The sequence below is a fragment of the Electrophorus electricus genome, chromosome 11, assembly GCF_013358815.1.
Source record: "Electrophorus electricus isolate fEleEle1 chromosome 11, fEleEle1.pri, whole genome shotgun sequence".
Classification (NCBI taxonomy): Eukaryota; Metazoa; Chordata; class Actinopteri; order Gymnotiformes; family Gymnotidae; genus Electrophorus; species Electrophorus electricus.
Genome location: NC_049545.1, coordinates 14,492,652 through 14,636,539, shown reverse-complemented (window position 1 = coordinate 14,636,539; position 143,888 = coordinate 14,492,652). Strand labels below are relative to the sequence as shown.

General features: G+C 39.2%; 10 protein-coding genes across 13 annotated transcripts; 4 read left to right on the top strand and 6 right to left on the bottom strand.

Annotated features, from left to right (window-relative positions):
- Positions 1-6,947: 6,947 nt before the first annotated feature.
- On the top strand, positions 6,948-12,578 carry LOC113585550 (filensin). The gene is given in 12 exon segments (XM_035531620.1): positions 6,948-7,257; positions 7,510-7,563; positions 7,971-8,068; positions 8,743-8,835; positions 9,471-9,586; positions 10,090-10,272; positions 10,851-10,945; positions 11,582-11,814; positions 11,816-11,882; positions 11,885-11,976; positions 11,978-12,089; positions 12,215-12,578. Coding segments are annotated over 12 exon segments (1,758 nt in total). The 3' UTR covers positions 12,520-12,578.
- Positions 12,579-13,713: 1,135 nt separating this feature from the next.
- On the bottom strand, positions 13,714-50,977 carry pcsk2 (proprotein convertase subtilisin/kexin type 2). The gene is made up of 12 exons (XM_027023742.2): positions 50,524-50,977; positions 48,448-48,552; positions 42,410-42,523; positions 42,036-42,144; positions 41,832-41,869; positions 31,281-31,357; positions 28,953-29,041; positions 25,887-26,062; positions 24,180-24,395; positions 21,714-21,814; positions 19,965-20,192; positions 13,714-14,787 (listed from the first exon to the last, which is right to left on the bottom strand). Exons 1-12 carry the CDS (start codon positions 50,704-50,706, stop codon positions 14,298-14,300), a joined length of 1,926 nt encoding a protein of 641 aa, XP_026879543.2. The 5' UTR covers positions 50,707-50,977; the 3' UTR covers positions 13,714-14,297.
- Positions 50,978-66,647: 15,670 nt separating this feature from the next.
- Positions 66,648-67,691, bottom strand: LOC113585554 (otoraplin). The gene is made up of 4 exons (XM_027023114.2): positions 67,568-67,691; positions 67,287-67,426; positions 66,785-66,895; positions 66,648-66,671 (listed from the first exon to the last, which is right to left on the bottom strand). The coding sequence occupies exons 1-4, from the start codon at positions 67,689-67,691 to the stop codon at positions 66,648-66,650; spliced, it is 399 nt and encodes a 132-aa protein (XP_026878915.2).
- Positions 67,692-70,314: 2,623 nt separating this feature from the next.
- gtpbp2a (GTP binding protein 2a) lies at positions 70,315-79,209 on the top strand. Of its 3 annotated transcripts, none has more exons than XM_035531783.1 (12): positions 70,315-70,705; positions 71,819-71,845; positions 72,483-72,667; positions 72,788-72,896; positions 73,037-73,234; positions 73,824-73,998; positions 76,719-76,938; positions 77,210-77,345; positions 77,708-77,766; positions 77,856-78,027; positions 78,117-78,281; positions 78,382-79,209. In XM_035531783.1, the coding sequence occupies exons 1-12, from the start codon at positions 70,511-70,513 to the stop codon at positions 78,544-78,546; spliced, it is 1,806 nt and encodes a 601-aa protein (XP_035387676.1). In that variant the 5' UTR covers positions 70,315-70,510; the 3' UTR covers positions 78,547-79,209. The 3 variants fall into 3 exon arrangements, with proteins under 3 accessions (XP_035387676.1, XP_035387677.1, XP_035387678.1); XM_035531784.1 differs by having other exon boundaries at positions 78,386-78,501; XM_035531785.1 differs by lacking the exon at positions 70,315-70,705 and adding an exon at positions 70,750-71,026.
- Positions 79,210-82,608: 3,399 nt separating this feature from the next.
- Positions 82,609-86,970, bottom strand: polh (polymerase (DNA directed), eta). Its single transcript, XM_027022728.2, has 10 exons — positions 86,437-86,970; positions 86,202-86,336; positions 85,870-86,102; positions 85,565-85,743; positions 85,343-85,446; positions 85,142-85,261; positions 84,687-84,810; positions 84,514-84,579; positions 84,248-84,420; positions 82,609-83,969 (listed from the first exon to the last, which is right to left on the bottom strand). The coding sequence occupies exons 1-10, from the start codon at positions 86,571-86,573 to the stop codon at positions 83,105-83,107; spliced, it is 2,136 nt and encodes a 711-aa protein (XP_026878529.2). The 5' UTR covers positions 86,574-86,970; the 3' UTR covers positions 82,609-83,104.
- A 1,548-nt stretch (positions 86,971-88,518) lies between these two features.
- gsta.1 (glutathione S-transferase, alpha tandem duplicate 1) lies at positions 88,519-91,662 on the top strand. The gene is made up of 6 exons (XM_027023589.2): positions 88,519-88,711; positions 88,800-88,851; positions 89,004-89,136; positions 89,321-89,462; positions 89,604-89,729; positions 90,907-91,662. The coding sequence occupies exons 1-6, from the start codon at positions 88,625-88,627 to the stop codon at positions 91,036-91,038; spliced, it is 672 nt and encodes a 223-aa protein (XP_026879390.1). The 5' UTR covers positions 88,519-88,624; the 3' UTR covers positions 91,039-91,662.
- Positions 91,317-93,138, bottom strand: zgc:163080 (uncharacterized protein LOC799515 homolog). Its single transcript, XM_027023600.2, has 5 exons — positions 92,956-93,138; positions 92,716-92,797; positions 92,494-92,595; positions 92,275-92,362; positions 91,317-91,943 (listed from the first exon to the last, which is right to left on the bottom strand). Exons 2-5 carry the CDS (start codon positions 92,789-92,791, stop codon positions 91,910-91,912), a joined length of 300 nt encoding a protein of 99 aa, XP_026879401.1. The 5' UTR covers positions 92,792-92,797; positions 92,956-93,138; the 3' UTR covers positions 91,317-91,909.
- Positions 93,139-97,970: 4,832 nt separating this feature from the next.
- Positions 97,971-106,917, bottom strand: agpat5 (1-acylglycerol-3-phosphate O-acyltransferase 5 (lysophosphatidic acid acyltransferase, epsilon)). The gene is made up of 8 exons (XM_027023499.2): positions 105,987-106,917; positions 104,368-104,437; positions 104,124-104,239; positions 103,938-104,027; positions 103,322-103,412; positions 101,613-101,774; positions 99,971-100,094; positions 97,971-99,737 (listed from the first exon to the last, which is right to left on the bottom strand). The coding sequence occupies exons 1-8, from the start codon at positions 106,203-106,205 to the stop codon at positions 99,512-99,514; spliced, it is 1,098 nt and encodes a 365-aa protein (XP_026879300.2). The 5' UTR covers positions 106,206-106,917; the 3' UTR covers positions 97,971-99,511.
- Positions 106,918-107,428: 511 nt separating this feature from the next.
- Positions 107,429-139,907, bottom strand: mcph1 (microcephalin 1). 2 transcript variants are annotated; one of them, XM_027023881.2, is made up of 14 exons: positions 139,891-139,907; positions 138,981-139,057; positions 138,639-138,730; positions 138,436-138,554; positions 137,468-137,555; positions 136,370-136,691; positions 136,124-136,210; positions 135,033-136,019; positions 134,477-134,571; positions 130,727-130,764; positions 130,361-130,523; positions 129,639-129,716; positions 111,729-111,966; positions 107,429-107,641 (listed from the first exon to the last, which is right to left on the bottom strand). In XM_027023881.2, the coding sequence occupies exons 2-14, from the start codon at positions 139,015-139,017 to the stop codon at positions 107,589-107,591; spliced, it is 2,397 nt and encodes a 798-aa protein (XP_026879682.2). In that variant the 5' UTR covers positions 139,018-139,057; positions 139,891-139,907; the 3' UTR covers positions 107,429-107,588. The 2 variants fall into 2 exon arrangements, with proteins under 2 accessions (XP_026879682.2, XP_026879675.2); XM_027023874.2 differs by lacking the exon at positions 139,891-139,907 and adding an exon at positions 139,763-139,886.
- On the top strand, positions 116,860-127,702 carry angpt2a (angiopoietin 2a). Its single transcript, XM_027023892.2, has 9 exons — positions 116,860-117,325; positions 120,831-120,986; positions 121,974-122,095; positions 122,398-122,630; positions 122,965-123,092; positions 123,489-123,590; positions 123,791-123,957; positions 124,930-125,060; positions 125,710-127,702. Exons 1-9 carry the CDS (start codon positions 117,071-117,073, stop codon positions 125,868-125,870), a joined length of 1,455 nt encoding a protein of 484 aa, XP_026879693.2. The 5' UTR covers positions 116,860-117,070; the 3' UTR covers positions 125,871-127,702.
- Positions 139,908-143,888: the final 3,981 nt, after the last annotated feature.

Here is a 143,888-nt window from a genome sequence, read left to right as displayed (position 1 = left end):
GGCCTGCTCAGGTTTCCTCCATCCCCTGCCAGAGTTTACCCATCCATTCCTTGGGGACTCCTCTGGCTTTTCTTTTAGCCCTCAACCTTCTTGCTTAGAAAATACAATTTTTTGAGCAGATTTAGTTTACTTTTGCTCTCCATTTTTGAGCATGTCAGACTACTTTCCCCTTGCAGCCCTGCTTCTTTCTGGTGAGGATTCTTTTGTCACCTCTGTGGTGTGCTGCTAATTTGCTGCCTTGGGGACTTGACAGTGGTGGTTGAAATGCTGTCTTGGGTCTCTTGATTTTCTCACTGGGGAAGCCTGTTTTTGGTTTTCTCATTGGGGAAGCCTGTTTTTGGTGTTTGTGCTGCATATTCTCTTCTGTCATTTTCACAGCCAGCTTTGCAAAACAATTCACCTCATATTAATTACATGAGTAATTAAGTAAATAAGTAATTCAATATAAGTAATTCAAGCAGGGCAATACTGATTTCCACAGTTGATACTTTTTTTTAAATCTTGGCTGCTGTATAGTGATGTCCTTGCCTGATTTTAACATTGTTTGCCTTCATGTAGAGGGTGAAGAACAAGTATATTAGGGAATGAATTATTATTGAATGAGGATAACCAATATATAATAATGTTATTGATTAATATGCACACATAAACAATGGTTAAAGTTAACTTTTTCCATTTTACAATTTATTCTTATATGCAGTTGCATATGTTTATTTCAGTATGTACTTATGCTTCAATCATATACCTTATACAGCATACCAAGTTAAAGGCTTGAGCCTGCTGTAATGTGCACTGAGGTTAACTTGAGAACCTGTGTCAAAAGGCAGGAGAATGTCAGTTGGCATTAATGTACAGGGTCTAAACACAGTTTGGATGCATTTAGATGGGCAATGCCAGTGAACACAGAGTAAGTAAAAGTGGAGAGAAGAACAGAAGATTGCCATGTCTGCTTAAACAAGCCAGCAATTGCTTCCTCATAATGAGTGGGACAGCTTATAATAATCCTTGTGCAGCAACTCTAAACAGCAAGAGGAGCTGCACACATAACCAAACACATCAGTATTGAATTAATCCCTTGAAGTCCAAGTACCTTCTAATTTCCCACTATTTTACCTACAAGTAGTGAGAGAAAAATGGGTTTTAATATTAATACCTAAATTCTAATCTTGGTGGTTTAAAGATTATGAATAACAAGGTTTGCTGTGGAGTGAGCATGTGGTTTAGTGTGTGTGTGTGTGTGTGTGTGTGTGTGTGTGTGTGTGTGTGTGTGTGTGTGCTCCATTCCAGATCCAGTTCCACATTCCAGTGCAAAGTTTGCAGCAAATCATGAGAAAAGACTCTGCCAACCCCAAGGAGGAATAAAAGGAAGAAGAAGAAGCTAGAGAGCAGAAGGCAGTGATATTTGTTTGAGATGTTTGTTTAATAGTGTGTGATAATTTGGGAATACTCTGTCATTGGCTGACATGTTTATGAGTGATCCCTCCGTCCTTAAGCCTGCTATCTCAGCATCCAACAATGACAATGTGTGTGCTGCTATTGATAAGCCTGTTCTGTCTAGTCCTATTTCGACAGAGTTTATAGATTGAGCTGTGCTGATGTCTGCACAAAGGGCAAACCAATACCTTATGTACTGTTTTGAGTTGTCTGAAGGGAAAAGAGGCACCCCCACTCAGCAACAGTGCTACTCCATTCAAGATGGTGTATTAATGAGGATCTGGTGTCCATCTACTGTAACTGAGCGGTAGGAGGCTGTCCACCAAATAGTTGTTCCGCTGCCATTTAGGTCTCATGTTTTGTATTTGCCTCATGAACATCCACTTTTTTGACATCTAGGAGTTAGGAAAACTGTACAGCGCATTTTGTCACATTTCTTTTGGCCCTCTGTGAATAGTGACGTAGTTCATTACTGTCGTTCTTGTCACACTTGTCAAATGGTTGGAAAACCTAACCAAGTGATCCCTTCTGCTCCACTTTGCCCTATACCAGTTGTCGTTGAGCCTATCGAGAGATTGTTAGTAGATTGTGTTGGTCCCTTGCCCAAGACCTGCACCGGAAATAGCTATTTCCTTACACTTATGTGTGCTGCTACCAGGTTCCCTGAGGCCATTCCCCTGCGTTCCTTTGAATCTAAGGCTATAATAAAAGCGTTAATTAAGTTCTGCACCACATTATGTTTACCTAAATGCATACAGACAGACCAAGGTTCTAATTTCATGTCAACCCTGTTTGCACAAGTAGTTAGCTAATTGAAGATTCAGCATCAGGTGTCTAGCGCCTACCATCCAGAGTCCCAAGGAGCCCTACAAAGGTTCCACCAGACCTTCACAAATATGTTAAAAACATACTGTCATGATTTTGATAAAAATTTGGATGAGAGAGTGCCCTTGTTGTTGTTTGCCATTCGGGATGCAGTGCAGGAAACTACTGGCTTTAGTCCAAACACCCTGCTTTTTGGTTGATCAGTGCAAGGTCCCCTGAAGATACTGTACAAACAGTGGCTGTCTGTTCCTCCCTCGGTTTTGAGTTCACATGCAAGTGACTTTGTCAATAAAGTTTGAAAGAGGTTGTGCGCCATTCGTGATTTGGCTAGCAAAAACCTATGTTCAGCCCAAGCAGCTATGAAATCTCGGTTTGATCAGAAAACAATCTCATGTTCTTTTGGAATAGGAGATCGTGTGCTGGCCCTTTTCCCCATTTCAGGTTCTCTTAATACACAATTTTCTGGCCCCTATGTTGTGAAATCAAAGATATCTCCCACTAATTATGTATTAGCTACCCCAGACCATCGACGTAAATCACATCTATGTCATATAAACCTGTTAAAGCCTTATGTAGACCACCAGCACTCACCTAAATCAGATCACTTTGCTACTGTACAAACCCCTTCTCCTGTGTCTGTTCCAGTAGTTACCACCACAGTGACCAGTGAATATTTACCTGAGCAAGATGACCTGAATCTTGGCCGGAATTGCTTACCTTGTGCCCGTCTCCCCAATTCCCTTGCATTGCAAGCCCTTCTGCAAAAGTTGTCTGGCAGCTCAGGCTGACTTAACTGCACTTATAGATAAATTCCCCTCTTTGTTTTCTGATATCCCCACTCATACTTCTGTGCTGCAACATGATATAGAGGTAGGATCCCGTCCACACATCAGACAACACCCATACCACCTAAACCCCCATAAACGCTCTATAATGTAAAAAGAAACATAATATTTTTTAGAAAATGGTCTTACTGTCCCTAATTGTAGTCCGTGGTGTTCTCCATGTCTGCTCATACCAAAACCTGATGGTACTTTTCATCTCTGTACAGATTATCATATTAACATAATTATCATTATCATAATTTTCTTACCATCCCAGACTAATTTCCAATGCATAGAATGGAAGATTGCCTCAATTGTATTGGGTCAGTTGTTTTTGTCAGTAAACATGACCTATTGAAAGGTTACTGGCAGGTGCCACTCACCCCTTGTGCATCAGAAATATCTGCTTTTGCCACACTCGATGTATTTCTCCAATTTACGGTCATGCATTTTGGTCTCTGAAATGCTCCATCCACCTTTCAGTGGCTAAGGACTTTGGTACTGGGTGATGTGACTAACTGTGAAGCTTACTTGGATGATGTGGTAGTTTATACTCACACCTGGGATCATAATATGCAGGTACTAGAGACTTTTTAAGAAATTGCAAGAAGTTTCTCTTGTTCTAAATCTGGAAACGTGTTAGTTTGGTAAAGGTGAGATCACCTATCTTGGAAAAGTTGTTGAACATAGTACGGTGCACCCTCTAAATGTCAAAGTGCAAGCCATATGTTCCTTTACTCCTCCCCTAATGAAAAGGCAACATAGACATTTTATGTGTGACAGGCTACTACCACTGCATCTGTAAGAACTTTTCTGATGATGTCACCCCTTACAAATTTGCTCTGTAAAAATGCTCCCTTTCTGTGGTCACAAGCCTGTCAAGCAGCCTTTGGATCTGTAAAGTCTCTATTAATTAGTACATCCATTCTTGCCGCCCCTGATTTCAGTCAACCATTTAAGTTGGAGGTTGATGCTAGTGGGATTGGTGCTGGTGCGGTCCTCCTACAAGAGGATTGCAGTGGGATTGATCACCCCCTTTGTTATTTTTCACATAAGTTTAACAAGCACCAGATAGCATACAGTGCAGTAGAGAAAGAGGCCCTTGCAGTTTTGTTTGCTTTACAACAGTCTAAGTGTACCTCAGTGGCAGTATGTATCCTGTTACTGTTTACACTGATCACAACCCTCTAGTGTTCCTCCAGCACATGGCTAACGCAGTGTTGGATCAGTGTTGGATGTGCTGGGCTGTAATTGTTCAGGCTTTTAATTTAAACATGGTGCATGAGAAGGGCATAGACAATGTGGTGGCTATTGCTCTGTCTAGGTGCTAATTGGATGTTTTTGTTTTGTGAATTCTAGATCTTAGAGGTTCACTCTTACGAGGGGATTGCATCCTGTATTTATTTGGTGCGTGTCCCACTCCTGATCCAGTTCCAAAATTCAGTACAGTTTCATGTTTGCAGCAAATCATGAGACAAGATGCTCGCCCTGAGGCAGCAGAGAGAGGAAGGCAGTGATATTTGTTTGAGACATTTGTTTAATAATGTGTGATAACTGACCTACTGTATGACCTTGCTTTCAGTTTTGACTTTGCTCTTGTCCTTGCCTTAATGGTTAGTTTTGCCATTGTATATTTGTATATATTCAATTTTGTTCCTTTTGTTGTGTGTTCACTGGTAAGTAGGGAGTGACTGCCATTTTGTGTGGCATATGGGTTTGATCTGTGTTTTCCACTTAGTTAGTAAGTGTAGTTGTGTGTATATTTTATGTTGTCTGTGTAGGCTGAGTGAGTGTCTATTTGTTTCTAGTGTGGATTTGTTTGTTAATTTGGCGTGGGTCACTCCTGACGTTATAGTCCAGTGTCACACTGTCTCTTGTATATATCACACTGTCTGTTGAACAATACACTGGCTGTCATTGAACTACTTTAGTATGTTGCAATCTGATTTCATTTCCACTACACACTTGCTTAGCCATTTTCCTCACATTTCCTGTTACGGCCTGGAGCCTAGACGAGGTCGTAACAATTGTTGATAAAGAGTGGTGGCCAAAATTTAATGTTTTACAATTGGCAGCTATATATTTCAGACAGTTGAATTGCTTATGCTGACACACATTGTAAGAACTGTAAAATATTTTAAAATATTTAATATTTACACCTATGTTAACCATGGTTTTTCACCCTCTCCTGATGCCTTTCTATGATCTCTGCATCCAACAAAACCATGCTGCTGGATTACTTCAGAGACTCAATAGCTATGGTTTTACCCCAGAGTAACAGTGCATTAAAAGTAGTTAAGTGATTCTGTTACAGGGGAGAGGGCAAACACACAGCAGGTGGGCTGTGAGCATTAGCATGATAGAAAGTAAGAAATTAGGCAGATAACATTAAACGATATAAAACACTAAATGTACTATTATCTATTTTAGACATTCAGAATTCATGGAGAATAATACTTGATATGGGGAAATGATGAGTAGAAGAGAGGGGGAGAAAGAGAATGTACAAATAACATGAACCAGTTTTTAATGCATTGTTGTGTCCTGTAGCTTGATGTGAATGGTGAATACAAGATAACAATGTGAACAGCACATACAGAGACTGAGAGAGCTCATAATTCTCATGCTTTTTGTATCTGAGAATGCTGACCTACAACAAACTAGTATGTTTGACATTTACCTTTTGGCAAATATCAATTCTATGTTAACCTTAAAAAAAAAAAAAAGCACCAAAAATAACCTCCTCCCATACTGCACACAAGCCAAAGATTCTCAACACACGCCCTTGCCTGTCTCCTCTATGGTCCACTGCACTGAAAGAGATCAAAGATGTTCCTTCCCAAGCACAAGGTCTGCTCTACAAGGGAGAAGCACCATCAGCTACAAGGTTTTGGGGCGAGGCACTGAAGGATGCCCCAGCCTGATGATGATGCACAGTGACATAGAGTAGCCTGCTACTCCCTGCCTAGGGCACATCTGCAGCCTCCAAGCCCCAGTCATGATAATTCACTCACACAATGCCTTTCAGCTGAGTTCAAGCTACGGGCTCCCAAGCCATCCAGAAAAATAAGATCACATTGGAAAAATGGCTAGAAAGGTCTAGAAAGAGTCTTGTACCATCTTTATCCAAGATTTCTTTCGTTCAATGTGCTTAGTCTGAGTGACCTTTAGTGAGCAGGCATCGCGCTGCATAGTTCAGGACTTAATGTTTTCTGCTTGAATTAGATCAAAACCAGGAAGGCACCATTTCCTAACTGAAGGGAGGGCATAAACCCCTTGTGTTGATCTCGCTCTGATTTCTAAGAGGAGACATCTTTAGTGACCAATAACTGACAAGAGACTCACATGGGTATAGTGTTATAAATCTCCCCTCTGTTGTAAATCAGTCATTTGCATTATGGAGCTTGTTTTGCTTATCTGATACAACGCACCTTTTTAAAAAATTCATTCATATTTTATGAATAAGTTATATCTTTTTTTCTTCTTAGGAGTTCAGTTTTGTAGCTATCTTGACCATCGCTGTAACTTTCTCTGTGCGTTTTAATGTGTCCAAACATCACTGAAAGCGAAAAAGTAAACTGGGAATCTTGTAAATATTTCTCTCAGAAACGATGCAAAGGGGGAAAAGTAAAGTATTTTCCCTTCTTGAACTGATCTACCACGTGAACTTAGCAAACTACGCTACTGGAATGATCCAAACGCAATGCAGCGAAAAACGAAAGCTTTAAAACCATTAGGTTTATCACAGCGGTCCATATCAGGCAGCGTTCACTATAGTATTAGGTATCACAGGATATAAGCACCAGTTTTCCAACCCTAAATGTGTTGTAGGGACGAGCAACTGAAAAGACTAGGATGCTCAGCATGTTCAAGACAAGGTATCTGCGAGAGGTGCGCAAAAAGCGCTCTGATGTCTTCGAGGATCCTAGCAACAAGGATCAAGAGACGTCTTCCGCCGGATCTAAGACCGACTGTGTAAACCTACAGTAACTGAATAGTCGCGTTGCATGTTACATTAACAGGACCTGCGTGCTGGGGCAGCGGAACGCCGTGTTCCGCGAGCAGCTTGAGACGCTGCAGCGCATGGAGCAAGCAGCCGGGCTCGAGGAGGCCTTCAACGAACATATCAGCGTCAAAAGACAGCGCATGCAGACATTCTCAATAATACTTGAGGGTGCCTCAATAATGCTTGTTAACATTATCCTGCAAGAAAGGACAGGACCAACTATTATCTTTAATTTTGAAGTCTGTATCTTCATTTTATATTTGAATGTTTAACTTTACAACTAGTTGACTGGGGATTTACGAACGGCATGATGAAAACCATACTGGACATTATTGAAAAGCCAAAACAGCCACAAGATGCAAAAATTATCTGTCGTTATTAAAGATAAAACCTTTAAATCTCTGTTTCCCACAAGTACAGAAATGAATGGCAGGACTAAGAGCAAACTTCATGGACTTCTGGAGCAACTCAATAATGTATTAAAGTGTCAAAATGTTCTTTGAGCTGAGAGTTTTTCATTTGCCATTCCATATGTAGCCCTTTAATTTCCCACTGGAAATTGAACTCAGTCTGCATCCAGAAACATGAAGTAATAATGGAACCGTAATATAGCACAGCTAATAAGAAGCTGAATTAGCTAGGACCCTCATAAGGATGTCTGGGTGATTACAGTCAACTTCAAGATATGCGTTACTCATTACTTGGAGAAAAGCAACAATTTTTTTTTTCCAGGGTTGCGCCTCTTACTGTCAGCCGACACACACATAGACGCCCACACGCATGCACGCATACACACATGCCCCTCCACTCTTAAAAGCAAAGTATTCTTCCTTCAAAAGTGTGCATTTGATCTCTTCACATGTATTTTCTGCATAAACTGCAAGAGGCAGATTCAATGCTTCTGAGGAACCTGGAGCATCAGATCGAGTCCCAGTTCCTGCAGGATGACATCAACTCCACAATAGACATACATAAAAAGGTATGGGGCTATAAGACTGGCTAATGATATGTCAAGGATGGAGACAAACTATTACGCATCCTTTTGGGCTCAGCTTCTGATCAGTCTGAACTAAGTGTATATAGAATAAGAAACTACACTAAATGTCAGAAACTCTGATGTGTCTTGCATTCACTTGCATTCAATTGTATGCATTCACTATATCAGTATATGCTGAATTAATACTATCATGCTCACCATACATTTATGCTATAATCAAAACCCACTGTAACATGATAGGTTGTTTAAAGAGCTGGCTGTAATATCTGCTGTGACCCTACTGAACTGAAAGGTCACCATGAAGTGAACTGTCCTTTTATAATCTTAAACAGCCATGCTGCTTAGTAACTATTTAGTTAAAAAAACAACAAAACAAAAAAAACCCCACATCAGAGCAACCCTAATCCAGAAATGCCCATTGCAGTCTATCATGTGAATATGTACTGTGTATGTGTATACTGTGTTTGTGAATATATGAATATATGTCTAAATTATCTTGACAACAAAGGTAGCATTCTAGCCAGCATTGCATGCATGTTTACATTTTCAAATTGTTTTATTAATGTGCAAATTCAAATTGTACCATGTTTAAAACAATAATAACCCAACTGCATAACCGCCCTTCTGTCCTTCATAGACTGTTGCTGTGATAAAAGACCTACTTTAACATCCTTCACCAGATCAACTATAAGTCTGTTCTGATGCCAATTTTGTCAATGGGGGTTTCAGAAATAGGGTGCTGAGGTGGTGTAAAAATGCTGGGTTAGAGCAGGGGTTCAGCTGTGTATGTGTGGGTGGTAGTGGTTGGTGCTGAAGGATGTTACTGTCTGGCAACATAGGGAGAGAACAGACGTGGTCAGCATGATCAGTGCATTCAATGTAGTGGCTATGATTAGTGTCACCCTGCAGTGACACTCGTCACCAGTTTTGATCTAGTGCCAAAAATGTAACCGTACTGCTTATGTTCAGTGTCCAATGTATTTGACCTTTGGAGCTTCGTTCTGCAGTTATGAAGAAAGACAGAGAACGAGAAAGAGAGATAGAAATAGGCATTTGTTATTTAGTGTTCTGTGAAGACTTCTGAAATAAACATAAAATGCACTTTATCATAGGAAATACTAATTCGGTTAGATTTATCAGATTTTCATAACTGTTCTAGTCACTGCGTTATATGTTAAATCTCATGCTACCAAAGGAAACAAAACTGCGCAACTTAACCACATAATCATGGTTATTGTTATGATAAAATGTACTATAATAATTAGTTCAGCATTCCTGTAATCTATACAGGCTCTAAGCTTCTTTTATGTGCTAAAAATCTTTTTAATAGGGTGGTTATGTTATTTTTATTTTCAGGTTACTCTCTGTATCTCTTTTCAAGTAGGAACAGGAGAGGCTCATAGCTCAGAGGCAAGTTCCTGCTCTGCAGGGCCAGCTAGACGAGTACAAGAACGCTCTCTGCCAGTTGCAGGCGCAAAAGCAGAGGCTGTGAACGGAGGTAAATCACCATGGAAACGACTAAACTTGAGGGTGCCCCTCTCAGAAACTCATCCATTGGGAGGGATCAATTGAAATAATTTAGAAGAGCAACCTGCCTTATTAATATTCATATGGTGGCATCCAGGTGAACCTAAAGTGTAAGCAATGTATATATTAAAGTATTTATGTATTTATTCAAGCAAAAATTGTCTTAATTTAGGAAGACTGTTATAATCTCCCAACAGCAAAAGTGAGCTAAGTATAGGACTACAGGACAGTGAATGTGCAGTTTGTTAGTCTTTTATATACATATACAGTTTATTAATTATGCAATGCACTAATGCATTAATTTTTTTTTTCCACCAAAAACTGCACAAAAGTGCAAGCCACATAAATAAATTGATGGTAAACTGATAGTGTACATTTGAACATGCTCACACAAAGAAATAAATTACACGTGTTTGTGCGAATATATAACCTCATACCTCATTTGGAAAACTACGCCACTTTCACCATCGTCATAGATCAGTGCTGGAGCAAACTATCAACACGCAGGAGAATTACGAAGATGAAATCCAGCTCAACAATGTGTAGGTCCAGGCCCTCAGGTTGGAGATCGAGGAGGCCGAGCAGCTGGCTATGTACCAGACCTCCTTGGAGAATGTGCTGGAGCAATACAAGAGGACTTTCGAAAATGAAGACAGCAGGTGAGTTAGGAACCCTTAACTAGCATAGTCCATTCTCAGTCATGCCTTGCCCTGTTATTGGAGTTTGCTGATGGTACATGTATGTCTACATGCATGACTCTTTTATGCTATTGGATATAGTCAGTAGCAACTGTTAAGCTGAATGTGCATTTAAACCAGTGGAAAATAGCATTGCTTGATTACATGTACCAGCCACAGGATGGCAGTAGAATCTCAGTACCCAAATTAGATGTTGTTTTTATGGCTGTCCCAGGAACCCAACTAAAGTATTGTTTCTATATTTTTTTCAGTGGGTGAAACCAATGTGTTTTATATACAGAAAGTTCATGCCATGTTTGTAGCTCTGGAATTCAGCATGAAATTTAAAATAATGAATGTATTTATTCATAAGTAGTATAGGATTATTTGCATGTTACTACAACATTCTTGGATTCTACACAACATGAACTCTACAGTAATTCTAGTACTCATGAGCATAACCACTTGTACCCTACTGAAACCCACTCTGGAACACCTATCACTGATGTTCAGTGTGCACTCCCTTGTTGTGATTTCATGCCTCTCACTCTCTTTCACAGATTGAATTCGGCTATAATTGGAACTCCCATTAGTCTGTTCGCTACCAATTACAGATACACTCACAGTCCCACCGTGACCACCAGGCAAGGAAAAGGTGAGGAAAGGGGGGTTGGGGGGGCAGTAGATGGCTCTCTCTTTTGTGTTCTGGGAGAGAGCTGCAACTCTGTAACTGTGTAGCTATCCAAGATCAGAGCGCAGCTGCTGATAGTGATGATGCATGATACTGACCTTTTCCAATGAGCGAGTGTGAATTGTGTGACTAATTACTGTGATTGTAAAGCAACAGTGGTTTTAAGTGGGTAAAAAGAAGGATTCAGTGTGCTTTTGCCATCGTGCATGTTTTATGATCACATGCTAAACTGATCATGATTTTAGCCTTTAAACATCAAATTTGATAAATCTTAGTTATAACAGCATTTCTGGATAAATAAGGTCTGTAATGAATCAGATAATTTTGTTGAGTGTGATGTGAACAAATGGGTGAATAGATGTCTTGAGAGACTTGACAAATCATGGACATTTCTGTTGAGCCTTTAGCATTACTTGGAGATTTTATATTTTTATAAGAGTTCTGGGATTGTTCCCTTAGTATAAACCTCTGATATTTTTGATTACTGATTGTGACTATCACAATCATTTTTTATTTGTTTTTTTTGTTTGTTTGTTTTTTTGCTTTGTTTGCTTTAGTCTGTTCTGTTATGGTTATTGTTGTCAACTGTTTCATTCTCAGATATCACCCAAACCATCCAGGACATTGCAAACATCAAGCCTCTCCAGAAGAATCTGACCAAGAAATTGAGCAAAAAGAAGGAGCTCAACTCCAAAGAAATGACAGACAGTGGACAGGAGGAGCATAGAGCAGGCGAGTGCATCCAGGAGGTTAGAAGAGGAGTAGAAGAGGCAGAAGGGGAGGTGAAGCGGGAGGAGTGTGCTCCTCTTTGGAAGGGTATGGATGGCGAGGATTGTGCCTGACGGTGCTCAGATTAGCAAGGCCTTGGACACACTGTGCAACATCATCTGTGACTGCATCCGATGGTGCCCATAGAGCCCATTGCAGATTTCTATACCCAGGGCCGCTTCATCCTGGTGACGGGTGAATCTAATTACCAGGACCCTTGCTTCTTGCATGTCCACACCCTCCGCTGGCCGTGTCATGGTCACCATATGCCATGACATGTTTCCCCCATATAAGCCTCATGACCATCAACCTCCCTCCACTGCTCCCAGCCCCTCACAGGGTGGGGGGGGGGGGGGGGGGGGTTAACAGACCACCACAGAGCTGAAGACCCAGGAACCACACCAATGCCAAAGCCTGACCCCAAACTATGTCCTAGCTCATAGGGAGGCTCCTACCCCACCCTAGACCCCTGTCCAGCTCCAGAGCCCAGCCAGCCTTCTGACGACAAACACAGTGAAAAGAGCACAGAGGATGGTGAGCTGCAATGGGAGCTTCTACCCATACCCTTGCCAGACTCCATCCACCCAAACTCCATGAGCTAAAAGAAGATGGAGGTCATAGAGGTGATGGAGAAGCTTTCACTGGACAATAAAGTGAAAGGCTATGTGGAAACAGCTGTGGTGATCAAGACCATGATTGTGAAGACTAGAAAAAAAGCATGGAAACCAGGACACATAGGATTCTCCTGGTCAATGCCCAAAAAACAATAAACCAAGAAAAACAAACAAATAACCCCTACACATTCAACATCCCATGCCTACCTTTTCATCTCCAGCTCTGCCATGTTATACTCCGTGCTGCTTTACCTGCCTGTGCCAACATTTCTGATATTTACTGTTTGGAAACTGGGGAGTATCCAAAAAAAAGAAGAGATTTTTCACCTGACAAATTAAGTTAAAATAAGTGAGTGCTGCTTTCTAATTCAAATGTTGCCACTGCCCTCAAAAGTATATTCTTAACATGCCCCAACCTTTAGTAAGCGAGTTCAATTAGTAGTGAGTTCAAGAGTTCATTAGTAGTGAGTTCAAGAGACTCAGTCATTATATTAGTTCAATTGGCAACTTGGTAATTGCTAAGTACACTGTCCTGCTGTGTATTAACTGATTTATGAATAAAAATCAAGCATCCCAAAATACTTTTCTGTGGTTTGATTTTCACAATTTGCACAAGCTCTTGGAGCACATGCCTATGGATCTTTAGGTAATACACTCAAAAACCTTTTTTTTCTATATATAACAGTGCTAAGGGACTTGTGTGTAAAGTGTAGTGTAGTTTACCAAACCCAAGCACAAAACCAGAGGATTTATATTTTTGTTTATCAAATTGCATTTCTGCAGTCTCTCTCTCTCTCTCTCTCTCTCTCTCTCTCTCTCTTTCCCCCTCCCCACCACCTAGTGAAGGTGCTCCTCTATGTGCACCAGCTGGAGATGACCTCCATTTTTCATGAAGGTGACCTGGTGAAGTACACATGTCCCCCCTGCATAATCTACTCTCCCATGCACAGAATGAGAGAGAATGAGAATCTGTGTTTTTTGTTTTTAGTCTCCCTCACTTAGAAAGTAGTCTTCCTTACTTCCAAATATAGAACATAATTACTAGGGAAGCATCTGCAAACATTGTTACAGCCCAGAGTGTTTTTAGATATAAAGACAAGATGAAAGGAAATTCCAGCTCTAAAAATGTACAAACAAGTTTGAAATATTAACTCCCGTACATTGATGCTGAAATAATGTTAATATGAGTTACATAACCTCTTTAGTCATGATGAAAAGAACTGAGCTATTAATAATAGACTCACTTAGCACAATTAATTCTCATACGTTACTGAAAAATAGTCTGTCACAAGGATCCTATAGAGCCTGTGACCCTTCTGAGGCAAAACATCTTCATCATCACTCAAGTGCTTTAACAAACAGCAGAACAGATTTATTTAGATATACTGAAGGTTATGAAATATGTTGCTGTCAGCCACAAGCTGCGATCACGCGTTCCATCTCCTCATTAGATATAAACGTCTCTTCCTCACAAAAATATAACAGAAAGGAATGTCACTGCTTAAACGTTAGGTATAATGACATGGAAAATAATTTACAGTCACAAACTGTACAACTGTTGTCTTTGTAAAGGAGTGAACAGTAAGGTAAGCAAGAACGTAATGTAATATTGATCTATTCTGTGTATTTACAGTTTTTGTTAATTGTAAAAAAAAAAAAAAAAAAAGGAAAAATGAAAAATGCAAAAAGCATAACCTAATACTTTGCATGTAGAACGAATCATTTTTGGGAATATACCTTTTTATTATCATGGAGCTACATGAAGCATTCATTCAGTCTGGGACCACAGGAGAAAAAAAAACAACCTAAAAAGAGCAGTGAAAGAAGGAGCACAAAGGAGACACACTGAGATTGTGAGACAGAGTGAAGGACAGAAAGAAAGCGAGAGAGCAGTCAAGTGTCATGCAGGTTATCGGGGGTGGGGGTGGGCGGGGCTAGTTGCCTTTCCTCATCAGGCTCTTCAGGCTCCTCTCCACGGCCTCGTCCAGTTCTTCCTCCAGCTCCTCCTTTTTGGACATGGCCAGTTTGGACTGGTAGTCCCTCACCACCTGGTCTATGTAAGGGGCACTTTGGGTGCCGTGCAGCATGACGGTCCACTCCTTGAGCACGCCGCTCTGTGGGGCCTCGCCGCGAAAGCCCATCTCCAGCAGCCATGTGCCACGGGGGTCCTCGCCCCAGGTGTGTGTGGTCATGAAGGGCCACTTGTCAAAGCCCACCTTGGCATCACTGTCGCGTGGCCGGAGGCTAAGAAGGATGGATTTTGTGCCCATGGGCGACGTCATGTTGATGGAGAGGTCGCCACGGCGGCTGGCATTCACCGTCACCACAGCCTGGACATGCTCTAGGTAGCGCACAAAGTTGTCCTTGCCCTGGCAGGCGTCAGTGGAGATGACAAGTGACAGCTTTTCGCTCGATTGGATCTTACTGTCAGAGGCAGGTGGGAGAGAGACAGAATGAGACAGTGATAGCACACTGTTATATACAACCAACATTTCACTACCCTCTTTTATCATAAACAATTGACAGTTATATGTTGTAGACATAAATGATCAAGTATACACAAAAAACATTGTGCAATATAGATAAGCAATGAGGCATTTGGTTAACAGGTTTTAGCAGAAAATAACTTGACATCCTCAAACTCGGTATAGGACTAAAATCCCTTGGTTATCCATTCCATTAAAAGTGTTCATTCCCATTTAAAAATTTCAATTTTAAATGCAATAATGAATGTTTTAAAAGGAATGTTTGAATGCAGTTTATTTATAATTGCCTTTGTATTTAAAACAATGTTATAAATATATATTTAATTATTTAAAAAATAACAAGGTAACAAACTGCGTTTAAATAGTGGCAGTTACACATACTTTACCTCATATGCTAAAACTTTTTTTTTTTCCCAGTTCCAGCTCAATTTTAAACATTGATATAATGTATGATACAGTGATGCGGGTAATCATGCTGTTTCAGCATAAATCAGACTGAATTTGGCCCAAAGGGATTGCAGACTGTTATGAGTTGATGATTTTTCCAAGTAGAGTTCAGGCTGAAATACATTTTAGCAGCTACTGAAAAGCACAGAGAAATTCCCCAGGAAGCCCGTGGGCAGGCTCCCAGTACTTTGGCAGACCTTCTGAAAAATGTTTGACAACAGGATGCTTTTCCTAATTACCTCATGCTTATGAGAACAATAAATTATCCTGCTGAGATATAAAAAAAAACTATGAGGAAGATTTGGTGGTAATAAAAACAGCCTGGTTTAGTTAGCTAACATGAAATCAAATTTAAAAGTACCAACTGGCAACTCTGAATAATGCAATAACATTAGGACAAGTAGCATTAACATACCTATATCTAATGAATTAATATATATTACTATATAGTATAGACTACCAAGACCTAGCGAAGTACCTGAAAGGCTGCTGGAAGATGTGAATGGAGCCCTAAAGACCATCACTGAAACCAACAAGCTGATATTTGCCACAACAACAGTGATACTTGAGATGCTTGGCCACGAGATGAAAACCATTATCAAGGAGCAGCATACTCCATTGAGAAGGAGATTGGAGGCCAAGAAAAAGGCCAAACTGAGAGCCAGATATTGGAAATGCAGAAAGGCACCACAAGGCACCTGAAGGTACCTGAGAAGTACAACAAGCTGTCCATACCTAAGGCCTTGGAGACTGCCTGCTTGAAAAGATATACACAAGAAGTAGAAGCCAAGACAATATGCAGGATGTTCTCCCATGAGCCATCCAAAGTGTACTTCCAGTGGTAGGGTAGTGGCATGAGAACAAAGCCAGAGACTGAACATATGGCATATGGGAGAAGGAGGCATCACACAAGAACAATGCCCAGTGGTTAGAAAAAATGAGAACTGAAAACAGCATTCTCCCTGAACAGGATCCATTAACCAACACATTAGAAGACACACTTGAGACAAAGGGTCTCAAGCATGAAGAACTGGAGAGCTCCAGGCCCTGACATGGTCCATGCCTACTGGCTGAAGAAGCTGACTGCTCTTCATTAGCTACCTGAATTGACAAATCCATACAGCTACTGGACAAATCCATCTAGTAACCTGCAGAAATGCTAAGATAAGTGGCTCAATACTTGAGCGGTGCACAGAAGGCCATTGACAAGAAGCACCAAGCTGATGGATAAAACACTTGAGACCAGAAAGACCAGAATCAGACAGACCAGCCTGTGCACTGCCTGGAATGAATACAAGAAAGCCTACGATTTAATGCCCCATATCTGGATCCTGGAATGTTTGAGGCTTTATAACATCAACAGGACTTGAAGAGCCTTCATAAAGAACTCTTTGGGTCTGTGGAAGACAACCCTATAGGCCAGCTTCAAGCCAACAGCACAAGTCACCATCAAGCGTGGGATTTACCAAGCCCTGTCCCCACTGCTGTTCTGCACAGTCCTATGAGTGGCTATAGATAACAGCTACAGAATGGCGCAACAGTCAGCAACCTCCTGTAAATGGATGACATCAATGCCAGAAGTGAATGAGACATTGACTCACTAATCCATGTTGTATGGTCAAATGTATTTTTTTACAATTACTAAAATGTCAAACACAGTGATTTTATGTCCTAAAATGAACAGTTGTGTATGCCTAACCAGATAAACAAACTAACCCATGAGCTGCTACTGTAACATTGGCCCGAGTGCCGCAGGGCAGAGAGCAGGACGAACAGACTCCCTTGACGCTGTGGAACATTTACTGACATGAAACACAAATGACAATGGGGGTACTCACACAAAAGAATAACAGTGAACGTGAACACACATAAACGTTTTTTAAATAACGTGAACATTAACACAGACTACATAAACATCGACAATGGCTAATGCTAACATACACCGACACTAACAATGACCAACAATGATGCATGCACTGACGGGGGGTTTAAATAGACAGACAAACACTCAAGGTTAAACCCCGTGCAGGTGCATGCCATCACGAAGGGTGTGGCTACATACAAGGGTGAACCCCCCCTGCATACAGCAGGCCATACCACGTGATTTGTGGGGGGGGGGAACGTCCCATGACAGCCACTCTGTGAAGGCCCTACCTTGCTTTTTTTTTTTCCTGGACCAGCAAGTTTAATAAGAACAGACTATAAAAAACCCACCAAAACAAAACTCTATTATATATACCACCTCCCCCCCTTCAATAATACAGCACCCTGGTGCCAAGCAAATTGCTATGCCCAGATGAAGGGATCTTGTCGCCATAGAAAGAGGCAGGCTTTGTTGTTGAGCTCACACAAAGGGTGCAGTTCAGCTGACAGGCTGTTTTGTGCCAGCAGGATGATAAGGGAGGAGGGCTGGAGTGAGTGGCTATAAAGTGGCCATAATGGCATTATCAGACGCAGGTCTCCCAGCCTGCTCCATTACTCGCTCCCAGATTAGCCACGCACATGCGCATGGACATGCGGATGTGCAGGTACGTGATTTAGGAGTGTTTCCTGGGAGACTAATTCCTAGAAACAGAGAAAAATAAGAATGACATAGATGGGCCAGTTCATGTAGGCATCGGGCCATGTGGCGGTGGGATACAGTGGGGTTTGCTTAGCATTTCTGAAGGTGTGAGGGAGCACTTTATGAAACAGCATGATTCAAAAGTGTAGCTTATTAAACATGGAATGTAGGTATACCTTTTCTAAAAATACTATTTGTCAGAAGCATGTAAAATAAACATGTTTGTAGAAACCATAGCAGTAGACAGTCACAAAAAAAGTAAGTGTATGTGTGTGTGTGTGTGTGTGTGTGTGTGTGTGTGTGTCCACTTTGATTGACATAACAAAAATGTTAAACACATCATTGGTTCTGCAGTCCATAATATAAAAAAGCCAAACTACAGTTCCCCTTGTCTCTGTCCTGTCATCCTTAGCTCTCTTATGTTTATCTGCCCCATTGCAGAACCAGACTCTGTCTCTGCTCCCAAAATAAAGCATCACTCATAAGACATGCACACATTGGGGTGAGGGCATTTGTGCAGTTAGAGGAGGCTGAGCAGGACCATGGTGTACCAAATTCAGCTGTCTGCTAAGAAAGGCCTCCAGTGCAGCAGGTGCACTTATATGATTGGACACCTGGATTTAATTAGGGGCCTCCCTCCATGGAACACAGGTGGGATCAAACAGCAGTGGGAAGCCTTGGATCAGAGTAGCCTGAAAGGAAAACCGCGCCCAGGGCCCAGCCTGAGCCTCTCCAAATGGCCTGGCAGGTCGTAACGTCTCAAACTCCCTCGCCACTGCAGAGGCTGTGATAGCACACAGTGGGGTTGTTTTCCTGATGTAGTAGTTAAAGCACAAGCTGGATTATTAATAGACTGGCGACTGGAGGAGTTTTCGTGCTGCTGGTCTGATTGTAATTATTGCTCTGGAACAAAAGGTGCTGCAGTGTGGGGCTGGATAAACCATGTGGAAGAACACATTGTGACTGCAGTGTGGTGGGTCTGAGCAAGGAGCTGATATAAAAAGAACAGGGATACATTAGGATACGTTACCATACAGAAACATGTTTTCTTCTACCATATGACTGCACTCTGCATACACCCCCTTAAACAAGCCTACATATTCCAACCACACAAAACACCTTGACATGTTGTTGCTTTTCTTGCATACACACACACACACACACATTTTTTCCCTCTATCATTTTCTCACACATAAACCCAATGTAAATAAGGAAGACTTGTTTTCACATAATGACATGCAGCATCCTCATCCCCACCACATCAATTAGCTAAAGCTTCATTTCTCCAGCCATGGCCCATTGCAAAGACACACATCATAGTGTTGGCGGACTAGGAGGGATTCATTATCAGGGACTGACAGGAGCCTTATCGCACAGTGAGTGCCCCATGTGCTCGCGTTCATTAGAATTCACCAGCATCTTTCTTTTCTCTTCTGCTTAAATGCTTTTCTCACTGGTTGCCGGATAGGACTCCTATGGAATCTCTGTTAGGTAAGATATGAGAGCTGGCACTTTGTCGATGGGGGTTTGACAATGATGCACACAGATTCACAAACATAAATACAGCTTGAGCACATACATATGTGCGCGCGCACACACACACATACACACACACACACACACACACACACACACAATCCCTCCTTGGCACTCCAGCTCAGAATAATTGAGGTTGTTGCCATAGCATGCTATGCCCAGCAGTGAGCGGGAGAGGTCTAATTATAGCAGACGTGAGAATAAGGTGCACAGGTGCTTGGAGGGGGACGTGGATGAGAGGGACTCCCAGGGTCTGTGAAGGGATAAAGGGTGGGGGAGGAACTGACACATGAAATATTCTGTCATTTGGAGTTCAGCGGGGGATCAGAGCTGAGTGCTGTCAGACTGGAGCAGTCCCTCCACACAACATCCACTCTGCGCTGACACATGTGGCATGCAAAATGAATCCCTGCTGTACCCCAGCCAGCGTGCGATCTTGGCTACTGCCCCTTGCGCAAGGTATAAATATTATGGATTACAGTAAAGCTAAATTATGGTGCCTATAAATGCAGACTGTTCCAAATGTCAGACTCCCTAGTCCCTGGCTCCCATGCGCAGGTGGCACTTACTGTGCCTCCTGCACGGAGCCAGCCACGCAGTGAAATCGCTCCGGCACTGTCCTCCAGTCACGGGCCAGCTTGACCATGCCGCCAGCATCCAGGACGCCGTAGCCGAACAGGTGGTTGAACTCCAGGCCCACACCATTCCTCCTCCACTGGTGTACCTCGTCGTGCAACTTGTTCCTCTTGGAAGTTAGAACGGTCAGGTGCTGCATGTCCCGCCACGTCAGGTTTGGACTACGCGAACACAGATAAAAAAATATACCCATAGAAATAAAAAGAAATATACCCTCAGCTCGCAATAGAAAATCCTCCCAGTTCTTTCTGACTTGGAACCACTCTGAATTATCAAATGATCAAATTATGGGAATATAAGAAGTGTATCTTGCTTGTAAAACATTACTGTATTTAGTCATGGCTTAGATGAAGATCACATAACATTTTATGAGCCATTTATGTAGAAATGCACATAATTCTAAAGATTTGAAAAGTAGTTTCTCAGAACTGTAGTTACTAACCATCTCCGTTTTATGAAACAAGTTCACAGCAAGAAAAAAAGTAATATCTTCACAGGTAAGTTAAAGAGCACATTAGTATAGAAGAAAGGCAAACATTTTCCTTTTCCTTTAGAGTACTAGTGCAAAAACTGGCTATTTAGCCTGATGTGTTGTTCTTCAGAACCTACAGCTGTGCTTCTTTTGGCAGAATTTGGATTGCATACTCCAAAGAGGCTCCACTGTGTTTCTTTCAGTGTCACTCAGGCTTGTATCACTATGATGGCTTGAGTGTGTTTGGGTAGGGGACAAAACACCTGAATCCCACAATCACTATTTACCTTTGGCCGGAGAGAGTGAACTGCTTCACTGTCTGCTACATCATTATTCAATGGGGAGCAAACAGCAACGTTTTGCAGAGTCAAGGTTGTGTCAACATTCATTAACACCAGTCCCAACATGTTAATGCCCTCCTTAAATGGTCAGAGCAAAGTGAAAAGGTATGTGAAGGAAATAGATGTTCCTTCTTTTTAAATACCACAAAATGCAAAAATTGATAATGAAATGTGTAATATATTTTTGATTATGGGATTCTCATTAACGGCTCTTTTATGAAGTCTTTGAACTAGTTAAATGTACCAATAAGAAATGGATAAATTAATAATGTCATGGTTTTTACAAACTAATTCATTTTACCAAAAGGAGCTAATTAATAATGTAAACTTTTATTTGTAAATAATATCTGAATGCTTCATGAAGAGCTGTCTCTCCCAGGCAATGCATCTGTAGCAGGTTTTCAATTAGCAAAATGAAGGATAGCCAATCTGGCAATACAAAGCCCAAGGTCCACATGTGTAATAAGACTTAAGCACTAGATGCAGGCCAAACTTGATCTTTGTTCGCTGGCATGCAGACCCCAATTTGCTGAGTGCTGGCTTTAACTATAAACACTCTATATCATTCGCTTTCATACAGCAAGCCAACAGTTGGGTGAGTCACTGACTTGAGAGCATATCAGTAATAAATTTACCACCCATGGGTGTTTGGAAAATATTCATCTCAAATAAGAAGCATGAACAGGACACAAGACACAGCCAACGTTTGAGCGATAGGCGTTTTTATGGCGCCCATTCATCAGGTAATCTACAACAGGTCAGGCCACGTGTATGTAACCTATGAGTGATTGAGAGTGAAATGATTGGTCCATGGCTTTTGTGTGGGTCATGCGGCTAAGCTGAGATGCATGATGGGAATTTGAACGTACTTAGCTTCCAATGCCAAGGCGAACACCCCGGCTGCCTCAGGGGCAGCGGCTGATGTGCCAGAGTGACGCAGCGTGCAGTTTCCATACAGGTCTGTAGTGGCCTGGCGAGAGAGAGAAAGAGAGAGAGGGAGAGAGAGAGAGAGAGAGAGAGAGAGAGAGAGAGAGAGAGAGAGAGAGAGAGAGAGAGAGAGAAATCTGTTCCCATGTTTATACCATTAAATCGCCACGTTACAGCAAGTGCAGCTTTGAAAATATTGGGTATCTTGCACTAGTGCCAATAAACCTTTGAACTGAACAGACACAAACGAATAGGGAGAAATAGGGAGAGGGATAGCTGAAAAAACACCAACCTTTGCATATACACACACACTCATACACAAACTCTCAAAGGAAAATGGTGACTTGGCACATTTAACTGTATCTAGGGGGAATGGCATTTAGGAACAAATTGAAAATGAACAAAAACCTGGATTTCCAAGATCTATTACAAACCATTCTTGAAACCAAAAAAAGGTAAAAGGCAAAGTGTCTTAAAATCTCTCTGTTTAACAGAGTCTAAGGTTTACTTATTGCTCAAAAATGTAACAACAATTTGAGACGATCTAGAGTTTCCCTATGTTCTAAAATCTACATGTCCTGTTACTCAGCCCTTGCCTTTGAATCTAAACTGATTCTGAAATCACTGATCAATTAAAAAGTGTAATTACACTTGAATCCTCGGTAAAGAAGTTACATTGATCTAAGATACGAGAAGAAAAGAGATAAAACAGGTGCAGCTATTTTTAAATAATGCAGCCTTACATGTTTCTTAGACTTTTCAAACTTAGGAGGCTTTTTCAATCAATCAATCAATCAAAGTTTATTTATATAGCTATTTTTACAACAGCTGTTGTCACAAAGCAGCTTTACATATGTCTGGGTCCAAACCCCCAGAGAGCAAGCCTGAAGCAACAGTGGTAAGGACATTCTCCTTGAGGCTGACATGAAGAAACCTTAAGAGGAACCAAGACTCAAAAAGGGGAACCTGTCCTCTAGTTGACACTGGACAACATTGGAAACCAAACAGAACCAAAGCTCTGACACCTTCAAGGCAAAAAACAATCAAAAGAATCTAATTCCTGTTGCACTGTGAGCCTGGTTTAATACTAGTTAACATGTAAGATCAATACCAAATCTCTGAATGATGCATCCCTTCAAAATGCATACATCAGCAGTCTGCATGAAATGTTTCTCCCACTCCATCCCTAGCACAACATAATCTCTGACACAAATACAATAAAGTGATATAATTATTCATAGCTGATTCATTGACAGTATTTACACAAAGATTCAATGGATAGATGATTATTTATTAGGTCATTAGATTATTAGATATTATATAAATATTAGATTATTTGCTCATATAGGAGAGTGTGTGACAGTCCGCAGGGAACAAGTGTGGATTATTCAGTCTGTTGAGAGAGCTGAATGCACACCTCAGGCACCAGCAACATCCATTCAACAGCTCCAGACTGATGCTAATACCTACCACCCACCCCTCATCTTTGTCTATCTTTTTCCTTTCATCTCCATTTGACAAGATCCTCAGTCCCATGGTAGAAGTGCCCCTTGTCTCAGTTTTAAGTCCCACGCTAAAAATTTCCATTTATGCCTTTGACTTACATTTTGTAGGTATTGTTCACATGCAACAATAAGAAGACAATTAGCTTTCTTTATCATTGCATCATCATCAGGCTGCTTGATGTCCAAAGTATATGACTAGATAAAGCACATGTTATTGTGCAAGAGAGTTTGTTGTACTTCTTTTCAAAATCCCAGAAGAAAGGATAAACATGTAAAATCTCAGGTTATTATTATTAAAAACCTGATTTTTTTTGTGTGTCACCACTTCCTTTCCACAAACTGTATCTGTATCTTGAAGGGAATGCAAGCACATTTCTTCCAAGACGTGCTGAGATTACCACCATACAGCTAGCTACCATACAATCAAAAACATGCTTACAGGAAAGTCCAGAGACTTCAGTTCTGTCTACATGTCCTGGCAAATGCCCAGTGTGAGCCACCAAGATAGCTCCAGGAAAGAGGAACTGAACCATACTTCCCAGTCAGAGAGAGCAGATTCATGTGTGGTCTTGGACTCCCAGGCATCAGTAATTAATCCCGGCCAACTCTTTGCTACAGGACACAACTGTCTTAGGCAGTTTTGCAACCTGGGAGCACCTGTGAAGTCCCAATTTCAAGCCTCTGTCCCCAAGACTCCCTCAAGAAGCAAGCTTAAACAAAAGTACTGCTACGTTTGACATTCATAAATAATAATGGTGTAACTTAATTATTTGCTTATGCTATGTTTGCTTTACAAGCCAAAACCTTTACCATCACACATGGAAACCAAATGTTTCTAAACAACACAACTGCAAAAAGGTACATTTCAGGTCCATGAAATCTGCATACAGACACACTACTCACCACGCCCGCCTCAGGGTTCCTCTTACGGCCGTTGCTGAAAGTGGAAGCCAGTGTGGAGGAGCAGCTCTCATCATAAAGGGCTGTGCGCCCATCATTGATCGCCGAGTTGATGGAGATGGTCCACATGCTAGAGGCATAGCCATCACAGTTGCAGTCATCATAGCTACCACCATCCCCTGAGGCCCACACATAGATGCTTCCTTTCCCTGCTCGGCCCTGTAGGCAGCCAGCCCAACCCAATCAAACACAGGCAAGCACAAGCCTTTGATTAATACTTGCACGACATGGGGCATTTTTACAGTAGGAAGAGCTATAAGCACACTGTGTAAAACCTTCACTGATATGGGCAGGTAAGGAGGCAATCCATATTAAGGGTCATTTTCTTTTTTTTCCTTTTTTTTTTTTACTTCTTCATAAACACACAATGCACATTTCATGTCACAAAATGTATTTGATTATGTTGTAATGGTATTGTACTTGTTCCTTGATTATCTTTTTTAAAAATACATTTACTTTACTGTCACTTTTGTACTGTGTTCTGTTTACAAAGAGTGCTGCTAAGAGAAAACCCCAGAGGTGTGGGAGGACCACAGTCTTGGATGTTTAAGGGACACTTTGGGGTTTAAGACAGGCATTGCATTAATTTCCATGCTTCTGCTACCAGAATGCCATATTTATGACTCCCACACATGCACAATTATTTATTCTTCCTCCACTAAAACCTTACAATTCAAACGTTAGTCATTTAGTCATTTAGAACTAATCAGTTAGATGGTTTGCCTGAGAAACTAATTTAAGAAGCAATTAAATATTATTTAATAGTTTTTAATGGCAAAAAAATTTACATTAAATTAATAAATACTAGTGCTCAATGTGCCATGATAGAAGGAATCAAATGAAGATATTGTGTGAAATCTAAGCCATTTAAGCCTTGAACAGATTTTTGAACAGCACAACCATGACTAGGACAGAGAGACTTAGCTACCCCTAGGAGAGACACATGGAGAAGGTGGATCTGATTCACCTGCTGTCATGCCTGTCTCAGCTGCAAATTATGGGGTGAAATATCCTGAGATTACCTTATGATGTCTTACCAAGCCAAGTGCTGCTCAGGATAAATGCTGAGAAGTAGCACTCTCACTACCATTTCCTTCAATTACCTGTTGCAATTTGCACAGACCCAAACCACGGAATGACTAGAGATGTGAAACTAAGTGATGTTTAAAGGCAAACTGAGTAGACTTCACCCACCCATGTAACAAGTGTTACAGGACTCCTCAGAAGGCTTGGCTAATCAATAAGAAACATCTAAGTGAATTTCGCTCCACATCAATAGGAAGCGCTTCTGAGCACATGGGAAAAAGCTTACATAAGCCACCATTACCACTGAGTGAGTGGAATATGGCTTGATTAGGATTGTTTGTTTTGCTCTCTTGTAGGAAGAAGAGTAAGAGCAATAGCACCTACTCAGCAACACTTCTTGAGTACATTAAAACTTGAGGGCATCCCTCAAAAGTGATTTATTTATCAAGTTAATTTGAGGCCATCATTGTGAGCCTTGTTAGTCATGTCTGTGGACTACTAAGGGACAGCTTGTTATTTACATAAGTGCTTTTTTCTTTCTCATGAATTTGTATTTCATGTAGTTCAAAATCACTGGGCCCCTTAGAGCTGCACCTGGAGAATAACTACATTTCCCATGAGTACCTTGTTGACACCGTCTGCCATAGCCTGCAGGGTGAGTTCGCGGGGCCCATCCACTGTCTTGCCGTCATCGGTGGGACCCCAGCTGGCACTGTAGATGTCAATGATCTGTGGCATGTGGCTGATGGAGGAGGCTTCAATGATGTCTGTCATGAAAGGCTGGTCCAGCATACGAATGCCTGCACCAAGGCAGAGCCAGATTACTATTCCCATCTCTATTTGCTTTTTTTCTCCAAGACCTGAGAGTTCCCACTCAGCTGAACTTGCTGTAGTCCCTCTCAATATGGCTTTTTTCAGTCATGCTGTATTTCTGAAGTATTTGTAAGTGCTGTGGTCCTACAACAGATCTAGGTTATCCTAAAGTCTGAATTATATGGACAGGACCAATACTGAAAAATTAGCTAGAGACATCTTTCATGGTTGGGTGTGCATCAACCAGATTTTCCTCAAATTCTATCTTTTCCCTTGTTCTACTAAGCATCTGGCATTCCTTCTTTATCAACACAAAAAATGGGCACCTAATTATTGGATAAACATCACCTTTACTGATAACACACAGTTCTTCTCAGTAACTGTCTCTCTTTTTCTAAAATGTGCCCATCTACAGCCCATCTCAGCAACCACTAAATTTCCCCCTTGTAGCAGATGCTACAATACCAGTCATCTCCTCTACCATTAACTGTTAAACCCTTAACTGGCACTATCTCATCAAATCATGGTAGGGGGACTCTGGAACTGTAAACCTACTCTACAGCCCCTCCCAGCTTCATGTTCCATGGTTTCCCTGTCTTGTGTATTTTAGTTCCATTCCGTAGTTTCATTTTCTCCACCCCTCATTTGATTTTCCACACTTGCCCCTTGTTTCTAGCCTTATTAAGTTCATGTATTTTAAACCCTGTAGTGTGCCCTGTGTTTTGGCTGTTCATTGTTTATTTGGTTGGTTCATTTAATGAATATTTGAATGGTTATATGTAAGCCCGTCTGTGTTTTGAAGTCTCTGTTTATGTTAGCCTGTTTGATTCTAGCCGTTTTGTTTTTCCGTATGTTACTTCCTAGTTTCTGTGATAACCTGCTTCCCCTGTTTGCCTTCGTGTGTTTTTGGTTTGTTATTCCTAGCCTTCAGTTTTTTCCTAGCTCCTGTGTATACTATCCTCACCCTTTTTTTGTGTACCATGTATCCTAGTACACTACATATTGGCTCTATGACCCTGGACTACTCCAACGACTATGACTCTGGATTTGCCCTTAATAAATCTCGCTCTTCTCCACACATGCGTCCACCTCCTTACCGCTCACCATTACAGTTACCCCACTAATGTTTACACTATTGTCATGTCATCTTTCTGGTCCTCAAGAAAACTTCATAGAAAAAACTTTGCATTCTATGTCTTTTGCCATCAGAAGAGACCCAGGTTTTTCTTCTTACTGTTTTCTTACTGTTGGACTTCAAACCACCACTCTCTCTCAGGGCTGTTACTGAGAAGTTTCATGCCCATAGACATAGCTCAGCCTACTAAAGACTTTGAAACTATCGACTACATTATTCTCCTGTCCATCCTTAATAACCTTTTGATCACTAGTTCAGCATGGCACTGGCTTACATTCTTTCTGAACTCATTGCACTGCCTTTCTGGAGGGATGTTCATGTCAGATGGCACAGAGAGGATCTGCCCCATGCATACCTTCCACTCATACAGGGCATTTTCCTATGATAGTTATGCTGATGACACACACTTCTCATTCCCTCCCACTTACATTTTGATTCATTTTTCCTCATGCCTGGCAGACATGTCATCATAGATGGAAGCTTATCACCTAAGGTTGAATCTTGGAAAAACCAATGTATTACATATCAATGACAGGTGGGCTTCTCTTGTACAACCATCCTGAGGATTCAGCCATTTATCTTAAGGAAGGTCATTCTATTTTGTTCAGTATCTGATCATATTGAGTCAGGTCTTGACATTAGATCCTTGCAACTGGTTCAGAATATACAGTAGTTACATGGCTTGTATTCTATCCCATGTAGAATATCTTACAGCACTACACTTCTGTGTTCCCTGCACTGGCTTCCTATAGTGATTTAAATTCCCAATGCTTGCATACAAAGTCAAAAGTGGACCAGACTCTACTTTTTCAAAGCCATTTGTCAGATACCACAGTGTACCTTACTCCTTTCAAACCACACAGATGGTTATTGTACTAAAGGCCCCCTTCTTCCAAGAGCACTTAAATGAACACTAATCCTGCACACAATTACAAAAACCTCCTGTAGTTGTATTCTCTATATATTTATTCATTTATAATGATTCTTGTCTCTGAAAGTGCTTTGGTGTGAGGGTATCCTTAGACTAAGTTTTTGCAGAAGCATTATGATGAAGTTTACTAATGAGAGAGCAAAGTACTTCTGTATATCACTCAAGAAAAAAGCATCTGCTAAATTCTGTAAATGTGCATGCAAAAATAAAGAATACAGTTCAAAAGCTTGTCTGCAGATTTGCTGCTTTAACCATCAATCACAGTGTAACACATCCTGTTCTATTGTAAGAAAGGTTAACTGTATTGACTAGGTAACAGTTAATCTCATTTCCATTTGCACCATTTGGAATAGAAAATGTCAAGTTGCTGCACTTATGAAATCATTCAGTGTCTGGTCACCTGCTTTCCTGCTATATTAAATGGTGCTGCTGAAATGATACACACAAAAATAGGTTATTTTAAGGATTTATAATGACGTGCGCACAAACACACACACACACACACACACACACACACACACACACACACACACACACACACATATATATATAAAAACCTAATGTTAACTCTTAGCAGGCTAGTGGCCATGAACCAAGCAAATGTTTTCAAGTGCTTTATATTGGACAACAAAATTCTATTCCTTTGGGAGTCACTTAGTTCTGTTTTGCAAATAGCTGATGTGCAAGTAAAATGCTGCCTAGTGCACCAAACAGGTGTAGGAAGTCAGTCTTTGTACCTGTTCTATATATAAATAAATGCATTATAAACATGATCAAAATGAAGAGCTTTATGTTAAATAAACACTATTACCTGCCACCTTGGAGTTGTAGGCCACACCTACTCCACAGATGTTGTTGTGGGCGACTGCTGACACCTCCCCAGCACACCTGGTACCATGACTAAAAATGCATTCAGAAAAAAAGGCAGAGGTATTACACAGGTAATACAAAGGCAGAGGCAATACACAGGTTTATAGGTTTATAATTTCCCTATGAAGAAGTTACATTTCGTAGTGGGCAACACCTCAAAAGATTAAAATGCTAGATAGCTAGCACCATCAGGTCCCCCAGACACAGCAGTTTGATGTCCACTTTGAACACCACTGGTATACCAAGAAGAATTTGTAGAGGACTTGGGAAACATAATTCAAAAATAAGTCTCTCTGGAAAAAAAAAATTGCAGTGGTATGTCATCATAATTTTCCAAGTAAATATGAGCTAATAAGAATGCAACATTCAAAGACGATACTTTATACTAGCATTACCATACTTTTGTATTCTAATTCATAATGGGTTCACAGAACATCTAATAAAAGTTCTTACACTGAAGAAATTACATGAAATGGTGTTATGCTGCTGCAAGCCAATTAGCTGTCCAGCTATATTTACCTTGCACCTTCAACTTTCTAGATGTCTGATAATTTCATTTGCCTCATAATTTCACAATGCTGAGCAGGTAGATGTAGATAGAAACATAGCTTAGCCACCAGGTTATAAAGACTAACTTGTATTTTCTCTACCCTAACCCAAAATTATATTTTAATGTCAATTATAATGTAACAGTTATCTTTATGAGAACTGGGACTAAGAAACATTGTTTATTCAACTCTATTGAGAAGGCACTATGCAAGTAATGTTCAGCCAGCTCTTTGCTTAAAATCTCCATGATGGTGTTATGGAATTTTTTCACTTTGGAAAGCCAATTTCCACCCCAATTGTCAAGATGTGTCAAGATATTTATATATCTTTAACCTGGCTTTTGCTAAATTGTCATCACTATATGGAATACACAAATTAAATGGAATTTGTGTGCTACTATTTAATGTCAACTAATGGACATTAGTTGGAAGCAGTATATGCACACTTCATATGTAGACCATCTTTTTTCAGGGTGTGAAGAAGGCCACTTTTCTGTCCTGCAGACTGCAATGATTTAAGGCAAATAAAAAGCCTCGCCCAAACACAATCACTGTTTGATGTCAGACATTAATAACTCCTATTACTGTGTAGGCAATGTATCATGAATAATCTAAAGTTAGTGAGGGCCCATTGTCTGCTGTCATTTTGCTAATGGAGCTTTATGGTGTTAGGTATGACACAAGCAAAGAACAAAGAAGAGACAGGTTTGGGATAGAAGATTCCATTTAATGCTGATTTTGGTTCAGCTTCTTCTTCTTGAATACTGAACGCAGCCATCAGAAAACTGCATAATGTTTCCAAAATCAGCACAAGGTGAACCTTTAATCCTGGAAGAATTTCAGCATGACAGACAGTGAGTGACTCCCATCATTTTCTTACAGCCAGAGCTGCTCTATTTATAAATGACCATCTGATTAGCTTGCAAGTCTGTGGCACTAATGATATTACTATTGCCATCACACACAGCTCTTCTCTCACACTCACATATATACATATGAAGAATGGAAAAATAAGCTGTTTCTTATTTGACTGGTTGCCTGTCTTAGGTAGTGCAAAGGTAGTGGTGATAGTAGGTGTAATAAGTTACCAGTGTTCGTTAGATCGTGTCTCTGAGCTAAAGAACGAGGCTTACCACTATGCAGTGCTTCCGTCTCTGCCGGGCACCTCTCACCTGCCATCTACCACTACCCACATGCCCCCACACCCATGCAAAAGCATCAGAAAATAATTTCTGCTCTAAATACCAGATGATTAAAAAAAAATGTAATTAAAAAAAGAATTATACTACAGAATCTAAACCAAGTAGGGAAAACACATACTATTTCCCTTTGGAAATTTGTTGATTTGTATATTCTGTAGTGAATATTCTGTACAATGCCCCTCAGTAACTAAATGTTCTATATTTTCTCTGGACCTGCCTCCACTGAGTTTGGTGAAAGACACAGAATAAGCTTAGGGTTCTTTGAGGAGTCAGCATGGGACAGATCCTCTGTATTAATGCAGCCAGATTGAGATCCCAGGGAACAAGATGACTTAATGGGGTTATATGTAAGGAAAATCAATGTAGAGAAGCAAATAGTCCTTTAGTCCACCACCACCTCCAGGAAACATGGTCATGGTTCAACACCCTTATCCTCCCTCCACTCCCACAATCCCCTTCATCCTTTACACTGCCTTGAGTCACATACACAGCCAAACACACTGACAGACCACCGATTACCTGTTAAACCAGTCATCTGTGTAGCGGGGGTACGGGTATGGGTCATTGCTGCTGAAGTCATAGCTGGCCTCTGCATTCTGCAAAAAAAAGTTTTTTAACTTTTTTTATTGGTAGTCAGACATTATGGAAATAGAAGTGAGAGCACTCACTTCTTTGTCAGCAATAATAGTAGATATAGAGAGAGAATTTTGAGGTGAAATTTTTATTAGCAATCGGGTATGGATAAGAAACCTCTTTTGGTCATTTGGGGCTTTCGATGCTATTTTCAGACATACCTTTAAATCAACCCTTTAGGCAGAAGCAGTTGCTAGTTTCTCTGAACTCATTTTAGACTTGATGAGAAAATGCACTGTGGCACTTACTTCTCCATCTTACTTCTCTCAGAACCTATTTACACCTGCACTAAAATGCATGCCTGACTGAATTCTGCCTATAATTAGACATGAATGGGCACTCATGATTGGATATGCCAAGCCGTCCTCCTTGCTAGCTAGAAAAGCTGTAACAAATGTGTCTAATTTTAACACTCCAGAATTGGATCATTATATCAGCTCATATTTGCAAGCTCTGCTTTATCCTATCTCCTGTAGTTTGTTGTAGCTTGTTTGTTTGGAGGTTTGACTTGTTTGTTTGTTTATTTGTTTATTTGTTTGTTTGTTTGACTTTGTTGGACTTTTGAATTTGTGTATGTTTCGTTATGGTTGTTTCTTCGTACTCCATGCCTTTGTGTTTATCCTAGCCTTCGTGTTTCCATTGCCTTAGTTATAGCCTGCTTTCCCGTGTGCCTTCATGTGTTTGTTTTGTTTAATCATGTTTCTCCGTACTCTCCGTATGGGCTCTATGACCCTGGACCATATAAACGACTCTGATTTTGGATTTGCTCATAATAAATCTCGCTCCTCTCAGCATATGCATCCGCCTCCTTACCGCTCAACATTACAGAATGAACAGTGCAACAAGGACGCAGCGAAAGAGTGAGACTCTGAGAGGTGGTTTTGCTGGGGCGAAACTTTGGCTGTTTCTACGCAGTCCGAGTTTGTTACGTCTCAGCGCCACCAAACCAGAGACAGCAAATCCCCTGGCACTGCAGGTACACAGGCATCTCATCGTTTCTGAAGCAGGATCCTGTTTATTTTGATGATGACAAGATCCCAGGGAAGCGCCAAGAGTCTACCCACCTTGACCAACGTTGCAGGGGGGAGCGGCCTGCAGTGCAAGACGTGAGTAGGCAGAGTGAATACACAGACTGTCCATGGCTAGGTATTCCCTGTGCATGAAAGCACAACTTTGGGAGCCTTGGGAGCCACCGAGAGGGTTCTGTGTCTGTGTGTTCCTCCAGGGTCACCCCACCAGTGTCTGTGGCTATGCCGCAAGCCACCCGGTATGAGCTTGTTCCCGGCGTGAGAGACACTGCCCATCCTGGTCCTGTTCCCGGTGTGAGAGACGCTGCCCGTCTTGGTCCTGTTCCTGGCGTGAGAGACGCCGCCCGTCCTGGTCCTGTTCCCGGCGTGAGAGACGCTGCCCGTCCTGGTCCTGTTCCCGGCGTGAGAGACGCCGCCCGTCCTGGTCCTGTTCCCGGCGTGAGGGACGCCGCCCGTCCTGGTCCTGTTCCCGGCGTAAGAGACACCCTGCCCGTCCTGATCCGGTTCCTGTTCCTGATGTGAGAGTCGCCGCCTGCCCTGTTCCTGTGGCTAAGCCCCTGGACCCGTCATTGACCGCCTCAGCTGTGCCCTCAGAATTCTGGGACCAGCTGTGGGCCGAGGTGGCTGCATTGCTGGACTTCCAGCCAGTCCCGGCCTCCGGCATGGAAGACGTCACCCAGCCAGTCCCTCCTTCTGGCATGGAAGACGTCACCCGTCCTGATCCTGGTCCTGTTCCCAGCATGGGAGATGCCGCCTTTCTTGATCCTGAGCCTGTTCCCGGCTTGAGAGACGCCGTTTGTGCTGAGCCTGTTCTGGTACCCGGCATAGTGGATGCCGCCAGTTCCGTTCCTGTTCTCGGCATAGTGGATGCTGCCCGTCCTGTTACCAGGTCTGTTCCCATAGCCACACCCCCGGACCCACTGCAGCTGCCGCACCCCTGGACCCACCACCGCCGCTGATGGCCGCTGCCCAGCCCCTGGACCTGCCGTCGCTGATCGTCAAAGCCGCGCCCCTGGACCCAGCAGTCCCTGTCCCTGGAGTGGGAGAAACCACTCCACAAGTCCCCGTGCCTCATGCCAGGCCTGTCCCCCTGGTCGCTCCTCGAAGCTCTCCTGTGGCTCCTACTGCCCCATTGTTTTTGCCTTCTCTGTTGCCTGGTTTTGTTTTGGTTCCTGTTGTGTTGTCTGTCCCTGTGCCTGTTTCTGTGCCCATTCCGGTTCCTGTGTCTCCCTTTGTTTTTGTCCCTGTGCCCGTCCATGTGTCCATTCTGGTGCCTGTGTCCATTTTTGTTCCTGTCCCTTTGTCCCTGGCCTGGTCTGTTTTGCGTGCTTGTAATCCTCGTCCTCCCTCCCGGCACTTTTTTCATCCTCAGTCTGGTTCTGTTGGTTCTGCTTCCACATCTGTTCCTGCTTCTTTGCCTGTCACTCCTGTTGCCCCAGTTTCTGTGTCTGTTTCTGTGTCTGCTCCTGTCTCTACTCCTGTGTCTACTCCTGGTTCTTCTCCTGTTCAGTCTTCTCCTGTTGCCACCGGTTTCTGTGTCTGCTGTCGTTCCGGTGCCTGCTCCTCGTCTTGTCCTGTGTTCGGTTCCTGTTTCTGGCCTGTCTGCTCCTGAGTCTCGTCTGGGTCCTGTCCCTGCTCCACGTCTTGCCTGTTTCCTGTTGGTGTCTCATCCTAGTCTTGTTTTGGTTTTGATGATTCTTGTTTTTGCGCACCCCGGTGTTGCACGCTTTGGGGGCGGTACTGTCACAATTAGTCCCTCCATGTTCCATGTTTTCCATGTCTTGTGTTTTGTTCCATTCCATAGTTTAGTTTTGTCCTCACATTGATTGTTGACACCTGTCCCTCGTTTCTAGTTTTGTGAATTTCATGTATTTAAACCCTGTTGATTGCCTTGGTCGTTGCTGTTCATTGTTTGTTTGGAGGTTTGACTTGTTTGTTTGACTGGTTGACTTTGTTGGACTTATTGAATTTGTGTATGATTCGTTATGGTTGTTTCTTCATACTCCATGCCTTTGTGTTTATCCTAGCCTTCATGTTTCCCTTCCCTTAGTTATAGCCTGCTTTCCCGTGTGCCTTCATGTGTTTGTTTTGTTTAATCATGTTTCTCCGTACTCTCCGTGTCGGCTCTATGACCCTGGGCCGTATAAACGACTCTGATTTTGGATTTGCCCATAATAAATCTCGCTCCTCTCAGCACATGCATCTGCCTTCTTACCACTCAGCGTTACACCTTATATATCAACATAAAATGCATCTCCTGTCTGTAGTTGATAAGTAGTCAGTGGGCTAGAAGATGGGCTACTTTATCAAAAAAATGTCTCAGTATGCTATGTAGCCATCTGAGGAACTGCTTTCATTATGTTTTCATAGTCAGTAGTCAGTAATTATATATCTGGGGCATCCACCAAACAAAAATTTAAGTGACCTTCCAGCTTCAGAGGTATCACCTAAAAGCTCCCAACTCTGTCACTGATGGCATGGCAAAGAAGAAAGCAGATGGTCTGTGGTCTTTTTATTGTGTACACTTCCAACTAGCCAGGTTTCCTCAGTAACTGCTGTCAAGGAGCTGACTGCTTGCATACTGAGTTGCCTCCAGCTCCAAGCCTGCTGTTCAGAAGTAGAACACTGGAAAGTCTCCGCCTTTGCCACAAGTTTCATCAAGGTCTCTTATTTTCAGAGTGTGCAAAGGTTGGCACATAGTTTTGTAACAGGCCCTGTTCAACTAGAGCAGTTTGACTCCATACAGAAACTCTACAGGGAGTTTGCTAAGGAGCTAACTGTGAATCAATGCCCATGACTTTGCCGCTAGCTATGTTGGACTGTGAGTTAGCATGTATGTCAAGGTAGTGCCCCTCATACCTAAAAAGTAATCCATGGTGCTAAATGAACCCAACTTGTGATTTCCCAAGTTCTTCTTCAGTGATATCACCATTTTTACAGCTTAATAGTTTTTACTTTTTCACCCAGATTTAGTGGTTAATTCCCACCCATCAGCTAACTAACTTTCCCGTGTCAACAACTGAACCCTAAAAGGTTCAGGCAAGTGCATGCACACGGGCATCCATGACTACCAGCACATAGATGGCCATGATTGCTGTGATTGACAGGAGCAGCCTGTGCTTGGAGTAATACTGTTCTTCCCACACAGACAGAAGGACCAATTTTGCTCCCTTGAACTCCCAGCCACAGATGGCTGTGGCATCATCAAGATTCCAACTGGCAAACTCTCAATTATAAGGCAAACACTTTTTTCTGGTGCAGCACTTGGGAACAACAGCTTCCATTCTGGGTAAGTACTAAACATTCAATGAAATCTTACAAGCGGCCTTGGGTCCCTTTCATGACAAAATGCATCAGAATGACCAATTACACAGATGACTGAATATTCTGCACAAACATATAGTAAGCAGGTTATGGAATCAATCCCAGCTCCATCTCCTCACTCTGAATCACTAAAAAATCCATATCAGGAAGTGTGATGCTTTGTAAACCTCCATGAGCAGGAATATGTCAAGCAAAGTGGCTCTTACTGATGTGTGTGCAGTGCTGCGCAGCAGCTTACTGGATGGTGAATATGCCAGGCATACATCACAAGCCTCTGTGGTTGAAATGGACTAACTGTTACAGTCAGGTGGAGAAGTGACTTGGGCTCTATCTGGGAAAGTTCCTATGTATTCAAATTCCAACAAACCCTCCAGTGTTGGCTCTTTTTCTTAATGCCATAATAGGAAGCATACATGAAGCTTTGTTTGCTTGCTCACTGATGCCAAATCTCTTTTATGTTCTAGTATGTTTTTCCAGTCAGCCATAATTTGGCATACCCTAATCAAGGTCAGTTCTTATTTCCTACCCTAACCTTGCCATTTCTTATTGTTCCCTGTAGATGGTAAAATCATAGTTTGTAAGAGTGTTGAATTCTTAAGGTTCCTCTGAACCTCTCTCAGGGAACTGTCTTCACATAAGTGGTCTCTTAAGTGAGATTAAATGGGCTCTGTAAATATTTTTGGAATTTAATAGCCTTGCTTTACCTTTCATAATCAAACAGGGTTTAAATATACCTGAAAAATGTTAGCTAATTTATTAACTGCAGCACTCTATTGGGATGTCAGACATATTGCTATTTGTCCTGGACTGGATATTTTGGCACCTTTTTCTGTACTCACACATTGTATGAAGGAAATCAAGTATGGAATCAATGTGAAAAATGTAACAGTAAAGGTACAGTACCACTTTTTGTTTTCATCAGAAACTGTAAAAGAGCAGACAGATATAACCAAAATGGGATTGCCCATATTATTTCACGTGGTTCAGTTCAACAGACCACAGAATCTGTTTGACTGAACTGTTGCATTATGACTTGAACTAAATGGAACAGTTGTGGACACCTGTGGTTTAGACTGCTGCAAAGGCATTTTCAAGCCTGATGGCATTTATAGATGTGCAGTGTATACCAACAAATGAACTGCAGTGATAATAATTTACTGAAATAACATTGTCCTTGAAAAATTAATCTAGGTATCTAAAACCTTGGCCCTCTGAAAGAATTAGTTAGACACAGCATAGGTGTAGTGGCTTATGTTGGCATGTTATGAAGATGTATATGATGAAATAAGGATGAATAAGTCAAATAAACATTTTGGGAAAGATTCTTTGCTATCTGTTGCAAAACAATCAGTGTTTCAAAATATTTGATAGAGAATCTAATACTCATAAGTCTGCTGAGCCAGAGACACAGCTTTCATAGGATATATTTCTCAAGAGCATGGAATACTGTGGAATGCTCATGGTTTGTTACCATTGCTAATGATTTTCTAGCAATTTGTCAATTCAAAGGCATTCTCTTCTCAGTACTATTGCACTGACATATCTGAAAACCAAACATGGCCACTAACACCCGAATTATGTGCAGTATTTAATTTCATTTCAGAATTGAAATGCCACGTGATAAAGAAATGATATGGTAAAACACACTGGTTATCAGTATGACAATATGGCAAATGCAATCACCAAATGGTCTTCTCTGGAGAAGAGCCAATCAAGGCATGTTTAACCTCAAAAGACAGGCAGAACCTTTCCTCTGTCTCTTTCTTTTGCTCTTTAAACACACATCAACTCCAGCAACCTGTACAGCATGACGGTCACTTCTGCACTGGAGTGGAGTGGGGTGGGGTGAGTTTGGGTTGGGAGGGTGGGGGTAGGGGATTGGTACTTCTCTCACTTGTCGATCCTAAATCCCCAGTCAACTAGTTGTAAAGTTAAACATTCAAATATAAAATGAAGATACAGACTTCAGAATTAGTTAAAGAGAATAGCTGGTCCATCTTTTATTGCAAGTTAACGTGAACAAGCATTATTGAGGCACCCTCCAGAGAATGTCTAACAATCAAACAAAGAACCCACATTTTTATACATTGGTCAGAAGTGATTATGTATTCACCCCACCATTGTACATACTAGTGTTTGCATTCCCCACCATTACATCCAAACCATGCATTAGTCAACATATGCAAACTGATATTCAACATCCACACCAGTTGGAACCTGTTACCACCACATTCCAAGAGAAGACTTCTCTTAACCTTGTCCTAAAGAAGATTGTTTTTCTGTACCATCCTGGTGGAGAGGTCATATATCTTACCCTGAGGTCCAGCAAAGCCTACCCAGGATCCTTTGCTGGGTAGGGCCTCTACAGAGGCCCTGCATGCAAATCATTCTGAAAGGACAAAGACTCTCTATACTCTTTTATGTTTTACATAATTAATATGTCTAATGCAATGTTAGGGCTCTTTTGCCTGTTAACACTCTTTTATTACCTCACACCCCACAGGTGTTTGCCTAGCACATTGTCCAAAGACTCTATTACCCAGACAGTGGGAAGAGACCAACATTTATTAGGTTGCAAGATCATTCACAGAAGTCATCGACAGCTCCAGAATGATGAGGATGCTGGCTGGCATTTACCATGTTGAGTCAGTGAGGAACAAAGGGCAGCCTCTCACCCCATGCTTTTGCACAAGGTAATGACATGTTTGGAGCTAGTAACTCAGTGTATGGAATGGCTTTGAGAGGTATTGATACAAACAGCCAGTCTGATCACTATAGCAGTGCAAGGTAGGCAAAGATTAGTGTGAGAGATTCCAGAGATATAAACTGAGCAGAGTCTGTGCTCTCTACACTTTTTACATATCACTGCTGTGTGAAATTTTCAAGCGATTTCTATAGCACTAGATAGTTCGTTTATTTATTTGTAGATAGATTACTAGATAGATGAAATGCATGTTGTGACACATAACTTTCCAGTTTGAATTAAGCAACCTTCAACTATATGTAGCTTACTGAACGAGTGTACAGACCAACTTTCATTTTTGTATTTTGGAAAGGTGCCTTAAACACTTGTAATGAAGGCTGAAGGCAGCCACCCTACCTGGGACTCCAACCCAGGTTTGACAGGAGGTAAACATGAGCTCTGACCACTGGACCAAGAGAGCCAGCTCTCTGGCAGCCAGAACACCCATATAACCTTCCTAAGAGAAGATCTCCGTCACACCAAGCTCCCTTTTAGAGAGTGATGGTCTCTGTCACAATGCCTTCACCTCTGAGGTGTGTCCCCTGTGTGTGACATTGTCCCTCCACATACAACTGCCATTTCCATCAGGGCCACACCCATGCCTCTCATCAGGGGTCCTCACACTGGGCTACACCATCCCATCACAGCAGGGGTGGGTTTATCTACCTAGGGCACACTCCCAATGATGTCACTGCCATCCCACTTCTGATGCCATGTGTAACGAAGGCAAAAGGCAGCCATCATACCCAGGACTCAAACCACAGGAGGTAAACGTGAGTTCTGACCACTAGACCAAAGAGCCAGTTCCCTGGCTTAGCAACCAGAGCACCCATTTAACCTTCCTAAGTTGATAGTCTTCGTCACTACATTGCAATAGCTACAAGCAATATCCCCTTTCCATCTGTGTGCATGAAAGAACTGCATTTGCATTTGTTTAGTATATATTGCATTTGTTTAGTATATACTGCAAACAAACTGCACTAGGGTTTAAATAGGGTGTATGTTTTATGATGGATAACATGAGGCAAAATATTATCCTTATACTCATAGTACATCAAATAAACAAAAACCATCTGACCAATATTTATAAAATAAAGCATTATCAGTAAATTCAACCCAAAATGGCCAAAGTTATTATCCTCAGTTATCCTCAGACTTTAAAATTACATTTCTGAAAATCTTGTGCAAATACTGTATTAACTCCATATAAATAGACAACAAGCAGGGACAATAACAGACAAAAATGTTTAAATGGCACAAGTTGATTACAGGAGCTGTGAAGTAATGGGTGCCTGACTGCAGCATTACCCTTATGTCAGGGGACAGACTAGTGATTACCAAAGGAAAAAAGAGAATAGCACATTCTTTCAACAATACCCATGATACCAGACCATACGCACATCTACCTAAAGAGGAAGTATTTAGCATGATGTGATGGGAATTTCCTGCCCTGTGCTCTGGAGGAGGAACATGATTATAGAAAATGTCACCAGAGTGAGACGTTCCTGAGCTCCAGTCTGCTCCAGAAAAATAAATCATTTCAGTAATAAAAGAAATGAAAGATGCTTTAGCAGGGTAGGGCCACGTGCTGGGCGCCTCCTGACACAACCCCTCATCACAACTGTCGGGATGTGTCTATTTTTCTGTTTTCATCTTCTCTCTTTGGCTTTCTGGGCAGTTAGATTACCCAATTACCTCACCACAAAGCCATAGAGCAAATCGACTATATTTCTGTCAGTTCCGTAAGTCTAATGTAAATAACTACTTGGCTAAATCTGACAGCAAAACTCTAGGAAATATCTATAGCTTGAACTTGTTATTCAAATGCATTTACAAGATCTGATCTGAAAAAGATGCAAAAGATCTGAAAATATCTGCACACTGAAAAACATACATAAGCCTCAAAAGACATGTATAGCAGCAGCCTGTGCTTGCTTCTGTTCTCTGTTTTCTATCTAACAGAGAGAAAGAGAGAGCAAGGACTCTGGCAAACCTCCATTTGGCTGCTGCCTATGAGTGCAGTTATCAAGCAATGAATTAAATGCAGTCCCCTGTCACAAAACATCCTTCAAACGATTACAGCAAATTCCCTCTTCAACAAACATTAGCCTGTACGAGTGAATTTATCACAGATCTTTTTTTGGCAATCACAAATCATCTTCCACCAATACAAATATGGGGGAGGGGAAGCATAAAGTACTTTTTGGCTCACAAGCACTGTACAACCAGGATAATGCGTATGCTGCTCAGACGCCTGCATGTATTCTGATAATTCAGTGATGATGGAGAACTGGGGCTCTGGGTAGAATTGGTGCTAAATAAAACAGTAGCAGTGAGGAATGGAGAGGAGGGAACAGGGATGGGGGAGGGGGTGAGGAGGATGCAGTAAAATGACTGCTTCAGCCTGGCTCTGCAGGAGTCATCATCCCAATGGAGCATGCGCTGGCATCACCCACCACCGCAGATAAGCAAAGGTTATTATTGGGTTAAGACTCGTCTGTTTTCAAAAGCACAGCATGACCTGCAGCACCCAGATCGAGGCTTTCCTGCTCTCTGGATACCACTAACTCTGTGGTGCTGTTTTTGTCGTGTGTGGCTGCTGAAGTGTCCACTTCCTTTAAGAAAGCATCTTCAATGGAGAAACAGAATGCGAGGCTGAAGGAGGCCAAGATGTTTAGTCTGGCTCTGATTTGCTCTGTGCAGGGCGCTGAGTTCTGAAATCTCTAAGGAGTGAGATTTGTGATGGCAGAATGGTGGCATTCTTAATTGCCAAGGTGCAGTCTGCTCCCATCTCACCAGGCAGACAAAGTCCTCCATTAGATTAAGATCTGATTACATGCATGACCCAGATGTGTCATCAGTGGTTAGAAAAGGAAGGCTTTCAACTATCTATTACAGTCAGATTATCCAGAGTATGTATCTTAAATGTGCAATAAGGAATAAGGAGTGCAATAAACTGGGAGTATGATTAACACAAATGTCTGGCTGAAGCTCCCTAAATGTCAGTAAATAAATTTAGATGTAACCCTGTAGTGTTTATGCTGTCAGAAATTCCCGTTCTAAAAGAAAAAGAATTACAACAAAATTGCAGCCCATTGACAAAAATAAAGAAAGGTAATACAGCCTCTATTGTAAGAATTCACACTGTGCTTCTAACTCTTCTCCCTAGAATGAAATGCTTGATTTGATAGATAGTAGATGAAAAGCAAAATAATTAATTGTTTTATCTTCACGAAACAAGTGGCAACTATCTTAAACCTATACAAGTCCACTAATCCATCCACATTAGAAAATAAAATTTGAATTAAAAAAAATATATAATACTTTAAAAAGCATACTTACATAATTTGAAGCAAGGTCTGGGTGTAGATAGTCAATGCCTGCCAAAAATACCAAAATGTTTTGGTATTATTTTATCTGCAACTACAACAAATATATCTAAATAACAACAGCTGTAAAACAGATAAAATTAGTAACTATATTTTGCTTAGTTAAGTGTTAATTGCTGTTGATGGGAGTGGTAATGAACTTTTACAGTTTACACACCATCATCCATTATGGCGATGGTCACTCCTTTCCCAGTGTAGCCCATCTTCCAAGCCTCAGCCACATTTAGGTCCAGCCCGGGAGTGCCATCTGCCTGCCCTGTATTTATCTAATCAGTGACACAGTATGAGCATCGTGTGCTTAAACATTCTGAGCATGTGGATATTAGGAAATTAAACAAAACCATGACAGCGAAACAGGTCAAGATAAAAGTCATCAATGTAACACTCTGTCGAAACCCTGCTGGGAAAAACTTAAAAATGACAAGTTCAGTAAAAGGGGATGCACCCTTTATGTTTGGAGTCATCCTGTATAGAGTGCCACAGTGTTGAAGGTCAGGCAAAATTAAGACAATGTAAACAGCAGTTACTTACAAGATACCACTGCTTAGTGAAGAGTGGGTCATTCATACTGATGTCAATGCCATTGATGTCACGGTAGCCTCTCTTCTGACGAGCAAAGCCCTCCTGAACAATCACATTTTTCACCTAAAACATAACATTCAAATTCTTTAAGAAGAGGTGAAATTTTTTTATCATGATAATGTTTTTAACACTTCCTTGAATTGTTATTTTATCATGGGTTATAACATAAGTATGAAACCTTTTCAAAAGAAAAATATGTTTAATACATGAAGAAATACAATAGTTTATGTGTTTGATCATTCATAAAAGCTCTTTTTAGGTGTGAATGATATATTTATCATCCCACTAATTCTATCTCCTAGTCTGGGCCCCATACCTCAACAGAAGCTAAAACCCACAGAAGGCAGATGCCTGTTCATCAGGCAGTATGTGCTGTGATAAGGCCTTGGAAACAAAGAATGCCTGAATTATCCTCCCAGATTTGCATGTTCTCTCGCTTTCAACAGACAGATCAAAGGCAGGTCTGGTGTAATTTAAGAAGTGCTTTGAAAGCTCTTTCATGGTGACTAGGGATATCATTTCAAACAGCACAAAGGCTTTAATGAATTTTAACAAGTGTTCTGTTTAATACAAATTTAACTTATTAAATTCTTTAGCTTGTGATCTTAAGCAGTGTAAGAGAACACATATTATGGAGTATATTTACAGCCTTCACCCTGCCTAATTAGTTACACATTAGTTGAAAACTGGGGGCAGTAGTACTTGACTTGTAATTGGAAGGTTGCTGGTTCACCACTGTTGGGCCCCTGAGCAAGGCTCTTAATCCTCAATTGCTCAAATTGTACTCATAATTGTAAGTCGCTTTGGATAAAGTTGTCCGCTAAATGCCATAAATGTAAGTTATCATAAGATATACGTTGAGAAAGGACTGGAAGCTGAATATGGACAGATGTTTGTGAAATGTGAAAGAAGGTATGAGGGGCAAATGTACCATTGTTTGTTTGAACAATACAGTTTGTTTGAACAAGCAACCATGAGCAGAAGCTGTCACAACGAACCATTAAAACTGTGATGTTAAGTGAATTTGTTCACTTGCAATAAAATTAATACTGCTTTGTTAATTTTAAAATGCAAATTTTTATTATCCCCACCCGTGAAATCTGCAGATAAGTGTCCACAGCCAGCAGTGTGTGTGACATGGTTGAGTTTGAACTTAGAATGAAAATTAGTAGAAGTAGATACTTGTTGAATACTGGTGGCTAAATTACATTTTAAAAACTGCCTCCCTTTTTCAGTCTAGTATAGAAAAGGTTTAAAGAAGCTGGAATGAAACAAGACAGGACAAATGGGCCTAGAGTGTTTCCTTAATTGGTTTAGAAATGAGGACATCCAGCTGCACCCCCTGTTCTGAAATATGAAATAAAAAAGAAAATTGTGTAATGGATTTCACAGTCCCTGAAACTCACAATCACTCTCAATAATCTGAAATGACAAATACAACTACATAATTTAACATTTGTCATTAACTGGAAACAAAGTAGGTAACTAAAAATAATTACTTGAACTATTTCAAGCACACAAAACTAGACAATCATGTTTTAAAACATCTTAGCATATAAAAAGTGTTGACTTACAAGCATCTATCTATAGAATTTGTTTCCAAACTAACATCATTCTACCTGTTTCCATATTTTGTTTCTTTTTCACAGTGCAGAATCAACTGCTACTGTTTTTTTCAAGGTTTTCTTAGGTTTTTCTTAAATATGCACATAAATTTTTCTTACACTGCCTGCATGTAAACCTTATGTCCAGCCCAGAGTTCTCTTACCAAACTCAACAAAGAAAAATACCTTCCCGTACTCATTACCTGTTGCAAAGTCAATATAGCACAGCTGTGACATTTTGAGGTCAATACTATTCTTGTTTAATAATGGCGAGAACCAGGAACAAGACAGGTACAAGTTTTGCTTTTTGGTTTTAATTGGCTCAATAAGATCAAGGTTTTGTGATCTTTAATTCCCCAATTGTATGTACTGTAATGTTTTGATCATACAGTGCCAATTCACTGAAATCCAAGGAGGAGGCTATTTGGCAGGTCCAGCAAACTGCATCTCAATTTTTTGTTCTAAAAGTGTTACAGTAGTATTACAAAGAATGGATATTTTACTTTTCTTTTTCCTATACTTTTTTCTACTTTCAAAAGGACGTCCCATCAAGCAATGCCATAAACTATTTTTCAAACACGTTAAAATGTAATTATGAGTTGGGTGAGTTTAGGTATTGATAAAAATATAACACGTCCCTTTAGGACATACATAAACATGAAATCCAATCAATATGTTTCTAAAGAAATAATTCAAAATTATTCAAAACATTTCAAAGAATGAAATGTTACAATGTAATTGTAACTGAACAACTCTATAAAATATCTAAATTGAAATTAAACCAGGCATGCTACCCCTAAAAACATGTTTCTTGGTTTCCTCTGTGCAGAATTCACAACTCTCATTTCTCAGCCTCAGATAAGCTTTAATAGTATGCCAGTAAGTAATTTATATTCTAATACTGGATGAGAATGGATTCCCATCTTTGGAAATTACGATGGATAGATTTATAGGTTAAGTAGTAGATTGTTCTGTATCATGCTCATGCAGAGACTGCGTTACACTGAACAGTGATCCAAATATTCTAATATTCTAATTCACCAGTTTGTCTAGATATATGTGCTTCTCTGATAACTTTATGACTGATCTGTGTCTCCATGGAAGCAGTCAGTACCAGTATCTACCATCTTCACTACACTGTGTACAGCTCTGTGTTGACATGTCTTTCTCCACAAGCAACAAAGGCATACATACATTGATGATCTTGTTCACCAGTGTGTAGGCCTGTGGTTGAAGCACAAACACAGTCCAGATCTGTGATCCACATACCTTATGTCATAACCAGATACACCAGCTAATTCAGCTGATAAAATGAACTTATGTGCCTTTTTAAGAACAAAAAAGAAATAAAGACAGTGCATGATCCTGGTCTTGTGTGAGTTCAGTATCTGTACAAATCCATGAAACATAATCTAACTCACTAATAAGATGAGATAACTGGTTAGGGTAAATTGGTTAAAAGAACACACATTGCTAATAAGTTCCACAAGTTAACATTCATTAATATTGTTAATACGTTGCTCCCATCATGATGGAATCTGTAGCCATTTATAGGCACTAGTACTGAAGCAGAGTATTTCTAGGTAAATTAACCAGAAAGATCCAGATTGCTCTCATTGGAAGACTCACTAGAAATCAATCTGAATTGGAAATCTGCTCTCTCTTTAAAATTAAGCAGGGAATGAATCCAGCTTGGTGTTACAGCATGTTGTAGCAATATTAGGAAACCATCTATTTTGCAAAATGTGAAAAAGAAATCATAGCACAGGAAGGAAACCCACAATTCAGGGATGGACTTTTTTTTATTTTTGAGAAAGATCCAAGGCATTTAAAAATGATAGAAAGTTAAAAGATCAAATAGCAAAAATCTAGTCACTTTGATCATGAAGCTTCCTTGAACACATCTTAAAACATTTCGAAAACACACAAATGCTCAATGATTTCAGTTAAACATGTGATTTTTTGTTATCTGGCTGTGCACCTCTGCCACTGTTGTATTAGCTATAGGGCTTCACCCACATCAGCCACATCTCATATCACCTATCAATTCAATCACTGCCGCTCCTCAAAACGGCATCCCAGGACCTTTTGCACGTAGACATTGTACTTCTTGACCTCATATTCAAATCTTCATTACAATTTAGCCAGCTCACACTGTCTCACCAAAGACCCACCAATCTCTTAGATGTCACCATCCATTCTGTGTTTTAGGATTTCTAATAGTTGAATGAAAAAGGTCATGCTTAACCACCTCCAGTGATAATGCTGTTACTCAGCAGCCTGGAAGGACAGGGAAGTAGAGGAAGACGAGTATGAAGAGCAGAGTGAACACTGACTCTGACTCAGAGAGAACAGCTAACAGCCCAGACATGGAGCCTGAGCTAAAGTACAAAAGTGGGATCAATAGGATACACTCTATGACAACAAAGATCCTCTGCATCTTTTGCATTGATTTTGAAAGGCTAACCAGCACAAGACTAAATAGTACTTGTTTAACATGCACTGATGCTTGCAACTGCAGGAATACTAATAAATGTAATAGTAATTTTACATTACAATTCAGCTGTAAAAAAGCATTATTACATTCATTTATATTACTAATGGCCCATGAGACATAATTTGTCTAACATAATTTGGAATGGTTTTACGGTGGTGCAAAGTAATTATACATATTAGCAATGCATTTGTGTTAGCATTTCTGTGTTCGTGAAGAAAGCCCAGACAGAGTGGTTAAGCTCCTGAGTAGTTCTGTATGCCCTCTCCCTTCCCTGCCTCCTCAGCTATTCAGACTAGATCAGACAGAATCTAGCTTCTTCTATTTCATGTCTCCATTTAAATTTTTTGTGCAGAAAAATATGTGCCCCAAGGCCATCACTTCAGATGCTTATGATCAGCCTGAAGCAGTAATATATGAATAATTGATTCTAACTAAAACCCCAAGTGTAAATGATTTAAAAACTGGGTTGTGTTTTTTAAGTGTTCAGCAACTCACACAGTTACTCAGAGTTTGTTATAATACAACAATGTAGAGCTTACAGCTTAACTCTGAAGCTCTTTCTCTTCTCAGCAGATCTACCAGATGTTACAAACATGCATTCTCTATACTCATGTCTTAGGAACTGCATTCCTGGAAATGCGCCCTCTCAAACTTAACCCATCATATACAAATGATCGGTGTCGTTCATCAATCCTTTCCAAATGTGTAAAAATTTGTTTATAAATGCAGCATTTTGAGAAATTCATCTGGAATTCTCATCTGCATAAACAGCTGCATAAACACCATATTCTTACTTATTTACATGTGTATGATAATGAATTCCAATCTAATCTAAAGGCTATATGAGCACCTGAAGCAGCAATTTGCATAAATATATGCCAATAAATTACTATATGAGGTAACAATGGAAGTAGTAGAATTCCTGATTCCCATGGTGTCAGAGGAAACAGGAAAAGTAAATAAATAGTTTCAGAAAATCAGACTTTGTTTGCAGATGCAAAAAGGCTATTCTGTGTGTCAAATCTATACTTCCTGACATAGCGTTACAAAAACCTTACATGATGGCAAAACCATTATCTTTTCATTTCTGCTCACATACATATTTTTTTCAGGTTACTTCTACGTTATCAAATATCCTTAAATGAAAGTCCATTAACCTTTGCCAACTAGTATGAGAAATCGCTAAAGATGTGTTGTCTCTAAATAGACAGACAGTTTAAGATGTGTATTTGCTTTTCATATTTGCTATCTGTACTGTGTGTTTATACTACATATAAATTTCATACATAGCATCTCATCAGTATCACTGTAAACACAGAAACACTAGATTTAGCAGCTGTATATGTCTCTATTGATTTGCACAATGAAAACATAGTTTTAAATTTTCTGTTAGCAAGTTGCTAAAACGTCTGCGTATTCTGAAATTTTAATAAAGGAGCTCTACTGTTTTTCTCCCAGACTTCATAAATGAGGCCCAGTGTGTATCAATATGTTGGCAATAACCAAAACATTAATGTGTATTACCATAATAATATGTTTGGTCTTTCACAACATTTCTCATAGTGAATATTAAAGCAACATAAATTTTGAAATGGTATTTAGACTCTGCTGTGGCATTACCAAGGGCTTATTCATGTCCTTGTAATTATTATTGTTGATAACTCTCAATAAGACATTACTAAATATATTCATGTCCATATTCTGTATATTAAAACCTCATTGTGTTTGTGCAGCATGCAGTATGATGGGCAATATTATTATTGAGACATTAAATAATTTGTTATCTAATTTTACGTCGCATCACCCATCCCTATTAACGATTGTTGCCCAAGGACTGGAATCGGGCCGGTTTCTATGGGAACCACACACAGAGCTGGTAGGCTTACCCGTTGGTCCTTCTCCAGACGTTGGTGGCGACGAAGGCTGCGTTTCCTCCTGGTCTTAGGAGCGTCCCGTGGGTAGAAATGATAAAGCCTTTCGCCAAAAGGGAGCTCGAGGAAAAGACAAAGAGCATATAAGGTTATGAAATAAAAACCCACAGCAGGTCCAGAGGCATGGTTGCCCCACTATGAGCAGAAGCACAGTGAACGTGGTGTTCTGGTCATATTTGATGAAAGGTTTAGCCAGGTTCACTGGATTGACCATGATATCAGATCTCTGTCTCATCCATGTGAATTAGCATTCTTATGGAGTTTAATTGCTGTACATCTATGTAATTAAAGGTAGTGCACTGTTAAAAATCAGTGCCACTATCCATGCATATTATGATTAAGATAAGAAAGACAGACAAGGAGTAAGACTATGAGAGTAAACTATAACAACTGAGTCTAAATACATGAGCCCTAAACAAAATGTTAGTTCAAGACATCTGAACTTCAGGCTTACACTGTGCATTAGTGAGATTCCATGTGGTAAGGGAAAATCACAAAGTGCATGAAATGCATTACTGAACAAATGGACAAAAAAAGAGCATTATTATATAGATTCTGTGAGATATGGTATCTCCTAACCTTATGAGACATCATGTAATTTTGAATCTGGCTTCATCATACCATAAGTCTTTGGGGGATGAAGAACTAGACAGTATGCACTTGCATGTGCAGACAAATTTGAGAAATGTTCCAAACTGAAGCTGTAGGCTACAAGAGGGCGAAATTTCAAATGCACGACCACAAATCAAGTCCTGCGTTCCATATCATTGAGTGGCGTAACACCCCAATGCGTACCCACAGCTCATACTTTGACATTTGACATCTGTCAGGATTATCAATTACTTTGTTCACTAATAAATGGCTCTTTATGGCAACCAAATAAGTGCTGTGATGTCAAACGAGGGAAATGTGGTCCATGAGTGGATTAGATACTTTAACATTAATGCTGTGTGAAAGGTTGGAAGTTTTTTATAATCCAAGCTTGAATATTACATTCAAAACATGTACAACAGACACAGGGAATACCACATATCAAAAATATTTCGTGTCCATGTGTTTGTGAATTTTACTGGTTATTACTAAAGGTACTGCTTCCATCTAAAATAGCTCTAATCTAACTTTGTTATAAACAAATGAACTAGATCACACATACTACTAGATAGTAAACAAAGATTGCAATGTCACTGATTTTACAGCACTCCTGCTACAAATCTATAAACCTTGAACTTGTATTTGACATTGTTTATAGAGTAGTATGGCAAAGCTGAAAGAAATTTATGAGTTGAATAAAGTAAAATAATTATACACAAATGTCTTTCCACTACTGTGATCTTATACAACACATTCCTGATCCTTTAAAACACTTCAGTCATCCAAGCAAATCCAGCAATTCTCACAGATTTATTTTATTGTCAAAAATAGGTATTGTGTTTTTTTTCATGACAAACAGATAATACATAAAAATAAACAAGCAAATGAGCAAGATTTCAATTATTAAGTTAATCTCTGACAGAATGTAAGAAGTCCGCTAGAGTCTGGTCTTTAGACTATAATTATTATTAACTGCAGTCCAGAAGTATTTGCTTCATTAAAGTACACTATATTTAATACATATTTAGATATGTTGAATTTATATGATTTTAGATAGTAATTAACGGACAATTAATTATCTCTTAGTTCTTAAACTTTTACTGCCCATATGATAAGGCCCTATTTCATCAGAGAATAAGATGAGTAAAACGTTCCCAGTTAGCCTACTCTGGATCCGTTACTAAACTTGCGCCCTTCTCATTTACAGAAATTTACACCAAAATTGACGAATATTTTGTGTGCTCTAAATGTAGTATGTACTCATTCTCAACGACAAAACTACATGCTTTTGTAATGGGAACGAGATATTTTCCATAAGATACGGGGTTTTAGTGGTCTTTAAGTTTAATTCCAGAGCTCATCTTCTGATTTCAGCAGTTTAAACTGTTTAAAACATTAAACGCAGAAATAGTCGATTTTCATGAGGGTATCGAATCTTACCTTCCTGGCACTTCCGAAGGCATACTCTACCGTAAGTTGATGGACTTCTTCATCCCCACCCTCATGTAATTGGACCAAAAGATGGTTTGTAAAAATTCCCTCCTCAGCGTCTCCAGTGATAAGGAGCAACGCACTAAATAGTATCAGAACGGCCGCTGTCCCATATTTAAAGGTTCCAAGCATCGTGCGTCTGTTGTGTCGCTGTGCTACCCAGAGTGAATTCAGAAAAACAAGGTGTTCCCAGTAAGAGATGACTTTATTAAGGCTCGGCAGGATTCATCTCCTCGTCGGGGTATGAGGCGGAGTGAGTTGTAACGTCCGTCGGACAACCGTCGTTTGCTGTACAAATCGAATGTTTGTGCATGGGACCGAATCTGCATTTTCAGCTAACCTTTCATCTATAATTCATCAGCATAAACGTGTGGGTCTTCTTCATGTGACGTTCCACGGAATGATGCCCAATAAGCTACAGAGGGTGTGGCTGTGGACTGCCTCCCCCTCTATCTTCTTGGGAGTATAAGAAGCCTTCTCGCGCCTGGATGCAGGCAAGGCGACATACTTTCAGCACCCTGGAGAATTCCTTCATCCGGCGCGACTGATAGTTAACAAAAAAAGAGGCCCCATACTGTACGTAACAACGAAAAAAAATTGCATTAAGGGACTAATTAGTCTACTTCTTTTTTTTTTTTAGGTTTAATTTTAGGTTTGATCGCGCACCTGTTTACACACAGTAGTGTAAAAGTATAAGTGGCTTCTTCGTAGCCTTTTTTAAATATTATAATAATATGGCTATTTTTATTTCACTTTTAACACCCTCTAAGAAGGCTACGTTTTAATCACGCGTGAAAGGGGACAATGAAGGTGCACAGCATAGACATGCCCCCACAAACTGCGAACTGTGGCTCGCATTAACTTGTCAGAAACAATATGTCGGAAAATAAATACTTTGTATAAGCAGATGAGATAAATCAGGTGTGGTAACTATGTGTTAGTCTTGATTAATTAGTACAATCGATTGATTATCTTCGAATTCAATAAGATAAAGAGCAGTATTACAAATTTTGGTTCTTCAGGAGATGTTACTTAGTAATTTTATCGTGCAATGCTTTATCCGTGCAATGTTTTAACTGGAACTGGAGATGCAAGCAAACTTCCTTTGGATAGGTAAGGTCTTCAGTGGAAAATGTGTTTTTTAGAGCTGACATCTAGCATATTCAAGTAAGATGGGTTCAACAGACAAAGCTGTCTGTGGAAGCAAGTGTTATGTTAATGTGGGAAAACTCTTAAATTGTATTAATAAGTCTGGAATAATTTCAAATACTACAGTGTATTTGTATTTGTCACCTGGAAACAAGTGAAATTGCTAAAGTCGTCCTTGGTGTAGATTGTATACAACTGTAATAGTACAAACATGATGTCAGCTGGCATGCAATGACATAAGGGACTAAATCAGAGATCCCCACTATTAATACCAGTAGCATTCCTTTATTCCATTTAGTCGTAGAGGCCACTGTATTCAGAACTTTTTTTATGCATGGTTTGTTTGTATCCATGACAATATCCCATCAGACTGAAGTGTAACAGAGAGTACAATTTCTAAACCCCTCAGACCTTCTCACAGGCTTTCGTGAACTGTGGCTTTGTGGATCTTACATTTGAAGGAGCTGGGATGGTGGCAAATATTGTGCTCCTTCAGATGTCTTTGTTTTCTATTGGCTGTGCTCTTTCTACTACAGGCTCTTTAACAGTGTCTTGGTTTCAACTAGTCTGCTATCATCGCCGATATCAATGCTGCCCTTTAGGACCCATGGCATGCCTTTCTTTTCAGCCCAGTCAGACAAGCTGTGGGGGCAGAATGGGGGCAGATAGAAGATGTCCGAACACTAAAGAAATTATCAAATGTCAGTACAGCGTGTCACTAGAAGAGGTCAACCCTTTGCACCGGTCCCCCATCTCACATTCTGACTGCAGTCTGCAGAGGAGGAATCAATCTGCTTGCAACCAGATTTATCTGCTGCGGGTGTTTAGGGAAACATCAAGATGGAAAGGAAATCGTTTTAATGCATAGAGCAGAATACACAGAATACACACAGAATACATTTTTGTATATTCCTGGGAGCAGGATGGCATAGAGATGGCTGGCTACTTGCTGTGCACCTTTCACAGGTTTTTATAGAGGACAGAGGAGCCCATCAGTGTTCCACACCATCAGACACAAATGCCAGACCTGCACTGACCTTTCTGGCTATCAGATACTCTGAGCCTGACTGTACTGGCTTTTTGAAGATAAAATGATATTGATCCTTTTGTTCTGGCTGCCTGTGACTAGTTATCACTGGGCTCCCATTGCTATTTTGCATATTCTTCCATGCAAACTAATTTGGAGCTGTGGTGCATCTGAAAATGTCTCATCTCACATCAGACTTACAGCACTATCACCATACAGTCACTAAAATCTTCTGATACCACACTCTCTCTGTTGCCTGGGAAACAAGTAGAGCATGCAGTATATAGGCTAGTGTTATTAGTGAATGCAGAAGGTACATATTTCTCTTCAACTGAGTCAAGCAGACAAGCTGGGACACATTTCTCATGCCCAGGCTTGAGTACCTAGAATGGTTGATGTGCTAAGAAGACAGGACAACATCTCAGTATCCATACACCAGTGGGTAATCGGTGCAACCACATCTGTAATGATTGCAAGCTGCCATGTACTGCAGGACCTAAGGCGGCCAAGCACCTCCGCCTGTCCATCTGTCTCTCGCTATCCCTCTATCCCTTTTACTGCAAGTGCAGTCTATGGAAATTATAGGAGGAAGGGGGAACCCAAACTAATAACACAGACATTCCCCAGAGGTTCCACCAGAACACAAATACCACTCAATGGCCTTTGAAGCGATTCAACATCTTGTATGCATGGTGCCCTCTGACACTTAGCATTCTATTTGATTACACAGCCCTCAATGCATTCAAGAACATCCAGCTCAGTGACATCACCAGCTTCTGCGTAAGGGAACATATTTCTTCCAAAGAGTCCGTGGAGCAAGTCAAAGGCAGGCCAAGAGGGAGCGGGAGACACCCATTTACACTCTGCTCATGGTTGCAGGAGGCGTCCGATGATCTGTCCTGCAGCCAAGCTCAAACCAAGGTAGATTTAATTGAATCCATCAGTCTCGCTCTCCTCTCATCAGAAACTAAATTGTCCTGCCACCGTGTCAGTGCTATTTATATTTCCACCGCTTGGTCAGTAATCGGATGACAGACGAGACCCATGCCTCACCAACCCTATGATTTGTTGTGTTTTTCCATAACCATTGAAGTACTAGTCACAATCATCACTTTTAAGGGCAAATCCATATCTTGAGTAACAGGGGTTTAAGCAAAAATATACATATTTTCTAGTGATAGTAAAAATATTTCCCAGTGCATAGTCATTTAAGCCATCTATATTTCTTTTTGGTGTCCCTAATGCAGTAATGATACAATTTAATAATAGATCAGTGGTTAATAATGAATATGAGCTTATTTTTACTTAATTCATTTTAGGTTTTTAAATATTTGCAAAACATGTTTATGTATAATTTATCCCATCAAAGATAGACCTCTCTAACCATATTCCTGCGCATCACCAGACTACAGTTTGTTTCTAACCTAAATGCAACATCTTGCTGATCTGGTTCTTTAAGTTAAACAGTAAACTGAATAAAAAATTAGGGTTTTTATTCACCACTTAAGATTTATAAAAACTAAAGGCCTAGTCTGCTTCATATGTAATCTACACTGTTAATGAGCTTCTGTTTACAATATACAGCAGTACAACCATACATTGCAGCCTGCTCTCTGGTGTGTGTGTGTGTGTGTGTGTGTGTGTGTGTGTGAGAGAGAGAGAGAGAGAGAGAGAGCTTTTAATTCTTCCCATGCATGCCAAGTGTTTTTTGAATAACTGAAGAATAGGTAAGCAACACTGAGAAGGGGGAGGCCATGCATAATCAGACTAATCCCTCCCTCTTACTTTATTGTTTATTTTAAACTGAGCACTTAGTGCACCATAATGAATGAGCCGTCAATATAAATCTACAGCTGAAAGTGAAGAAAGAGTATGATTCACCACCAGTTGAAGATGCTTCACAGGAGACAAATAGAAGAGGAAGAATAAATGGTGATCCAAACCAAAGCAAATTACCTTGATAAATCTAGTTATGAACTCAGTCGTATGCCCCTGGCAACTGGATTTAAAAAATGGGCCTCTTTGTTTCTCTGAGGCAACTTAATTCCAACTTGGCAGTGAAAAATCATATTGAAATACAGTGAGTATATGCTTCGTTAAGGATACCTATGTTATAGCCATATGTAACAGGATGTGATACCACACAACAGCTCTGAGCTGTAATGCTCATATTCTGAGATTAAAGGTATATCAGGAATTAGCCTATTGACTATTCTGCTTGGTATACAAGTGCATAAAAAGAAATCAACACCACACCTTGTGCATAACTAGGCAGTGGGTTCCTAGAGTAAGACCAGCAGTTAATCAATGCACAAAGATCTTGATTGCCCTCATCAGGGTAGCACAGTAGCAAACCACATCCAAGCTGTGGTTTTTGGTCAAGGTAATCTCAAAAGGTCATGTGGAGTCCATATCTTATGAAGCATAAAAAGCTAAACAGCTGCTTTCCTTCCTCCACATTTGCCATATTTACCCTGAGTGCATGAAATCTACCATGCAGGGACAATGAGTCACTGTGAATTTGTTTCCAATCTTTAAGATTATTTTCTTGGTGGTTGTTTTTAGTGTTGCATAAAGGTAGACAAGACTTCTATATAGGTGCCAGGATAGGCAACCAATCAGACTGATGGTCCTCATTTCTACAGCAAAACTGTACTACATCTTGGTAGGATTACTACGTTCAGTGTGGATGAATAAGGGAAACCCACTCCCTGCCACCACCCACACAAACAGCACTGTCAATCACCCCGTAATCACCACAATCCACTACATTTTAAGAATGTTGCTGCTTTTAAAACATTTTTACTATGTTGATGACCTTTGCTACATGTATGAAACTGTGTATTAAAATACATGACTAATTGCACCCTGTATTGATTCAGTAAGGCGTTCGGCATTTTACTTTTCAATACAGGAAGGTCCTGTATTTTAAGGGACAGGTGGCAACTCTACATCTTCGTGTGATGGGTAAATTCAGCACAGCTGTGTCTTGGGATCATCAAAACTATGGTACACTGGGTAATAGAGATCATGCCCAACCAAATATTTTAGCCTGTACTGATTCATGTTTTGTGGAGAACTCAAAATATGCCAAAAACTTAAAATTGGAAGGGGCAATAATGCAAAACCTTTCAAAATATGGAAAGTGATGTGCTGATTACATGTATTGTAAACTTCTTTTAGATGTGTGATGTGGTGGTAATGTTACCACAATAATTGAAATGCAGAAGCAGACACAATATTCTTTATGAACCTTCTGAACTGAGCAAACTGAACTGAAAATTCACTTATGGTTTTCCAGGATACAAAATTGGGCAAGTAGCTTGAAAACAGCTCTCATGCTATTATGAACAAATAGATAGAGAAGGCCATAAAGAAAAAAAACTGATCAGCATAGTTCCTACTTAGCTAATCCATTCAACATTTCAACACAGTATTCATGTGCGCTGTCAAAACATGGATGGTCATGCAAAAAATATTGTGCTGCTAATTTGCTTGCTTAGGCCTTGGGAAGTTTCAGAGCTTCTTAAGAGAAAATCCAGCTGCTTCCACCAGAAGACTCTAGCTGTGTTGTTAGTGGACCTGCCAGCAGGACAAGGAACCAAAGATAGCTCAGTTACCAAAAATAGCTCAGTTACCACAGGATCAAGCTTTGGAAATGGCCATCCCATTACTTTGCCACAGCCTCATAAAAAAGCTGTGAGGTGAACAAAAGTGTTCAGTGACCAAGATGTTGAGTTTTCCAGAATATCTTATTTGTGTTTTTGTTTTAAAGAAAAAAAGCACATAATAAATTGATTTTAATCAGCTTCATCCCCAGCTTAAACAGCTAGCTGCCAGTCACTGAGAGAATGTTCATTATGTTGCTACGACACTTATTATTATGAACTTAGCTTTGTTTATGTAAATCTACTGTTAAAGATCATTGTTGCCACATATAATTTGCATAGGTAACTGCTCAGATTCAAACACACTCTTATAGACATACTTTTGCAAAGCACACACACACTATGCTTATTTTTATTTTATTTTAATCTTATTTTCTTATCTTATCTTATGTTTACTTTATTGCCCTGTCCACTGTACTTATTGTAATGTTTCTGTTGCACTGGAATTTTTGTCAAAATGTCCATGGCCCTATATTGTCTATTCACTTGTATTGTATGGTTCTGAAAGCACAGATCCTGCCTTTTATGTCACATCTTGGAGGCCTTGGAGGCCTTGGAGGACCATTATTTTATTACATTAAATAAATGTATATAGATGGGACTATAAGTTTGACCCAACTTGATGTGACTTGACTTGATTTCTGCAAATTGATAGTTGCAGAAAAATTGTGGTTTAACTGGTTTATTATGTTCTGAAATGTTATACATGGTCAATTTTTATCAAGGTTTGTCTAGGGCTTTTATTTGAGAAGCGTTTTCCGGCTTTATTTTTTACTAGAGCATTTATTACTGTACCTTTTTCCTCTGTCTTTCTCTCTTCTCACTTGCCACAGGACATTGACGAGAATTCACTGAAGAGGCCCGCTGGTGTTCACACTACAGCATCATGGGTGAACATCCTCCCACCTCCATCTGCTCTATACTCGGGCCTCAGACACACGTCAGGGCAACCTTTTCCAACAGAATGATGAGATGCTAACCCAGAGGCATTACCAATACTGTCAAGTCTGCACTGACACCACTGAACGAGTGCTGTGAGATGTGAAAACACAGTCATTGTTAACACAGTCCTGCTGGAACTTCTTTTTTCAGCAGAGTGTAAGGGTGGCCATTACTAACCATCATCATGACAATTACCCTTTACATTTGGAAAAGGAATCCAGGTTCCAGAGGGACAAAAACACACAATACTGCTGACTGCTCACCAATTAGCTGGAATAGCACACACGTTAAATCTGCAGTCCAGCTTGTGTTCAGCCCTGATGTTTTTTTTCCATCTTGAAATCGCATTAGCAATAATGGTAATGATACCACTGTGTACTCTGTGCTTAGAGGTCACCACAGAAGCAACACCTGACCTCGGAGAAAAACACACTCCATTAAGAAAAGCAAACAGATTTTTGGGGGGTTTCTCTACAGAGTAGCTAATGTGTAAGCAGAATACACTGATACCCTTGCACTGGTTGTTTGATCACTCTCTGCTGATGGGTCTCGCTCTGAAACAATGGCCAAAAGAATAAATCTGAAAAGACAAATGGAAAATGTATTAACAAGTAATGTGATGTCATAAAAGGTTGTGAAGCCACAATAAGAGCTTGAAATGAGAAGTTTTAAAAAGCCTGCCATTTTAATTCTAGACTTCTATTAAGATTGCTCCAATTACGTTTGCTCATTGTTCCTAATACAGATCTATGAACCAGAATAGTAAAGTTTTTTTTATTTCATCCATTGCTAAAGTGTTCATTAAAATTAAAAATACATTATAGATAATCATCAATATAATCAATAATAACAAATACAAAGACAAAGAGGATGACACTTGTATATAAAAGTTCAGTTGTGCATCACTGGGTTAAATCATATACCCATTAAATGGAAGTAGGACTGTCAAAACCAGGAGATGACGCACACTCAGACCCCATGTCTTAGCTAGCAACAGTAATACTGAGGCCATCTGACGTAAGGGCTTCTTAACAGGGAAGTGTGAGGATGCGCAAATGAACTCGGCCACATTAAAGGTCTTCTACCCCGACCAGCTGCTGACACACATGCTGAGCCATGGGGAATGCGGCCCATAGCTCATCACCAGGAGGATTCCCTGCTGGCTTCTGTGGCTTTAAACGTTCACTCTCCCGCAAGGACAAGAATCTCTGTAAAATGCATGCAGCCTATGGAGAAAAAAAAACAAAAAACAATTTGCAGTGGTTATAGTCCAAGTAGAAAAGGGAGAATGGGAGAAAAGAAGGTAAGAGGCTGGATAATCTCATTTCTACTGATCCGCATGATGTTTGCTCCCACCAGGGCCGATGAAAAGAGAGGATGGTTCAATAACGTCCTTAGACCATTTCCTTAATCAAACATGCTTCCTAATAAATAAAGTCCTGACAAATTAAGTTTCAAGGCACTTAAAAATAAACCAGCATTAGACACAACCTGGGCTATAAAAGCGGATGGTGAAAAGTGCTTAGATTTCCTGATTTAAAATGACTCTTCTCCTAAAAGTGGGCACACACATGTCTCAATCAATGAAAAGACCATTAAACTTAACAAACCTACCTAATCTATAAACTGCCTCTTGACTCTGAAAATAAATAACAAAATAACCTGGGCCACAGACAGGCACTGTTTCCTCATGCATATCTTTGTGACAGTTAATTCTATTTGTGTTTGTGTGTATGTGTGTGTGTATACACCACCAAATGTGGGATCATGTAGCATCCCTGTAAATTGTAACTGCATGACTCACAATACAATATTTTGACCATCCATCACACAAGAGCCAGTTGTAGAAGGTTGCTCATTCGTCATGTACAATTCGTCATGAGTTCCCTGACTGCACTCACTCAGTTTTTCCACTGGATCCTTTTCCTCTAACTGTGTCTTTTCAACTAGGTGCAAAAAAATTCAATATTAGCCACAACCAGTCAAATCCTGCCCTGGCACTTAATTGCTTCACTTAGTCCTGTTCCTCTTGCTGTGGGTAATTGGTTGTCATGACAAACCCTCCATTCAGCGAAAACTGAGCAAAATTAAAAAAAAAACACCACAATAGAACAGAGCTGCAGAGGACCAGTCTCCCCCTCTCAGAGATGCGCCAGCCACAAACTGGCTTTCTGCAGTGAAATCTGGTGTGATCTCTCAATCCCTGAGGAAATGCAGCCGCGGCTGTCACCTAACAGATATTTCTCACTTCTGCATAGCAGGTCTAGGCTGGGCGCACCAGGGAGACTGGCTCTTCACAACAAATAAAACACAACCTGCTCATTTCACAGTGTTTTCACAGTTTTCCTATCATGTCATCCATACGTATATATAAGATAATTATGATTCAAACCTCTAAATTATTTTGATCTGCATTCTGTGAAAAATATGTCTTCATAAAAATTGCATTTTTTTTAATCTATGAGCTATACTAAGAAATAAATTGCTCCAGAGAGACATAAATGTACACGCACGCACATGCACACATCTGGTAACATCTAGGCATCATCTATGAAAAGCGCCATGCTGTTAAATGCTCCAGCAGGAATGGCTCTGTGACCTTGCTCTACATGACCATGTCATCATTACCACAGCAGGCTGTGGGTTTTCAGAGCAGTGGGGGCCATTACTGGGCAGGGGCATCATTTAGAGCTCAGTGCTCTGTACAGACCGGACCTCTGCTAGCGCTCAACAGCCCAACAGCGTCAGAAGAGTGCATAACGCCGACTAAAAACTGGGCTTACAGACTCCCATTAGTAAACTGGGGGGATTTGGCTGAGCAGAGCAAACGTTCCCAGAGATCACACTTCAGAATGTAATCTGATCTAAACCTGAATCTCGCCTTTTTCTTGATTTTTAAATAATATTATTTTGCATGTTAGCAAAACTGACCTTTTTTTTTTTTTAAATGTGAGCTTCTGAACTATAATAATCATAAAATAATATGAAATCTGATTCATAATAAACTCGAATGAATCACCAGCAGTTTCCTTTTAGGACAAACAATCATACAGTGTACACACTGGAACGAAAGAAGTTACTCAATCCTATAATGTACAATAGTAATGACTGCAAGAAAACATGCCTGGGTAAAAAGGGCTTTTCATGGCATTAAGTGGCACATAATTCTATGAAACATTCCAAGAATGACTCATCTTAATGCTTCCTTCTTCAAACTCTGGGATGTTACTTTTACAGACTTGCAGCTAATGGTGTATTTATGATTAATTCCCTAAAAGGTAGTAAAGAAAGAAAGAAAGAAAGACAGAAAAATACAAAAGTACAAGAGCAGGACACCAGAAATATAGTCCTCAAAGAGAGGCTGGCCATTTTAAAGCTACAAAAAAAGGACACGGAATTACTAAATTCTATCATCCAGTGCTAAGGCACAAGACTAATTCATTCAAATGTGAGACTGAGAATAATAATAAATATATAGCATAAGAAACATCTTGGCTTAATTAACTTGTTTATTTGGAAACAAGTTAATCTCTGTGCATTTTGACACATTGGGCAAAGTGAACTCATGAAAGGTACGGTAATTCAGGAACCAGCAGGTGTGTAATTAGCTCTGAGTTTTTCTGTATTCCTTATAACTCACCTCTCTTCTTGTGACCTTTTCAGTCTGCAGACTCTTTAATCACTATTTTAGGCAAATGGTGAAGAGAATGACACGTGGAAACATGCAAAGAGTTTTTTTCTTGGGCTAACCTGGTTCTTAGATATGCATACTACTGTTTACTTAAAAACATTTTACGCAGCAAAGCTCAGATAGCTTAAGAGAATAAGAATATTAAAAAAGCTTTGTTTCTTTTGTCATATAATAAATAATAATATTTAGGTTTGATGGGTATAATAAGCATAATGACACTTCATTGTCACACTTCAGTAGGTCTCCACATAAGCAAGTGGCTTTAGTGGCATGTTAATGCCTCTGATCTTGACATAAGACGTCACCTCCAGAAATAAGCAAAATTAAGCAGTGAGATCAGTCAGGTTTTCCTTGATGCGAGGCACATTGGTCTCTTGTGCTATATATGTCTTGTAACAAGAAGTTTCTTTGGCACTGAAAGCACAGCACCACAAAGACAAAAGCTTTAAGCATTACTGTAAGTGTCGCAGACAGTAGGAGACATTGGCCTTATCATTAATTTTGCCCTTTAACACGAGTCACAGGAGAGCAAGACAGTGCCCTTTTTCCAATGCGTACATTGAACAGAGAAGGCCAATCAGTGAGCTTCTGACAGCACGCGTGTGCGGAATGTGGAGTGCAGGTGGTGGTGGTGATTGGGGGGTAGTGATTTACCTTGAAAGAACAACATGCTCCTGTGGAAAGACCACGCTTACAGATGCCATCTTAATGCTGCCATCTTACTGGTGCCGTCTTCTGGCATCTCTCATAGCACCTTCCACAAAAGCACAAAAGCATCTTGTCATGTCTCCATTTGTCCATGGTGCCTGCAAAAAATGCACAAGCTGTGTGAGAGGATCTTGAAGCCACAGAAATGAGAAAGCGCTATTGCACACTTACCACCTCCTGTAAAAAGGAATGGCCTTGCCTTGACGGCCACTGTGTTTTGTATTGACTGTTTTGGAAGTGTGGACCCTCTATTATCTGTTTCTGCCCCATTTCATTCAAGAGAGAAAAGCAAAGCCCGTATTGCAATTAGACCTCGGTGCCCACTTCCTGTGACATTATAGTAACTATAGTGATGACCATAAAACAAAGGGAGAGGTAGGGTTTAATCAGATGTGATGCAAATGACCTGAACATTCAGTGAACACCGACTTCCTCTTTTTCTCTCTATCTTGCACCACCAATACATACACCTGCACTTTTTTTACTTTCTCTCCCTCTGGGTCCTCCAGGACACACACACACACACACACACACACACACACACACACACACACAGACACTTTGCACACATGAAAGCACAATCACATTAACACATAATGGGAAAATATACACTACTAACCATTCACTTTAAGATGCTCTTGACTACCAAAACAGGTTTAATTTGCATTTCACCCCATGATTTAAATTTACACAACAGTTTAAATTATACTTAAATTAAATTGGCTATTAAATGCCTTAAAGTATTGCAGTTATCAAAAATACTTGTTTGGAACTTATCCTTGGTTGGAACTTAGACAAGGAATTCTGCCACTATTTATGAGAGTCTGAGTCTTATATAGGTATTTGATGGATACAGAAATGCATGTGCATGTAGCTAAACAAACAAACAAACAAAATCTACTGATATTTCTGAGGCAAAGCTGGGCTGAAGAATGGCATTGTTTAAGACCCAGAGCAAGAAGACTTGAGCATTATCACACAACTCTTCAACTCTATAATGCTCTATGGTTTGAAAGGTGCATTTGTAACCATTTTGCCACTTCATTTAATATGTAAGAGTACATTTAAAAGTGCCTGTACAATTAACTACAATGTATTAGTGTGCATAGAAATGATTTTAATAAGTAAATCTGTTTCCTTTTCCAAGCATAGTCACAAAAGTGCACATAATGTAATACCATGGTCTAAATAGACATTGGTAAAGGAAGTGTTTAACATTATATTTAAATGGAGGATGCTTGGCTTACAAGGCTTGTGTATAGACACAAATTTATACACCTAAAAGAGGGATAATGATACAAAATATAAATAAATTCCTGAAACAATCTCTCTGGCTGCTGAAGTTAAGACATGTATGTCTCTTCCATGCTCCTATGGCAAGCGGGGAGAGGAGAGGAGACTGCATTACATGCCCCACCTCAGCCCTACTGATGAATGCAGGTGGGAGCCAGTTAAGGCTGCGCTCTATCAGGTTAATGACCACTCTCTGCTTGATGAGCCCCAAAATGGAGCCTATCCCCTCTGGGCCTAGAGTAGTTCTTAAGGGCACCACGCTTTAAAGAAACTCAATCCTTTCCTCCACCAATAGTTTCATTTTTATGAGTTGTATTTTTGTCATTATAAGGCCTCTTTCTGTGCATTATTTATGTTTACATGTATTTGCACTAGTGCTTTATAAGATTTCTGCAATATATCATATGAGACGTGGTTTTTAACATGTTTTGGCAGGGTATAATAAAGATCATAAAATTCAGAATGGCAGGGACTTTGGTGAATGACATTGTTCTGAAATGTGATGGATTCAGATGCTTTCTGATTTGGTTTGAATTGATTTTCTTTGCGGTTCTCTCGGCTGGGAACTCCAAAGACCACAAGGGCACAGCTGCACCATGTGGGCACCCAGACACATGCATGTGTGCTCACACACATACACACACACGCACGCACACAGTAGTCTAGCCATCTCTCTCCACTGCACACAACAGACCCCTGTGGTATCCATGGCAACCCTCCAATGCTGACACTGTCTAACTGAAGATCGACTCTGGGCCCAGGGAGTATGCTATGAAAGGATATTGGACAAATAATGTCTGATACGTGAACGCACTGCGCTCAAAGACATCATGAAGCAGCTCCCAATTCAGAAATACAGCATCGAAGCACACTTATAAACATGTAGCAAAAAAAGTCTTAAAATACTACTCAGAAATATCACCAATACTAACAAGCAGTCCACCCTTACAGGGCCTATTTTGCACAAAAATAAAATAGATATTTTCTCACATACAAAAAGGTGGGAGTAATGCGGCACAGTTTTGTTACATGAGACAGCGCCATGAACAGAGATGTGTCCGTCTAATGCTCCACTGCTTCAGATTTAGTCACTAGACAAAATGTAGGCTTTATGTAAGACCCCTGCTACAAACGAGATACACTACTCCCCTCCAGAGGCCATCACCCATAACCCAGAGCTGTTATATAAGTTCCTGGCAGCAGACTGATGATATAGTGGGTTTCTTCCCTTTACCCCACAGGCTTATGCTCACTGGCTCCTGCTAACAGGGTTGTGCTATTGAGATGTGGTGTAACATTTCAGGAAATGAGGTATTCATGTAAAAAGGCTTTGAATAGTCTGTGTCTTTTGATAGTGCTTTTTTAATAGTGGTTTTTAATAAAGTAAAGCATATTTGCATGTAATAATAGACCAATATCAGTGTAAAAGTGGAAAGTTTGGAATAATGGTGGAACATTGGTTTTTGTGACATACATTCATATTTTTTATTATTCTTGCTGGTTTGCTAGATAAAAAATATGAGTTCTGACATCAAAAGAATAGTGCTAGACAAGAAACATAGATATGATCTCACCAATGACATCACAATTTAAATGATACAGTTTAGGATATTCGAAATGTTTCATTTATCAAAATGAAGGGAGCAGATAATGTTCTAATGTGCTTCTGTTGAGGGGGTCTAAAAATGAAACAGGAAGTGCCAAGTCACACTTAAATACCCTAGAGGGTTTGTTTGTGTGTGTGTGTGTGTGTGTGTGTGTGTGTGTGTGTGTGTTCACTCGTGTGCATGTAATATTATAATGTGATTTAATAATAACTTATTGATGTATAAATCATAGTCTTCACTCCTACATGTGTGTAATTTTGAATCTTTCTATAACCATATAGGTCATAAAAAGCTACAAGAAAAAAAAGGTTAACTTGTGAAATTGTTTCAGTACAGTAGTTTCACACTGCAACAACGGAACATATAATTATTCTATTACAATGCAGTTATTCACTTCGATAGCTTCGGTCACTTGGCACATAGCATTCAGGTGAACTAATTTTTTCTGCAACTCCAGTGCATCTTCCTTGACCTTCAGAAGCCATTTTGCATTCTTCCAAGGTCATTGTGAGCATTTGCCCTTGCTGGCAGATGGAGCAATAACATACTTCCCCAACAGCTCCTCTCCACAGGACATCTCCTCCTGCCAGAGCACAGCCTTAATACAGTCCAGCACCTCCTCCCTCTCACTACCCTGTATGCTACTCTGCAAGCTTTCATATACTGATGAAACATAATCAGTGTATCGGTCCCGTCCAAATTACAAAGATAAAGTGGGTGGGGGGACCTTCCAGGCAAATTAGATATTTATGTTGAACCTTTTCACGATGCTCTCATACAGGCCTAATGTAATATTTTTGGCATTAATAGAACATGGAAGTAAAGGTCACATGCATTCTGCGGCAGTGTGTTTGGCTCGGTGTCATGTCCTCCCTTTAGTCCTATTGACGTTATATATTCCGTGCACAAAAAATTCTAAATAAGGTTACAGTTCCTTCTACTGCAGTAAGTAATTGACGGCTTGACACTGGAAAACAAAAGCTCTATTCATGATCGCAAATTGAATTTAGTAATATCCACTAATGTCACTGCAGAAGCAAACACACACACACACACACACACACACACACACACACACACAGAAAGAGAGAGAGAATGCTCTTCAGGGTAATTACCTTCAATTTTATGCTATTCAGCTCTGTCAAACAGCCACAGCACAAAATACATCCCCAGAGAAATGAATCAATGCATAAATAGTGTTGCCCTCTGGTGCTTCCAGCTAATGTAGGTTATGGGGTTAGCATTAAAACATACTTTAAGCATATTCTGAACAGTTTTCTTTGCTAAGATACCTTACCTGATTTCTTTCCAGAAATTTCAATACAAGCTTTTCTAAGACACAATGAAACAAAAGTCATCAATCATCACACTGACAACTTCAAAACATCTGGACACTGCACAGAATACTTTTTTATTATTATTTACTCAGTTATTTAATTATCTTTTTTTTTTTTTTAAAGATAATTTTATTAAAAAGGCACCATGGGGCAGTGGTAGCTGAGATGTTAAGGTACTTAACTAGTAATCAGAATGTGTTGCCACTGTTGGGCCCCTTCAGTTACTTGAGTTGTATTCCGTCATAATTGTAAATTGCTTTAGATAAAAGTGTCAGTTAAATGTCATAAATGTAAATGTTAAATGGAATTGTATGTGACTACTTACACTGTTATACACTAGGCCTTGACATCTTGTCTTAAGATAAGGAATGAATATTTCAAGACACACCATCAGAATAAATGATTTCAGAATGATAGCATAATGTTTAAAAATGTAAAAATAAAGTAGTATATATAAAAGATAGTAAATAGTAAATGCTCGAGCTGAGTATTTCATAATATATACATACAACAGGTTTATTCAGCAAAAGAGCCATTATTTAAATGTAAGAGAATACTGTCAGCAACTATTTTGCTGACGGTATTCATATACCATATAAACCAAAGCAGGATCCAGCATTCAGTCCTTGAAATATAACTGCACTTTCCTCTTCAAGCACAGAAGAAGTCCATGTCCTTTACTCCCATGCAGAGTAAAAAGATAAGCACAGAACAATAAAACATGCCACTTTTTAAACTATGCATTTGTTCTGTGATGCCTATGGTGAATTGAGGAAAAGAAAACTCACAGCTGTGGGCATCTCAATGGTTTTCTTTTCAAAAATGTGTGTCTCATTTACATGGTTACTTGGAAAGTAGCCAATGATACCCATTTGATCTACATAGTGGTCACCATACACCTGCAAAAGAGAACTGTTATAGTACCTGAATTTTTTGAATACTGTTAAAAAAATAGAACAATGGGCGCATCTTCTACTTCAATACAGTGCAAATAATATTTTATGCAAAATGTTAAACCCAAATGTCTTGAGTATCTGAGTATGTCTTGACCAAAAAGACAAATGTTAGTTACAAACAAGTTTAAAAAGTTAGTTACAAAAGCAAGCTTTTTTCTTAGAGCCATACAAAACCTATTTTAAAAACTATTTTAACTGTTTAAGTTTTTCCCAGTTCTTCTTTTATATTATAAGGAAATTTAAGTATAAATGTATCAAATTATAACATGAGGCATAAAGAGAAATAAATCACAGAGCACAACCGAAATGCAAATTTTCAATGCAAGTTACTCACACTTCCCAACCAGAAGAGTCCAGTGCCCTCTACTGGCTTAAATTTGGAATAAACATAAATCATCTTGCCTTTCTTTAGGTTAATGAATCTGCAGTCAGAAGCAATGTAGTCCTCAAGAACTTTGGCCACTGATATAACATCTATAAAATATACACAGCATGAAGGTGTAAAGGTGTGCAAAGCATCACAGATTTTTACAGAAGCTAATCTTTAAATAAGGCATTTTTTTCATATGTAACATGAAAAGAAATCCTGGCAAAATATTGTCATAATAAACTCACATGAGCAGTATCTATCTGCACACATTTTTCTGTTGGCCAGTTTCTCCATGTGAATGGCATCTGTTGTCTGGTGCAGGCAACCGAAAGAAACAATAAGCAAAACCCTGTAGCCCAACTTACCCATTTTTCAGTGCGATACAGTATGAAATGACTACTTACTGCAACATTCCCCACTGAGCCTTCCATACAGAGACTGCAGAATAAACATTCAACAGGCAGCCAATAAGGTTGGAGCTTTGAAAATCCACATTCCAAACTTTAGGAATGGCAGCACTCTGTTTGCTGAGCTAATATTTTTCATTTCCTCTCCTCTGTATAATGCTCTCTTGTTAATATTAAATTATGATGTGTTTTTGGGCAAGCCAGTCACTGTGAACCTGCAATGTATGACAACTGTGATCCATCCTAAACTACACTGGGTTTGTGGTCATTTAGCAATTTTAAGATTTCGTCATTTTTTCATTTTATATATATATATATATATATATATATATATATATATATATATATATATATATATATATATATATATATATATATATATATATATAAATCTGAGATAAAAGTTTAAAATAAATGATACCACTTACTCTAAAGCACAGGATATCAAGAACATATGTTCAAAATAAAGATTTAGGATACTTCATTATTTACAGATTAAACTTTGGTATTTTTAGCAAACACTCTGCTTAAGTATCTGTCAAGCCTTGTGAGTTTGTACTGATTTACAATCAATGTTATTTTTTCTAACATGCTAATTTTACCTCATGTTATTATATTACCTCATATTATACTGCAAATACAGTGGACTGCAAATGTATGGGCACGCATAATTAAATATGAAGAAGAACACTTATAAAAACAGATAATGATAGAGATTAAGCAATCATATATGAGAATACCTTCTTTTTCTTTCTGTTTTCCTTTTTTATTTTAAAGTTTTGTTGTATATTAATTCTGAAAGAATCATAAGCATAAAATGATTTGCATCCTTCAAAATATATTTAAAAGCTTAATAGCTTTGTTAATATTTTTATTTATTTATATTAATTTAGTTACGTTTTGTCTTAAGGAACTAATTTGCATGCTTTAATTTTGTCTTTTTTTCCTGTGGAATAACAATTATGAAAAAATGCCCAGGAAATAATTTGGTCATCTACCCGCATGGAGATAGTTTTAAAAATCATAGAACTGGTACAAAAGATCTCACCTAAAAATGCCAAAAACCAAAGCAAGAATTTAACTGGATCAGAATTGATTAGTTGATTCACCAGGAACAGGGCACAAGGACATCTTAAGCATAGTGGCAACAAACAAACAAACTAACAAACAAATAAATAAATAAAGTGAAAGAACCAGAGGTTTGCAAGAAGCTATTGACAATGCACTTTTGACTGGTGTGCTTTCAGACAAAACATTTAGCCAAAAGAAACCCCATCAATAAGACTGATGTTGTGGGACATGCCTGAAAAGAGCACTAAACCTACTTGAAAATATGGTGGATGAATGTTGTTGCTGCTCTGGGGTCCTTCTGAAGCTAAATAGCATCATAACACTTTTAAAAAATAAAAAAAGAAATGACACATTCAAAAAATGACAAGAGCCACAGTGGTATTATGTGTATAGACATTTAATTTGGCAAAACGGTTTACCAAAACAGCATAAAAGGTACTAGCACGTTTTGGACAAAACCCTGGTTGCATCTACAAGATCTTCTCAGAAGGTGGACCTTTCATCATGACAGTGACCAAAGCCACATTTCAAATTGAATCAAAGAAAGGATTAACTTGTAAGAAAAAAAAGCTCCCTGCCTTCAACCCTATTGAAAACTTGTGTCATGAATTGAAAAAGGCCTTAAATAAGCAACCACCTAGAAGAACTAAAGAAAAAATGTTTTGTTTGCATATGTTTTATAAGCAATGGAATACAACACAGAATTTCACATTTGTGTATCTACCACACTAGCAAACCAAGCATCAAATAATACTCTCAATGTTATACTCAAATACTCAAAATGTTAGATATCAGGTAAGCCCAAGTGTATTAAAGTGTTTAATTTTAAAAGGGCTACATAAGAAAAAAATAAAAAATAAAAAATAATAATATATATATAAACACAAGATTGGGATATTGCTTGGATAAGTGCACTTCAAATGATAACTTTTATTTAGGTTTTATGTTACTTTGTGCATTCTTGACAAAAGGCCAGAAGTATGGTATACACTATTCGATTTTATTTAATCTTTTGGAAATTGTGTATTTGTATTTGTATTGTATTGTATTGTGTACATGTATTTAGCCCCCTAATGTATCATGTGAACATTGAAACTGACAAATTAGGCACACCAAAGGTGTTTTGTTCAGTAACCTTCAAATGGTAGCCTACAACAAACAAATTTATCCCATGTGTATTTTGTTCTGTAATACACTGGGCAATATTTGGGACAAAACATGATTTTAAATAAATGAATAATAAAAATATGAATCATAAAATTGAGGAAGTTGTAAACCACTTCTTAAACTAAATAGTTACTCAACAATTTTATTTACAATTTAAGGCAAACAAAATATGCTAGAACTAGTCCAGTTCAAGTGATTCATGTGACATTGCAGTGTAGTTGCAACATATGAAACCATAAATATTCAACATATCTGTTTAACGTGGTAGGTTTTGCAACCCTTCATGAATATTAAGTTAATGACGTAACTACTTCCGCAAACTTGAAAACGAAGCCGAGTTGTTTTCATTTTTAAGCAAGGTGATGTGTCCGATCGGCTGGTGCTCTTTATTATAGTCCATCCTATCTGTTATTTATTTATAGTGTAGGTGTGTAAACTACATGAGTGTGAATGAATCCGTTAAAACAAGTAAAAAAAAGTATAACGTTAGTTATTAGTCAGGACAGCAAACTAACTTGCCATTTTTCAGGGTCCTGAACAATAATGGATACGCGGGTGTCAGAGCTCTTTGGGACAGGTTCCGCTTTTAAATCAAGCGCTCAAGCAGTGGGGTCAGGTGCAAGTAACAGTACTGTAGTGACTTCAAAAAAAGCTTTCACGAAGAATGGCAAAAAGTCAAAGAGTCGTTCAGCCCGATTCCCCAAACCGAGCAATAACCCTCCATATCTACCCCCGGAGGTAAATTTAGTTCATTCTTCATACTCGTACTGGCAAGCGTTAGCTGTTGTTATTCTAGGTATAACCGCAGCACCCTTCAAAGCTATAGCTAATGAAAACTAGCCGGTTAGCTAAATCTTTCTGTACTAGCGTTAGCTGTCTATGGCTAGTTAACCTAGCTAACTAAGTAAGCTATCTCCAGGTGTCTGTCTCGCTAGCTAGCTGGGGTTGCTGGCTAATTTTAGATATCAGTTGTAACTTAGCTACCTGGTTAACTTGCGTTTACGTTACAAAATTGGTTCCTTTGTAGCTAGTCATTTGCTAATGCTGGTAAACGTGCTGGTAAGTCAAATGTTCTTCTTGCATTAATGATTTCATGACTAGCTGGGTTAGCTAGATTCGTATTTAAAACTGGACACGTATACAGTTCCCTTGGAACTTAGATTTCATTTTTGAGAATGAAAGGTCAACAAGTCATGTCATTTCAAAAAGTCGCTAGCTACCAATAAATCATAACCAACATTCCGTGAATTCCGTGATGCATCCAATATTGAGTACTGAGGCTTAATAAGTATCTTAGTAGCTCTGCAGCTTGCTAGATAGTTTATGTAAATATCATTACTGTAACAGCTGTGTTTGTAAATACCCCAGCCCCCGCCGCCGCACGCGCTTAATGGTCGATTCGTAGCTAACATTTTCCCTGGTTGTATTATGCATGAGTCTCAGACTATGTACGAAGTAAGATGTTTTTATGGCATCCATTAAAAAACAAACAGAAAAGAAAAATGCAACAAAATATGTTGCTCGCTGTAATAAGCAGTGAATAAAGTCATACTTAATAGGTATTGTCAGTGTATTTCAATTTAACCCGAATTAAACATAAATCATTATTTAATACGGTGTCTGAACTAACTGTCTAGACTTTTTTGTAGTTGCTTTTCATTGAGCATGTTAAGTGAGCCTATGTAGCTCATGTTTTTTCTCTTCAGCAGTTAAGGTCTATGTATTGTTGGTGAAAGTTTGTTGATAGTTTTAGTTAGAGGCAGTTACATACTTTGCAACACTGAAAACCAAACCGCAGTTATTGTGTCAGCACTATTCAGATATGGCTCTTTATTGTTTTCGTGGTTTCAGGTTGAAGAGGGAAATATAGAGTATAAGGTAAGCTTTTAGCAGTCTTAACATGTCTTTTCATGAGTGCCCATCATCCATCCTGCTAAAAATGTAAAGCTGTTCTCAAATATGGGTGCAGTTTAAGTGCTCTTATCCCCAAAACCTACAACAAATTTACTATGACTGTTTTATTGTTTTGGTGCAAATAAACAAATTGCCAACTTTGCCTATACTAATGTGCATTCAACCTTGCGTTAAAATTAAACTCCAGATTAAAGTTGTTGGCTATAAGATTGAAACCTGCTGTATTGTAACTGATAAATTCCTGGAAATGACAGCTCCTGACCTGACCATAGCTATAAAGTATAACAGTGGCATTACATTGTCATAAAAACAGAACTCCTAACAGACTTGTTTGTAATATGATGCCTCAGTGGATTAATCAGCTCTGTTTTTAGCACACAGCTGCTGTCCCTTTACATATAATGCAAAACACATTCTATCCATTACCTGTGCATTAAACTACACGTGTCCACAACACTCTACCCTGTAAAACACAGCCTGAGTGAACTCTGAGCTTTACTCTCAGCTGAGCATAGTCTCATATCCAAACTTCAGACCTGTGTAAAAAAGAACAAGTGTGTGTATTTTTATGGTATTGAACTCCAGTTTGGTTTTGGCCTAGCTCAAGCTGGTGAACCCCACACAGTATCGCTTTGAGCACTTAGCCACACAGATGAAATGGAGGCTGCAGGAGGGCAGAGGAGAGGCCGTGTACCAGATAGGGGTGGAAGACAACGGGCTTCTGGTTGGCTTGACTGAGGCAGAGATGAGAGCCTCACTCAGGACCCTCCACAGGATGGCTGAGAAGTATGGCTTATTTACAACTTTTTATATATATATATATATATATATATATATATATATATATATATATATATATATATATATATATATATATATTGTCCACTCTCTGTGGTGGTTCCTTAGGGTGGGTGCAGACATTACAGTTCTCAGAGAGAGGGAGGTGGATTATGACTCTGAAGAACCACGTAAAATCACAGAGGTGCTTGTCAGGAAAGTACCGGATGACCAGCAGGTGAGTGTTTCCATTGTCTGTTTTACAAGAAACCTTTGTATTTGTGGCTTCATGCCCATGTCAGAGTGAGCTGTGTTTCTGTAGCGTTGGCTCTGACCAGACAAGCGCACACTGACGTCTTTGTCTGGCTGTGTCCGTAGTTTCTGGACCTGCGGGTGGCTGTGTTGGGGAACGTGGACTCGGGGAAGTCCACCTTGCTCGGTGTGCTCACACAAGGCGAGCTGGACAACGGCAGGGGCAGAGCACGGCTCAACCTTTTCCGTCATCTCCATGAGATCCAGACAGGAAGAACCTCCAGTATCAGTTTCGAAATCCTGGGATTCAACAGCAAGGGAGAGGTGAGAGTGAACTCTCCACAGCTGTCCTGGTTTTCCCCTAATAAAAGCAGCCATGTTGCAGAATGTCAGTGTTAATGTCTACTCAACGTCAATGGTACAAATAGTGTTACAGTTCCTGTCTACATAAAATGGGGTGCTGCCACACATCATACTTCTTCACATTGTGACTTTAAACAAAAGTGTTCTTTTAAAATCGTCTCATTCTAAAATGATTATTTTATACAACTGTCGTAATTATTCAACAGTAGTAACAATAGCCTAGCAATCATTGAAAATGTTTGTCAGGCTCACTCTAATACAAAGGGAAAATAATCACTAACATTTGGTGAAATGCCCAAATTTCTTTTACATTGACAGAAATGAGTGAGTCCTCCTAGGGGCTCCTCTCATCATAAGCTACACTCACTGGTTGAATGCAGAACTGGCTAACTCTTTTATTTCAAAACCAGGAAGTGTCTTTTTTTTTTTTTTGGTTGAATTAAGCATGGCTTGCCATCATCCCACAAGAGGACTTTATTTAGGTAAATCTCACTGTTATTTATAGCCTTTGTGATTTTGATAGCAGTGACTGTCTCATACCCACCCACAGGTGGTGAATTACAGTGATTCCCGGACAGCAGAAGAGATCTGTGAGAGTGCCTCGAAAATGATCACCTTTATCGACCTGGCCGGCCACCATAAATACCTGAAGACTACCATTTTTGGCCTCACAAGCTATTGTCCTGATTTTGCTATGCTGGTAGTCAGTGCGAACACAGGCATTGGTAAGTCCATGTCTCACCATGATTTCCACAGGTCTGATGTTTGTTTAGAGGATAGCAGAGCAGATGCAGGATTTATGACCCAACTACAGCTAAATCTGTGTTAATGTGACTCCGTCAAGAACAGGCTCTGAAAGTGTTGGATTGTGTTCATCCTTTTATTGTGCAGTAAGATAAGTTTTCATGGGGCTTCTCATGCCCATATAGCTTATGTAATAAGAGATATCACATGTTCCTCTTGTCCCCAATCCCCTAAAATACTACAGCTGACTGGTGAGAGTCAGAGACTGGGGGCCTGGGCAGTGGTGTGAAGTGGAGAGGTGGGAGTAATGTTCAGTAACCTGAGCCTTGCCATTGCTAGTGGTGACTTGAAAGATAAGACAGAACTGCAAATGAATGGAGCTTGGTGGATTGTTCTGAGTCGTCAGATTTGAACAGTCGTCACATCTGTTTGACCTCTCACATTCTCACATTAAGCTATAAAAGGTCATTTAATGGTAAAATTGACTGGTAACCAGTTTACAAATGTTAACATGCAGGTTTATTTAATCACATTGCTTTAAAAGACAAATTAAAACACCTTATTCCCCTTTCCCACTGCCTTTTGCCCAACGAATGTTCCACCAACTGTCAAATGCAGTCTGAAAATCATTGTCTGCTTAAAATGAAATTTAAGCAGATATCTGTGACTTCAAAACATCTGTCCATTAAATACTACATTTTATAAATAATATATTTTACTCTGTGAAAATGCTAATACAGTTATTCTCTTGATCTATTTTGTAGTTATTCTTGTGTAAGGCAAAAACACCCCAGTACTTAAACTCAGGATGCTAAGGCTCCGTTTTATGGCAGGCAGTCTGTCGGTAATAGGAGAGGTTATTTAGGTAAGTGGGTTTGGTGCCGGCTCTGTATCCAAGAGTCTTAAGGAGCACCAACAAGGCACTTGCAACCTGATACGCTGTCTCATGCATTCTGCAACCACTGACTTGGCCGTCACTATGCAGTGTCTGAGGAAGGAGCTGCTGTGCCGCTCCCTCATGGACACAACCCTGAAAACCACAGACGCAGCCAGGCACTCATGAATCATTAACATGAATGTGCGGGCATGTGGCACACGCAAACCGCTTTTGTCCTTGTCATGAAGGTTAGAGGTGACCTGCTGTGTTTGTTTTTTCGAGCCATCTATGCGGAAACCAACTGATTGACTTTGGATGGGAGGAGCTAATTCTAAAGAATGTAAGCCATAAGAGGGCTCGGTGCTTGCTGTGCATATATGCATTGCCATCAAAGGGTCAAGTTGTTGCCTTCTGGCAAGAGTGTTCCACCAGGCTAGGGCTGCAAAAATATGGACCAATATCACAGGTATATAACACTGGTATATAACACAATAACGCTGCTATGTATTGCTAGTGCATTATATCTTGCACTGTTTGTACTTTTGATCATAACAAAACAATTTGTACTTTTGATCATATGAATGTCTTTATTCATTAGCAGATCCACCATGCTAATGAATCACATTCTTCACTTATTCATATAACACTTAACAATACTCATTCACATTCATCAAACTATCTGCTGGAACATTTGAAGCTGGTCAAGATGCACACTACACAAAAGAATATTTTATGGTATGTTAGAGGTCTCATTATTCATACTGAGGATTCCTGCAGTATTGGTAATGCAAAGGACAGCATATGGTGCAGTACTGCACACACTCATACATGGGTTAAGACAACTATGGGACACCTGCCCTGTTGAGTTCTGAACTTTAAACACTTAGGAACTGGAGTTTTAGGTTATTCTGTTTCTTTTTAATGATTAAATGCTGTGTGTTACAATACATGACATACTGATGCTGGTTTGTGATGTCAACATTTGTGGCTCAGTGTCCCAGGCACTTGTTAAAAGGAAGTATACAGGCGACTGCCCTGAAATTCCATTTAGCTTTATCTCTTCAAATTGAACAGGCAGAAATCGTTTCTAAATACAATTCTGAAATAAGTTAATTGTTACTAAACTATGAGTGTACACCTCTTGAGCATTCTGTCTGTATGGACTATACCCTACATTCTAGAAACAATGCTAGTCTGGAAGCTGTGTTCAGCCTAGAAGTGTGCGCAGGTAATTCTATGCTAAATTAAGCCTTTCAAATATTTTAAATTGCTCTTTATTTTTTTAATCATGTCCTGCTACTTGCACGGCATAGCCATGTGTTCATGAGTTGTGGGAAAGGAGAATCATGCACTGGCAGAAGAGGAAAATTCACTCTGGTCGCAGATATTAGTACAGATGGCCAAATGTTTTGAAGTGATTCAGAAATTTTAAAGCCAAGTTATAAAAGTTTCAGAATTACTGAAGATATGGATATTTTAACAGCTTAATTTTTTTAAATTAACTCCTCTGTATCCATACAACTGTGTCATGGACAGATGTCTATATAACTGTCCTATCATCATACACTAATGCCGTCAAAGTTAGTGACTTGCCCCACTGACCTCTGAATATTTCACTGACTCATAATGTGTAAGGTAAAGTAACAATTATCCAGACAAACCCAAGACAACAGAAATTGTTACATTTTTTACCCCTCATTCACCATGATTTATTCTTGTTTGCAATCTCTGAGTTTGCAGAGATGCACATTGAGATCTTTACATGTTCCCACCCATAGCCGTTTGGAGTCTAATTTCATGGTCTGGCTGTCTTGTCCTTTTCAGTGGGCACCACACGGGAGCACCTGGGTCTGGCCATGGCCCTCAAAGTGCCCATCTTCATCATGGTCAGCAAGGTGGACCTGTGCACCAAAGCTACGGTGGAGCGCACCATGCGGCAGCTGGAGCGCATCCTCAAGCAGCCCGGCTGCAATAAAGTCCCTCTGGTGGTGGCTAGCACAGACGATGCCGTCACTGCTGCCCAGCAGTTCACCCAGTCACCCAGGTACCTTCCAGCTTTAAGAACTACCGCAAAGCCCCACACCAACAATAGCCCCAGGTTAGCTGTGTGGCCACTAGAGGTATACTGGGAATGGGGCTTGGAATAACTTAACCATTGTCTGTACTGGCTGTTTTTAAATCTTGCTAACATGAACCCAGTTTATTTTTTTAAAGGATAAGGAAGGTAATTTAAGTTTACTGTGTATGTTCCTTACTGTTCTTCATCCTGTGTCTCATCTTTAAACATCCTTCCCCTTGTTTGTTGGTCTGTTTAGCGTCACGCCAATCTTCACATTTTCCAGCGTATCAGGGGAGAACCTGGAGCTGCTGAAGGTGTTCCTGAACATCCTGCCTCCCCTCAGTAACAGCAAAGAGCAGGAGGAGCTCATGCAGCAACTCACTGAGTTCCAGGTTCATAATGGACATAGATCTGCAAAGCATAATTCTGTTACAGTCTTGTTTCTTTTTTTGGTTTCGCATTATTTTAAGGAATGCATTGCCCAAAAACTGATAGAGTTGCTTGCTGATAATAAATTAAAAGTTAATGGATGTTATGGAAGTAAATGGAATGGATGCAAATACAATTTGGTAACTGATCTCTATTTTCTGTTGACCTTGTTGATATTTTTGGGTGAAGTGTTACTGAAGCTGTTGTATTGCTAGTGCACAATGCCCTTATGTCATAGATAAAAATTATTAAGAATATGAATGATTTTGTACTATGTGCCAGACCCTTGTGAGATAAACACAATGGTCATTCAATGATCCTTTAGGTTGATGAGATTTACACAGTGCCTGATGTTGGGACAGTGGTCGGTGGAACTCTTTATAGGTAAAACGTTCACAACCATGTTGACTCATAAAAAATGTGCCAAGATTTTTAAAATTAGTTTCCAAATTCCCCTTGCTACTTGTGTGCAGTGGTATCTGCAGAGAGGGGGACCCGCTAGTGGTGGGGCCCACAGATGATGGCCTGTTCCGGGAACTGACCGTATGCAGCATCCAGAGGAATCGCTCTGCATGCAGGGTGCTCCGGGCAGGGCAGGCAGCCACACTGGCCCTGGGCGAATTTGACCGCTCATTACTACGAAAGGTTTGTGCTTATGTGTATGGTGTGGTCTGCCTGGGGATGTATTGCTGAAAGAGGCTCAAGAGTGTTCTGTGATGGACCTTGTCCTGCAGGGTATGGTGATGGTGAGCCCAGAGATGAACCCCACTATCTGCTGGCTGTTTGAGGCTGAGATTGTCCTGCTCTTCCATGCCAAGACATTTCACAAGGGCTTCCAGGTGACCGTACATGTGGGGAATGTGAGACAGACTGCCACAGTGGAGGCTCTGCAGGGAAAGGTGAGTCTTCAGTTGGGCTGAGCTGTCCATACATGTCATTTAGATGCATGATGGAGGAACTCAGAAAGCACAGTTTTAGCTCCTGGTCTCTTTCTCCCAGGAAGAGCTGCGCACGGGTGAAAAAGCAGTGGTAAGATTCAAGTTCATCAAGCATCCAGAGTACCTCAAAGTAGGTGCTAAGCTGCTCTTCAGACATGGAGTTACCAAAGGCATCGGTCAAGTCACCAAACTTCAGCCCTTGTCACAGTACGAACACCACACCTAGAGCCAGAGTCTGCCTCTCTTCTAGCTCAGAGGACATAGGCACAGCCAAATGCAGCAACCCTACTATCACCACCAAATTCCTTACTTGTAACACTCCCAATCACAAACCCATAATGTTCCTCACTTTCTTTTTCTCTCTCCTTCACAAAATCTTTCTTCCACTAACCTTAAAACCTTTTAAAGGACAGTTTTAATTTGAAACAGCAGTCTGGTTTACAGGCTTTTTATTTTGAAGTGTAGCAGTAGACTGGAGTTGAGATACTGTTTACAAATGCTCTGGTCATCATGTTGAGGTCTGTTGTGAGGTTGGGGGAGGGGGGGGGGGTTAAAATGTTATTTTTGGTGTCCTTCTAAATATGGTTGAACATGTCTATCCTTATAGATCAATAAAGGAGAAGTTCATCCATCAGTTAATGTAGCTAACATCAGTAACTAGCAGTGAGTAAAAGCTAAACAGTGAGTAAACGCTAAAGATGTCAACTGCCATAATTCTTTCCATTGGTAGTCCCATATGCAGGCATTGGCTAAACTCCTGATTCAGGATTCTGACTCTGACTCTCTAACTCCTGATTAGCTGCTTCCACAAAGAGTTTACACCCATTTGCTGCAAAGCAAAACACAAGACGTATGAGTGATGTTCTGAATATGTTCAGTCAATATGTAGTTAAAGGTGCTTAATAGAAGACACACTCACCAAGATGAGTTGGCTGTCTTGGGTGGCCATCTTGGGTGGCCAACTTTCACCAGTATATACATAAAACAGAAGAAATTGTCCATCCAGCTGTCCATTTTTTCATTGATTAATGTGTTTTGATTAATGTGTTTACAAGCCAAAAAAATGTTTAAGTGCAGGTGAATGGTGTTTAAGTATGTTCATGGCAGCTACGGTGGTGACAGAGTTACCATCTTATAAACCAGCTCTGTCAGACTAAATGCCAGAACCGTTAATGTAAGCCCCAAACCTATCAATTGCTATATAAATATATAGATGATTAAATGTTTTCTCAGATTTTGTAAAGAGTCACTTTAATGTTGTGGCAGTCTCAGGTTTTATGGAGTTGAATTTTTGGGCTCTGTGAAATGCCATGAAGGTAGCAGAATTGAGATATTGCCTTACCATTATGTGGTTCTATGTCTCTCTCTATTGCTGGATATCAGTTACTTTTGACAAGATCACTGGCTTAACCTGTTTATAGTAATGCTTATAAATCATCATATAACTAGATAAATGTTTCTTGCCTCAAGTGCTTTGGTTGCTCAGGAAATCTCTCATGCTCCAAGAATGTATACCACATCCCCCTTTGCCCTAGAACAGAAGAATTTGTTGTTGACTTGCACAGCTTTGAAGGGTGAAAATCTGGGTCTCGCTTTAAGGTGTATGCCTCCACTGTTCTTTGACTGATTATGCAAAGTGGATTTTAGGCCACAAAGAAGCCTCTTCTGTTTCATGTTTTCCTTAGCTGATGTCAGCGGTAAAGTGAGGGCTTACTGTTGCAGCTCTTTCAGAACTTGATTTGGTGCTACATCTTTGATATAAGGAGGACAAATGGGGTCAACACATTTGTTTCTTAAACCCTAAGACTTTGTCTCTCATAGGAGCTGTGGTGGGAGCCAGTTTATGCATGTCTACTTCTTTACTCACCACCAAATTAGAACATGTTAAGCGATGTTCACCTTTAGTTCTTACTATGATGTTGTTCTGTGTGTTTTATGTGCAATTTTAGAGGAAATAGAAACAAATGTATTTAACCCAAAAAAAAAACATTTAAAGTAGAAATGTATAATAGGAAATGTAGATTTATCACAAACAATGTTTTTGCTTTACAAATTTGTAGTGGTTTCCAATTTTATTCAGACACCTATTTTTGATTTGCATCTCATTTATATAAATATGTGTCACTTTTCTGGCTTCAAATGCTGGAAGGGTTTTTCCAAATTATTTTAAAATATTTTAGGATTTTAGCTTTATTTTTAGTGAATTTGTGTATAAATCAGTTTGTATAATGTGGTGTAAATAAAATCTTTATTATGGTTTATTCCCTTAATGCAGTTGTATTAATTTGTTGTAAAACCTAAACCCTAGAAATACCTGGGCGTTGACTTGTCTGCATGGCAAACAGGAAAAAAGTTAAATGATGAAATTGTTGTTAAATGATGTTAAAGTTAAATGATGTAAGAGGTTGCAATTGCATTAAAAATGTCAAGACTTCTCCCTGTTCTTTTCCAATGACAATGCACAGTCGCTGTTGTTACTACTGTAGTGTCCATTGTTGGCCAAAGCAGGATGGGCCCCCTTTGAGTCTTGGTTCCTTTCAAGGTTTCTTCCTCGTGCTCTAGGGAGTTTTTCCTTGCCACTGGCTTGTTCACTGGTGGCTTTGACTCCGACATATGTAAAGCTACTTTGTGACAACAGCTGTTGTAGAAAGCACTATATAAATAAATTTGACTTGGCTTCTGTCTGACATAATTGCAAAAAATAATCTCAGTCTCAATATACAAATAAACTGTGAGCACACCAGATCATGTCTGAAGACAAATAAGCAACATATATTTTTTTACCCACTCACAATTTCTCCCATTTTTGTCTCTGGGAACAGGACAGGATTTTATTTGTCCAGTTTTTCATAAAGGTCATAAAGGAGATAGGTCAACAAGTGCATTTTAAACCCTTTAAAGGTCGCAGAATGAATAGCAAGTAGTTGCTAAGTGTTTAATAAAAGTCAGAATGGGTCATTTTTTTTACCCACAAGCCAACAGGAGGGTTAATGACTGACTATTTCTGTGTGAGATTAGCCATAATGCCTCAACACAGCAGTAAGCCAGAGAGGAAATATCCCCCACACTTTTCTTAGCATGCAATGGCTCTGCCCTTGTGGGCTTACTGAGAAGTGAAAGCAAAATGGAAATGCACTGTCAAGTACATTCTGCCAAGAAATAAACACAGTAAGTCAGGAAATGTAATTATAAACACATTTGAATTTTGCCATATTAGAGAGTGAAAAAGAATATGGTGAATGTCATTTCAAATAGAATTTTAACATTATTGTATAATCACATGGAAAATATCCATGAGGTCAGTACTAGTGTATGAAATGACATGAAAATGGCATTATTTAATAATAAAAATTGTCACATGAATATATAAAAAAAGATTTTTGAAAGGACATTTAAATTCAAATATACTGTGGCATCTGTCACTGGAATGGAGCCAGTAGTGATAGTGAAAATTAGCTAACCAAGGACTTCCAGAATACTGTGTGCCTCTCTGTATACTGTGTTTAGTTAAAGAAACAATAAGTTATTTTCTTAACGCATCTTTTTCACATTATTAAACATACGGACATTAGCCATTATAACCATTATACTGACAGGTAGTGGCCTGAATGTTTCAGAGATTCTGACTTTAAACTTGGCTGCTTCCATGTGGGGGACCCCGTTAATAAATTGGATAATTTGAAGACTACAAAAACATTTTGATTCCTCATCTCATGTGAGTTGCACTTTACAGAAAATACTATAAATATTCATAACTATTGCTATTTTTGGTGGTAAAAATTACTTTGCTCCTTTAAGTTAAATATTTTGTTCTGAATAGATTGTGTGCATTTCTTTTTTTTTAAAACTGCCATATGTAGTTCTTTAGTTACCCTCCCCCTATTTTCCCCCAATTAGTCCAGTTCCTTTTTACTTGTTTGTTTTGAGTCTAAAGGCTTTGCTTGTAATAAAAAAAGCTATTTTATGCAGAAAATGACTTTCTCTGGTTGTGCTTCTGTGCCATTGCTAGAATATGTATAATTGCCGTTTTACTTATTTTATTTTCATTTTGTTTGCTTACACATCCTGACCTCCATACTTTGGTCATTTTATTCATCTAACAGTGACTTCTGTGCCATGTGAGCATGTTTTCAAAAGCTGGTGACAAAGCAGAGCAAATTGCTTTCTAAATAATCATGTTTAGACCTAAACCTATTATCTGCATTTTTGTATTTTAAAACTTACACCCACATATTGGAACAAGTCATATCAACTTATAAACTGCATAAACCACGCAAAACTGCAGGACTTTGATTCTTTATATATTTTATTAGATGCATGAACCCAATTTTCTTACAAAAAACCAAGTACATTGGTACCAAGTACACAAATAAATCAATTTTATTGTTGCATCCTGTTTAATCTGTGCTCTCTCCCTGACATGACTAAAATAAATGTTATTTTTTTAAATCCGATGTCATAGTAGAATGTTACTGCTTTAAAAGCCTTGTTTTGCCTATCTTACCAGTAATAATATAATACCCTATCAGTGACGCAAAAATAGAGCACAAATGAATAATTATTATTAAAATCATTTTCTAGCTTGGAATATCTTGGGAGTTTTGCACATCAAAGAAAAAAAAAATCTGTCAGCTAAATAGCCTGACACTATGCCTGTTTAAGAATATTCAAACTCTTGCCTATTTAGAAGAACCAGTAAAAACACTACACAATGTGGCAATTTTAAAAAATTATCTGATATGGTACATGCTACATAATAAAGTTAGATCATTTGGATTAAAATATTAAGTCTTCTTGAAGAAGGAATCCAGAGTGGCAGTGCTCTCCATTGCTCTGGCTTTCTTTGCCTGCGGTCCAACCTGGGCTTTGGACCTGCCCTTTCCACGTGAAGACTTTGGGGTCCCAGCCCTGAGAGGGCCAGTGTTGGAGAATGAAGATGAGAATGAGGAGAAGGAGTTCTGTAGGTCAAGGGCAAAGTGATAGTCCATATGTTCCGGCATTTCCCACATTAACACTTTCTGTCCACACCGCTCACAGGTGCAATGGTCATCTCCAGCATGCTCAGAATCTGAGTGTTCCAGATGACCAATGTGTGTGAAGAGCTCTGTATTAAGTTTCTCACCTTCAGTAAATGAAGGGGATGATGCACCTGTAGAGTTCGGCAGTGTCCTCTCAACCTGATGTAAGCCTGAGTCTACAGGCCATTCTTTTACCCGAGCTGCCTGTTCACTGCTTGGGACCCCGTTTGGAACTGACTGTTTCTTCTCCCAAATCTTCTTTTTGAAAAAAGAAGAAATTGCAGTGCTAGGCCGTGCTGCAGCTATCGGAGGAGATGGACCAGCAGTAGACTGAGAAGAGATGCTCTGAGATGTGGGCACCAAAGGATGACTAGAAGATACGAAGTCATTAAGTTCTTCTTCCCTCACATTTTCCTCTGCCTCTCTTTTTTTCTTTTCAGCAGCTTTTTGGAAAAGGGTCTGGATTGGCCCTGGTTTCTTGGATGTCAATTCTGCTTTGGAAGGCAGCTGAGAGGAGGCCTGAAGAGACTGTGTGAATGCCACATCACTGCTAAGGAAACTGACAATTCCTCCTGATGGGGCTTCACTGAACTTGCTGACAGACAATTGAAGACAGGTAAGCGCAGGACACCTATGAAGCCAAATAATTAAGATAATTAAGCTGCATAGTTTAGTTGACCTGAATAGGTTTGTTGACCTTGGCCAAATCATCTTGTGCAGAACACAGTTTTACAATAAGTAGACACTGCCATAAATCAAACTACAATCAATAACTGCCATCTTGGCGCTCAATGATTGAAGACTCTCAATTATACCACTTGCTGTTATCATATATTATTGAGAGCATGAACATTTCCAAGTGCAGATTTCTTTTAAAAGGTAATTAGGGACAACTTGAAAATCACTCACCATGCCTCCTGGTGGCTGCCTGCAATATTAAGGCTCTTGATGATGGCAAAGCTGTCGTTGGTGATTTTGGAGGCCTCATAGCGTACTAAAGCACAGCAGCGGGAAAAACTGCTCGGTCTTTTATCCCCGGCCTGACGGACACCTACGGTCAGGAGCTTTGCCACTCGACCATTCTACAGTTAGGAACAAAGATTTCCTCATAACAGGAGATAGTAGAGAGACAACGGCTATTACAGTGAAACACTTAACCAGTAACGTTCTCTTACCATCTCTCGATCCTTATTCAGCCTCTCCTCTAGCTCAAGGGCAAGCTGGTGGAGCCAGTGCTGAACCTAATTGAAGAGAGGTGGGAAAATGAAAAAAAGAATAAGAGTTCATGGGACTAGAGAGAGCACCGCATGATAAACAATTGTACCTGTGCATGACATGAAGCAATTACCTTGCTTTTTGTATCCAGTGCTGTCTTTCCTGAGAAGTTCTTGCTACAGCCAATGGATTTGGGAAGCTGCCTTGGCTTTACTGGCTCAAACTCGATCCCTCGGCACAAGTCATACAGCCACTGTCTGAAGAAGGGGGAAACAACTGATTTAAAAACCTCCACAAGGGAATTCAGAGTTGTCATTTGATTCAACACATGAAGATTATCAATCATCTGATGAGCTAAAGATGTGTTGACAGAGAACACTAAACTGTGCAGTGCCATGGCTCTACATAATCTGACAACACAGTGTCACATTGCTAAGTTGTTCTCTTAAGTTTTATTTTTAGATACCAGTATCTTACAGTAAGTACAAATTAACAACTATTATTTGAATTATTTTAAAGAATTACTTTAATGATCAAGTACTGCTTTGTAAACAAGCTATTAAAGCATTTCCTACCCTTACATCTTACCCAGTCTTTTCTCCAAAGTGCTCCTCCAGCTGGGCCCGTGTGAACTTTGTGAGCTCTCCCATATTCTCCACCCCTAGAGTTTCCGTAATGGAGGCTCCCAGCTTTCCTCCCAGGTTTCGTCTGAAAGATAACCCCATAGATGGCTCCATTACACTCTGTAACTGCATTCAACCACCTGGGCATATATGGGAAGATGCTTACATTTTACTGATGGGAAGAGTCCTAAAGAGTTCAGGTATTGATGCCAGAGGCAGGATCGTCTGGCGATTAGGTTTGTTGAGGCCACATGCAAGTTTCGCCAATACCTGCAATAAAAGCTGTTTCCTTTAAAACTACAGGCAAAAAGGAATTTGGAGTGATTGACAGAATGGAAAGGTAAGGCCTTCTGAGTGCATGCTTGCATCCAGCAGGTGGAGCAGTTACCTTGTTATGAGAAATGCCAGCAGAACAGTGGAAACCTGTGTGCTCCTTCACAGCGGCCCTCATTTCCTCCACAATGAGTGCTCCCATGGTCAAACAGAGCTCTGCATAGCCTGCACATCCAATCTCCGGGCAGGGCAAGGAGTCCAACCACTGCTGCAGACCCTGAGACCTCCGTTCCTCTGTGTGTACATACAGATAAAGAAAGTATCATTGAACTCTCAGCAATTGCAATTTGCTTTGGATTCAGGAGAATTTAGTCCACAGTGAGTACAGTCATTATTGTTTACATGACATAGTGAATACACCTTTATCCGCTACCACATCTTCAGTTTGAGCCAGTTCTGTAGTGTTCAGAAGGGGAAAGCCTTGGACATAGGTGGTTTTCAGAAAGTGAGGTTCAATTCGTGCTGTTGTCAGATCTTTCAATTTCTTCTCTACACTGGCAGTAAGGTCCATGTAGGCTTCATCGATACTGGCTCTCTCAACGACTGCAAAGCGGGACATTACCTCAATCACCTCCACACTGGCTTCCCTGTAACTGTCCACAAAAAGACAACTTTGAGCATGGTGATAAGACATAACATGCTGAAGAATTCAAACTCGTGTTTTATTAGGCTGAGAAACCTTGTGTTCTTACCGAGTAAGATCAGCCTTCCCATGAGACTCTCTGACTCTTGCCACTTGAAGGTCTGGGCATATTTTTTTGGCGTCGTCTGCCCACATATTTCTTGTGACACCGTGGGCCCTGGCCTCGTAACTGACGGCTATGATACTGATAAAAAATAAATAAAAACAACAACAACTCAATGTGACGGTACTATCCTGAGTCATGGTGAAATAATAAAAAGTGTGACATGTGGCGATCGTCTCACCCTCCTCCTTTCCAGGTCTTGTATTGGGCAACAACGCATGGTTTGTTCTTCAACTCAGGGTTAATTCGTTGTTCCACCTGCACGTAAAAGCAGTCCATATCCACCAAAGCTACAACTCTCTCCTTCCCGAAATCCATTATGCAGATCAGTCAGGAATTAAAGGCTGAATATACAGCAGCAAGCAGTTCGTTAACGCTAGATTGCTAGCTAACTCTGAAACCATACGAATTCTTCACCTACATCTCTGCGCTTGCATTGTCAGTTGGAAAAGAAAATGTGTACAAAAGTTAGCTAGGTTAGCTATCTAGATAGGTTAGCATGCTACGCAGCGTTATCTAGATTTCACTGTTAGGGGAGAACAAAAAAGTACAGACATTCACTTTCCTGGCGCCATGTTTGTAACTAATATAGCTAGCGACGTAGTACAATACAAACTATTTAATTCAATAAAATAGCTGAACTATTTTAATGTGGCTAGCTAGATCATTTTCTAAAAACCCGCCTAATTTCTAGTTCCTCCATGGGTTCAGACAAGAAAAGAGAACGTGCAAACCTACGCCATCTGCTGGTGGTTGAGGTTCAATTTGAGTTCACGATTCATTTCGTCATATAGAAATTTTTGAAGATTAAAATCTCGCTCTCTCTCAAACACACACAAACCAGTTCAAACACATATCACAGAAGGGCATTTCCTTTTCGTAAATTGCGTAAATTCTGTTATATATATAAATGCTGTAGGTTTGGATGATTGCGACGCGAATGTCAATGTTTTAGTTCAATTGGATTTTAATAATCTAAAATCATTAACATTTTAAAATTTAATAATGTGGCTAGAGGTTCATATGCGATTTCCCTTTGAATGCAAAGACCGAAACGAAATCATTAGCTACATTCATATTTGCAAGCATGCATCGTGCATTTGAACATTTTTCAAACTTGCAATACAGTTCCATAAAGGTTTGGTGGTTTAAAAACTAAGGCAGACTGCCACGTGCAGCGCCACATTTGGATGTGTTTGAAGTCTTGGAGCTTGACTTCCCTACGTTTCTCCTACAAATGGGCCTTGAGCTTGTTTGGAGGTTCTAGCAGGGGAGTGCAGCTACTTCTATACCAACGATGCTCGTCCGCCGGGGAGCCTGTCCTCTTCCACCGAGCGCGGAGCTTCGGGAGGGACACACATGGACCGGTGAGGGAGGAAGGGGACACCCGCCTAGCCAGCCAGATCAGCCGAATCAACCCTAGCGATCAATGGGGTGACAGATGTCGCAGCCAGATCGCCCTCACATCCGACAACTAAGTGTATCGCGGAAATATATATACGAAAGTATGATCCACAGCTTCTTACTTATGGTATGACCAAAATCCTTCTTGCGTGTTTTATGACACAAATACGTATATCGGCTAATAAAAGGCCTTCTACTTTATAAAACATAATAATGTTGTTTAAATATTGTAAAAATACTCAAAGCTGAAAATTTCCCAAAATGCTCTGCGGCTATGCAAATATACATTACTGCTATTGGTCAAGGAAACCTACAGTAGTAAAGCGTATAGGCGTGCCTAAAATTACGTGTGAACAATGCAGCAGGTTTGATGCATAACAACCAACCATTCAAACTTCGCACGATTTAGGCTAACTTTCGTACAGCCCCGGGGCAATATTGTGTAAGAAATATGAAATGTGGCTATCGGGCTTTCAAAACAAGTGCTTTTTATACGATTGTGATGCTTCCTTTCAGGCCAGAATGATTAGAATATACGTCATTTGTAACATTATATTCAATTATATTATATTATAATTCTTTATATTATCCTTCTACAAGTAGAAAACGGCAGAAAGAAAAAACTCCTGTTGCACGTTCTGTCGTGGTTCACTTTGTAGAACACGGATCTTTGACAGCTATGCGAGGGAATGGATAAAATGACACTACAACAATAGTATATATTAGTTCTGCGTATAAAAACAACGAATATGCCATTTCCATTTTTTCCCATTGCATAAGTCGGTTATGGAAATCAAGTTCCAAATCACTTCATATTCATTACGCGAAACCTGTCATTGGTTGAACATTTTAATAAGGCGTTAAATGTTTCTATAACTATTGCAGGCAGGATTACATTCAGACCAAGTCGCTACTCGTCGTTTAAAGCTTTTTTTAAAGGGGTCAAAGCGTTTATTCCTTTAAAAATGTCAGATAAGGTTGTGCTCTATTACTTCAATGGGCGAGGGAAAATGGAGTCGATACGGTGGCTTTTAGCGGTTGCTGGCGTCCAGGTTTGTAACATGCTTAATGTAGTTCCTTAGAAGTTAAACGAAGACTTGTTATTGGTAAAGTTAATAAACTTTATGATTGCATTCACAGTTTGAAGAAGTCTATTTAACAACCAATGAGCAGTTCCAGAAATTGGTGAATGGTAGGTTAGTAGTCTACTTTTTAAATCGTCCTCATATTTTATGTATCCTGTCTAGTAAAGTAAACGTATTCGTAAGTGAAATTTCTAAAGTATTACGCAATGAACAAAATCAAGCCAACATTCAAATGTCTAACGTTTTACCTGACCTCCAGATGGAGCTCTCATGTTTCATCAGGTTCCATTGGTTGAAATGGATGGTATGAAGCTTGTACAGACAAAGGCAATCTTGAATTACATAGCAGGGAAATACAACCTCTATGGAAATGGTCTTAAAGAGCGGGTTATGTGAGTATGAACACATACATTTACAAATAATAATAATTAATTTAAAACGTATAAGTGAATAAAAAATAATGGATTAAAATGTTTTAAAAAAATTAACAAATTTAGCTGTTTTCATTGAGGGAATCTCAAACGTTCCATAAGAAACATGTAGTAGTGCAATGTTGATTTCTTTTTTTATTTTAAGGATTGATATTTATGCTGAGGGTGCTAGGGACATCATGGAGATGATCATGGTGTTGCCCTTTACACCCCCTGAGAAAAAGCAAAGTCAGCTGGATAAGATACAACTCAAAGTCAAAGACCGCAGCCTTCCAACTTATGAAAAGGTTCGGAAATAAAAGGACTTTTGCACATCACGGCTAGTTAAACATTAGCTTGATTTTGTATTTATCTCCTCTATATAAATTATATAATATTATATCAGTGGCTGTTTGAATGTTTTTATATATGTGGTGTGGCCCTTTTAGGCTCTCTCCAATTCACAGTTCCTTGTGGGTAACCAACTGAGCTGTGCAGATGTTCATCTCTTTGAGGCCACTCTGATGCTGGAAGAGTTATTCCCTGCAATACTTTCCACCTTCCCCAAAATCCAGGTGAGCTGCATGCAGAACACTTGTGAACCTTTCACATAGCAGTTTTTGCACTCTGTTGGCACTGAAATCAAACTGAATTCTGAGATTTACAAAGGCAATTGTCTGTAAAACACACAAATATCTCAAAGGGTTGTTGGATGTCTTTATTGTTGAGGGCTCTACAGTATTATTTATAATGGAACTATCCCATTTTTATTAGGAGCAACAGTACATCTGCTAATTCATGTTTTTATCCAATCAGCGACTCATGTGGCAGCACAGTGCATAAAATCAAGTAGACGGGTCAAGAGCTTCATTGAATTTTTACATCATCAAAATGGTGAAAAAAAATTAAGTGATTTTGACCATGGTATATTTATTGGTGCTAGATTGGCTGGTCTAATTATTACTGAAACTGCTGGTCTCTTGAGATTTTCTTTAGTTTCTAGAATTTAAACAATGGTGTGAAAAACAAAACATTCAGTGATCAGGAGCTTTGTGGGAGAAAATATCTTCATGAAAAACCACAGACTGCTTTGAGCTGACAAAGGTTACAATAGCTCATAGCATACATCAAACCTTAAAGGGGGAAGCGCTACAACTGCTACTAAAAGTGCTACAAATTGATGTAGGAGACTACTGGTGTAGTCCACTCTTGTGAGCCAAGTACAGGAATGTGGGACTACAGTGGGCACAAGCATTTATAATCTATGGACCCAACCTGCCTTGTGTCAACAGTTCAGGCTACTGGTGTTGGAGAAGTGGTTTTCTCAGCAAACACTTGGACACCCTATTAACATTGTTTATACTTTTAATGCCACAGGCTATCTGAGTATTGTTGCTGTATATATGCATCTTTTTATGGCTATAATTTTAGCCATCTTTTAACAGCTACATCCAGCATGATAATGTGCCATATCACAAAGCACAAATCTTTCTAAAATTGGTTTCATGACCACAGCAATAATTTCAGTATATTTCAGTGACCTCTACAGATCTGAATCAAATAGAGCACCTTTGGCATGTGGTAGAATAGGAATTGTGCAGCCTGAATGTTACAATGTGCAACACTGTGTGGAACCACTAAGTGTGGTTGTTCTGAGAACAAAAGGATTATGGTATTATGGTGTTTCAAATACAGTTGCCAAAGGGAGTATACTAACATCACCTTTATGAATACCTCCTCTATTTCTTTCAGGCATTCCAAAACAGGATGAAAGCCATTCCTGCGATCAACAAATTCTTGCAGCCAGGCAGTCAAAGAAAGCCTCCGCCTGATGAAGTGTATGTAAAAACTGTGATGGATGTATTGAGCCACCTTTTCAAGTAGGAAATTACTGACCTGACAAGACTTAAATACTTTGGCCTTATGTTGAAGTATACCTGCACAATGAATAATATATTACAATATTTTCAATAGTCTGTCCTTTTTAATTGGCATATCTGATCTAAGGCCTAGAAATCGGAGCTCAAGGGATCAAAATCAAAGATTCCTACAGTTCCAACATACAGCTAGTTATAAAAGGAACTATACAATATTACTCAGTCTTCTGTGTGGCTGTCAACACAGAACTTTTTGTTCTAAATTCCACAAAATTACAGGCTAAATCACAGTTTAAAGCAATTTAATTAATTTGTCAGTCATACATGAAGACTGATTATAATACCTAAAGCATTTTGATTACATTAGGACAAATTAATACAACAATATTTGAAACTTTTTATATTGTTCAATTAAGTAGATGGATGGGCTATAATTAATGTTTAATGTGTCTTTTAAGATAACAAGCCATCTTAATATGTTTCTCAGCAGTTCTCTTCAATTGTTACATTGTTAACCTGGATAACGAATGAGTGATGCATAATTAATGTGCCTATACGGTGACTGACAGCCATTGTCTATGCATGTATTTTTATCAATAAAAGTGGAAACTGGTTTGTATATTAATTTTAACTTGGAAGAGAAACAAAAGTGTATGACACTTATGCTTTCTACTGAATAATTACTTTTTCTGGCTTCATGATATTAGTAAAATGACAAAGTATGAAACAATATTTTTTTGGAATGTAATAAACGATTACAGTTAGCACAACATAAGTCAAGGGCTGATACAACACATTTGTAGTCAAATATTTTCATATTAACATTTTCAAAAAGAGTTCAGTCACCAAGTAACCAGAGTTCCATTTCATGGCAATTTTCAGAGGATCAGCAGTCGCACAACCATGAGGAGGCTGAAATCAGAATACAGAGTGACCTTTGCTACACTGTCATTAGATAAAATAATGTGGGTTAGAAGTCAGCAGTAAAAATGTTATGTTTCTCTCTAAATATAATGGAAAACTCTGGAGGGAAAAGTATCCAAAACGTTAGCAACATTAAATGTTGATGTAGTACTGTTAAATCAGTCCGTGACAGCCTATGAGAATTCCTTACACTTACAACATTCCTGCACCTTATGATTTACATGAGCTCTATTTTTCTTTTCATTTAATTTACACCTCCTTTACATTAATTCATACTGTATACATATGCAAAAATGAAAATACACTCATTAATTCTCACCTTAATCCAGTCATAAATCCTGCTGGCATTAATTTTCCAGAGTTCTTAAATCTCATTCCCATCACAAATGCCAGAGCAGAAGCAGCAGCTAGAGGAGGAAAAAAGCTGTAACAGCAACGTTGCTAAAAAATATTGTCATAAATAAACAGATAACTTTACAACTATTTTTCATAAACCTGTAAGAAATTACAAGTGACAGGCATCGGTTTCAATACTCACCAAAAGAAATCCATATGTCGCTAGGGTCATTAGTTATCCTATATGCTCCATAAGCAGATATGGTTCCAAAAAATAGTCCCGCAATTAATGACATTGAGCTTCCTATGACATTGAATAACATTTGAACATTAGCTAGCTAGCTAGGTTTAAAATAATTCAGAACATTACGAGATTCGTCACAGACTGCAACAACTTTATTGGCCATCTTAGGAAGTTTCCTACCTTTCTTCTTATAACCCACAAACCCTCCGAATGCTATAGTCGCTGCATAGGCAAACCCCAGCCAGTCAACAGTCATATTGTCCTACAAACAGAAAATGATGGTTACATTTAAAAACAAACTTAGCTGACAGTGATATCCAAGAACCTGAAAGGTACTAAAAAGCACGGTGTCTACAGCTCATTAGCCTAGCTAGCTAGCTGTTAATAGCGAGACACCTAGAAAATGGCTAGCTACCTTACCTAGCTAGTAAAGATAGTATTTTGAACAGGAAAGTAAATCGTTGTCTTTAGTACTTGTCTTGAAACAACCAAAAATTAAACAAAAGAGGGAATAGTTGAATTTGCACAATCGAAACGTTTTTATCAACGATTGCTGTGGTAGTACAAAGAACAAGCAATTTTGTTACGTCACGAGGAAGTAGAAGTGTATCAGTAACTACGGGGTCCAAGCACCCAAACAGCTGTTTTGGGATTTCACTGCTCTATGATACCAAAAATAATTAAATATAATACCCTCATAATCAGTGTTTAGATAGGGAAACACTAAGTGAACGGGGAAACACTGGAGCAAAGGGGCTATAATATTTTTATGGTTTCTATACGTGGTCCCCTGGCAGAAGTGTTCATCAATGAGATTATGGATTATGAATGTACACAATTATCCAAGCATAAGTTTTTTGGGGTTTTTTGAGGGTTTTAAAAAAACACCAAAAATACAAACTTTTATGATATGACTACTTCCATTTGGCAACTGTTTTATATACTGTATATATTTAAGTGTCACATACAGGTGGTAAGGAGTGACTGCCTTTTTGTTTTGGGGTGTGGATTTTCCCTCTGTTTTTGTGTTAGGGAAAAAATGGCAGATCTTTGTGTGTTTCTTTATTATTTTGCCTGAGTCACTCCTGAAGCTTATGGGAAAAGTTGGGGAAATTGTCTGTAATTATTGTATAATACACCATAATACACAAAGACGCCTTGATATTTTGCTATCTTTCTTTTTTTGTATGTCTTGTAATGGAATTATAGCCTAGATGGTGTTGTAAGACTTAATAAAAGGAATTTGTTTTGTTTGCTGCTCAAGCACAAATAACAAACACCCACAAATCTAACACATTGTATATTAAAAAAAAACATTACAATGTTACTATGAAACAAATCAGTAAAAAAAAGACATTATTGTTAAAACTGTAAGGTGGAAGTCAAGTCAAATGTATTTATACAGCGTTTTTCACAACAGATGTTGTCACAAAGCAGCTTTACACATGTCTGAGTCCAAACCCCCAGTGAGCAAGCCAAGGACAAAAGTGGCAAAGAAAAACTTCTTAGAGCATAAGGAAGAAACCTTGAGAGGAACCAAGACTCAAAGGGGGGGCCAATCCTCCTCTGGCCGACAACAGACACTACAATGAATGCCTATTCCGGTTTTCTTGAAGTCCTAATCTGGTTTCTATGGTGTGGGTGTGTCCCACACAAAAACCCATCTCTCATGAGAATTTCTGTCATGAGCAACAGAGAAATAGTTGGCTTGGGTGGAGGTGTGCTAGGCTACAGCAGGGAGGCATGTCAACTGAGACAGGTTGAGGCTCAGTAACAACATGACATCAGGAGTAGGTGTACCTCTGCAGAATGAGAGAATAGATTATTAGGCATGTCCAGGCAAGAAGGTATATAAACTAGGGAAGTATAATGTGCAAGTATGGACTCTGGACTCAAGACTGTGTCTGAGTCTTGAACATTTACAGGAAGAGTATTCCATAGTATGGGAACTTTATAGGAAAAGGCTCTGCCAACTGCGGTAGATTTTCTTATTCTTGGCACTAGTAAAGAGCCTGGACCTATTTATCTAAACAGATGTGGTGGGTTGTAATGTACTAGGAGTTTGCTAAGGTACTTTGGGGCAAGTCAATTCAGTGCTTTGTATGTCATTAGAAGTATTTTATAATGAATATGAAATTTTGCAATGCAACAGTCTGATAGCAGAAGGGTAGGTGCTGTCACAGAACCAAGATGTTCTACATAAATTACTCTGTAACCTTTTACCAGAAGGGAGGTTTAAAAATGTACTGTGCAGGGTGTGAAATATCTTCATAAATTTTCAGTGCCACCTTTCCTAATCTACTGATGTACATAGAGGCAACAGATGGACGTTTACATCCAATGATTTTAGAAAAAGTATGCACCACCTTCTCTAGCCATTCTCTCTCCTATGCTGTTGTACTGCCATATTAGAAAAATATCAAAAAGGTCAACACACTTTCTACAACAGCTTTGTAAAAATATAGCATGCAGTCTCTAGACACATCGTTTCCTGAGCTGTCTTACAAAGAAAAGCCTTTAATGATCTTTACCCAGCAAAGTAGCAGTGTTGTCCTCCCACCTAAATATCTTATGGATAATTATCTCTAGGAGTCAATCCTCTCCTGACCATTAATGGCCAAAGGTGGTGGGTACACGTTCCTTTTTCTAAAGTCAACCACCAGTTAAATTTAGATTAATTATATACTGTTTCATCTTCATCAGAGTCCTAAGAATGAATCATCTGCAAATTTGCACAATTTGACTGAATTAGGATTAGATATACAGTTGCTGGTATATAGAGAGTATAGTAAGGGAGACAGAAAACAGGCTTTGGGGGAACCACTATTAAGAACTCAAAGTGTGGAAATCACACTAGTTATTTTAACCACCTGCCTGCTGTTTGACAAAAATTTGAGAATTCAGTAGTGCACAGTTCTTTTAAGATTGTCAAAGAGCCTTTCTAGGTAGTCTTGTATTAAATGCTGAGCTGTAATCTAAAAACAAAATTTGTGCACATGTACTAGGTGTCTCAGGTTTTGCAAAACACAGCATCAACAGACCTATAGACCCAATGTGCAAACTGGAATGTCTGTCCCATTATTAGAAAGATGACAACAGAGGGGTCTTGGCTTCAAGCTAAATGTAATAAAGAACTGCTTACAGTATACGTGCATTCAGCCAATGTTTTCTTAGACTTGTATAAAAAAAAAAAAAAAGGTTAGGCAATACATGCTGAATTGCAAGTCAACTTGGAACATGTACAAACACATTTGATCCAGTTTGAAAAAGCAAGTAGGTTTTTTTTTATTTGTCTTAGATGAAGGGTGTGTGCAAATTGCACATAATGCACTTGGATTAAATTTATTAAAAAGGACAAAATCTAAATGAAATTAATACATAAAAACATTAACAAAAACATGACCAGTAGCATGCTAGAGTGACCTAAGTTGGTAAAAAATAAATACCAATTGTCTGTCAGCTTCCAATCAAACTACAAATTCAGAAAAAATGAAATAGCCGAGGAAACACAGGTATGGCTAAACATGATCATTTTTTTTTTGTGGTATGTCAATACAAATGTGAATTTTGTTTTGTTAATGATCACTCGGTTTATTGCTCAGCTTTAAATGTTTCACAGATCTGGTGCTTATGATCAGACTGTGATTTCTGAACATTAGTGTAGTAAGAACAAAAGTTGGCACATTGATCGAAATTCTTTCTTGGCTTCATGGAAAATTGAATTCTACAGTAGAAAGAGTATAAAATAACATTCTTTGGCTGCCTAATTTTTTTACTTTCAACAGTATGCAGAAATTAAATGAAAAAATTAAAAAATACTAGAAAAATATATATATATATTTTTTATTGTTAAAAGCAAAAGACAAAAACAGTATATTCTTATGTCACAGCCTTAACCTGACTGATATTCTGATATGTTAAAGAATTGACACTAATATATGGCTCTTTGAGTAATGCAACAGAGGTGAAACATATGCAGCAAGAAATTCAGTGAGGTTCTCTGCCACAGTGTCACAGTTCACAGCTGATGTAAATGAGAAAAGATAAAATGAAAGAGGGACAGTTGTTAGTACTGCACAGGCCTCCATCTTCAATAACTTCATAAATTCAAGCTGAACAAAAAACGACTTACTGCAATGCTTGCAAATTCCCAAAATGACAGAGACAAACACATTCTCAATTTAATATACTCCGATAATAAAGTGTGTGCCCTGCAAAAAATATTTTCTGTCACATTGCCAACTTTAAAACAACCAAAAAGAAGCATATTTTAGTTTTAGCAAGACACACTAACCTAAATATTAGAATGGTATTTTCTATTCAGTATAATTATTAGATGAATCACCTCAACACCATACTTTCTTCTTACCATAATCTAAATTACTCACTGCATTGTTTACTTTAAGAATCTTTCTAAAAACAATTCTAAATTATTCTGCAGTCATTATAAACACTGACTTTACACATACTAGGAACAAAGGAACCACATCCATGACTGATTATGACTGATACTTCAATGAAAAAGAACAGACATTAGTACCATTTTACAAAAGTATTAGTGTTAAATATTTCAAATTTGTATTTACCCATCACATTATTTAGATCATGTCATTTGCTGTCATCATGTTCTAACAACTGAAAATATGCTACTACTTAAACAATCCAAGTATTATGGAACATATGTGAAGTTGTATTATCAGTCCACCAATAAATTCAGCAAGGCAGCTATCCATGTATAAACAGATGTAATTTGAAATAGGCACTTTTTGATTTAGACCTAGACCTGAAATGTTATGCCAACAACACAGCGTACAAGTGGGATAGAGGAGGGGGCATCCACAATGAAATATCAGAACAGTTGTTATCAAACATAACCCACAGTGTTAATCTCAATTATGTGCCATGTAAAGTACTTTTTCTAATGTGAGGACAATGATAATTAGAAACAACAGAATGTACACATTTAATAACCAAAATCTGCATAATCTAAACATTTCTTTAGAAAATTATCCCAAAAAATTTCAACTTTAAACTAAATGAGAGCCCTTTTGAACATTTTATTAGCTGCTACAATATGCATGCCATTTCAAAAAAAATTTATTTGAAAAATCACCAGTTTTTAGAATCTCATTTCCAAAAAGAAAACATGAAAGGAACATTTTGCCACACAAGAGGGAAAAATACCCACTTTGCATTCATATTAAACATACACAACTTATTACGATACATATTCCATAATTTGTGGACATACATAAGGAGGTAGAGTTCATTTTTTTAAAATTATATAGAGTAATATTTCAGTTTCATTTAACCAATATTTTGTGACACTTAAGTACTGAAGATCAATTTAATAAAACAGCAATCTTGAATGGTTATGACAAAAATAAACACTGGGGAAAAAATCAGTTAAGTACAAATAGTCTTGTTGTATTACACACATTTGAATCCAAATGACAACTTTTAGGTTTTTCAAAGCAAATATGCATTAAAAAAAAAAAAAAAATCAAAGCATTCTATTGTATATTCAGTGCAACAAAAGGATCAAAGTTTCATATAGCTACAATGATAGACTTGGAAACACTTTCACTGGGATAGAGAAATATATATATATATAGGGCAATTTTTATACAACAAATTTCTTGATGTATACCATAACATGGCCAAAGTCAGACAGAAAGCTTTAGTTTCAAAGGCTTTAAGTCAGCTTGCATCAATATTCCTTGCCAGTGATAGCATTGTGGTTATATTTTTGGAACTTACTCCTCTTCTTGTGTGACTAAAGTCTTATTCCCATCAGAATTTTCTTCATACACAATTGCAGACAATGTACATGACAATCTAGAAAGATATGCATTAGCAAGAAACTATCATTTTAATGTAGAAACCTAAATGTTATGGCTTAATTAATTTCTTAAAATTTCTAGGATATGGGTGTTAGGTATAGAAAACTCTATTAGCGGCTTCCCAACTGACTTTGACTTCCATGAAATAAACTGGTAAAAACATTCCCAGAGCTGCCCAGTAGGGGTAGTCTATGTGAAGTTTAGGGCTACATTCTGCCGATTCAGTGAGGCTGACTGGTCTGTCCTTTTTAAACTAAAGGCACACTAATTGATCAAATAGCATTAAAGTACAGCTTTTTTTGTATGAATACATCATTTACATTTTCGGGTTTGAGCTTTTCAAAAAAGACATATGCAAATATATACTGTGACATTAGTCAAAAGGCAAAATATTTGCATAATGAAATACGCACAAAAACATTCTGAATAAGTATAATGCAAATACTTGTTGATTTTGTGAACAAAAGCCTATAATTGAACAGCTACAGAGGTAATTGGATTAATGTGTTAAAGGCATATTACAGTGAAAAGCTTCTGCTACACTCTACCTAATAAAAATGTTTGCCATATTTAAGTGACAATATATTGCTCTCAAGTTATCATGTATGAACTAAACACTCTTTGTAGCCTCCAAGTTTGGCAATATTTTGTGAGACATTTATCAGTTGTGCAAAAGGTAAAACAATAAGCCCCACAGTAATCACTAACAAACACCACAATAGCAAATCTGAATACAAAATGGCAAAATCAAATTTTCAAAATTTCATGCCCTACTATAAATAAGTCAACTCCCTTTTGAATATTACCTTCTCCTCCTGTTTTCTCTTTTTTCACTTTATAGAGTAACAAAAGATAAGACCCATGTATTGCATATCACATTAGTGTAAAGCCAAACAAAAATGGAGACAAGACACATAAGGGATGAAGAGAGATGTGCTTTTTCTCCATATAATCACCTTAAAGATTAAAAGTATAAACATATTAAGAGCCACTTATTTGGCAAAATTAATGGGAAAAAAACCCCAGCCCAAATTGTATACCACAGATGACTGAAAGCATAAGCATCTAACCAGTAAACTATATGTCTCTCCACACTGGTGTGAGTTGGCAGGATGTTGGTGGCTTCTTTTATCTTATGCACTTATATGGACCCACAACCAGCCCAACAGAGTGCCGTACAGCCAGGTTTTGGCATAGAGTTTTCTTCCTGGCTCAGTTAACAACATTGGCAAAGTGAGGCCGCTTAACACCAGCAGTGAAGGTAGTGTCTTTGTGAGACTGAGCAGTGACCTTTGACCTTCTCCTGGGAACCTGCACTTTTTGTCAGGCTCATCAGACTCATAGAAAGAGGTCAGCAGCCTAGAGAAAAGGGTTAAAGGCTTTTTAAGGAACCGTATTATTTAGAAGGGCCCTGCCACTAGAATGAAATATGACACAGAATTCTAAGTAAATATTAAACCAGAATTTATTATAGCTATTCTAAAATGAGCAAATTATTGGAGTCAGCAATACTGCACCAGCAATTGGTGCAGCTTTCAGATTAATGTAAGCAGTGAGGGTGGGCACAGGGCATACACAGGCACACTACTCACTTATCCTTGATCTCGAATCTCTCATGAAGCCACCTGCGGAAAAATGCAGGCTCTGTTGGAATTTCCCGCAGGTCTACACGTTCAAAGTAGATGTGCACTCTGGGGCATTCCTTACAAAGGAACTCTGCCAATGAGAAAGTTATGGAACATCTGCCATAAATGCAGCGACCAAAAATGTGTTTTAAACTAAGATAATAAATACATTTTATAAGAAAACAACCAGTAATCAGGGAAAATGGAATAATGTTTGAATTCTTTTGCTCCATGATGTCCAAACATCTAATTGCCGCTACAAAAGAAATCAGGACTGGATGAATAGGGCTCCAATGTGTAATGTCAAAGGTCAGCAATAGCAAATTCTAATAAAACCTCTATCAAATTCTAAACGTTTATGAACGAAGACGAATTATAAAAGCAATAGCAAGGTGCTTCATACTAACCTAATAAAAGAAAACCTAGATTAGATGTAGAAAAGGAGTGGGGGAAAAATATAAAATTGTGAGATTAAAGTGCAAAGGTTTAGAAATAAAGTGTTTTTATATTTGTACTTTGTATATATGTGGTTCGCATTATGATAGTGCCCTTAGTTTGCTTGCTTAACATGGACATTTACTTAGTGCACTCAACTGGACAAATTCTTCTAACATTTTACAAGACTCTATTAGATTTCTATTATATTGTATGAATCACTTGGTTCAGAGGAACATGGCCTAGCTATGATTTGAAACCTTAAAAACTGGTGAAGACTTGTGTTCATACAGTAGTTCAAAAAAGGCTATTTCCATCACTCCAGCATGTTGATGGTGGTCAAAATCTAGTCAGAATATAAGATTATATACAATATATTTATATCGTAATAGATCTGAAAAGTAACAAATTTAATTTTGGAAAGGCAAAAATCATTTAGTTATTGGTAATGACCCAAAATATCAATTATACGTGCATGGTGAAAATTCATGGCAAACTTCTAAAGTGAGTAATACACTTCAAATTTGCACAGATGTTGTAGACAAATCATGGAATGTGACTCACCCCTATGCAATGACGGAAGCAATACAATAAAGTGTGAAGAATGTAGTCATAACATCAATACAACTACTTAGATGCTATTGCTGTTTATTCCTGTGAAAAACAGGATGTTTTCACATTGTTTTTTGCATGACAAGTGGTGGCTTTAATGTTTTTGGGAACACCAAAGCACTGGAAAATAGCACGTCATAACACTCTCTGTTTACAGGAAGTGACAGGAAATCCACATTTATGTATTCTAGTAACTCAGTTGTTATCAGAATTGACAAACAGCAATGCATTCCTCTCAGGCAACCTGATATTTTAAGAAGAAGAATGAAATCAAAATAGAAAGGAGAAAAAAATTTGATATTTATGAAAGATTTTGAGATTGGTGTGCTGCAAGCCCCATCAAGTATAATTTAAATAATCGTGGATGCAGGTGGATAAACACACTAACCTATATGTTAACCTTTGTAATAGATAATAATAAGGCTCCAAAAGAGCTTTGTCCAACTGAACCACCACTGTTACCTGTAAGCATAACAGTATTAGCAGGTCTATTTCTGACAAAGACGTACAGTGATAATGTGTTGAATGTATTATAAATGCATGATGAATTGCATCGCTCTACCTGGCATTGAAGGGGCAGTGCATCTTTGGCCATCTGCAGTCAGTGTGCCCTCATAAGCTACTGTGATGTCGTAAACTGCATCCAGATGCTCTTTCATACATTCTATGGCTACATGTGCTGCTTTCATTCTTGGTGTCAGAATGTTATTCAGTACAGCAAGACCTGCAATAAACCAAACAGATTTTATATAAATCTATATATCTATATCTATATCTATATATATCTATATCTATATATATATATATATATATATATAAAAATATATATCTGCTAAGTACATAGCAATATCTGGTGCTATACAAAATGGAATGATGGGAATGCACACATTTGCACATATATATAAAATGGGAAGCATCTAAAAGAATAATGATTTGCAGTAGGGCACCAAAGACTGGGTGCACTACCAAAAATAATCTGGTGGTTGGATAGTTTTTCAGCAGGTGGGGGAACAATTTGGCCTTGTGTTGCTTTATTAAGCTCATCTGACAATAGCTGGATAATGTTTCTTTGAACTGAAATTCTTTAAAGCTAAAGCACCAACAGCAGTGGCAATATCACATAGATCGATGCTTATTAACCCAGTCCATGGGTTTCACCAGACAGACCACAGTTTTGCTTTATCCCAGGTGTGTCAAAGTCCAGCCCTGAAGGGCCAGAATCCTGAGATGTTTGGTGACTGCTCTGCTCAGACACATCTATAAAACCAGGCAGTTGACTGGTGAGTTGAATCAGGTGCACTTTAAGCATGTTAAACACCAACAGTGAATTGTGGCCAGTGTTATTAGTATAATATTAGTTCGTGTGGTAGTCTGCTGGGCTCTGGCCCTCCAGGACTGGATTTTGACACTCCTGCTTTATTCCCCTCCTAATACACACAACTCAAGCCATTAAGAACACTAAACACCTGGTAGAGGTGTACTGGGAACTGGGTTGGAGCAAATAATCCATCTAGTGGGACCCAAGGACTGTGCTGTGAAAGACTGGCATAAAAGGCTACACTGACCCACTACCAGATTTTAGACATTAGAGCAATTATCAGCATGTGTTAGAAGCATAGATTTGACTATTTGAGTTAAATGTATGGCATCATAAAATAAAATGAAAAAAATGAAGCATATGATGTGTTAACAGGTTATTTGTACAATTCACTTTCATACAGATTTCTCAACAGCTCAAATAATTTGTCAACTCAATAAAATTAGCTTGTTAGTTTTTTGATAGGCTCAGACTTTAAGACCTTACTGCATGTTAAATTGCTTGATGTCATCAATGACACAAAACAGCAATAATATATGTTTGTACATTAAGTCAATTTCTGATTTAGAAAACTGCACAATTTGTTACACCATTTCATTTTAAGGTAATGGTTCATTGATGCAATCACAGCTGGAAATTGCCCAAACGCCACAGGATTTTAAGCCAAGGACATTTCTATTTGGCTGTCATATCCTGTTGTGACAGACACACCATAATTCTCTCAACCCTAAAACTACGGAACCCAACTCTGGCTCTGTCCAAATCAACATTATAAAGCTTTGTTTAAAATATAATTAAGTAAGTTTTCTTCACTAACCTTTAAAATCTAACCATCGCTGTGCAATATGAGTATACTATACAATATCTTCAGCACTGCTAGACTATTTTATAATTATTACTGTAGACTATTATTATATTTTATTATTTTCAGCAAGGCTAGGGGAAATGATTACCTTCTTTAGCAGCAAAGGCCTGACTGCTACTGATTACTTCCTTTATTTCAGGGTTATAACGGGTTCCCTCTGGGAAAATCACAAGATACATCTGGAGAGAAAAAGTAGAACACAGCCTAAAGTATTTACTAACATTAGAGTATTTATGTGTCTGCTGCAAACATGGGATATGACAATTTTAGGTAGGCATAAATCAAAGCCTTCAAGGAATCAAAGGCATAACTTGGAAATGTCAAATATCAAAACCACAGAAAAATTCCGTGGATTAAAAAGATGGAGGTGAAGGGTTTTGCTCTTGCAGAAGGCGTGAAAGAAGTGTCTTATGAGCCAGCTGGAAGGCTTAGAGAGTGTCATGGGAAAAAGTCATTTGGCAATAAATCTCCTTTTTTATACAGACAGTTAAATGTTCATAGGAAGCATTTTAAATGTTTTAAAAAGGGCTATGCCTTTTTACCATTAATCTAAAATGTCAATTGCCAACATGAATCATTTGGTGTGAGCTTAATGAGTTCTAGATGGTTTCTTTCAACATAAACAAATTAATGTACACAAGAACAGTGTTTAGCCTAATGTGTTTGCTCTTGATATGAAATACTGTACATTATTGCATACATACAGGTGTTCCTAAATCAGTCTGGGACTGGAGTTTTCTCCTCATTGCCTTTTCATCGAATTTGGAGCTCCGCTTGACATATACACCACCGTGCTTTAAAGAAACAAATCACATTCCATACAAGAGACCATTAAATTAATAATAGAATATTAAACACACTAATAAGTCTAATTACCACAAATACACTACCTGAGAGAAATACCAGCCATACAATGGAAGCCATTTCAGACCATCTTTTAAGACATATCGTACGTGTCCAAGTGCATTTTGACGAATGGCTAGCATGTCAGCAATGATCCAATCCGCTACATCAAGGGAAATACATGCAATATGATTTAAAAGGATTGGTGCTCTAACAGGGGTACAAAAAGACTATGTAAATACTTCTGATGAATCATACAAATGTGGGCTATGGGAGGACACCAAAACTTACCTGTAGACTGATGGTTGGAAAGATAGACCACACTCTCTTTGTTCTTTGGTATGTCCCCATAAATTACAATCTAAACAATGAATAAGAATACTTGAGGATCAATAAAGTGAGTAATGAATGAAGAATAATTCAGAATCAATACGATTGGCCTTTGAAAGAAAACTAAAAACAAATAATGGTATTAGCATTAGGAAGCATATAATTTTGTTTCTCTTAATATTATCCTTTAAAAAATGTTTTAAAAAATCGAATGAGTAGGCTTAACTAATAATCACATTCACTGTAAGAAAAAAGTAAGCACAATTAAATTACAAAAAGCTCAATACATTTCAGTTTATTGAATAAGTTTTGCTTTTTGGATCACAATGATTTTAGGGACTTCTGTAAATTGTTATTATTAGACTATCACACAAGCATCTGTGTGCATAAATGACTACGAATAATGACATTATATATAGTCTCAATAACAGAGAATTCATGGCCCTCCATCAGTGCAGATAAATATTTCTCAATCCCGGTCTGCACAATCACTCCAAACTGTGTAGGGAAGTATTCCAGGACTAGGATTTGGAAATATTAATTTAGGTCTTCAATGGATAACTTGTCCTGGATGCAAGACAGATATTTACTGTTTTGTTGGAAAAGAAGCCTAGCCTGCTGAAAAAATACTGTCTGCCCTTACTACACAGTTCTTCCTCTGCTCCACTACACCTTCCTCAACTCATGAATAATGGCATTTTGTTTGTTCTAAATCAGTCATTATAACAATGTTTTGTACTTGCTTGAATCATTATAGTTCTCACCAAAATGTGATATTTGGATATTTTAGTTTAAATCATACTAATGTGGGTTAGCATATAAAAGTTCATAAAAACTACAGTTAAAAAATAAAGACAGAACAGACATTGTTGGAATGACCGCAAGCCTAATAGTAAAAAGAAATTATTTTAATCTTAAAAACAATATTTTAATAAATCAATAAACCAAAAGCCTAAAAATATCTCAAATATATTCTGGCACTACATTAACATAACCTTGCATTGCCTTATAAAAAAGGTGTTAATACTGGCTTTTATTGATACAACCAAAGCACCATATCTCCATCACAGTCCTTATCTAAAAAATTCAACTTTTCACCCATACAGCACAATTACAAGACACACCTTTTTTTTTTTTTTTTTTTTTTTAAAGATGTGTAGGTGTTACATACTGATTGATCTTGCTTTGCAGGTCAGTCAGGATGATTTAGATTACAGGTAAGCAGTTACATCTTGCAACATAGAGTATTGTTTGAAGTGTTATAACTTAGCCTAGAAGGAATAGACTACAGTTTTGCCAAATGTTTTTAAAATGGTCTTGTAAGAATGTCACAGATGATTTATATCTATGGGGTTGATATTAACATGTCATTGTATATAAATTAGGGCTAAACCTAATCTAGCCTAATACCTAAAAAGATATGTCCTAACTTTTAGTTCTGATAAATGGTACAAAAGGAAAAAATGATCAGCAACCGCAATCTTGCAAAAAACAAAAAACAATCCACAAACACACACAACTGTGCACGAGTTTTAACCATTACTGTTTCTAAGCGTTAAGGATAAAGTCAGTAGACTCACCTCAACACCAGTGTAATTTTCAAAGAAGAATAGGACCATGCTCTGATAGACTGTGTATATTTGGTCGTCCACTTTGTGGTACAGTCTGGCTGGTAGGACTGTGGACAGTAAACGCCAGGCGCCCCATGACAGGAGGTAAGCCGGGGCAGTGCCTATCATAACCGCGGCTGGGAACCAGTAACGCATCGAATAGGAATGCACCACCAAAGACAGCAGCATCTTGTATGGCACAAATAAATCCCTGCTTGCATTCAACTCAACTGACAAATCGGAGTAGAAAATCGATTTCCAGACTGATGGGTTCACTAGCAAGCTAGAAATAACGTTACAGACTGTGACTGACAGGCATTAATTTTGCTACTATCTGACTTCCGGGCTATCGTTAGCTTATCAGCAAGGATGTGACGGGTCTAGACCTTTACATACACAAAAACTAAACGATTTCTCTGAATTAGCTAAGTAGTCTCTTCTAGAAATCTAATTCGGTTTAACTATAATTTCCCTGGCAGAACAAAACACTTCCTGACCAGTTACTTTCACTAACCTAGCTAACATGCGACTTGAAGACGTAAAGTCTATAAACAAACGTGATTTATTGTTATAAGTACCATCAGAGCCAAAACACATCACGAACAATAACTTTACTTCACAGAAGCTTTAAAAGTGTTTCGTGTGACCTATTCTCAACAGTGCGAAATACAGGCTGCAGTCAAAAGTGAGGCTAAATGCTAACTTAGTAAAAGAGCTCTCGCAACCCTTCGCAAGTTTACCTACGTGTTAGGTAGCCGATTCAAATGAGCAAATGACTAATTAAAGCTAATGTATATAATAAATCTTGGGGTATCAGTGCGTCACAAATCAGCAACATAAGTTTGTTACAAAACTAGCTAGTCGTCCACACACCAAAGTCACGCCACATTCGCATTATGGACCCCATGTTGCAAGAAGTGACATCAGCAACGTACTAGTATTGCACGCGCTCATTGGTTGCAATACAAGTCCTAACGTGGCGGTTGCTAAGACGGAGGACAACACCTCTTTCCAACTCTAGGAGTAACGCGCGCACGTGTTCCAGGAGTATAGCACGCGCACGACAAAAATACCAAGTGAGTATTTGTGCAAGATTTCAGTGAAGGTGTTTTGTTGCAAACCCTCAGGTTTTCATCTATCCTGCCCCTAACTGAAGTGCTAGGGCTTCAGTACAACCGTGATGTTGAAACGTAAAGAGAAAGTCCGCGCTCTGTATAATAGGAAAATGTGCATTAAAACGTGTATTAAATAACTAATACCGTACCATGACTGTACGTATCAAGGGGGTGGCCCGTGGCCTTTGCTCAGAAGTCATATAGAAATCATATACAATATATTTCTGATTAACTTAAGTCAGACCCTGTGCTCTATGCCAATAAATATGATTACTGGCATACATACCAGTTTAGCGTTTTATTTTTATTTACAAAACTTTTACAAAACTCAAGAAATGTTAACACAAAAACAGGGTTATCAAAACAAACACCAGCAATAAGCTGAATACATACTCTACTGAGTTAAAAAATTAACAAATTTCCATATGATTCACAGGAATCCATTACATCTGCTTTTTCAGTCCAAAATATACTTGTCATGTGGGAGAAGCACAAGATGTGTCACACAATCTGGAAAATAACCAGAAATTACAGCTTTGTTAGAAGGATATTACCATACACTGTACCTTACACCATCATACAGCCACAAATCAGAAAAGGTTGGGACAATGTTAAAATCATAAGTGAACACAGTACTTTGTAAATTCTGTTTTACTTGTATTACACTGAAAACAATATAAAGCACATTGTTTTACTAAGGAGGGGGGTGCTTATCTTAAAACAATTACAGCAGACACCCATCCATGATTCTGAAGTATAAAATTTAGAGTAAAAGTTGAAAAAGCACTTATTAATCCATGAGTGATCCACCTGTTATACACCCGATTCATCAATTATTTCTGCTATAGACTGATTTGCTGTCTTTTGGCGTAATTGATGTGAAGATCCTCCCAGTCTTTTTGGAATGTTCATATATTTAATACTGAATTTTATTAATCACATTTTCAGCCTGTTTAATAGATAAGAGATTATATTCTGTTTGCATAAGTCACTGTTTATACAAATCTTGATATGGAGACTCTGCCATTACCCTGTCTAGCCTGAAAATATCATCTGTTAGTTTCTCAAGGTTTCTCAAAAATCTGTTTGATTTTTTTCCTAATGAAGGAGGAGTAGGAAATTATCTGTCCTTATAAATATGTCTTCATTGATTCCCAAATAGTTGAGGGGGATATTCCCAGGGTGGTATTATATTCCAGAAACAGAAATATTTCCTATGAAATAATAAAACATTCATAAGAAAATAAGTTGTTTAAATAGTTTGTTTAGTTGTTTAGAATGGTGCGTGGTTGGAATGTATAAAGTCATTGTTAATGGGGCATGATCAGATATCACAATGGCATAATACTTACAATCAAGAGTATAAGGTTTTTATTAAAAAAAAAAAAGTAATCTATACGAGAGTATGTTTTATCAACACCTGAGAAAAAAAGAATAGTTGTTCGATATAGGTTTATGAAACCACCAAACCTCAGGCCCACCATATGTGCCAAGAAAAAGTTTGACTGAATTAGTTGCTTTAGAAGGGGCAAAATGGGCAGATGAGCTTTGATCCAAAGATGAAAGCACACAGTTCATGTCCCCCCCCCCCCCCCCCCCCCCAAATAACATGATGTGTATCCATATTGGGTAAGTCAGGAAAAGAGATTTGTAAAAAAAAAGAAAAAAAAAGAACTGTCATCCAAGTTTGGTGCATAGACATTAACACGAATGCCTAGGGTATTATACAGTCTGCCTGTTACTATAACATATCTGCCTGCTACATCGGCCTCCACACTTAACACATAACAAAAGGAACCAGTTTGTTAATTATTGCTGATCCCCTTGATTGAGTTAAAAGTGGAGTGGTATAACTGACCCACCCATCCATCTCTCAATCTGAAGTGATAAGGTGGGCCCAGATGCATCACCTGTAGAAAGGCAATTCGTACCCCAAGCTGTTTCAAGTGGGATAGAACTCTACTACTTCTGACAGGCTGGTTTAAAGATTTTACATTCCAGCTCACAAATTTTAACTGGCAACCTGCACGTCTGTGATTTGGATGTACATTATTCATATAAGGTCACTGAATAAATGCCATGTCATTAGCTCACTGTGGCACAAAGAAACAGAAGTCTTGACATTAGGTGTAGTTTGTTTCCAACATAACAAGGTGACGTATAAACACTACATAGCAATATCCACACATTAAAGTGCTTGTTAAGAAGAGATAGTTCCAACAGGTTGTTCTGCTGTTTACACAGAATAAAAAATACAAATAAAAAGAATGCATGAGAACAAAACATGCATAGTGACAACACTGTGGCACAAAACAAATCAAGACATTGGAATATTGCTCCATAACATCTTTCTCGAGCTTAAGCTCTACCTGAAGAGGTCAACTCAAAAGTGCAATCTTTCACTTATCCATCTATAAAGTAGCATATTCCAGTATCACCATTTAGGCTCAGAGACAGATCAAACTTACTGTACCAGTTCAGTCTAAATGACATTGGACTTCACATAACCCATTGTTTCCAATGGATCCTGAAACTCTTCTTCAGACCCACTGTACGTGATGCAAAGTCTAGCTGGATAGAAGATGCTGAAACAAACATCATTGGATCCAGAAGCAGATTCCTGACTTCAGTATATGTGGATCGGGCACACACCATGCTGGAAGGATAATCCAGATATATGGAGATCCTCTCCCAACCATATTGCAGGGGGCCAGCTTCTCTAGCTCTGCATAAGATCTCCACGCAGTCCTGATAATAGTGTAGCTCAGCCACGTGACATGAGGTCTGCCACCTGGCAGCCTTTGCTGAAGGCTGCAATGCAACAGATATAAAATAACATCCCTCTTCATATGCAGGACTTCTTTAAACAACTTTGAAATGTAGACAGGAGAACTCAAGCCCGGCCTCTCTGCAACATTTAATATGTGAATTTTCACTCTCCTCATTCGCCCTTCCATATCAAGACATTTTTCTTGCAGTTGGGCTACTTCTAGCCCGAGCAGGCATAAGGTCGTTTGCCATTTCGTAACCTCATCTGAGGTTGTGGAAAGGCCGTGCTCCAAATCGCTAATGGATTTTTTTCATAGCTTCCTCATCTGTATGAAGCAGAGTAATAGCAATAACTTCCTCCTTCACAACCCATCTCTCTTCCTTAATACCGTCAAATTCAACAGTTAATTACCTTAATAACAGTTAAGCTTAACAGTTATATCTTCTTTCAAAGTTGAGAGAATCTCGGCCTTCACATCTGCCAGCTCTGAGGCCATCGAGTGACTCCTACCAGTAGTGCTAAGCCTGTTAGCAATGTTCTTGCCTGTGTATGTGTACTGATGCAAATTTTTGGCCATTTACCCAAGAATAATACAAAAGTTCCAGAGGTACATGTTACACGTTCATACAATCATCCAGTGCCTCTTTTTTCCTGAATAGTGCCAAAAAACTTTGATTAAAAATATCATCATAGCTCCTGACTTTCCAACCTACTCCATCACCTGCTCAACAGCACCTCCCCAAGTTTACATTTACGGCACTTAGTAGATGCTTTTATCCAGACTGACTGACAAAACGGCTTTATCATCTACTCATATAATGCATCCTGGACAGTACATTAGTGTAAAAGACACCATTGTACTAAGATACTGCTAGATAAAGGAGTTATTGTTGATACCTAGAATTTTTTTTTTAATGAGTACAAGTACAATACTGATCAACAGTTTTACTTCGGCCAAAGTTACGGACACAACCCAATATAACGACTTTTGTACTCGTTGCTGGTAACAGTCTGGATGGTCCTCTTCTTCGTTGGTCTGGAGCACAGTGCATCCATTTCTTCCAAAAACGACTTGAAATATCGATTCTTCTGACCACATTACACATTTCTACTGTGGGAAGGTCCATCTTAGATGCCACCGAGGTTAGAGACGTCGATGGCACTTCTGGACACGGTTAACATAAGATTCCTTTTGGCTCAGTAAAAGTTGTAAATGGCACTTGAGGATGTAACTACATATCATAGTGTTTGCTAAAGTAATCCTGAGCCTATGTGGTTATATCAGTGACATGTGAAGGATCAGAGATCATGGTTATTCAGCTTAGACTTGTGCTCTTTCCCTTTTTTCACTGAAATTCTTCTAGATTTTTGAAATCTTCTGATCACATTATGCACTGCAGGAATAATCCAATCCCTTCCCATCTTTCTTTGAGAAACATTGCTTTCAAACAATGCATGTGAAGGCTTAGGCCTTTCCTGGATGATTATTTTGTCCCACATCATGATTAGTCACCTGTTTCAAATCACATCATTAAATATTTTACGTCATTATTATCTGTACAGCTGACCCTGTCCCAACTTTTTTTGGACTATGATACAGGCCTAAATGGAAGGAATGGATTCACATTTCCAAATGAAAAAAAGATGACCAGATAAAACATAAAATATTTTGTGTACATAATGTCTGCAACGAAATACAAAGTCAAAGTATATTTAGAGGTCACCGCTTTCTTATTTTATTTGCATTCACCATACCTTCCCAACTTTTGCTGATTTGTACATGTTCCTTTGGCTTCTGTAAAAATCCACGTTAATCCATATCCTTACCTAGAATCCACTGTTCTGACAGACACTTGGTCCCCTCAGGCTTCTTGCCCTTGTATTCCCCAATGCAGAGGCCAGCTTGCCGGATAGTCCGGCACACCGTCCCCCCGCAGAGCTGGATGAGCTCCCCTAGACTGTGGCAGGGCGGCTTGGACAGCAGCGACACAAACATGATTGGCTGATTCTGGAACAGGTCTTGCTGGTGCTCCCCAGCTGACAGATGCTGTTGCAGTCGGCATATCTGTAAGGAACACAGCAAAGTCTTTGTTATACCATATAAATACTAGGTTTTTAAGTATAGGTTTTGCAGCCTTGACACAAATGCCCCAAATATTCTGCTGAAGTACGCTTGTAGAGTTAGAGTACACTGTAGAGTACACTGTGTGCACAATTATTAGGCAAGTTGTAATTTTGAGGATAAATTTTATTATTGAACAACTACAGTTCTCTCGGTCAATCCAAAATGTTAATAAACCTCAAACCTGAATATTTAATAAAGTAAAAAGTAAGGTTTTGACATTATTAGAAGAATATCTATGTGTGCATAATTATTGACCTATTAATTAACTATTAGTGTGCAAAATTATTTTGCAAGTAAATGAAAAACAGAAATTTTCCCATCACACTTGTTCATTTCAAGTTAAAGTGAGAATAACAAACAACTCAAAATTTACAAATAAACAAAAACATTTTTTTTTTAAAGTGACCAATATACAGTAGCTACCCTTCTTTTCAATAACTGTCATAAGCCTTCCATTCATGGAGTCTGTAAATTTCTTAATCTGTTGACGATCAACTTTATGTGCAGCAGCAACCACAGCCTTGGAGACACTGTTCAGAAAGCTGCACTGTTTTTCTTCACTGTAAATCTTCTGTTTAAGAAGGGCCCACAAGTTCTCAATAGGGTTTGGATCATGTGAGGAATTGGGCCATGTCATTATTCTTTCATCTTTAAGGCCTTTACTGGCTAGCCACGCAGTGGAGTACTTCAATGCATGCGATGGAGCATTGTCCTGCATAAAAATCTGTTCTTCTTGAAAGATGCAGACTTTTTCCTGTACCACTGTTTCAAGAGAATGTTTTCAAAAAACTGGCAGTAGGTTTGGGAGTTGATTTTGAGTCCATCTTCAACCCGAAAAGGTCCACCTAGCTCATCTTTAATAAAACCAGCCCATAGCAGCACCCCACTTGCACCTTGCTGGCACACGCGTCGAAGTGGAGCTCTGTGCTTGTCCAGCCATGGATTGCTTGTCGATCCATCTCGTCTGTCAGCAGTTCATAAAACCTCTGAAAAATCTGGGCACTCCAGGTAGGTTTCAGTTCTGGAATGTGACAGCGCTGGAGGATAATGGGTTCCTGGTCGCTTCAAATTTGATTCTTCTCTTAATTTGCGTCTTTTTTTCTCAACATGTTTCTTGTGACCCTGTTGACTATTTGCAACAAAACGCATGATGGTTCTGTGATCACGCCCCAATATCTTAGCAATGTTAAGAGTGCTGGATCCCTCTGAAAGACCTTTTACAATTTTTGACTTTTCAAAGTCAGTTACATCTCTTTTTTGGCCTATTTTGCCTGAGGAAAAGAAGCAGCCTAATAATTATGCACACCTTGATATAGGGTGTTCATCTCCTTAGGACACACTCTCCCTCATTACACAAATACATATCATCCGATATGCTTAAATCCAATAAGCACTGAAGTTTATACAGCTTGGAGTTGGAAAATATGCATAAAAATTATGATATGGACAACATACTCTCTTGCCTAATAATTGTGTACACAGTGTATACCTCGGGCATTTTTTTTTTTTCCCTCAGTATTTCAAAACTATACACGGAAACCAAGCAAAATGCAGGAAATTTCTGAACAAATGCACTTTAACTCTTGCCATTCAGTGTTTAAGGCCTAAATCCAGCATTAGTAAATACAAGCTGAGCAATAAGCTTAATCCTTTGAAAGCAGCCCACTGCTGCCTGAATGAAAATTCCAATCACTTACAGAGCACGGTTTGCACAACAAACACTTAAGCACACCTGCTAAACACTTGCAGATATTATGATGAGGTATGTTGCTATTACACATTATAAAGAGCTTAGTGAAATCTGTCACTACTGCTGCTGTCTGAGTAGTAACAGGACCATACTAGATGCATGGTAATAATACTCAAGATGTACCTGCCAATATGCTTTATATGACTGCAAAATCTTCCTCCAGAATTCAAATCTGAAGGCTTCAGACAAACTAACAAAGGTCATCTTTTAAACACTAACCAGTTAACAAATTTTAACATCAAAACAAAAAGTACAATGTACACTGAATCCATTCCGCATATATGCCAATCCTTTAAAATCAGATAAAGCAAACAGTGGATTATGGGACCTCCATTGTGCTAGGTATATAGAGGTTTTGAGACACTGGCTGCCACAGCTCTCAGTTTGCAGCCAAAAGGCGGAACACATCAAAGATCACATGTGACGTGCTGTCTGTGCCTTGTTTCAGCTCTTCGTTCTCTGATCCGTGCAGGCTGCTCTGAATGGTGCTAGTGTACAGGCATTTCGAATTGGCATGGTTGACACATTCACGCTGCTATGGAGGGATCTTGGAGGGGAGAGGCCCCCATATGCCCCACGACCATCACGGGTCAGCGGCAAGGCTGAAAGGGACAATCTGCTCTGGTTAACAAATATGCCTGGTGCAGGGCTCCATGCACAGCAACAGTAAAAACTAAGGCTGTTTATTGTGGCTTTTAAACTGTTCTGCTTATAGTAGATAAGGTACATAAAATTACTATGACTGGATTAGCATTTCAAAAACATTAGCAATGAATGATAACTTCTGTCTTTAGAAATAACATTTAAAAAAACAAAAACAAAAAACCCCCCTCAAACTTGTACTTATTTCAATGACCTTACAATCCATATTCAGCATATTCATTCCCACACCACCCTCCATACTTGATACAGCTTGATAACTGGAAAAAAAACAAAAAACAAAAAACATATTGACTATAAACCTAGAAATACTGAAGCATTAGGTGATTGCATGTTTCTTTTTTTGGAAGAATTTGCAGGCAATCTTGAAATGGCTCAGAAGACATTTGTAAATCAATTCAGAAATTTAATTCTGAAGACAAAAGCTACTGGAATTAACAAGCCTGTTTGTTGTCACAGATTTAGCATATCAGTGGTCTCCTGCTAAATCACAGGAAAAAAATAGATTCCTGAACCGGGCAATGACAAATCTCCTGATCCAAATTAAAGAGACAGCACTTTGAATGTTTTAAACTCTGTTTAAGAAAAAGAAGGACATTGTGTCATTTCCTTCCTCGCATAGCTTCCTTTCAACATGAAACGAGCAAAGCAAACAGCAGCCTCCCACGTACAACACAGGAGGAGGAAGGTGATTCAGACCGAGCACCTGAACCACGGCATGTGCGCCTCTCCTTTGATACTGGCATCTTCCTCTCTGTTCATCAGCCACTTTCAGCACACTTCCAGGACGTCGTTTCCTCAGTACTTCCATCTGTCTTCAGAACAGTCCCTTTTTAGGGTTTTGTTGTAAGAGCATTATTTACCCGTGTTACAGTAGAAGGTTTGAATGCAGAATTTTTGCTTTTGCCAAGGGGCAATTTCAAGGGCTCTTATGGACTGTGTGTGTTAAAGAACAGGTTAAATACTGGACATGACCATCCCACAATTGCTGTAAAAGCACAATGTTCACACCGGAGGGCAAAATAACTTCTCCACAAAAGCCATGACGTAGATCAAATGGAAAGTGTTGATGCTGGTCACAGAAAAATGTCCTCTCAGGTGTTAATGGAAGTGACGCCTAAAGCCACAGGAGCACTATGGTGATGTCTGTTCTGAAAAGACCCCCCAAGGGGTTAAGAACAAAACATCCTCTGAGCGGAATTATTTCCTCCCCATGACACCTGCGTTCCTCATCCGTCATGTCAGCTTTATAGGCTATGTGCTATGATTGTTAGCAAGGAGATTTTCTGATGGTCCACTGCTCCCTAGGTTGCCATGCCTATGCAATCCAAGAGTGTTTAAAAATTTATGACAAACGTAAAAACTTGTGATTTCAAAGGAGTGATGTTAAAGTAACTTTTAAACTGAACAGATTAGAATTCATTTTAGGCTTGCTACGATAATGTAAGTCCCTCTTTTTTACATTACTATCTTCCTGTAGAGTTCTCAGCAATATTTTTATGTGCATTTAAGTCCACCTCTGAAGTGAAAAGCATTTCAGTAAATCTTTTTTTTTTTAACTCAAAAATATATTTTTACCTAAATTGTACTAAACAGATTTAGGTCAAATATTCTTAACTGGCAACTTTACTCCATACCAACTGCATAAGTACGTTTAAAAGAAGTATCTGTAAATATGTGAATCAAGGACTGAGAAAAGAAAAAAACATTACTGGGAAAAATGCAAGTATGACCATAACAACCATTTTGTGAACTTATGATGAAATATTTTTAACTAATGCATTACTAGAGATAAGGAATCATATTAAGATAACATGAGAAATGCTTAATAAATGACTTCTGAATGAAAGCCAGATAGCTGTCTGCCATTATAAACAACTGCATTTGGGCTTTTCTTCTATAACATGTTCCTGAAACAGTACACTATCACAGGAAATAGAATCCAGTGAATTTTGAAAGCAATCAAGAAATCAAAATTATGTGAGGAATAACTGAAACATCTCGATTACACCACTATCCTGCTAATGATAACATGGAATCTGTGGTTCCATAGAAAAGGTGTGGGTGCGGTGGGGAAGGTGGTCTCATCGTAGCCAGTGCTGAAGCTGAGCTGCTTGAGCAAGACAGCTGCATCCTGAGGAGCTTTTTTTGCTTGGCAGTCTCAAAGAAAAACACAAAATACTGCCATTGTTGTCCTCTCATCTCCCATGGGCCTGATCCCAGTGTTTGGGCATTCTCTGGAGTTGTGAAGGAGCATCCAGCAGGAAGTGTTTAATTAGTGCCACTGCTCCTGTCTGGCTAAAAAGCTTCTCAGGCTGCTCTGCTCAGCAAGGAGGGTCGGTCCAGGGGAGGGGCCTCGGCCCCGTTCCCGTGGCCACAGGAACACGGCAGCTCAGACGATCCCAGAGTGATGAAGGGGAGAGTGGGCGACCTGCTGAGTGACGCTCTACTACTACACGCTGACATTTGTCTCCACCTCCTGCTTTTGACGGCATTATAAATGAAACCTAAGCTCAGCGAAGAGAGAATCTTGGACAGGGAGATCCATGCGGGCACAGTACAAAAGAGATCAGCATTTAAACTTCTGAAACTCTAACACAAGAGGTGAAAAACAAATCTTTGTTTAGAAGAAAAATGCTGAACGCTGGGATAATCTATTTGAGCATCTGTTTCACCATGGGAGGAGGGTATTCAACAGGCAAGAAGCAGTATCAGATTCAGAATGGGCCGTGTAGCTACACTTTTCTCCTCCCAGAGCAGGAGGGCTGTCCATCTAGCAGCTACACCAACCTGGCACAGAGGGATGATCCAGCTGAATATGAACAGTCGGTCCAGAGACTGGAGCAACTAGAGAGCATAATGGAGAACAACACACAGTGGCTGCTGAAGGTAAAGTCTCATTCATCACAGAATATTCAGACTTGTTTAGTTTCACTGTGCGACATGACATTCTGTAGAGGAGGAGGAGACAGGGCGGCAGTTTGCACCTGCTATGCGACTAATAAGAAGGTTATAACAGAAGTGTTTACTGGATTTCTTAAAATTGTGCTATTTACATCAGAGTTCACTGTGGTGGATTAATAATGGGAAGGTATGCATTTTCATGACTGAAAGGCATTTCTTTCCATGGCGTGTCTGACATCCTGGAAGATGAGGATGGCTGTTCAACATTTCATTATGAACTAGTATATTATGGAACTCTATGAAGAAAAAATGAACATGCTTAGAGGAGATATAGTTTTTTTTATACTGAAGCTAAGGACTCAAGCATAAACCATCTGTTTAACTGAATCAGGGTAGTAAAGGACAGGACTTGCAGTTCAGCATCCAAAGACAGGTATACTAGGTCATATGTAAACAGAACATACGTGTGAATTCATGAAATTGAAAAATGTAATGAATGAACAGACAACACACCAAGGATTTTAAAATCCCATTGGACCTCACCCCCATACTAGTTGGGGGGGGGGGGGGGGGTAACATAACAGAAGTTTCAGAACTATTCAAACTGCTGTATGTTCTCTATGAAAATGCCATATTTTAAAATAAAAGACTGGAGCAAGAAAGATTTCACTATAGCAGATATGGTTATACTTCTCAGGAATAGTGACAAAATCCTACAGAATACTTACAGAATTTACAGAAAATTCCACTTTGTGTATGCATTTGCATGAACTCATTCGCAAAACTGAGGAATGAGACTTTCAATTCGACCCAACTTATGAAGCAAGCCTATAGATTCCTCAGTGACAAAGACCACTTGGCCTGCAAATAAAGCTTGTACAATGCAAACAAGATGTCACAGAACTCTAGCCATCAGTTAACTGTATACCTACAGATAGGTTCCTCCTTAATTTTAATCTGACCAATTTTTGATTTCAGGTGCACATACAGAAGCTCAAAATGGTACATGTTAAATTGCTTCAGTATAATAGATGACACTCTGCTGAATAACACTCTCGTGAAGTACAGAGAATAAAAATAAAATAAACTGAATCTGTTGCAGTTCAGTGTGTGAAATTGCTTTTGTTAAAGCTGTTAAACAAACAGTCAAGTGTGTTATCACCAAGGGGAAAAAACCCGACTTGTGCTTGTCAAAATGTACTTGAAAGCTGACACAATAACATGAAAATACTTCGAAAACTAAGATGCCTAACAAACTAAAATCTTTATGCACCTTGAAAATAGTGACAAAAATACCATCATAAATACCATTATGCAAGGTTTATTAGGGGGAAAAAACAATGTGGGGAATGGAGGAAAAACAATGTATATAAATTTTATAGCATCATTTCCTTTAGGTTGCAAGGTTGACAGTTTACTGACATTATCTGTAAACTCAGAGGAAAGGCACTTCCTCTAAGTAGTGCTTTCGAGATCTGTAAGTCAAGGTCACAGGAAAGCATTGGCCCTCATCTGGCTGTAAAGTTATGCCACAGAATCTCACTCTTGGCATTTTTGATTCATTAGAGACTCTATATTGCGCTGCGGTGATGGTAAAATGTGTCGCTCTGTGGTCACACTTTCATGTAAACAGAGCGTTTCCTAATGGAACTCCTGCTGGCATAAATGGCACAAACACCTGATTAGATCATTCACAGTCAATGGAATGTCCTGCTTGCAGTTCCAAGGGCACAGCCTCCATGTGCGTTTGTGTTCCACAAAACAAGCAAGATGGAACTACAGAAAGGAAGACAAACCAAAATAGCACTGATTGCCAAAGTCGTTGCATTTGCCATTACTTTACAAGGAAGAATTAAATATTCCCAAACTGCAATAGGAGATAACCTGCCTTCTGGAATGCTTTAATTCAAATAATGCAAACACTGGGGAGAAGGCGCACAACAAGGCCACTCTGATGTTTCCCCCACTGTCACGTTACAGAAATGTTTTCATTGAGGATGCAACTTGTCACTCGTCATGTCCATCCTGTTTGTTTGAGCGTAGAACTGCCTCTCAGGAAGAGCGTGAGGGCCCAATGAACACCATTCGTGCTCCATCCCGCTGTGATGCACACAGGCTCGCAGCAGCTTGGAATTATATTTTGATTAATTTGCTTTTGCCCTCAGGAAATTCTTACATAAGATGCTTTTGAATAATCATGTAGGTCTATTAAAAAGGGAAAGAGACAAAAAGCTTTAAATGCTAATGTCCAGATTCACATTCAATGAATAAATTACAACTTTAAAAGGGACTTAAAAAGCTGGTAATAGGCAAATTTATATCAACACCATACAAAGCACCAGCAGAAATTAAACATTCTCAGTAGGTTCCATAAAGAATCCTGGTTTCTATGGCAGACAAAAAATGAGATCATTTAGCATGGACCGTTATGGTAACATGTTAGGTAGTAATCTATTTCCATCCTGAAGTTTTGATCACACAAAAATTGTCCAGCAAGGCTTTGAATATTTATGGTTAACCACAACCTAACTATCCAAGACACTTAAATATCACCACCACCTGTGTGCATAGTGACAGTTTATGAAGATCATGCAAAGCCTCAGTAAACTAAAAGTAATTTAATGTCCATCAGCCAAGAAGGAAAAAATATGCCTGCCAAAAGCATGTGTTTCTGTAAAGCTGAGAAGATCGAGCACATTGAAAGTCAAGACACATTTGGCATTAAGAGTCTATTTGAAAAGGGTTATGACCTTTTTAGTACAAGATCCAATTACTGCTTCTCAATGAGCTCTGACAGTTAATATGCTCTGCAGCATATTAAAACTCTTTGAACCAGAACAAACTTGCCGCTATCTTCAATGAGCACCACTGTGATTTAGCCCAAATTGCTAACAAAAAAAAGGACTTGCTTATATTCTAAGCAGCTCTCCTTTTATCATGGCAATACAACATATGACAGTATTCAGCCATGAGTGCTTAAAAGAAGAAACAGAAATCATGTTGTAGAAATGCTCTGTTTTCTATGAGAGTCTTGTAGGGGGAAATATGTCTGTAAAATTTATGGGGGGAAATTTGGTGATATAACATTTCTATTCAAAAGCCTGTGTGCTTTATTAAGGGCAATTATTGTAGCTGCTAAAAATGCACTATAGTCATCAACAGTGATAGTAATCCACAGTGATTGGAGTTAGATGTTCCTGCCAGATGTCTTAAAGATAGCGACTGCATTTCCTATACATATTCTTGATTCTTTAAGCAGCCTCTCTGGGGACCAAGCTCCATCTGCAAAACTGTAGTTCTATGACTGAATACAATAGCGATACATATTAGGAAGAACAAAGACAGAAAAAAAAACTCTGCAATGTATCACCACACCGGATTAGGTTAAGATTGTGGCCCAGCCAAAGCATATAAGAGATCCTGTTTTAGTGCGCCCACGGCTGGCCTCCTGTGTCTCAGCCTGAGCCTCTGCGTCTGATCCCTTCCACAGCTGGAGAGCTACATCCAGGAGAGCCTGAGACAAGACATGGCCCAGTTTCAGCATGAGGCTGTGCACAACCACACGGCGACCATGATCGAGATCGGCGCCAACCTCCTGACTCAGACGGCAGAGCAGACACGCAAGCTCACCAGCGTTGAGGCCCAGGTGGGTGTTCTACTGGCACCTTCATAATGTGTAATGGTCAACAGACTTAAATGCTGACTTTGAAAACCTGGTCAAAAACTGCACAACAGTGAAGACCTATGTATTTGCTTGATAAATGCTCTTGTGTATTTATCCTGTCATGGTCATAAACCCAGTCAGCCTCATAGACAAATGGCCTGTGGACAATACACTGATTAGAAATTTTTGCTGACAATGTGTAGGCATACAGATCTCTTTTCAGCCAGATTGGCTCCACCTTCCCCTACCACTTTTCTTTCTTTTATGGAAATTTGACTGATTTTTTTCCCCCATTCATCAAAGGCTACGATGGACTGCACTCTGACATACAAAGTAATATGTGAACAGTCCCCTACTTACAATTAAGCGGTGGGGCTTGAACCAGCAACCTTCCGATTACAAGTCAACTACCTTAACCACTGACCTGCCACTGTCCTACCACACATCACAGCTCATGGAGCCAACAATGCCACCTGTTATGTAACTGTTCATGATGGGGTCATCAGTAACGAGTGAAAGCCTAAATTGTTATATCATCACTGGTAAACATTGGTATGTGATAGCAACTATAAACCTTTCAAGTGTTTTACAATGAACTGTGGAACTGGTTCTAGGGCAGACAATTCTTGGGGGGGGGGGGGGTTTAGTGCAACTGCCAAAATGCATTATATATAATACACTATTTTTCTAACCAAGATAGGCAGACACTTTATGTACTGATACCTCAACTGGAAGAACACCTTCAAGACAGAGTCATACTGAGTGAGGTCTTTACTGAGTGAATATGAATGGTCGTGAAAACAAAAATAAATCCTTAAAGATCTCATGGCCTTAATTACATAAGCTTTCAGGAGTTCAGGCCCTGCCAAATACTTCACTTAATAGCTCATCTCTTCAAGGCTGTTACAATTAATACTTAAGCTTATCTAAAGTACTTTCTGTGGGAAACACTGTCTTTTTTATCTTTAGGTTATAAACCAAACAACTCGGCTTGAACTTCAGCTTCTTGAGAATTCAATCTCGACAAATAAACTGGAAAAAGAGATGCTGTTGCAAACAAATGAAATAAACAAACTGAATGAAAAAAACAGGTGAGAAGTGTTCTTGACCTATGGGAATGTGACACAAAACATTTTTACACATTCTTTCAAATACTTTTTAAATTTTGCCACACATTGTATGACAAAATATTATCCTTTCCTCAAATTTTGTATTCTGAGATCTTCATAACATCTTGGCATTTGTGACTCTTAAGCAGAAGTTGCACCAAGAGATCGCCACAAATTGTGGCCCATGTTACACAGTACACACAACTAGCACCATGAGCCATAAGGTTTAACAGAAGCCGTACTCTGCAGATTTCTTAGCTTGGTCCTCTCTTACCCACCCACAGCTTCCTGGAGAAGCGTGTGGAGGAGATGGAGGGCCAGAGGCAGGAGGAGCTGAAGACCCTACAGCAGGAGAAGGAGCAGCTGAAGCAGCTGGTGGAGAAGCAGACCACCATCATCAAGCAATTGGAGCAACAGCTGCAGCAGGCCTCCTCCGCCAACTCAGCCATGCAGGTCCAACAACAGGAGCTGGTGGAGACTGTCAACAACCTGATCCACACCATCTCCGTCCCCACACGTGAGTGACTGTGCCAGCACAACAACCACTCAACACATGCGGGAATGGGGAAAGAGATCTCAGGAACAGTGTTATACCCGTCCATGAGCCTGTTCAAAAATGCTTAGAAAGTTCTTCAAGCGGTCTAGCTGGCTTAATCACCTTCAAAGAAAGATAAAGATTTTCATATTTTTACTCTCATGCCATAAGTAAAAACGTTATGGATCAATTAAATACAGCTTAAGAGATCTGGCTCAAATGAACACTCACGAGCACTGACACAATTTCCCTCAACCTAAATATGAGGATGTGTGAATCAAAAACAAAAGTATTGACTGATACTCTCTATATCTAGCTGGTCAATCAGCAATGATGCAAGATACCCCGTCACAGTACAAAGACTGCAGTGCCGTCTTCAAGTCGGGAAACAAAGAAAGTGGAGTCTACACACTTACTATACCTGAAACAAAAGAGCAAATCAAGGTATTAAACATTTAAAAGTATAAATTGTTGAACATCAGTTGAAAAATACAAAACCTAATTTAACTTAATTCAGAGTTATGTCTGACACTGGATAAGTGTCAACAAGCAGATGTTAAAAGTCGAGTGACTTTGGGGGAATTTCTTTAACTGCACTCTAAGAAAGCCAGTCTCTCTTGCTAAAGTTAGCTTTGTACATGCTTCTGTTGAGAGACCCAAGATACTTCTCATGGAAAGTAATTTACGTCTGGCAATTTAAGAGCCTTTTAACAGACATCTTGCTGTTCTAAGAAAGTAAAAGAACAAAGTTTGCTGACTGTGAAAGAAATGCATGCCACAAAGTTTGACACACTCAAATGTTTTCACACTACATGCTACTGACAGTCCTTCTATTTCTAGGCTTACTGTGACATGGACACAGAGGGAGGTGGGTGGACAGTACTGCAGAAGCGATTCAATGGCCTTGTTGACTTTCATCGTACATGGAAAGAGTACAAAACGGTGAGCTTTCGAACAGTGAAGTGACTTAATAGAAAAGGAAAACTACTGACCTCATCCTACACTGCTTAAGGCATGCAGTCAAGGAGGGCATCATTTTCACTGATGCTTAAGTTAATGGTTAAAACTAAGCTACGCTGTGACAACTTATTTCAATCTTATTTAAATCAAATCAATGTAAAACATCTGATTTTCCTTCAAAGGGCTTTGGAGATGTATCAGGAGAATACTGGCTAGGAAATGAATACATCTCAAAGTTGACCAATGAGCAGCAAAATGTCCTCCGGATTGAGCTTACAGATTGGGAGGGAAATTCAGGCATCTCTCAGTACGAGCAATTTTCCCTTAGCAACGAACAGCAGAACTACAGGTGAGAAACGGACCTTGACCAAACCTGGCAAATGTTTAGAAGCAAACTTGAAATTCATGGTCCGTTCAGTTGGAAACTGCATTCACTTCCTTTGATTGTCATGATAAATGGCAGAGGAGCGAGAGTATATACACAATTGCACTTTTATAAACATGTTGCTCATAGCCCGCTTCGTTCCGTCCCATAAGGCCATGAAATCTCATGAGAGGTGGCACGCACTTGTACATGTTCCAAAGTAAATATTTTGCCATCTGGAAACAGTTATGGCCTATGAGATACAAAAACAGGACAACAGCCCAGAGCTGTCTATACTATTATTGCTCAAAAAGAAAGCCAACTACCCTGGCCCTTGCTGTTTGACCCCATGACAAAACTAAGCTAAAGGCAACACCACCTAACTTTTAATCCTTTGACAATAATGGAAAGGCAGATATACTGGACAACAGCAAGGATTTCCTGTAGCCTGTTTTAAAGCTCAAAACAGACGGAACTGAGGAGAGAGAGCTGGAGAAAGAAGAGAGAGAGAGAAAGAAATAAGAAAGAAAGAAAGAAAGAAAGAAAGAACAAAAGAAAGAAAGAAATTTGGGCATGAGAGAGAGAGAGAGAGAGAGAGGAGAGAAAGAGAAAGAACAGGAGTGTCATGGTTATTCAAAGACTGTAGGCTGATTTCATGCATAACCTGACTTTACTGCGAAAAGGAAATGAGGTTTTTATTCAATAATGGAAACCCAAAAATGGGGATGATGGGCTTTTTAAAAACATTATACTGGATCATCCACAGATAAAGCTGCAGAGCAGAGCATCTCTTTTCTTCTTTGTCTTCCAGCATGTTTTTCCATTAGCAAGCCAGTGTGAAGGAATTGATAGCTTAATCTGTTCTTACTGACTGCACCCCCCTCACCCTGCTTTTCTTTAACAGTAATTATGGACTTCCTTCTGACATTGTGTATTTCTGCATCTCCAATTACACAGGATACACCTTAAAGGCTACAGTGGAACAGCAGGCAAAATCAGTAGCCTTGCCCAGCCAGGAAGTGATTTTAGCACAAAGGATGCAGACAATGACAAATGTGTTTGCAAGTGCTCACAACTAACCTCAGGAGGTAAGATCAGGTTGACTTCAAATGCCTCTATCCTTCGGCCTATCTAAACACTGTCCTGGTGGCGCTCACAAATGCCCCCTGTATATCTAAACTGACTTCTCAAGATCGGTCCTTCAAGCTCCCTTTTCTGAACTTTGGCACTTTTCCAAAACAATGCGCAGAAGTTGAAAGGCGCCTTGCATTTTTTGTGTCTGGGTCACAACTCAAGCAAAATTAGCTGGGACCTAATCACTGATCAGCTCTTTTGGGAATTTGGCCCCTTGTGAAAGCTGAAAATGACCAGTGTGGGAAATGTAGACACACAGAGCTTTGAGTAGAGGTTCTCCCCTCTTTCACTTGGCTTTTCCCTGGCTGCAATTGTGACTGCTGGGCACTCATAGCCCAGTGCTATCTCAGCTCTCCTGGCAGGGGCTCTGCAGATGACTGGGCCTCTGGAGGCAGGGTTGGATGTGTCTTACAGGAATGTTTGTGATGACTGGGTGTTACATGTTTAAAGTTACATCCTAGGCAGATATGCAAGACAGAGAGGATTTTATACTACCTTTAAGCTAACCACATTACAACCCAGACATCCTTCCAAGTCTGACAGAATAACCTAGGAATGTCCAGTACATATCTGTTTGAACACTTGTTTGTTTGACATCCACAGGCTGGTGGTTTGATGCCTGCGGCCCTTCCAATCTCAACGGAATATACTATCAGCAAGGGCAGAATACCAATCGCTTCAATGGTATTAAATGGTACTACTGGAAAGGCTCGGGATACTCACTAAAGGCAACTACTATGATGATAAGACCAGTAGACTTCTGAGCAACAAATGGGGAATCAGTGAAGCAATGAGGCTCCAATATTTAAATCCCAATACAGGATCTTGTATATGGAGGGGAAAGTGCTTGACATTTATACACATTTTCAGGCAAAACAGCACTGCTTTTATCAAAGAAAGCACTTAAAAGAAACTTACAGACTTAATGGCTAGTTAAAACCTGTAAGAACATGTGTTAAACTTCTAGGATGCAATACAAGCTACTAGGCAAGTGTTGTTAAAGGAAGCTCCACAGACATATAGTGCACAATGTGCTGCCTTACTGGCAGCATAACCATTTTTTGTCATGCAAACAGCTTAATGCAGAAAAAAGAATATTTTAGAGCATTTATATTTAAGAGCATACTGTCAATATCACTGAGTTACTTACAATGATGAGGTTTGATACTGACAATGCAACTATGGTACAAAAGTAAAGAAAAATGATGATGGGTTCTTAACATCAGCCTGGATGTGGGTGTTCTATTTGTTCTATTAACAAAGCAAAGCGCAAAAAAACCCAACCAACCAACCAAACAAACAAAAACAAACAAAAAACTAAATTAAGAAGCTCTTTTGCTTACAGAGGTTGAATGATTTGCATTTTTAGTTCTTTTATTTTTTAAATCCTGATAAACATCCTGATACATGATCACAAACTATTAGAATGTTTAAAGTAATTTTTGGCTGTGATATGATTTTCCCATTAGAAAAAAGCTAGCATCATCTTAGACAAAATTTAGGGAATACAACAGTGTTATACTATTTAAATGAACTATTTACAACTGGCAAAGTCAATCTTGTAGAAAACATCTGTGATAAATCTTCTGTCAAAAAACAAAATAGCAAGTACCTGCATGTAACCAACTATGGTCCAGTTAATTAATTTGCATGATTTCATTACAGAAATATTCCTGAAGCAATTTAAAGGCATAAAGTGCGCATGAGGTGATATTTTTTAAAAATGGGTAAGCACTGGTTTAAACAAAATATCCTAGTGTAAATTGAAATAACATTAGCAGTCACCTTTTAGCACTAATGAAGTAATCAAACAAAAACAAAACTTTACAACTTTTGCTTGCTCCATATGATGTACTTGTAGTCTCACATACATCTGAGATTTGGCATTAGGACAGATGCTTGGTAATGTTTAGGTTGTTAAAGTATATTTTTCAGGTTAATTAAAGCATACTTATATTTGTTTGAACTTACTACTGACCTATTACAAAACAAACTTGCTGTTAATCCTGTGTACACTAAAAGTGAGCCAAACAGCTTTTCTTCAGACGATCTGTGGCAGAAGTCTAAATGAGTAAATTCAGCTAGGGCACCAAAGGGTTGGCTAGATCTAAACCAATCACATGTCACACCAATCACACTAGTGCCTCAAGACATCCAACCTTTTGGATTCACACAAATAATTTCTTCTGAATTATATGCAGCTTGTCACCATTAATGATGATGTTTAACTTTCAATTTAACTGAAACATTCTGCTACTTTTTGGCATGGCTTTGCATCACATTTACATCTTCAGCATTATTATTTTATGTTGTCATCTGTTACATACAGCAGAAATTCGTTAGGTTGCATTATAATTGTTAACTATGAAGCACAGTTGGCATTTGTTAAAAAAAATAAATTATTTTGCTCGTAGTATAAATCTAGAGTACAAGTGATGTCCAATGTAGGCTAAAGGTTTTATAGTTTCATTTAACAACTCTGGGCTAAGACATTTGTGTGAGGAGTTAAGGAATATTTATTTGTTTGTATTACACATGGTTAAAGTTGTGTATTTAAAGGTTTATGTAATTTTATTTGATGTCAAAAATGCATTAAAAAGAGAAAAAAAAAATCACATTGATGTTTTTGCCCATTATCTTAATTTTAGTAAAGCAAATCACAATAAGCACTTTACAGTACAGTTCACAGGTAACTCCACAGTGACAGTTTTTGATGTTTTGGCTATGTCCAAGAGATTAAAGTGCAAATTTTTTAACACAAGAGTATGGACAACTATATTAAGCAAATCATATAACCCCTTTTATACAGTGTCCCTGTTTTAAAGGACCATGAATAGAACACTGACAACTTGGTTATTTCTTAGCCAGCTAAGACAGTCAAATTTGGAGTGGATTGTGGTATTTCCATCTGGAATCTGTTGCCAAGTTGATTTGTCCCTCAACATGAGGGAAGATGCCAAGTGAACTTATTTTCATTGATGATGATTTGCTACTGCTGTCAGCAGTCACAAGACTGATGAACACCCCCAGAAACAAGAATTTAAAATGCTTGCATTAGAGGCTGACAGCAGTCAGCAGGACATCAAGCAAAGATATCAAACATAGATTGCATTGATTGTGTGTAGAGACTGTTATTAGTTTTCAACAAATCACTTTTTAAGGTTGTTATTGTTATGTTAATAAATGGTTAAGTCAATAGTGCAGGCTTAAATACTTTCAAATATGTTAGAGGGTTGGAATACAAAAGCAACCAAACACTAAAACAACCAAATACACCAAAACACTCAAATGTTGCTGGGGTGCTGTTGTACAATGCAAAAATAACAAACAAACAAAAAAATCTACCACTTTCCCAATACATATGAGCAGTACTGTACATTTCTAATTGTGGTTTAAGGCAAATCCATCACTTACAGCAACAGTACGACAGACTCTTGAAGCAACCATGGATGACTGCATAGCACACAGAAACACTACATTATGCAGAATGCACCAGACCAGATACACATGTCTTTCCTACAATAGCCCATTTCAGTGCAGGCAAAACACACAGGAACCTCACAGTAGCTATTTTCTAGCCTTTTACTTTCCTCCAAGCAGGATGTCTGCATTTTAGCCAAGTATCCTTTGAAACACTTCAATCCTTTATTCACACTGCCTCATTAAAATAATTCTGTATAAGACCTTTCAAACTGTCAGGTAAAAAATATGTGTTCTGTGGCCTCTTTCAATTCCAATTCGCTAATTTGAAAGATATTTCAAAACTGCAGCTGAAACATGAATAAAATGTTTAGTGGCCTCTTTCAATTCCAATTTTCTAATTTTGCCAATCTGAAAGGCCCCTTGAACACCATATCTCAAATACGAATAATGACCTCAAAAGAACACAAGCTTAAGAGACAAAGAGCCTAAAGATTAATGGTCCACAGATAAAAGGCAACACACAGCGTCCTTGTCCACTTTAAGCATTTGACACGGATGTAACAGGGATAATTAAAAGGCATGAACTGATTTTACAGCAGTCACTCCAATGTTAATTGTACCACCATTCTCATTTCACAATGGCTCCTCAATTGCTTTTATGTGCAACAACTTAACGCACAGTGCAAACACCATTACTTTCAGCTAACATATAAAGCAAGACATTTTTCAATTACATATGCAGTACTAACTTAATGTTCAGCTATGAATTCAGTCTCAGTAATTTAGCTACTTTCACCATTTAAAGTAGATTTCAGAGCCCAAACATGTATGAGAATTCATCATCATGTCAAGACTTAAGATTCAAGAGCTCTGTCACATGTGAATTTGTAGCTGGTACAAAAATACAGTGAAATATAAGGCAGTCAGATGTTACATTATCAACATATTTAATGCTATTTAATATAACTACTTCATTTTCTTACAGAAATTGATTTTCATGTTGAGTTGTTTTAAAAATGTAATGTGCATATGATGTGGAAGTAAATCAATACTTCTTTGCACAGATTTTAAACAGCATTGCATTAGCGAGCTCAGATGTAAATGCTTACCGGTGCAGCAGGAAAGTGATCAGATAGTTCATACGGCTCTTCTGGAATCCATTGCCTGTGTTCTAGACACCACAAAATCTATGAGAAAATGATTTTATTAGTGTAACTAATATCTGAATACCTCATATTTAACATGTTCCTTCAATTTTGTAGAAATCATAAATCAAAAATTTATTTTTTATATAAAAATTTTATTTTATTTTTACAAAGGTTTTGTAAAATTAACTAAAATGAACTGAGGTGTTCATTATTATTTTTATTTTTTTTACTTGCTTTTATATGGGAAATTTAAAGAACTAAAGAGACACCAAGGAGTCTCCTGATGTATATAGGGATGCAAAATATTTTAATTAAAGTATCACAATATTGGCCAATGCAATTTATGCAAATGCGTCTTCTACCAAAATCTAAAATTTTAACACAGAATTGTGTTATGAGCATCCTGAATAATCTCAGTTAATCCAGATTATTGTTATCTGGCTATTTTGATGCATCACAGCATTCATATGACCCAAATAAGCACAGTTTTGGTTAACGTAATAAAGGCTGAACTTTAACTGCAACACTGGTGCATTTCAGTCAGTGTGTAGCAATAAAATTAAAAAATAGAATTTGCATGTATACTGTGGAACACTAAACCTATATGGGTTGTCTATGTATAATGGCAGAGCAAGCAGCTATGACAGACATGCTGGATCAAGCTGGGTTATGCTGTCCCATACCCATTCAAAGGAGAGAATCCAGCATCCTCGCGCAATGCCCAGCAGGATGTTGAGGGTGCGGCGTGGGCTACCCGACACAACATGTGTGGTGCTCTCGCACACGGTGTCCACCACAGTGAAGCCACCCAGGCTGTTGACCACTTGACGCACCATTTGCTGCTTCCTACAAAATACCATCAACTTTTCTCAGGAAAAGGTCTGCAAGTTCCAAAGCATGCTAGAGTAAGTGTTATAGAATAATGCCATATAATAAATAGCATATACAGTCAATCACATGAAAAGGATAAATGGAACAAGGATATGATGTCAAGAATGTGATTACATATAGCACATATGTTTGGATGATAGACAGCCAAAGAGACTTACTCAGTAGGCATGCTAGTCATTACTAATGTTCTGTTTTTCTGAAAAGGAAAAAGAAATGGCAAAATTAGGAAGGTGAACTTCATAACGTGAAAAATCGAACAATTCCGCTGTGTAGTAAACATACAAGCATATGATTTGATGAAGGATGTATTGATGAGCAACATGGCAAATGACACGGTGGACCATGTGCTCGCATGAGAACCACATGCCGGATATATCCTCATTTTTGGTGAGCGGGGAGGAAACGCCATGTCCAAGGCCGTGAAGAGGGGAAAAGCAGTCGGAGTGTTGTTTGAGCACAGCAACGTCGTCCCTCCACTTCATCCGTCCCCTGTACCCTGGCCCCAGGACGACAGGTCCTCAGCACAAGCACATGAGCACCAATCAAGTGAGTATGCACGCACACGGCACTTCCTCTCTGCTCCCACCACAGGAAGTTGGGGGTTCAGGTCCATCAGCACACAGAGAAGCCAAAACAGCTCCACAGTACATAACATGTTTAGATAGGCTTATTGACAGCAGTGACCATGTGCAGCCAGGTGTGAACCCACACCCTCCCCATTATATCTGTGCAAACCAGCTAGAGCTGACAGCCATGGCCTTTCTCAAACCAGACACCAACACTTAAAAAAACAAACAACAAAAAACAAACAAACAAACAAACAAAAAACAGGTGAATGATTGAGGTGCTACATTTTGAGCTTTAATCTGTTAGCTGGTTGTGTGAGAGTACATACTCCCCTTGCATATGTGAATCAAGATGAGTCAGTGAATCACATCTTTATAAAATTTCTACATTAAACAGTATCTGGACAGGATGCAAATTATAGATGTTCACCCAAGTTGTTTTAAAGTTATTGTTTTAAAACTTGGGGGGGGGGGGGGCATTGAAGGCAAGGTTTTGAAAATGAAACACCATCATCTACCAATCCCCAAAACCTACACCAGACTGTTTGGTCCATTTATCAATCATCAGATACGATGAGTTCCTGAATGTTGGTATATTGTTCAGACTTGATCCACTACTTTCAGTGTTATGACTTTACCTTCTGAGCCAGAGTAAATATGATTACGATCATTCATCAAAAAATGTTGACCCCTTCACCACAGACGAAAAAATGCTTTCTCTATTTTCCCCCAGTGAACCCACAAGCACTTCATAGATGCTGCTTCTGGGATGGCTGCTTCAACTAGCCATGCAGTTTCCTTTGAAAAGATCTCTCATTTTACCCTCAACCAGAAACTACCCCACCTCAGTGTCTGGTGTTCAGCATGAAAAGGCAACACCAGCCTCACAGAGTGTGGGTGGAAGTGTGGAGTAAGCAGCAAACAATGAGTCTGTTTGTCTTAAAGATGGACATCAGTAATATTTTTCAGCCCAAAGATCTATTGTCCCAAGACACGCTTTCATTGCTTGGCACCTGTCAGTGACTTATCCCATTTGTCTTATTGCATTTGTACTATCTGCATGTACTCTCTCACTGAAAAACGTCACCACGGACTCATGCCATAGCAATGCCTTCATTCAGGAAGTAGGTCACTGGACTTCAGGAGGATTTACCCTGCTTCCTGTCAGTCTTCTGAGAAGCACACGTGGAGTCAAAATGAAAGATAACCCAGTACTGAATGCCCTAAAAGCAAAAATATTTTGTCATTTGTGGATTAATCTTCTTTTCATATATAAAATCAATACAGCTAAAATGCAAAAATTGCTTCCAAAGCAGATGCAGTCTGAAAATCCACAAGATCATCTATTCACTGAAATACATGTATGAAAGCATTGTTGTTTGAACAAAGCAAGAATCATTCAAAATGTTCAGTCCAGTCCTTTGACTGCTCTGGAAATGGTACTCAACAGCAATGTAGGCCATGCACAGGGGCATAAACTCAAGTACTGATGTGAACTGTTTCAAAGGGTTGTTTCCAATACGCCCAGCACAAATGAAGGAAATTCTTCAGGGTATGACACACTGAGCTTGCTGGGCAGTTCATGCACTCTGATATGATTGAGGCCTCTATTCACACAGAGAAAGGCTGCTCAGGCTCTATGTAGGCGCCCCTGTCTTGCTGAGCAGGCAGTGACAAATCATTACAGCACTTTGGAGACCACAGAGCAGACTGCCCCATGTTGAGATTTAATCTCTGTTGTGTTCTCTCATTTAATTGAATCTTTTAGGTTTCATATGTTAAGCACAAGTTTTGACAGCATGTATCACACCATGCTGTCACAGCTGTGACAGCTGTTATCTAGCCAGCTTATGTGTCACAGAATCATCCCTGAGATCATAGGGCTAACTGTCAGGATGTACCAAGCACACCTGCACTGGCTGTTACATGCCAAGAACCAAATAACTGTCTAAAACATTAACCATAAAGCCATCCACTGTATATTCTTTGAGGCTGCTTAGTGGCACTGTAAAACAGGTTTTGATTAGATTTGCAAGTTCATAGGGATGTGATCCTGGTCATTAAAGAGATAACCAATTGCATTCTCATGAAAGGTTAACTCTGGGTCACTGCCAAAAAGACAGCAAATATAAAAACCTTGGTAAAGAAATTCAGACTGTGCACTGGGAGGCAGTTAGGTAGGTAGCGGTCACCTACACTGTAATTAAACATCTAAGAATTAACCAGTTCTAATATTCAAAGATGAAAACCTATTTTGCTTGTGACACACTGTCATTAGAAAGTGTTTGTATGCTCCAAGACAAGATGTTTCATCCTAGAAAGAACCCAATTCAACCCACAGATTACTTATCAGACCTGACATCATGGTCCAGTGTGAGGTGACCCAGTTGTCCTCTTTGATCTTCACTGATACAAGAATACCTGCTATTGTATACTAATCTCTTGCACACTGGAGGTGAGGTGGAGATGTTATATGACGACAAATGCTCATCTCTCAAAACTGTCACACAATGGCATGCTCTCAAACTGTCAAGCTACGTGCCGGTTTATGAGAGGACTGAATGCGCTTTGTTACACAAGTCACATGGAAGTGAAATCAAACAAAGATGGCAAACAGATGAAAGCCCTCTACACCACTCTGTGAACTGAGGGAGTTCCGTCAAGGCTGAAGGAACGCAAAAGGAGGAATTGGCCAGGTGCAGTGTCACAGATGCGAAGACACAGGCACGTACAGGAAGCTGAGAAGACAACAAACGAGTCAAGCAAATAGCAACTGCTTCAAAGCCAATTATTATGCTCCATTACTGAACCATGCAACACTACTTCATACAGAGGAACAGAGGGGAAAAAAGCTCTCAAGTTAGAACTCTAGGGCAGAAACAATATTCGAGTTCAGTTTACATCTCCAATAAGGTGTCAACGGAACAAGTTGAAATGGCAAAATAATAATGTGTGATAGTGGGTTGCAAAAGCTATATTTCTGGGTGCTGGTCACAAAACTCATGCTATAACAGGAGGCAAGAAAGTATACACACAGTACACTACTCTGATTTCACGTTTAAAACTGCAACAGAGCTTTGCCAGGATAAAACCTCCCTCCAAATACCTCATTTAAATCAGGTATGTTAAACTATTTTATTTATTTATTCTCTTCAACATGCATAAATGAATTAATAGATCTGAATGGTAGTATCATCATTTCTGGACAATATATGACAGTGCAAGTTTCAGCAAATCAAACACCCCCCTCCAACAAAAACAAGCAAACAACCCCCCCCCCCCCAAAAAAAACTAAAAAAACAAAACAACCTGCAACTAAAGAAGGAAGCTCAATTGAATTACCTTCATGTATTTGTCCGTTTTCATAGTCCCATGTTTGCTACACATTTCAGAACATCTGTCAATGAGCCCATCTGAAGCGTTTTTACTGTCTTTGCCTACAAATGAAAATATGCAAAATGAAAAAAAAAAGAAAGGAAAAAAGTTCAGCCTAGAATGGCCCAGCACAGGTGCATCTATGTGGCAACCCTTAAAACACTGTTCAAAGCTTTACATAAGCCTTACATGATGTACATAAGACACCAGATGATGAAAATTTTTATTAGTGACTTTTCATTCAGATAAACAGAGTATTTTGTCCTTGTGATCATATGCATTAATCAAACTACAACCATGAAACATTTTCACATTAAGCCACAACCCTTCTTAAACAGTGTTGTTTCTTGCTCTTATGGTGTTTTTAGTTGAAAATGCTAAGGATGACTTCACTGGCCTGACCTCAAATTCATAAACAGATTCAATTTTCTGAAAGCTCATTTCTCTTAACCTCTGAGTAGATACAGGCTGTTGCTGACACTGACCACTTGTGTCCTTTTAAGCAGTGTTTAGGAGAGCTTACTTTCTAAGGACGTTGAGGAGTTTGGCTTTATTCTCCTCTTCTGTCTCTTTGCAGCTGGCTCCTGCTTCGTTTTCTCTGAGTCACACACCTCAGGTATTGTAGACATGCACACTGGGCTAGACACACCAGACTCTGGGACCAGTGACGATAGCCTTGCTAGCCCTGGTGCATCAGAGATGTCCCTGCTACCGAAAACCTTTTGTTTTCCACCTCTAGTGCAGATATCCTGAGGGTGGCTCTTTCGTCTACTTGGGTTTTTGGGTGTCAGGTCAAAGGAGGGCAGAGGCATTGCTTCAGAAGACGAGTTCACCAAGACGACCTTGCACCTTGGTGCGCTGTTGGCTGAAGTGAAGTAGTCCTCAAACACACCATCATCGTCATTATCATAGCTATGAGTGTCAGAACGGATACTGCTGTGAGGTATAGCAGCTGGCCTTCTTTTATAAAACTCTGACTTTGTAGTAGCAAGGTCATTACTCTGAGCCAAGTGTTCATATTTTGAAAAGGAAGGGTCAACAGAGGAAAGTCTTCTGGAGTCAACGAGATTACTGTTGTCCTTTGCATCTTTTAGGTGTAGTGGAATTTGCCTTTCTCTTGAATCCATACTGCCTAGTGGTGACATGCTTCTGTTTTTTTTGCTATTGATTGATGATTTTTGATAATCAATTGCAACCTCTTCAGTTTTCCATAAAGGATGCGAAATACATTTTTTTGAGGATGTTTTACTAATGTAACAATCTAAAGAGGATTGCTTAGTCATGCTTGAACATGATCTCCTTTGTCTTTCACCTTGTGGTGATGCCAGCACTTCCATAGGCTCTTTACCACCTTTAACAGTTGTCAAACCCTCAGCTGAGACACAGGGCCCCTTCTCAATTTGCCCATGGGATTTCATCTTGTCTGATGGATGTTCATAATACCCTTTATCTCCTTCACTTTTGGAACAGGGGTGGCTGTCTGACAAACTGCAGGAAGGCTCTTCTTCCTCTGTAAAATAAAGAAGTAATTCTGATGAACTATAATTATATTATTATATAGCTATATAATTATATTAACTTTGTTTCAATGCCACCCCCCTACAACCCACTGACCCAGTAATAATTTGGATAAGCTTGTCGGAGTCTCCACTAGAGAAGGTCCTACAGAGTCCTCCATTCCTGAGTCCTGGATTTGTGAAGCTGAAAAGAACAAACAAATGTATTTTGGCTATTGTGAAGCAACAGTGTTACTCTGGACATTCTCTAAATATAAGAAAATAGGCTGCCAATCTCTCACTAACAGGTAAACCAAGTCCCTAGGTATCCAAAAGAGGCTTGAGAAGATGTGCGTGGACGTACCAGTTGGGGAAAGATTCTCACGTTGTGCTCGCATTTCCTTTAGCCGCTGAGCCATGGTGTCAGCCCTCCTAGAGGAGGGACTATACACTATTCCATTCTCTTCATCAATAATGAACGGAGAAGTATCTGAAACTGTGCACATAGATATTACATGTGAAGGCCTACTGAGAACAAAGAAGAAAGCCACTGAGAAAAACAAAACAAAACATTGTTTCGTGCCTATGGGGGACGAGCGGACCAGGCCTTCCATCATTTTGTCCAGCTTTCTCTTCAGTCGCTTCGGGGTACTCAAAGGAATATCCCTTGGCTGCATGCAACGGTGCTATAAAAATTGAGAGCCAATAATGAGATTAAGAAAATCCCAACGTGCGTTAACAAGTTTCAAGTAACTAAGATGAATAGATAACTTGCTCTCTGAGTAGGAGACCATTAGGGTTGCACCTAACAATTATTTTTTTAAATCAATTAATCTAATTATTTATTTTTTGGTTAGTCAGCTAATCAAAGACTAATATATCGGTTATTCTAAAGATTATTAATTGAGAAATAAAGAAATCAACAACTTATTTCCCCCCCCCAAAAAAATAAAAAACTTGTCTCTAATATTTCTATAATGTCCTAAAAACAAATGAAGAAACAAAATGTGACAAGGGCAAGCAGGATAAAAGCGTGACTCATGGTTTTCAAACAAAATCATTTAAAGAAAGTAAAAAGATGTTGAGCCAAAGTAATATAAACAACAAACCAAAGTTGAATCAAAGTAATACAAAACAAAGACAAAGCAGTCCATAATACTTAAGCATGTAGACATAAGAAAAAACAGCAGATGAACATTCACAAGAGTACTTTCTAATACTCACATCCAGCGAAACACTTATAAACTCTAGAAACAACCAGCGACCAAAAGAAAAAACAAAAGAAGTATACACACACTAATGACTACGGAAATCAGACACAGGTGATGATGTTAACAAGCAATATTGCAAGTCATAGCAATACATCAAAGCACATTATGCAAATTGACACATTTACATAAGTGATTATGTTGGTTACGATGACAAGTCAGCCCAGCACTAGAGACTAGCCCAGACATTTTACCGTTCTTTTTTTAATGAGATTGAGCTTCGATTCCTCATTTTGAGCAGGGTAAAGGCTCTCGTCGGCATGCTCTGCATTTTCTTTGCACCTGCATAAAACAGCAGTGTAACGCCTAAATTTCACCAAGTGTAATGTTGAGTGGCAGAGACATCTAATGGCCAAAGTGAGAAACATACGATTAATATCTAATTCAGGATTATTGACTGAATTTCATTTAAAACTTTACAAAGATTAGACAAAGGATTAGGCTAAGTGAACTTAAATACTCTTGGAATTTCGGTAATACAGACTCGGGGGGGGGGGGGGGGGGGGGAGTCTATATATCCAAAATCACTTCACAAAGGTGTGAGAACCATCCTCTTCAATCACGGAATTTTTACTCGTTACAGGGTTTAGCTCCTGACTTATGTAACTAGTCCTTTCACCATAAACATTTTAGCAACAGTCATACATTCTGTTGTTCTGTTATAATTGTTGAAAATAAGTACAGGTATTTGAGGCCATGAGGGAATTAGGTAAAGATAGATATAAACATACATAAAACTTAACTGATCCTGGGGGGGTACACTGCAACATTGCAGAATTGTGAATAAAGCAGCTAGATGGGAGTCAGCTAACTATGCCAAGAGTGATTTCATTTGCTATTCTTTTATAAGAACTATTCCACCATGTACCAAATTCTAAATTTGAAGATGTTACTATAAAGCAAGGCTCTGCACACCTACTCATTGTTTAAGCATTCCAACACTACTTGTTGTACACTGCATTGACTAGTTGATGTTTTACCTGCACCTCAAGAGAGTGGGGGAATAAAGAATCTAATGAAATGAAGAGTTAACTCTAAATTTGACTTTGGTATCATGTTCAATTCTGTAAGATTCAATGTAAATTTTATTTTCAACTAATTGAACTCTCCCATGTTTATAAAGGAAATTTTTGTTTACAGTGATTTTCTGTGTAAGTTTTACCTGGCAACCCAGTGGACAGAAACAGTCTTCACTCCCAGTTTCTTTGCTTTATTCCATGTGGACTGGTGGCCATTTTTGAACACTACATGGGTGATTCGTTTGTTAAATGTTTTATGTACCTGTAAAACAAACCCATATTCCTACTCACTTAAAATAGATGTACTACCTTCAAAAATGTGCCAAGTTTAAATAAGTGCTCTCACCTGAGCGCCCATATCCCGAAGCTGCTGAATAAAAGGATCAGAATAATTCTCTGTCTTACTTGCAGACCACACATCAACGTATGCCACAACATCTGTACAACGAAAGAGAAAACAACAAAGCAATCAAAAAATAATGAATGTAAGAATCAACAGTCTCTCAATTATCATACTACAGAAGTAACCAAAGACAGGACTTTGAATTCTTGAATTTGAAAATTTGAATTTAAAAATGTAATTGATCAAAATTTGAAAAACATATGCGTATATTTATGAATATGTGCACGCATAACATTACAGAAAAAGCTTCTTCCCTAAACAACCACCAAGTATATAAATAAGTACCTTTGAGGACTGCTGGAGAAATTGAGTTTGTTGTCATTGTTGAAGAAAGAAGACTCTGGGAGTTGCCTTCTTTGACCCTGCAACACGGCAGCAAGATGCATAGCTATGTGTACCTTGAACAGCTTACATTCCTTAGTTTACTAAATCTAAAATACTGCCAGATACATTTAACAAGTTCCAAAATCTAGTTAAGCACATATTAGTCAGATAGGATAGCTACGTCTAATGTATATTTTAAAACGATTATTTCATAGGATATAGCTATATAGCTGGTTATATAAGACAACCAGCCGCTAACTACGCAAAGAATTGTTTCAAGGCTTTTTGATTATCATGTAGCTACCTACCAAATTAACAGGACATGTTGCCAGTAAAGTGGCATATTATGTAGTTTAAGTAGCTAGGTTAACAGATTTCACGCTGCTATGTTCATATTCGATCATTTATCCGAGCTCGTTAGCTAGCTAACCTGTTAGCTGAGTAATAAAGCTCCACTTACTGTAGCTACCTAACGTTACCATGACAGCTACGTTAGCTAGCTATCACCAGTGTTTAATCATAAAGATTATCGGATCGATTAGGACTTCAGCACGACAGGATCTAGTTATATAAAAAGTAAAAAACATGCGAGATTCCAAATGTGGGATAAATCGATTTATAGGAACAAAAACTCTCACAACCTAACTTAGCTAGCGTTATGCTGTCTAGCTAAGTTAGCTAGCGTTAACAATGACTGATGTGGGTTTACTTCTTGCCACCACTAAAGTATCCAATGAGCTCACCTTGCTTCCTAGCTTGCTAACTTGCATATAGATAGCTCACCACTACCTATACCAGAAAAATGAACATGTTGCCAAGAAATTGTACACCTCTAGAAGTCATTATCGCCGTTTTCCACGAATTTGCTTACAGTATATTTTCGCGGTAGTGTTTGCATTTCTTCTTCGCGAGGGTTTCTCAAGTTACAAAGCGTATCACTGCCACCTACTGGAGATCGCACATGTTTGGCGAGGGGCACGATATATTGGCTTGGCCCTTTGAGGCACAGAAAATGAAAAACACGGCCTTTGTATTCCGTTACATATGGACTGCATCGGCAGGCAAGTTTGATATTATTAGGTAACTATTGTTACTAATTATAAACTAAATATTTAGCTGGTGGATATTCTTGGTTGCAGTGGTTAGAGCAGGTCGGATGATGACAACTAGCTTAATTGTGTTTAAAGGAGCAGTTGGTAGGATTTAGGGGCATATTTTAGCAGAAACAGAATATGGTTAGTATACAAAGTAAGCAGTAAGTACAAATTGTTGTGGTTTTTCATCTTAGAATAATGCCTTCATCTACATGTGTTCTCTTCCAGCAGTGGCCGCCATATTTCTACAGTAGCAAAGAACGGACAAACCAAACATTTTCCATCCACAGGTTTTACGAAACCTGAATGGAAAAACCCAAAATTCAAAAACATCCAACTCAACATCTTGAACTTTGGTGTTAGCTGGGCAGTCAATACACCTAGAAGAGGAGACCAATACACTGACTGTAGTGTAATATGTCACAACGTTTGTGAGTCATTTTCATCCTGCCCTAAGGACAGAATGATTGATGATCTACAGTGGTTTAAGGCTTGCGTTAGTAAGATACTACCTCCATGTCACCCAGGGGTCACAGTTTGTAAACTTACCAGGCTTGGTAACGCTCTGCCAAAGGCTGAGGAGTCCAGACCAGAGTAGTTCTCTCAAGTCCTGATGAATGCAAATCACTTCTATGATTTGTCTTCAAGCTGAAGGATTCAGATGTCAGTGGGCGGTAATAGGACTTACCTCTCGCTGACAGGTTAAAACACACAGAGGCACTCAAGGATCTGAGGGCACGTCGTGTGGCAGGTGAACAAGGTCTTACCCTTGTGGGTTTTTGGGTGGTGAGTGGACAGTTTACTACCAACTTGTCACAGCCAATATCGGTGGTGCACGACCAAAGTATCATGGTAGACGCCTACTTAAAGTAGTTCTCATGAAAATATGTAGTATAGGCAGTAAGATGCACAAACTAGGTCAGCTGGCTCACATCCCGCATTCACGATAGTGAGGTGAGCTTACCTAACTATTCTTTGTCTAGAGCTGACAGACCAGTCCCACGTCATGGAGGAGGAGTCATCTACGTTAAATTGGACATTGACATGGTTAGGGTCATTACGTATGTGTGTGTGCTTCAAGCATTGGCCTTGACTGCTATTGTTCAATCCAACAGTATCAGCATTGTAGTCTTATACAGAAGTCCAGATAGCCTGGACACTGCGGTCGTCAATTTTTTTTGAGGTCACAGGCATCGAATAGGTGTTTGAGTCTAGGGGACATTAATTCTCCTAAGATATGCTGGAGGGCTCTGACAACTTCCCCAGGGTCTAGCACCTTTGCGAATAGGCTCCTCGAGTTCACACTCAAAAGCCCATTCAGGTAGTTAGTAGACAAACCAACTAAGTTTATGAGTGAGCAATCTCCATCTATTTTAGATCTTGTGTTTGCTAAATCAGTAGACTTTAACAGTGATATGTACTATGGGCTATCGCTAGGATCCAGCGAGCATGCGGTTTTGCTGTTTAGATGCAACCTGATGAGACTAAGGACTGATGGTTGGACACAGCGACCAAATATATGGAAGGCTGAATTCCCAGCCATGAGGGATAAGGCTAGAGAGGCACCCTGCCCCATCACCGATTGTGACACCGCAGACACTGCATGGGACAAATTTGTACGGTTCCTGAGCGATGTATCTTCACCTTACATACTGCTACGGTCTGCTAGGGAAGCAACTGCCAAGCCATGGATCGGTTGCGTAGAGAGTAAGCGTCTACGTAGGCATGCCAAACAGTGGAAGTGCTATGTGAGGGCCCCAAACAATATCACCTGGGAAGGCTACAGGAGTGTGAGGTCGATGTGTAAAAGGCTCTTGCGAGCCTCTCTGTTACAATATGAAAGCAAGCTATCTGGGTCAGCTGTGGCGAACCCCAAGCGATTTTTCTCGTACATCAAAGCACGTGGGGGCAGAATAGACTCTATTCTGGTTCTCTTGGGTGATGATGATACCCCAATGACTACCAACTTAGAAAAGGCTTGTGTGCTGGGGAAACAATATGCCACTACTTTCGCATCAGAATTGCCACTGCCATTAGATATTGTGACCGCCTTCACACCAGCAGATCACTCACTTTGTAGTGTGGAGTTTTCAGATGGTAGGGTGCTCAAGGCTCTACAGGAACTGAATCCATTGAAAGCATTAGGGCCAGATGGATTCCATCCTAAACTCCTGAAGGAACTGGCATATGAACTGTACGTTCCTCTGGCGGCAGAGCATCGGAAATCGTTCAATTCCGCTGCCTTACCTAAGGTCTGGTGGAAAGCTGTGATCTGCCCAGTTTTCAAAAAAGGTGAGAGAAGCCAACCGGTGAACTATAGGCCGGTTAGCTTGACCAGTATTATTGTTAAGATAATGGAGAGGATCGTCCGTGAGCAGCTGGAAGATTACCTAATTAGGCCGTCATTTCAGTAATGACCCGCCTTTCCCCTGCCCACTTAACTATTTTTCTTTATTATGTCACGGTACGGGTGCCAGCGGGGACAGCTGTCACTGGTCGCGTGGGCCTTATTGGTTGGGATGTGGTTGACTTGTGCGTACTTCCTTGGTTCCTAGGTACTGGATAGCGGCACTCTGCCAATCCCAACGACGCGCAACTGGAGGAACAATCTGGTCCCCATCTGAATCCAAATATCGCAAAAATATTTTTACGATAGGTAAAAAAGTCAGAATATCACTACAGCCAAAATGCTAAAAAGAGTGATGGAACGGTATTTCGAATAAACGATATATAAAGCCTTAGACTAAGCCGTAGACTAAGCCGTTAAATGTCTTCGCATAACCATAGTGGATGGAAACGATTTGCATTATTTTCTGCCGAAAGTTCGTATATGCGCATAATATTTGCGAAACCTTTGGATGGAAACCCGGCTAGTGGCTGTAGAGTTCCTTTCGCGTTTTTACGTTATGGCGTGGTGTTTGTTACATGTAGAAACGAAATCAAGACAGTGGAAAAACGCGAAAGGCTATTTTCAGCAGCAACGTGCACAATAAGTCGTAGAACGAGAGTACAGTCTCCATTACATTGTTTTCAAGATGTTTGACCTGTACTGCAAAACGATACATTGGTCTTGCATTAAAAAACAAACAAACGCTGAATTCGTGTCAGAATACAATCCCATCTTGAAATGTAGTCAAGACACAACTACATTGGTTTCTGTTTCAAATATGACACATTGAGATGCAATGCACACAAGGGATTGTGTTTAAAGAGTGGCATGCGGAAAACGCAAAGTGAAAAGTAAAATAAAAATAAAAAGGGTACCGACTGGTAAATTGAGAAAAAACATTTATAAATCCATGAGCTCTGATTGCTGAATTGAGACATCAGTTTACTAATCAGTCGATATTGACTGTTAAAACGAGGGGATGGCTTTCCCACTTATCCATTTATGTCTTTTTAGGGACCCATGGCGGGCCCCGTAGTAAAATATCCATTGTACTCATTTAAGTTTGCTCGATCTCTGAACAGAAAAAAACTACAGATTTTTTAAATGAATGAAATGCCGAATGCGTTTCAAAACCGAATGCAAAACACGTTGAAATGAACTCACAACTATATTGCACACCGTGTGCTGATTTGAACGCACCAAAACACAATACATCATGGCCGGCGATGTGGCGAGCATTAAGCTCTCCCAAACCCGCGTCTTTGCTTATTTCTAATTTGCCCTTTGAATCATATAAAATTGCAGGGGGCGTATCACATAGTTCAACTGAACAGAGATGTCGTAACCTTCACTGTAGACCGAAGGAGACGCTATTATGGTAATTTA

Bases quoted from the DNA above. Each gene is read 5' to 3' on its own strand.
- pcsk2 (XM_027023742.2), bottom strand. From the start codon at position 50,706: ATGCTTGGAACCTTTAAATATGGGACAGCGGCCGTTCTGATACTATTT. The intron at 48,553-50,523 runs GTAAGATTCGAT...CTTTTCCTCGAG, and splicing joins CCTTCGGAAGTGCCAGGAAG to CTCCCTTTTGGCGAAAGGCT. The intron at 26,063-28,952 runs GTAATAGTGTTT...GCCTTGGTGCAG, and splicing joins CTACAACTCCAAGGTGGCAG to GCATTCGTATGCTGGACCAG.
- LOC113585554 (XM_027023114.2), bottom strand. From the start codon at position 67,691: ATGGGTAAGTTGGGCTACAGGGTTTTGCTTATTGTTTCTTTCGGTTGC. The intron at 67,427-67,567 runs GTGAGTTTATTA...TATATTTTATAG, and splicing joins TGCAGATAGATACTGCTCAT to ATGTTATATCAGTGGCCAAA. The intron at 66,672-66,784 runs GTGAGTTTTCTT...ATGGGAGTAAAG, and splicing joins CCATTGAGATGCCCACAGCT to GACATGGACTTCTTCTGTGC.
- gtpbp2a (XM_035531783.1), top strand. From the start codon at position 70,511: ATGGATACGCGGGTGTCAGAGCTCTTTGGGACAGGTTCCGCTTTTAAA. The intron at 73,235-73,823 runs GTGAGAGTGAAC...ACCCACCCACAG, and splicing joins GATTCAACAGCAAGGGAGAG to GTGGTGAATTACAGTGATTC. The intron at 76,939-77,209 runs GTACCTTCCAGC...TGGTCTGTTTAG, and splicing joins CAGTTCACCCAGTCACCCAG to CGTCACGCCAATCTTCACAT.
- polh (XM_027022728.2), bottom strand. From the start codon at position 86,573: ATGGATTTCGGGAAGGAGAGAGTTGTAGCTTTGGTGGATATGGACTGC. The intron at 86,103-86,201 runs GTAAGAACACAA...TTTTGTGGACAG, and splicing joins GGGAAGGCTGATCTTACTCG to TTACAGGGAAGCCAGTGTGG. The intron at 83,970-84,247 runs GTGAGTGATTTT...TTGGCTTCATAG, and splicing joins GGCAGCCACCAGGAGGCATG to GTGTCCTGCGCTTACCTGTC.
- gsta.1 (XM_027023589.2), top strand. From the start codon at position 88,625: ATGTCAGATAAGGTTGTGCTCTATTACTTCAATGGGCGAGGGAAAATG. The intron at 88,852-89,003 runs GTAGGTTAGTAG...CCTGACCTCCAG, and splicing joins GTTCCAGAAATTGGTGAATG to ATGGAGCTCTCATGTTTCAT. The intron at 89,137-89,320 runs GTGAGTATGAAC...TTTTATTTTAAG, and splicing joins GGTCTTAAAGAGCGGGTTAT to GATTGATATTTATGCTGAGG.
- zgc:163080 (XM_027023600.2), bottom strand. From the start codon at position 92,791: ATGACTGTTGACTGGCTGGGGTTTGCCTATGCAGCGACTATAGCATTC. The intron at 92,596-92,715 runs GTAGGAAACTTC...TCAATGTCATAG, and splicing joins TGTGGGTTATAAGAAGAAAG to GAAGCTCAATGTCATTAATT. The intron at 92,363-92,493 runs GTGAGTATTGAA...TTCCTCCTCTAG, and splicing joins CGACATATGGATTTCTTTTG to CTGCTGCTTCTGCTCTGGCA.
- agpat5 (XM_027023499.2), bottom strand. From the start codon at position 106,205: ATGCTGCTGTCTTTGGTGGTGCATTCCTATTCGATGCGTTACTGGTTC. The intron at 101,775-103,321 runs GTAATCATTTCC...GGTTTATTGCAG, and splicing joins GGCCTTTGCTGCTAAAGAAG to GTCTTGCTGTACTGAATAAC. The intron at 100,095-101,612 runs GTAGAGCGATGC...TCTCATTGGCAG, and splicing joins CACTGCCCCTTCAATGCCAG to AGTTCCTTTGTAAGGAATGC.
- angpt2a (XM_027023892.2), top strand. From the start codon at position 117,071: ATGCTGAACGCTGGGATAATCTATTTGAGCATCTGTTTCACCATGGGA. The intron at 122,631-122,964 runs GTGAGTGACTGT...CTCTATATCTAG, and splicing joins CACCATCTCCGTCCCCACAC to CTGGTCAATCAGCAATGATG. The intron at 123,591-123,790 runs GTGAGCTTTCGA...TTTCCTTCAAAG, and splicing joins CATGGAAAGAGTACAAAACG to GGCTTTGGAGATGTATCAGG.
- mcph1 (XM_027023881.2), bottom strand. From the start codon at position 139,017: ATGACAACAAACTCAATTTCTCCAGCAGTCCTCAAAG. The intron at 136,020-136,123 runs GTCAGTGGGTTG...TTTATTTTACAG, and splicing joins CTTATCCAAATTATTACTGG to AGGAAGAAGAGCCTTCCTGC. The intron at 130,765-134,476 runs GTAATTCAATTG...TTTCCTTTTCAG, and splicing joins AAACGGACAAATACATGAAG to AAAAACAGAACATTAGTAAT.